Raw genomic sequence first — 143,423 nt, forward strand, 5'->3', positions numbered from 1 at the left:
TTCCTGTCCTGCTGGATGTGTTGTGCCAATTCTTGGAGGTTATCTATGTGTGCTTGAATCCGTTTAGAAATGTCCGTTAGATTAAAACAACACATGTCATATACCTCTTCACAACCCACATGGCTGAGCAATAGCAGGTAATCAATTGCCACTCGATTATCTAATATGGCATTGCGAAGTTCCTCCTGTTCTTGATTCAGCAAGGCCAAAGCAGCAGATGTATAATTAATATTTTTCGCTAGGGCACATGCCAATCGACTAAGCTGTTGGTGATTGGCTACTCCCAACGCAGGGAGACCCACCAAGGAGACGGCCAGAGAGATGTACTCAGCCCGACTGAAAAGGCTGACATTGGCATTACATTCTGACCTCATGGGGGTTGAGCTTCGCCGGCATCGGGTACGGGTCTCAATAGTATGGGGGCCATTCAACATTGACCTCGTGGGGGAGTATCAATGTGAGCCTGCTTAGGCAACATTGAGCTTCTGAAATGTTGGCCGGAATATAATTAAAGGTCCTCTGACCACATGTAAAAAACCAGCCCTCTGGTAATAAAATGTGCCCGTAATTGCTGGACACATTTTGAAAATGTGTACAGTTCCATCCCAGGGTACCCACCCGCAAACATCCTTTTGGGGGCTTGTGACATGTGCAATTAACCATCCATACACAGGTCAAATTGGCGTGATTGGCTACCCATGGGGTGAAAAGGGACAAGGCACCCGCGGGTTTCACATAAGTAGCCTGGCCCCATAGGCTCATAGAAGAATATTGAATCTCGGTGGCATTTATAAAATTTGACATCCCCGTTGCATTTGCAGCATTGCCTGGTGCCTTACATACTGGGATCAGGCAGCTGCCCAACAGGCCATGCATCTCAGGGGCCTGCTGTAAACAAAAGGAAGATTGATTGGCAAGGATCGCAAGTCGAGCCCATATATTATAACGCATGCGGCTATGCAATTCGGGTTCGGCCTCAACCGATAACACACAAAAACAACACAACAATATGGTAAAAGAATTAGCGGTCAAACAGGCAAAAATAGCAGCAGTAAAATTTTCGGGGGTAGGCTCGGCCTTGTTATTCTCCAGCGTTTGCTGAGCCTGCTGCGCCAGCCGCTTCACCTGCCCCCAGGTAACCTTCGGTGCCATCTTCATGGCTCGGCACGCCGGAAAGGTCTCGGTTAGGTTCAGATTGAAGTTGGGTATCGGATCCTTGAGGCTGTGATGCCACGTCATCGTGCCACGGTCGCACGTTTTTGGCAGGGACCCACAACGGACCTGTGGGAGTAAGCACAGCGGCATGCCCCCGTCCCCAGGTTATCAATGGAATGGGGCCATACCAAGTAGGGTCCGGGCTCTGCCTATATTTGACAGATGGGCGTGGGAGCGGGGTTTCCGTCTTAAAATGTCGTTCAGTGGCTATAAAATTCTGAAAAATATTTAAAGTATTTAGGGTAAACAATACTATCGCTAATTGATTTTGCTTGGCGCCCAGGGATGGCCCATCATCCCCCACTGTTTTGTTTTGCTTTTTTAGGTACTCTTTAAGTGTACAATTGGTCCGTTCCACAATGGCTTGACCAGTGGAATTATACGGAATACCAAAAACGTGATTAATTTGCCACTGCGTGCAAAAATCCGCAAACCTGTGAGAAATGTAGGTGGGGCCATTATCGGTTTTTATCTGTCGGGGGCGGCCCATTACGGCCACCGCAGCAAGAACGTGATTAATTACATGTTTGGCCTGTTCGCCCCGTTGGGGGGTAGCCCAAATATAATGAGAATAGGTATCAATGGTAACATGTAAATATTTCCAAGGAGAAAAAGGGGGATAAAGCGTGACATCCATTTGCCAAATTTGGTTGGATTGAAGACCGTGTGGATTAACACCCAATTCGGGATAATGATGAAGACTGGCACAATGATTACAGGTTTGGACAATACGTTGGGCCTGAATTAAAGGGATCATAAAATGCTTCGCTAAAAATTTAGCATTTTGATGAAAAAATGCATGACTATCAATGGGATCCGAAAAAACGGGAGTTAACTGGAGAGGGGAGGGACTGAGTTTCGCCGCTGAGTCGGCGACCCGGTTACCCTCCACTAAAAATCCAGGAAGTGGCTGGTGACTGCGTATATGGGCAATATACAACAACTGACAACGACTACAAAGAGCCAATTGCAGGGTTATAAATAAGGCCATGAGGTCGCTATCAATAACGGGAGTGACATAGGCCCCAGGCAGGTGTCGCACAAGGTCGTGCACATAAAGGCTGTCCGTAATAATATTAATGGGGACATCTGGAAAGGTTCGAAGCGCAAGGATCACAGCGGCTACTTCGGCGCGCTGCGCGGACACTTGGGGTAAAGTATATTTTGTTCTCCATTTTCCCATGTCCTGCCAGGCTAATACCCCATAGGTTGCCCCACCGTCTGTAAACACCGTTGTGGCATCCTGAAGGGGTTGGGAGGCCAAAACAGGGCGAAGGGAAAGGGAAATATGAGGGGAGGCGGTAAACCGGGGGTCCTTGGGCCCATGGTACTGAAGCACCCCCACGAAGCCCCCAAGGGCCATTTGCAGCGAGGGCGTTAAGGCAATATACTGCGCCATCTCTTTTAGAGGGAGTGGTATCGTGATGGTTTCGGGGTCTTGACCAAACAAGACCAAGCAGCGGGAGCGCCCTTTGGTGATGATACTCGCAATTTGGTCCCAAGAGGGGGATAACGTTTTCGGTGGGGTGTGAGCCAATGTTATCCATTCCAAAATATGAACCTTCCCGGTGACTTGATTCATTTGATAAATAGTGGCAGTGGGCTGGCTCAAGGTTGGCATGATGGCATACCGGGGCACTTGGCCAAAAACTTGTCTATCTACCCACACGGAAGCAAGGCGTCGATTGAGTTCTTGCAACGCTTGCTCGGCGGGCTGCGTCAGCGATATCAGATCGCTAGGCTGCCAGCCCAGGGACAACAAGGAAAACAATGGGGACAGCAGAAAGGTGGGGATATTATAATATGGGCGAATCCAATTAATGGTACCAAGGAGTTGTTGCAACTTCACATAGGTACATGGATTTGGGATACACAATGCGGGCAACACCGGAGTAGCATAGATTTGCAACATTTTGTGCCCCAAATATAAAAATGGTGGTACCCGCTGAACCTTTTCTGGTGCAACACAAAGACCATATCTAGATAGCGCGGCTTGCAAATCGGCCTCCCAATCCGGAGGGATGCATGGGGCAGCAACAAGGATATCATCCATATAATGATAAACAATAGCCTCGGGGTGAATCAGGCGGAAAGGACACAGAGCCGGTTGCACATAATATTGACATAAGGTAGGGCTATTAAGCATGCCCTGGGGTAAAACTTTCCATTGATAACGTTGGGTGGGTTGGGAATTATTTAGGACCGGTAAAGTAAAGGCAAACCTCTCCCTATCTTTGGGACAAAGAGGGATTGTAAAAAAACAGTCTTTAAGATCTATTATCACAAGCTGATAATCATATGGGATAAGATTGGGATTTGGGGTTCCACACTGCAGGGGTCCCATGGGTAAGAACCGCCACCACCTCCCCGGGGAAAGTGAGCTCCCTATCTTCCTGCAACAACAAATCAATTCCCGCACTTCCTAGGGAGGCCGTTGAGGTGTCATAGGCGGTAGCTCCTCCCTCCTTTGGGCCGGGGCTGGGAGATCGCCCGTTGCCCCGTTTCCCGGAGGTTGGGCATGGGGTGGGGGATTGCTACGGCATTGGTTTGCCCAGTGGTAACCCTTCTTACATCGGGGACAAATAGACCTTGGCCTATTGGACTGCTGTTGCGTCCCGGTATTGCCCCCCCCCCGGGGCCCGCCCCTGTTGTAATGCTTCCTGTTGAAATTCACTATCCCAAATAACATACTGCGCGGGGCTTAAAAGCATCCTAAAAAGATCCTTCCAATCTTGGGGGAGCATGCTATATCCATTTGCAATCCCTTCTAACATGCCTCGGGTGAAGGTGGATTTCAATCCCGACTCAGTAACCGCCCGTCTCGTCTCTCGGAGAACGGAATAGGGGAGGGCTGTGATCTCCACTTCAGCCTCTCCCGCTGCGTTGCCAGGACGATGTGTCACTGGGAACGCAGCCAATAACTCCCCCATCTCCTTGCCGCTCAGTTCTCCCTTCTCCTTTTCCCTCTGTATCATTGCCTGAAAAGGGGACAGCCGAAAAATCGGCCGTGAAGAGCCATCCGTACCCGGACATGCTTCATGGCATTCGGGTACCGCCTCAGGTGGCTTAGGGGGCAAGATCCGAGGGTAAGGAGGAGGGGCCGAAGGCGCGGAGGTGAGAAGGATAGCCCTGGATGACGCTCCAACCCCGATTGTCTCCAGAGCCTCCTTACATCGCTGCCAAAGCAGGAGCCACTGCATCGCGGCTCGAGGCTCCGCGTGCAGCGTCGCCCCTATCTTTATCCAATCATCTACCGACAGTGACCCGTGATCCGGGTACCAGGGACATTGGCGATCGATTTCAACAAGTAGCTGCTCTAACTGACCCAGGGAGACTGGCCCGCCAGCCTGTCGTATGATAGCCTGCAGCTCTCTCGCATGAACTTTCTGCTGAGCTGACAGTTCCCCCCACATACTCACGGAATGGGGCTTTCCAGCGAGATTCGGCGCACCGAAGGCTATTCTAGCCGGTGAGCAGGGGGAATCACGTCAGGGTCACCAGATGTAGCAATAACGAAGCCAAGTCAGTCAATATGTTCCAGTGGAGCGCCCTGAACGGGGGTTTTCCACGTCCTTTTATTATAATTGGTTACATAAATCATCCTATCATGCGCATGTACTAATTCAGTCCAACTTCTCGCCCCTTCTCCTGATTGGTGCTTTATGCATTGCGTGTTCCAGTGCTAAACACCTGGTCGGCGCTTAATCAGTGTGTCTCCTGACCGGATGTGGGGGGGGGGGGGAACCACTTCAGCCGCTCTATGATCGGGGGCGGTTTTCCTACCCCCATAGTGCTTAAGAAGTGTAAAGTTCCTGCACCCTTTTATTTCTTTAATCTGGTGGCACAGATTTAAATTAGGGACTAAATTCAGGTGCGACTTAGAATCCCTGTAAGACACCAAATCTCAGGTCTCTATTAAAAATAGGTATCTTTCTGCAGCTATAGCACATTCAACACAGATTTCATTTTCTACACATTTGCAGCATCTCCCAGGGGTGAGCTGATGAGAAAAGTCACTTCCATGTTTCCCATCTCTGTCTAGATAGGGATTGTATGTCCCAAATAATAGGCAACATGCAGCTAATGGGGAAGGAGATCTCTTCAGGAGCCACTTCCTGCAGGGCCTGGGCCACAACGGCTTTGGGAGCCCAATGCATGGGCACTTTGTTTAGTTACAATTTATTTACGAGGGAATCCTCTTCGAAGCCCTTTAGAAAAAATACTGACCTAACCAACTGCACAACAGGGGGATTGGGATGGTGATGGGGAATAAGGGAATCCCTCTGATTTACCCCATCTTCTTCTGTTGTTCCAGAGGGTGAAATGACATTTTCCCCTATCCCTGCCCTGTTCCTGCTCTTTGTTATAGTTCAATATATTTTAAGTGAGAAAAATGGTAGTAAAAATATCTGCTCTGCAGCACAACCTGAACCAACATCAGAGCAACTGGGAGTGAAACAACTTCTTCCTCAAGAGTGAACTCGATGACTAACAATGGCTTTGAAATGGGGGAACAGTATAACCGTGATGCTCAGGGTTTGTTTAGACTAGGGAAAGTGATGGAGTTTAGGTCAGGTCAAGGGGGAAGCTAATGGCAACCCCTGCACCTGGGCTGCATCTGCTCTACAACTATAATTGTCTTGTTACACCAAGATCACTAACTTGAGCAGCCAACGCCATATACAGTCCTAGTGGATGGAAGGCACAGGTAGCTTTAGCCTCAGTGTAGCTTGTTGGGATGAAACCTCTCTCCCACCTGGAGCTGACGAACATTCCTGGCAGGAGGGAAACACACTCATTTGACTCAAAGGAAAGGAGTTGATAGAAAAGATCACAGGACTGACCCCAAAGAAGGGTGAGCTGCAAAAGGCAGAAGCAGGTAACTGATCTGGTGGAGCTGAGAGACCACAGTGAAGATGGTGCAAAAATCACTGTGTGGGAATTAGCAAATGTGATTTAAAAAACAAAAACAAAAAACCTTTCTCCAGCCCTAGTCAAGGGATTTAAAACAGTTCTCTCTCATGTGGATTTTCTGATGTGTAATAAGGTGTGAGCTCTGTTTGAAGCTTTTCCCACACTCAGCGCACGTGTAGGGCTTCTCCCCTGAGTGGATTCTCTGATGTCTGATAAGGTTTGAGCTCCGATTGAAGCTTTTCCCGCACTCAGAACATGTGTAGGGCGTCTCCCCTGTGTGGCTTCTCTGATGTCTGATAAGGTTTGAGCGTCGATTGAAGCTTTTCCCGCACTCAGAGCACGTGTAGGGCGTCTCCCCTGTGTGGATTCTCTCATGTCTGATAAGGTGAGCGCTCTCCCTGAAGCTTTTCCCGCACTCAGAGCACGTATAGGGCTTCTCCCCTGTGTGGTTTCTCTGATGTGCGATAAGGTGAGAGCTCTGCCCGAAGCTTTTCCCGCACTCAGAGCACGTGTATGGCGTCTCCCCAGAGTGGATTCTCTGATGTGTGATAAGGTGTGAGCACTGATTGAAGCTTTTCCCGCACTCATGGCACATGTAGCGTCTCTCTTCCAAGTTGATTCTGTTGCGTGGAATAAGGGCTGAGTGCCTACTGTAGTTTTCCTCTGGCCTCTGCTGAGTCTCACAGGCTTTTGTGTTTTCTAGGAGTGCACAACTCCTGGAAACATTCCCTTTGGATCTTCCTGATAACATCCAATGTGGATCTACTTGCACAGTGTCTTCCTGCTGGGGTTTCTCCTCCTCATTCTCACTCACCAGCCCATCGCCGGATGGGAGACAGAGAGAATCCAGACATAGGTCACTCCCTGTGCCTGAGAAAAAGGAAATGTCAGAGAGAGGAATGGAAACCAAAATATATCTGGGAGAGATCAAACCTATCAGGTGCTGATTTTCCCCAAACCCTTCCACAGAGAAGAGAGGAAGGGATCAGTTCTGGGTCCTCATTGCACCATAACTCTCGGGGAAAGTGAGATCAGGGAGGGACCTGCTGCCAGTTGTCAGTCAGAATAGGAGGGAAGCCATGAGTGACATCTGCCATAATGATTCCACATCTGCAGGGAACAATCCTGAACTTGAAGAGCTCACAGGGTCTTTGTAGGGCATCCCAAATGTTTCCTGCATTCCTAAGCAGTTGTTGAACCAATTCCTCACCTGCAAAGGAAGCTCTCGGGACCACTTCTTTCTCAGAGCCCTGGAGGTCCGGGACCCACGGCTCTTCCCCTCGTTCCAGCTGCGAGATCACATCAGGTTTGGAAACTGGAAACCCTACTGCAGGCAAAGAAAACAAGGGAGGTCAGTGGAATTTGTGGGATACTTGTCACAAAGAATATTCCATAGTTTTAACCCCATCTCATTTTTAGACAGTAACATCTGTAGCTCTCAGGATTCATCTGCTTACCTGCATCAATATCTCTTTTCTTATAAGTACAGTATTGTGATAGGTTTATTAATTCATATTAAAAAAATATTTGGCTGTAATGCAAGAAACCTACAGGCCAAAAACCTGCATTTTAAGCTAAAGCAAAGTTAGCATAGCTACATCCTGTGCCCTTTTACTCAGAAAAGGAACTGTTTTTCCTATACCCAAACAAAGTGCCTACGCTTAGGTCTAAGACCCTTTACCTAGACCAACAGACAATGAAGAATAGCAAAGGGGATTTTTCAAAGTTGCACTCACAGACTGAACAAGTACCCCACAAGTGCGCAGATACCTGTCATCCATACGCACATACATACTAGCCTATGGAGTAAGCGTACCCTAACATTTCTATGGGGGAAGACTGAAATTTGGGCATAAGAGGAAGGATTTCCGGCATTTATTTCTATAAAAAGAGGTAACCTACCTCACTATGGTATCCCCACCCCACCTCGACCTCCTCCTTCTTCTCTACACTTCACCATCTTCAACTACGTATTCATGCTATCCATCTACGACAGCTATTAACCAGTAATACGCTGCATTTATTTTCTTTTCAAACCTTAAGTTCAAAAGGGACTCGGCTAAACTTGGTCTCTCTAAACTTTATTTTAATTTGTGTATCAGATTATTTAGTTGACCTAAACAGTAAATTCCAAAGTAGATTTGACAGCTCTTTGCATTAGTTTCCCTTGCAAGAGCTGGGAAACCAGAACCGCCAGAGGCGAGGCCAACAGCAGTTTATCAAAACAGGGTGTGAATATTAACCGAAGTTTGCAGCACATAATATTGTATCATCATATGCATCTCCTGAACAACAGTAATACAATTGTAACTCTGTAATTCTACCTGTTTTACAATTTACTTACTATTTCATTGAGTTTAATAAAGTCTTTATGACTATATCTGTCTCCCTGTGAGCTTCCTGTCATACCCCCGAAGGTCCCTTTATCAATTCTGTGGAACCCGATTCGAAACACGAACTTTTATCTTTATCTTTTATCTTCTGATTAAACAAATTGGCAAGCCTAAACCCATATTAATTAATATCAATGATTAAGTATTATTAATTAATTAAAATAATTACAATACAAATTAAATTAAGTTGATATATCAAATCAACATTACTCACACACCCCAAATAAGGCTACGCATCCCAAGGCCATCTTCCTTGGCTCAAAGTGGCAGGAGAGTTACTATTATAACAAATCATATTCATTACCTTAGTGCCTAAGGACCAACTAACAGTGGGTCCCCATTGTGCTAGGCAAAGTGCAAACAGAGAATAGTAGATGGCCCATGCCCTGAAGAATTTACAATCTAAATCAGGGGTAGGCAACCCGCGGCAGCGAGCTGATTTTCAGTGGCACTCACACTGCCTGGGTCCTGGCCCCTGGTCGGGGGGGCTCTGCATTTTAAATTAAGCTTCTTAAACATTTTAAAAACCTTATTTACTTTACATTCAACAATAGTTTAGTTCTATATTATAGACTTATAGAAAGAGACCTTCTAAAAACATTAATATGTGTTACTGGCACACGGAACCTTAAATTAGAGTGAATAAATGAAGACTCAGCACAGCACTGCTGAAAGGTTGCCGACCCCGATCTAAATAGACAGGACAGACACAGAATGGGAGAAGGGGTAGAACTCACTGTTAGAATAGAGGTATTCAGGCCTGCCTGTAAAGCCTAGACTTTAAGAACGTAGGTGTATTTTTATCACTTTGTCTTTATACCCCTGTAACTAGCTAATTATCAAAATCACAGTCTGCCTGTGTAAGGGCCTTCTCTCACTAGGATAGGCTGAGGCCTTGTTCTTAGGCTAAGGCTTTTGGCTAAGCAGCAGGGGCAGCCATAAGCTGGGAAGCGAAGGGTCACATCCTCACATCCCAAACCAGTCACACTGAAATAAGGTGCTATTGGGCTGTTAGGAAGATGATCCTGTCCTGATAGCGCCCATCACCACCAGATAAAGAAACAGATCTTAAGATGGTTCAAGAAAACTTAGTTTGATAGCAGCCTGTCTGGAAAGAAATCACTTATCAATGGTTGTGAAACCCTCATTTCTGTACTGTTTTATCTTTATGGCCACCACTTTAACCTTGTTAATCAGTCTGGTTCTCTAATTGTTTCTGTCTGCTGCATAATTATTTTTTCTAGGTGTAAGTTCATTAGGGCAGTGGAATATGCTTGCTTGGAAATAACCCCAATAAACATTGCATTATCTGTGCTTCAGACTTCTGGTCATTTGCTGCTTGCTGTCTGCGTGACAAGAACCAGGGAAGTGGGAGGGTGAAGGGACATGACCTGATAACCAAGAGGTAAGCCTTTAAGGAAGGTTTTAATACACTTTGGAACAGATCAGGGATTCCCCTGAGGACTGAGAGGGAGCGATGGTAAACACGCATTTAGATACTTTTCTTGTTTTATATATTTTTCCCATAAGGCTGAACCTCTGGCATTGTCATGGATCCATAGGATCTGTGCAATGCCCTGGCTTTTAAACAGTCCTTGGGAGGTGCCCCTTGAGTGCACTAGACCCCCAAGGGCTCCCACTCTTCCACAAGGACAGGCCACTTAGCTTCAGCACCTGACAACGAGCCACTTCCTCGGTGCCCTTCCTCCACACTCCTCTCCACTTCTTCCCATTACTCTCAGCCAGCACCACCTGCTGGCACCTTGGGAGAATCTTGTGTTCCCTCCTCGTCTCTCACCACCTCATCCCTCCCTGCTGCTTCTTAGCTCTAACCCTGCACACACCCTCCCCATGTCCTGACACCCCAGAATTATCTACTCCCCCCTTCTCCTCCCCTCCCACAGCTGTTCTCCCTTCATCCGTGGGGTCCTGAATGGCAACATTATACGCTCTCCTATCAAAATAGGAGCTCATCTGACTGTCACACAAGCCATGCATGAGTCATACACCTATTTCCTCAATTTAGAATTCTACAGGAGGTATATTTTCCTCTTAAAATGAGGAATAGGCATGAAAGCTACAGTTATTAATGTATCCAATAAGGATACATTAAATGCAATTTTAAAATGACTGACGGCACCAAAAAGGCACATGTCCAAAAATGATATTAGTGGGTGGGAGATAAGGCAAAAAGGGGGCAAGGAAACTTGTCAAAACTTGTATGACAAATAAAGGTATAAAGTTATTACTGCTCAGGTTCTTTAGAGACCCCACAGCTTCTAATAACCCGGGGGACAGGACTCCTTACCCAGCGAGGTCACCGTCTCATAGTTCTCCTGCATGACATCCCTGTAGAGGGCTCTCTGAGTGGGGTCCAGCAGAGCCCACTCTTCCTGGTGAAATACACAGCCACCTCCTCGAAGGTCACCGGCCCTGAAAGAGCAAGAGTCCAACACTCAGTACCTGCTGCCTCACTTACAACCCCACTATTCACGGAACAGCAGCACCAGGGAAATGGAAGCTCCGGGAGGCACATGTTAACAGAGTCCCACCCCACCTTGCTTAGAGCAGCCAGGAGGCATCAGAGGGTGGAAAGAGAGAACCTCTGTGTCTCTCAGCTGACAGACGGAGGCAGGATCTTCACGTTTATCACATACCTACTAGCCAGAGCTTAATATAGGAGATGGGGCTGTCTCCGACCCTGCTGGTGGCTCCTGGTAGGAATCCCAACACTCTCCAAATAAAATATATGGAAGAAAGGGGAAGTCAATAGTAAAGAATAGAAGGTCAGAATTGTAGAAAGTTGGCAAGGGAAGCTATCAGAAATCAATGACCAATTAATGAAAAGAAGAAGAAAGTTTTTAAAAAGTATATTAAGTACAAAATTAATCCTAACAATGGAAGTGGCAAATTACTAGATGGAAATGGCAGAATTATCAAAAATAATGCAGAAGAGGTAAAAGTGTTCAATAAATATTTCTCTCCTGGATTTGGAGAAAAACGGATGATGTAAGTCATATAAGACGTTGACGACGACATCCTAGGACAAAAGTACACAATGGAAAATAGCTCAACTCAAACCAACACAGCACAGGCACCAAACAAGCTGAGGCAAAACAACGCACCACAAAACTGCTACAAAACATGGTGCGATCACAGTTCCAAATGGCCCCATGCAAAACAGCTCAGCGTAGAACAGGACACAGCACAAAAGAGAATTATTTCAGTGTAGGCCTGGAAGGGATCTTGAGAGGGCGTCTACTCAGTCTTTCCATTCCAACAATAACTCATGAGGATGTTGAACAGCAGCTATTACAGTTAGACATGTTTAAATAAGCAGGTCCAGATAACTTGTATCCCAAGAGTTTTGAAAGACCTGGTGGAGGAGTGTGGTGGACTTTTAATGGTGATTATAATTAGGACTTGGAAGACTGGGGAAATTCCAGAAGACTGGAATAAAGCTAATGCCGTGCCAGTATTTTAAAAGTGTAAAAGAGATGACCCAGTTAATTACAAGAGTGTTAGTCTGATACTGGGCAAGATAATGGAGCAGCGAATATGGATTTAATTAATAAAGAATTGAAGGAGGGTAATATAATTAGTACCAATTAACAAAGGTTCAGAGACAACAGATCCAATCAAACTAACTGGATATCCTTATTGGATGAGATCAAAAAGTTTGGTTGCAACTAATAGTATTGATGTAATACACCTAGACTTCTGTGAGGCATATGACTTGGTTCAGCACAACATTTTGACTAGAAAACTAGAAAGATACAAAATAAACACAACATACATTAAATAGATTAAAAACTATGATTGTAAATGGGGAACCATGGTCGAGTGGATTTCTTTCTAGCGGGTTCCCACGAGGATTGGTTCTTGGCCCTGTGCTATTTAACATTCTTATCAATGACCTGGAAGAGAATATAAAATCATCACTGATAACGTTTGCAGTTGCCACAAAGATTGCGGGTGGGGGTAACTAATGAAGTGTCAGTAGGTTCAGGCTCCAGCACTGGGAGACTGGGAAGTTTTCCCAGCCCTGGCTGGAGGGTTATTTCCTGTTTCACAAAGAGGGAAGTTCCATTCCCAACTCCTGTGCCTTGAAATTAGGCCCTGACACTACACCCCACATTCAGCATAGTGGTATGATTATCAAATGATTAGGACATAATTATGATGCATTTTGTGCAAGATGCGTCACGTTCAGTGTCATTGGAAAAGTTATGATTTGCTGAATATGATTGTCCTATTTGTGTACATGTATCATGTTCGTATCTGAAGTTATGGATATTGACTCTGTATCTGTCTTTCAAATGTGCTTACTCTAGGTAACAGCCACAACGAGCCTTTCAGGTACAACAAAGAAGCCAGACAGTGTTCATGGCTCATCAACAAAGACAATGGACCATGGAAGAGCTGAGCCTTCTTGTGAATGTTTCAGCCAGCCTATGAGTCATGGCTACTATGACTCAGCAGGACATGCTAGTGCATGTGACCAGACCATTTGACACTAAACTCCATTTTGGTACCTGTATTTTTCCACAAACTGGACTGGGAACTGAGTTTGGAACAAAGGGGTCCCGCCATATGGAAAGGCTACATAAGGTGGGATGTGACATCATTTCTTGGCTTCATTCCCACACAAGAGAACTCCTGGAAACACCTGAGGAACAAAGACTGAACTGGGGGAAGTGCTGGTCCCAGGGTAAAGAAATTTCTAGCTTGTGTATGGAAACTTGGTGGACTGCTTCTATCATCAGTCAGGGTGAGAAATTGCTAATTCAAATTCTATCCATCTAGTATGTTAGGCTTTTTTGAGTTTTTGGTCATTTGCTAAGTCATCTGCTTTGATCTGTTTGCTAACACTTATCGCTGGGAAATTGGCTGTTGTCGTCTGTCTCTCCTTGAGTGGCTCAGGTAAAGCACTCAGGTAGCTTAGTTGGGTGTATGGCGCCACCTGCTGTCGTGTTGGGTGATAACAGGGCCTGGAGAGGCTGGCGGAATCTCCAGCAAAGCAGTGTGAGAAGGTGTGATGGAGTAGGGGCTGTCTGTGTGGGAGATGGCAGAGCCGGGGATTACTTTAGGTGAGAGACAAGTGCTCAGCCTGTAACCTGAGCCAGGGAGCAGGGAGGGGTGTCAACACCTTTGCCCGGGAAGGTGGACAAAGGAAGGGGCCGGCTGGAGGGAGGGGAGTTTAGTTTCGGTTTTGGGCTGGGTGGTTGGAATTTAGGGGATTAAGCTTCCTGGACCCAGAGGGGCTTGATTGAGGGGTCCTGGCTGTGCCTCCAAGCTCTGCTGTAACCTGCATTCCTGTTGTCCATTAAACCTTCTGTTTTACTGGCTGGCTGAGAGTCACTGTGAGTCCCAGGAAGAAGGGTGCAGGACCAGACTCCCCCACGCTCCGTGACAGAAGGGCCAGCCCAGCTTGAGGGTTAGAGGGCACAGCGGTTCCCAGAAGCTCCCAGACTGCACCCCGGGTGACAACCCATCACACCCTAGAGTACACAAGTCTCAGCAGGTTTTTCACATCCTTTCCCCTCCCATTCCGCACCCTAGATAGTTCCTGCCTCCCACCCTCCTATACATTTACTGCTCCTCTCCCTCCAAGCAGAACCCACCACCAGCTCCCTGAGAATCCCTTACCTGAGCCAGCTCCATTGCAGCCATTCCCTTCCCGCTGGAAGGAGGGGATGATTTGGGGCAAAATGTGGACGTTATTCTGTAGCCTGCCAGGGCGAGAAGGGCAATGTGAGAGAATTCAGACAGGGTTTCTGTCCTTTCCACATGTCATTTCCCCCCAGCATTGTTCCCTGCTAATGGACATTCCAGGTTCTGCCACACTGTGAAGCACAGTGACCTTATCCCAGTTCAGGCCTAGCCCTCCCACCAGGGTGTAACCTCCGAGACATGGTGAAACCCTCTGTTACACTTATCAAGTTTGTGGACGATACCAAGCTGGGATGGGTTGCAAGTGCTTTGGAGGACAGAATTAAAATTCAAAATGATCTGGACAAACTGGAGAAATGGTCTGAAGTAAACAGGATGAAATTCAATAAGGACAAATGCAAAGTACTCCACTTAGGAAGGAACAATCACTTACACGCATGTAAGATAGGAAATGACTGCCCAGGAAGAAGCACTGCAGAAACGGATCTGGGAGTCACAGTGGATCACAAGCTAAACATGAGTCAACAATGTTACACTGTTGCAAAAAAAGCAAGTATAATTCTAAGATGTATTAGCAGCAGTATTGTAAGCAAGACACGAGAAGTAATTCTTCCGCTCTACTCCGCGCTGATTAGGCCTCAACTGGAAATGTTTGCCCAGTTCTGGGTGCCACATTTCAGGAAAGATGTGGAAAATTGGAGAAAGTCCAGAGAAGAGCAACAAAAATGATTAAAGGTCTAGAGAACATGACCTATGAGGGAAGAATGAAAAAATTGTGTTTGTTTAGTCTGGAGAAGTGAAGACTGAGAGGGGACATGATCAGCTTTCAAGTACATAAAAGGTCATTTCAAGGAGGAAGGAGAAAATTGTTCTTCTTAACCTCTGCAGACAGGATAAAAAGCAATGGGCTTAAATTGCAGCAAGGAAGGTTTAGGTTGGACATTAGGAAAAACTCCCTAACTGTCAGGGTGGTTAAGCACTGGAATAAATTGCCTAGAGAGGTTGTGGAATCTCCATCATTGGGGATTCAGAAAGAAAAAGGTTGAGAACCCTTGGAATAAGGGATCATCTGTCACGAAGGTGAGCTCACCTGCGTGGCAAGATATATGGGATCACCCAAGGGGATTGTCTGTGATTCCATGTTAATGCTGTTACAGTGCCTGAAGCGTTTACACTGGATACTTGGTTGGTGAAATCTCCATACAGACCTCACACCCAATTTGGGGTTTGTTCCCTGCTTCTTACCAGTCTGCCTGAGGCTGCTGCTCGTGCTCTCGAGTCACTGAAGACAGCATTACAGAGAGAGGGGCTGTGACTTCCCCATGGTCAGTAAACAGGTCTGTGACAGAGCCAGGAACAGACCCTGTTAATGCCAGAGCCCCGTCACCCGCAGCTTGGAAAGGCCCCTGAGCACACTGTATTAGGCTGCAGGAAGAGGTGTGCGGGGACTGCAGCTGAGCTGCCCTGCCAAGACAGCTTGTGCATCCCTAGACAAACCACCTCGCTGGGGGGGTGTCCCCTGGGTCAGGAGAAGTCAGTGTCCAGTCCTGTGGGGCTGCGCTCCTGGCTCATACCTCCAGCACTCACTGCTGCCCCTCCCTTACCAGCTGCACTGTTCAGCCAGCCCCAGGCCTCTGTGAGGTCACTTCTCCCCGCCCCCACCTCAAACCTTCAAACTGGGACATGGTGCACCAGTGCCAATCAGAGTGCACTAGTGTAAATTCTGTCTGTACTAAGGGTTTGCACCAGTGCCTAAAACACCAGGGTGGCAGAGACCTTCAGAAACAGCAGTACGGTGGCACTAGAAACTATTTCTAGCTCGGTCACAGACAGCCTGGGTGAGCTTGGACACGTCAATGTTTCTCCTCCCAACTTCAGTCTCTTACCCAGCTGCCACTCACTGGGGTCTCCTCTCTCCAGAGCTTCTCACCACTACAATCTGTGTGGGTGTCCCCAGAGCTAAGGCAGGTCAACTCGGGAATAGTCTTACAAGGGGGCTGGGAGTCTCTGTCCATGGAAGTTTTTAAGAACAGGTAGGACAAAGCTCTGTCAGAGATAATCTACAGATACTTGGTCTTGCCTCGGCAGAGAGAGCTGGACTTGATGACATCTTGAGGTCCTATCACGCCCTACATTTCTAGGATGTGATGCGATATATACGTATAAAAACCCAACATACAGAATAAAACCCACCACAACATAATGTCAGGCAATTCAGGGGGGAAAAAAACACAACCTACACTCCACAGCATAAAATGACAATACAAAGGAGAAGAAAGCAACAGATGCAAACAACGACATCCTAGGACAAAAGTACACAATGGAAAATAGCTCAACTCAAACCAACACAGCACAGGCACCAAACAAGCTGAGGCAAAACAACGCACCACAAAACTGCTACAAAACATGGTGCGATCACAGTTCCAAATGGCCCCATGCAAAACAGCTCAGCGTAGAACAGGACACAGCACAAAAGAGAATTATTTCAGTGTAGGCCTGGAAGGGATCTTGAGAGGGCGTCTACTCCAGCCCCCTGTGATGAGGCAGGACCAAGTATCCCTAGACATTCCCAGACTGGTGCATCTCTAACCTGGTCTTAAAACCTCCAGTGAAGGAAATTCCACAGCCTCCCTTGGAAGCCAATGCAAGGCAAACACAGACCAAAACAACGCTGCACACACACACGCTGGGCTTGGGTTAAGGGGAGAGGCAAGAATTCAAACAATTTGGGTTCAGTTCCCAGTTTTGCCCCAAATTCTCCATGCAAACTTGTTAGACACCAGCGGCTGGCCCGTGCCCACTGACTTGGGCTCACACGGCTCAGGCTGTGGGGCTGTTTAATTGTGGTGTCCATGTTCCAGCTGGGGCTGCAGCCCAAGATCTGGCACCCTCCCACCTCGCAGGGTCCTACAGCCTGGCTCCAGCCCGAGCCCAAACATCTACACTGCAATTAAACAGCCCCTTCGCCTGAGCCCTGTGAGCCTGAGTCACCTGGCATGGGCCAGCTGGGGTTTTAGTGGCAGGGTAGAGATACCCTTGGTGTCTGTTCAGCACCTGTCACAATGGGGACCCTGATCTCGGTGTCTGTGCAGAGCCCTGCACAACAGGGACCTGACCTCAGTCAGGGACTCTGCTACTCCCGGCATTACAGGATCCCGGATTTTGTTTAGGGCCCCTGCAGCATCTGGCAAAATGTGGGGGCAGGATCTCTGTCAGGGTCTGTGCAGTGCCCAGTACAGTGGTGGGGTGTGATCTTCATTAGGGTCAGTGCAGTGCCAGACCCAACAGGGACACAGATCTCAGTCGAGGTCTCTGAAGTGCCCAGCACAATGGAGGCAGCGGTTTGGGTCGCAGTCGTGCACTGCCTGGCCCAAGGGGGGGGGGGGGCATGATCTCAGTCCAGGTCTCAGTTTTACCTGGCACAACAGTGGGGTCTGATCTCACCTGGGGTCTCTTCAGTGCCTGGCAGAACAGGGCCCAGATCTCAGTTGGGGTCTCTGCAGCGCCAGGCAGTACGATAGGAGCCCTGATCTCAGTCACACACCTGGGGAGAAAAGCGGGAAGATTTTTGAGAATTCAATATCAGTATTTCAGAACTGAGGAGAAAATGGGGCACAAACTAAATATTTGCCAATATAAGAGAGAAGCACCAACATCTGGGAGATTGTGTGTCACCATTTAACAGTTGAAGAGAAAAGATGGGAAATTGGAGGAGATTATACAAGGATATTGAATCAACAACAGAATGGGAGGGATTCTTCTTGCCCCACACTCACATGGCCGGCAGGGAGCCCTGGGTGACGTCTTTTCACAGGGGACAGGAGGGGGCTGGAGTGAGAAAGTCACTATCAATGGGGAGGGGCTGGCAGTGGGGTCTGGGAACGTGACTAGCAGGTGATGGGGTGGGGGGGCTGCTGGGTTGGGCAGGTGGGGGAGGGGAAGTAGCTGGGACTGGGAAACCGGGGGCTGGGCCGTCTCCATGGGGGACACTTGCTCCTCCCTCCCCTTCCTGGCCCTTCCCAGGCCCCGTTGCCACCAGAGAGTGGCCCCCCCAGCCCAGCCCAGAGGTGTCCCTGTCTCAGGGCCCCCCCCCCCTCTGCCCATTCACCCTCTGCCCAGCTCAGGAATCACTGGGGGGAACCATTTCCCACCCGCACAAGGACAAATCCCTGCAGGTGGAAATGGGGGAAACCCCCCAAACCTGAGACCTGAACTGGCCACTGGCGAAGGGGAGAGAAAATGGGGCACAATCGGGGGGGGGGGACAGGGAACTTCTCAGGGGTTGGGGGAGGGGGGTCACCCTGGGCGCTGCTCGTGGCTCTCTAGGGAGAAAGGGGGCAGGACGGGGGAGGAGGGGGGTCCCCACGGGAGGGGGCAGCGGTAAATCCGAGGGGATCTCAGCCCCCCCCCTTTCTCTCCCCGCTCCTCGGGGGTCACCGGCCCCCCCCCGGCCCTGTCCGGGCTGCACCGACCTTTCCGCCTACTCCCCGCGTCCGCCCACCCCGGCCCTGGCCCCACGCAGGACCCCGGGCCGGGCACGGGGTGTTAATGAAGGGCTCTCCCGCCGCGATCTGCGCATGCCCAGAGCCCCACCGGCACCAACCCTTCTCCGGCCCGGGAGAGGCTCCAACGGCCCCGCGCGAGCCAGGCAGAGCCGCAGCGCCCAACGCTCCTTTGCAGCCCGGCTCCGGCTCCTCTGCCAACGTCACTTTCGGTCCAGGGAGAGTCAGGAACTACAACTCCCAGCCTGCCCCGGGGCCGCTTCCGCTCTCTCCAGCCCAGGGAAGGGAGGGTTCTAACCGCTGTTACTGCGGGGTTTCTCCAGCTGGGCCCCGCCCCCCGGGCAGCCCCGGGCTCTGCCCGCCCCAGCCCCGCCCGGAGCCCCCGGGGAGTGAGAGACCCCGGGGGGGGGCGCTGGGGGGGCGGGCACGTGACTCTGCCCCGGGGAACCCGGGAGAAGCCTCGGAGCCGCCTCGGCCCCAGCGGAGCCGCAGCAGGATCCGCCCCCCCCCGGCTGGGATGGGGGGGCCCGGCGTGGCGGTCCGTGGGGGGTGTCGTGTGGGGGGAGAAGCTGGAGCTGGGGAGGTCAGTGGGACGCGGGCGAAGGGGGAGGGGGTTAATTGGATCCTGTCCCTGTTGGTGCCACTTGCCTCTCGCCCCGATACAAATTCTCCAGTTCTGCCCCTTTCTCGCTCAGTGTCTCACCCGGGCTGAAAATCCGGGAGATTCGCCCTTTCCCGCCAACGAGCCGCTCTCCGTCTCCCCATTTCCCCTGGTCTCTCCAGGAGTCTGATTTTCCACCTCCAGTTGCAGGTCCTGACACGTGTTCTCTGCACATCTCAAGGGTGGATGTGCCCAGCCCTGAGGCTGTGGGTCCTGGAGGTGGGTATCGCTGGGGGCCTGGTGGCTGCAGAACAGCCGGGGTGGGCGTCTCTTGGGGAGGCGGGACAGGGGGTTAGAGGGAGCCTGGTGCTGTGCCAGGGGCTCCGTCTGGGCTTCCCCGGCTGGCTCCTGGCATCGCTGCCGTGCCCAGTGCACAGAGCTGGGGGGGGGGGTCCCTGGCAGTAGGTCTGGGGATGCCAGGGACGCAGAGTGAGGGGTCCCACTGAAAAGCATCAGGGGGTCCCGCGGGGGGGGGGGGGGGATCCCAGACAACGGGCAGATCCTGCGGGGGGGGAGTCCTAGGCAGGCAGTGAGGGACTGAGTTCCCAGTGGGCGGGTCCCTGCTTGCTGGGGGCTCATGGTGGGGGGAACCCTCTGGGATTCCCAACCTGACACTCATGGTCTGGTGGGACTTCCCTGGCCGGTGAGGCTTTGAGGGGTATCTGGGGTCCCTGGCTGGGGACTCTCAGGGCTGTGGGCTCTGGGAACTTCTACTAACTATGATCCTTCTCTCTGATCAACTTGTGCCAGAGTCCTGGCTCCAAGCACTGCCGGGCATTTCCCAGTCACAGGCCCTGTCACTGTGATAACTTTCTGTCCACTTATCAGTCACTGTTCGTGTGAAATCACAGATTTTGCTTTTCTCCTCTTTTGAAAACTGCAGGAACTTTCGGTTCTGTTTGGAAAATTTGTGCCCCCCCAGTCCTTGTCCTCGATCTGGGGGGTGAGGGAGGTGGGAAGGGGGTCAGCACTGCCACACAATGGTCCCTTCCACAGCGTTCTGGACTCATTCTTTCTGAACTCTGGTTTCATTGAGACCATTGTTAATCCAGAGTCACTGTATGGAAAGACAAGGAGTGACTCCGGATGGACAGTGGGGCAAATGAGATTAGCAATTCTCCTGTGAGGAGGGGCTCTCGTTAGCTGCTCTCCCAGAGAGCTAAAGGAGGAAGCTGCTCAAACGCTCTGTCCCTCTCTGCTCAGGATATTGGGGTTCAGCTTCCTGGGTCAGAGGCTGCAGCCTCCATTGTGATCTGGGAGACCAGGCTTAGCAGCTGCTGCCCCAGCGGGGTTCTGTGCTGGGAAGTGACCTGGATTAAAGCTGCTTCTCTGCCTGGCCCAGGGGATGACTTTCTCCAGCTGGTCCTAGCCCCCTAGGGCAGCCCTGTGCCCTGTTAATACTAAATTCTGATCCAGACATTTCAAGTAACTGAAAGAAACAAAGGGAAAATGCTGGGGTCTGGCCTTAAAATGACTCTACACAAACAGACCCCCCCCCTCATTTCTCGTCCAATTAACAATTGCAGGAGCCAATCCAGCCATGGGGGAGCAAACAACCCAGGCAGGGGACTTACCGACCAGATGGGCAGGAGAGGGGAAAAGGAGATAGAAGGAGAAAGAGACTGAAAGGGGCTGTGGGGGAGAAGAGTTTGGAGAGAGATTTCCAGATCTCTAATCTGCCCAGACAGATGTATTGCTGCACCCTGGGTAGAGTCACTTTCCTGTGGAAAAGATGAGAATCAGACAGAGGAAAATCCAGTTCCTGACTCCATATCCCTCCTGCTGGGGTGTGGCTGCCGTGGGGTTAGTGTCTGAGGATCCCCACAGTGACTCCTTTCGTTCTGCTTTTTTCTAGCCTTGTGTTCAGAGACTGTTACGGGGTGAGGGGAGGGAGAAGGGCGGTTAAAATGTCTCTGTGGGCTTAGCCTGGCAGGAGAGGCCAGGTCTACACTTTACAAAGAGATGAAGCCTTTCTCAGCATGGCAGACTCTAGGTGCCTGTCTGCAGGAAAGGGCCTGGGGGAATCATGCTGTGAAATGAATTAAAGCCTGTTCTGAAACCTTCACAACTGCCCTTCTCGCCCTGCCAGGCTGCAGAATAACATCCATGTTTCACTCCAGTTCATCCCATCCTCTCGTTGGACAGGGGAGAGAAATGGCTGCAGAGGAGCCAGTTCAGGTAGGTATTATCAGGGGGGTTGCTGGTGGGTTCCTCCGGGAGAGGGACAGCAAATACGTGGGAGCTGGGAAGGTTTGCACAGGCTGGTTTGCAGGAAATGCACAGGGTAGAGAAAGGGAGGAGGACAGGGGTGTGCTAAACCTGCTGGGAGTTATTTAATATGTGGCCTAGATTCTAGGAACAGACCCAGGAGGTTCGGCGGTGGAAATGCTCTAGTTTGTGGAGCAGAAAATAACCCAGCTGCATGGGGCTGGGAAAACTGACCAGACTCGTAGTGCTGGAGCCCGACCTGACTAACCAGCGGCTGCTGTGAGATATGAAGGAGGCACCCACCAGTGAGGCTTAGGAGATTCCTCCCTTCACATCCAGCTCTTCAGAATGGGGAGGTTGTTGGGCTTCCTACCAGGAGCTCTCCTGGACCCTGCTAGGGCTCCATCTCCTGAATCAGTCTGTGGCTAGTAGGGGGTGATGGCTCTGCTGGGAGAGAGGAGGGGCTCTCGCCTGTCCCCTCCCCTGGTGTTTCCTGGATGCTCTGAGCAGGGTGGGGGTGGGACTCTGACTGCAATCCACCCAGAATTTCTGTTTGGCTCCTGTCCCCCATGTATAGGGGGGCTGTGAGTGGGGCAGCAGGTACTGAGTGTTGGACTCTTGCTCTTTCAGGGGCCGGTGACCTTCGAGGAGGTGGCTGTGTACTTCACCAGGGGAGAGGGGGCTCTGCTGGACCCTGCTCAGAGAGCCCTCTACACTCAACATTTTGCTGTCCAAATGCATAAAAACCTAGCAAACCTGTCCATCAGCTGAAATCAGTTCCAATCCTCTAAGTGTCTAGTTTATGTTTTCATCAATTAAACAAAAGGTATCATTCCCTGAAGCAGAGCTCAAGTTTGAAATACAGGCAGCATAGAGCCAATATTCATAATGTCAACTACAAAAAAAGATACACATCTAGAGATAGCATCATTATATTCAGCCAATCAGAACCTCTCCATAGACCCCTTACACGACCACTTCACTGTAATATTGGCTGCAAATATAGAACAGTGGTCGCAACGGTGATCTATACAGTTACAGATTATGTCAATAACATCACAGGAGGTGACACAGCATCAGTGAGTCTGATACTGGAATACTGCCTCCAGTTTTGGTGTCCTCATTTGAAAAAGATGTTGTGAAATTGGAGCTGGGGCAGCAAAGAGCCACCTAATGTTCTGAGGACTGGAAAAAATGCCTTCTAGTGAGCTATTGAAAGAGCTCAACCTGTTTAGCTGATCAAAAGAAGATTGAAAGGTGACTTAATTGAAATGCCTTAATGGAGAGAAAAGATTGGGTATTTAAAGGCTCTTTAATCTAGCAAAGAAAGGCATAAGAAGACGCAATGGCTGGAAGGTGAAGAAAGACAAATTCATATTACAACTAAGGCACAAAAATTCAACAGTGAGGATGATTCACCACAAGAACAAGCTACCAAGGAAAGTGGTGGATTCTCCATCTCCTGATGTAATTTAATGAAGACTAGATGCCTTTCTGGAATGTGTTTGCCTTAAAAGTAGCTATTGTGTCCTACAGGAGGCCTGTGATATGCAGAGGGTCAGATTAGATGCTCTAATGGTCTCTTCTGGCCATAAAGTCGACTCATTTCTGAAAAACCGAGTGTAGCATTGGGAGCAGTGTCTGATGTTTCCCTGTCTAGCCAGCTTGCTGACTAGAACGAACGCTCCTGGAGTGGGGTGATCCACAGGGAGTAGCTCAAACCTCCAAAGTGCCTAGGCAGGGGCAGGACATTAGCCTAGCAAGGGAGGGGTGTGGCAGTGACATCACAAAGGCCTGTTGCAGGACCTCAGACTATTGGTCAGAGGTGGTGGGGAGGTGGTGACCTCACAGAGAGATGCTGACATCAGCCAGGCAGGACATGGGTGAGGGGCAGGGAAACCTCAGAGACCCCTGTGGCTTTGCTTCAGCAAGTCTCCTTCTCCAGGTCTCTCTCTGAGGACTGAGAGAGTATTTGGGTTCACGGATGTGAGCACCAGGAGGAACCTCTTTCAAGTTTTCTCCTTCCCTTTTAGTGATTTTACTAGAAAACAGCCGTCCCTGTTTAGAAGGTAAGAGCCTCCTGGAGGTTTGAAAGCTGTTCAGTCTGATCCATCTGGTGACAGTTGAATTCTAGGCATGGAAGACACGAGCTTAAGGAGGCAGAACTTTATTCTGCACCTGGGATTTTGTCCCTTAGAATCACTGGGGACATTAGGGTTTGTTCTTTTTGCTTCCCCTCTTCCTCCCTCCTCTTTTCTCTTGCCTTTGTCCTTTTACCTGTTCCTCCCAACACCAGGAGGGGTGTGTGTGTGTGTTATGGGGAGTGCTCTGCAGCTCCCACTGTGGGAGGTCCACCCAAAAATATGGGGCTGAAATAGTGCTCGGGCAGTGATCCCCACCTGGGCCATTCTTTGGGCTCGCTGGTGAGAACCCTCAGCCTCCCGTCCTCAGTCTCTATCCCTGATTGGCTGAGCAGGGGGTTATTGACAGGGACGAGACTCAGGTCCTTGGTGCTCTCTTTTAAGAGCAAGGAAATAAGTCAGAACCAGTTCTATGTTTGATGAATTTTGCTGCTTCTCTGCATTAATGGTCTCTCAGGAGAACTGCAACGTTAGAGAGAATCGTGAACTGCTCAAATACTTGCTGAATAATTACTGTGCACTGTTGTTGGTCTGGAGCTCATCAGAGCACTTTATTCAGGTCATTCACTGTCTGAAATTCAAGATCTGATGGTAAGTTTGAAAATCAGGGCTCTTGGGTTCTATTCCCAACTCCGCCACTGGCTGGGTGTGTGACCTAAGACAAGTCAATTCTCCTTTCTCAGCCTTAGCGTCTCCCTCTTTCAAGTAGGGATAATAATGATCCGGTCCTACCTACCTCACGGTGCGTGGAGGCAGGGTCGGCTCTAGGTTTTTTGCCGTTCCAAACAAAAAAAAATGTTGGCTGCCCCCACCCTCAGCCCTGGGGTCCCCCGCCAGAGGAGCCTGCTGAGCCCTGGGCTTCCCCCCACCCCCACAGGCCCCTGCCACCCCAGCCCTGGGCTCTCCCCCCGCCCCCCGACACCCTGTGCCAACAACATAGGTTTGTTCCCAGTCCGCCCAGGCTGAGCTGCTCCCGTTTATGCTCCGTCTCCAGTCGGCACATGCCCAGAGAGGGTGAGGGTGTGTGGCCTCTTCAGCCCACATGGCGCAGTTAACCCTAGCAGTGCCAGGTCAGGGTGGATGCACCTCATCACAGACAGCATTTCCCAAATGTTGGGATTAGCTAGGAGATCTCTTCAGGAGTAACCTCCTGTAGGGACTGGGTCACAAATACCTTGGGAACCAAATACCTGGGCGTTTTCCTAGTTCTGAATCACTTGCTGTGGAATTCTATCCCTGGATCATCTGAGACAATATTGACTTAAACACCTGAACTACCCTGTGCACTTACTTCGGTCAGTTGCACCCATTTGGGGTCTGCTGCTGTTCACCTTTTCAGAGTGGAGATTTAAACATACGACTGTTTCTTTGATAATATGTCCAACAGCTTGGAGTATTCTCTCCTGTTGACTGAACTGCATTTGAATTTTCTTCATGTCATCATTCAGGAATAGGGGGAAAAACAAACCTGAAGTAAAAAAATGGTAATTTGTCTGAAATTTCCCAAAAAATCTGAGCTGCATTCTGTCAAACAAAACTAACATGCAGTTATATGACCAAGGAGCCTTCATGAAAGATAGAAAACCCATATCACAGAGAGGTAGAAGACACTTTCATTTTAATTTAAAAGTGAAATTCCAGACTAGGTTACATCTGATGTCTCAGAATCAGGATGAGAGATTCTCCCATGATCCACTGAAACCTGCTTCTCCCAGCGCTTTCTCATGCATCCGACGAAGTGGGTATTCACCCACGAAAGCTCATGCTCCAAAAGTCTGATAGTCTATAAGGTGCCACAGGATTCTTTGCTGCTTTTACAGATCCAGACTAACACGGCTCCCCCTCTGATACCTTTCTCATTAGTGTTATTTACAGGAGTTATAGCACCTTCATAACGGAGAAAAACAGCCGACCTTCCCAGAAGCAGCTTTGCCATTGAGGGAAAAGGGGATTTGAACGGTGCTTGGGATCCATTTGAAATCCTTCCAAGTCTGACACTTTCATCTCCTGCCAGACTGACTCTGATTTAGGATCAAAGACGTGTACAAGCACCATTCCCAAGCATGGACAGCCAAGAACATGACCCCACCAGACACGCTGGGAAGCGAAGGAATACGAAGGGGTGAACTGAGCATGGCTCAGGCACAAGGTAACAGTTCTGGGGTGATGGGGAAGGATGGAATGTCTGAGTCGCCCCATCTCCTTCCAGTGTCACAGAGCCTAAAATGACCCTTATTTCCTTGACACTGCTCCAGCTCTTCTTCATATTTAAATATATTTTAAATGAGAAAAAAAAGTCAACAAAATAACTGCTGTTCGGCACAATCCAGGGTAATGTGAGAACAACTGGGAATGAGACAATGTCTCCTCAAAGAGGAACTTGACGTCTCTAACAGTAACTTTGCACTGGGAGGAGGAGTACAAATGTGAATCTCCAGGTTTGTTTAGAAAAGGAAATGTGGTGATGGTTAGCTCAGACAGGAGGAAATGTGCATGGTAACTCCACCGACTATCCATGGCCCATGTCTTTAGTGCAAGAATAGTTCTCTTTTTACATCAGGAAAGTGAACTCAAGCTAGCTAACTCCATGACAACCACAGTGTTGAGACCCAGGTAGATTTTATCTCAATGTAGCTGGTTGAAGACACCCCCCATCTCCCCCACCTGGGGTGATGACATTCCTGGTAGAAAGGACACCCGCTCCCATGACTCGCAGGACAATGGAGTTGATACAAAGGACCACAGGATCCACCCCAAAGACGGGCGAGCTTCAAAAGTGGGCAACTCATGTGTGGGAGCTGAGGGACTACAATGTGCAAAAGATGCAAACAGCCTTAACACTCACTACCTGGGAACTGTCAAAAGAATTAAAGAAAAAAATCTCCTGACAGCTCTAGAGAAGGTTTTTATGAAGTTTATCTCCTTTACGGATTCTCTGATGTTTAGAAAGGCCTGAGCTATGAGTGAAGCTTTTCCGCACTCACTGCATTCATAGGGTTTCTCTCCGGTGTGGACTGTGTAATGTGTGACAAGGGTTGAGCTCCGAGAGAAGCTTTTCCCGCACTCACTGCATTCATAGGGTTTCTCTCCTGTGTGGCTCCTCTGATGCATAGTAAGGTTTGAGCTCCGAGAGAAGCTTTTTCCACACTCGCAACATTCATGGGGTGTCTCTCCTGTGTGGACTCTCTGGTGAGAGATAAGGGAGGAGAAGTGACTGAAACTTTTCCCGCACTCACGGCATTCATAAGGTCTCTCTCCTGTGTGGACCCTCTGATGCCTAGTAAGGTTTGAGCTTCGGGTGAAGTTTTTCCCACACTCACAGCATTCATAGGGTCGCTCTCCCGTGTGCGTTGTCTGATGAGAGATAAGGGCTGATCTCTGAGTGAAGCTTTTCCCGCACTTGCAGCATTCGTAGGGTCGCTCTTCTGTGTGGATTCTCTGATGAGAGTTAAGGGTATATCTCTGAGTGAAGCTTTTCCCGCACTCACGGCATTCATAGGGTTTGTCTCTCTGTGTATTCGCTGATGCCTACTAAGGGCTGAGGTACGATTGAAGCTTTTCCCACACTCACAGCATTTGTAAGGTGTCTCTTTCGTGTGGATTATCTCATGTCGAATAAGGGCTGAGCGGTAGTGGAAGTTTTTCCCACACTCACTACACGTAGTCTCTCGCTTTTCCGTGAGGATTTTCTCCTGGGACGTAGTTTCCTTGAGGTCCCTGTGAGTTCCCTGACAATTAATGGGTTCATCCACTCTCTCCTCTGAGTGGTTTCCCTGCTCTCTCTCTGGTCTGTGGTAATTTTCACCAGCTTTTCCCTGCTCATGGGGGCTGGACACACTCTCTTTGGCTCTTCGCAGTAATTCCCCATGCGCTTCGGTGAGCTCAGCATCTTCCTGGTGAGGATTCTGCTCCTCGCTCTCCCTCACCACCCCATCACCTGCTAGAAGAGAGGAGAAATCTCAGAATTGGGGATGGAAAGGCAGAGAACAAACCCAAGTAAGTGCTGGAGAGACAGAAAATAAAAATCAGGGACTCAACTCCCCCTAACTCTTCCCCACAGGGGACAGTGGAGGGGATCAATTCTGCTCCCCACCCAGGACCGGCCTTTAGGGGTTGCACGGGGTGCCCCACCCAAGGGGGGGCCAGGCGCAGGGTTTGGATTCCCACCTGACCTGCTGCCGAGAGGCTCGCTGGGCTGATGAAAGCGGCACAGGGGGCAGATAAGCAGCTGTGTGGGGGAGTGGGAGAGACCTGAGCTGCAGGGGGAAATTGGACGACCAGCCGTCAGAGCCAGGTGACTGCTCCGGAGCAGAGGGGCCCCTCTCCGCCCTGCTCCACGTGTGCAGCTGCTGCTGTTCCTGTCCCCCCACCCCCCGGTCCCCCCCGGAGTCGCCCCGTCCACCCCCGACTGGGAGCATCCTCCTGACTGCTCTGCAGGGGGGAGGTGCTGATTGATGGGGGGGTGTCCCCCTTCCCCCCACCCAGGTACCCGATTTCCACTGAGCTGGGGTGACGGGACAGGGGGAATCTGCGTGTGCTGCTGCCTCTCTGGGGCCGGAGCTGCCAGCAGCTGCTTGTGTCTGAACAAGCCTAGTTCAGGCTCCTGACCCTGAGAACTTTCTTAAAGAGACAGCGCGCTCAGTCACTCAGGCACACACACACACACACACAGAGTCCTTTACACACTCCCTTCAACATTCACACACTCTTTAATATCCTCCCCTCAACACACACACACCAGGGCTCCCCGCATCCAGGTCACTTCCGCACCTGGGCTGTGCTGACACATCAGTGAGGACTGCATTCCTGTACCAAACAGTCACTGGAAGGGGGCAGACAAAGGCCTTTAGGACGAGGCGTCCGTCACTGTCAAAAGATCATCTCCCTCCTGCAGGTCACTGGCAGCCTGAATTTGTTCCTTATCCTCCCAGAGTCTGGGGGCTGGAATCAGCACGACCCAGCCCCTCCGTATGTAGCAGGAACAAACACAAACCTGGTCTTTAAAACAAGCTGTTCCCTTCCTTCTCAGGGAAGATTTTTCTGTGATTGAAGTTGAGCTTCAGTTCCCCTCTCCTAGGGGTGGGGCTGGTGTGGGGCCAGCTCCAGTGAGATCTGTTTTCACCTTTGCCCCCTTTCAGTCACTCTGGGATGGTAACTCTGCTCCCAGCTGTCAGGCAGCTTCCAGCCCATCCACCCTGCTCATTAACTCTGTGGTCATATGTCACTCCCTCTGCCAGCACTCACAGCTTGCAGGAAAGCTACTCCTGCCAGATGCATTGGTGGTATAGTGGTGTGCGTAGGTGCCTTCTAAGCAATTCATCTGGGTTTGATTCCCAGCCAATGCAATAATGGCTTTTCTCTTCTGTTGTTTCCTCATCTGGAAGTGGTTTAATTTCAGTCACATTGTGTTACAATCACATTATCTATAGAACGAGACAATAAATGTGTCGAAGTCCAGCAGGTCATACAGGCTGGAGGCACACAAGGGGCTGGAATGTGTCATCTGAGAAAGACAGAACACTTGGAAACCTGCATCTCCCATCCCCTGGCCTTGCGTGTTATGATTCCAGCTGCGTGAGCTGTTTGTAGGATGTTCCGGCATGGTGGGGAAATGAAGTTTTGAGTCAGTTTTTGCTCCTGCAGGTTCCTTTGCTGTTATAATTATAATGACATGAACAAAAGGGAGGCAAAATAAACATAAACCCCAAGTTGCAATACAGGTGGGGAAAGAGAAGATCACAGTTAAGCCAAACACTTCAAAATAAAAATTAATACTAAAAAAGGGGCGGGGGGAAGAGATCAGGTATGTGGAGATCCTTGATATTTCAATGCACATTGTTAGAATCAAAGTTCAGACTTGACACTGGAAAACCCGCAACTACCTGTCTCTCTGAACACCTGTGATGAGCAAGATGGAGTTGGGACACCTGTTCTGCTTCAATCATTTATTGTCTCTCTGTTCTCTCCTTCGCCCCCCAATTCCTCATCTCCAATGTCTCTGCCTTTCTCCTCTTGCTCCCTCTCCCCTGCCCTTTCCAGGAACTCACGCTCTACAGCATTTAGGACAAGCCAGAGCTCCCATGTTCTGCACATGAGCCTGTGTCAGAGGACGTGGGACCCCGGTCAGAACCAGTCACCGGATCAATATGTCCCTTTATGGGCGACTTCTCTGCCTGCTCTGCAATTTACATCTTCCCCCCCCCCTGCAAACAGGGTGGGGTACAGCTCTGACTGAGAGGCCTCACAGGAGAAACTTCAGCCCCAAAGACAAATTTGTGTGAAATGCTGAGAAGTGAAGAGCCCCCTTCCCCTCCCCCCAAATCCCCAGAACTCTAGTGTCACCCCCATGGCACCAGCACAGGGAACCCAGTGAGATGGGGTTACAGAATACAAGGGGGAGGGAGCAGGGGAGAGAGGTGACAGGGAATCTCTCTCTTTCCTTCTCTCTTCACTTTCTGTTCTTCTCTTTCCTTCCAGGAACTGCAGTCACAGCAGGGAGGGGTTTGTCTCTTTATTAGGGATCCCTCTGTGTCACGGAGGCTGCACAAGTCATAGATTCTGTGACTTCTGCAGTGGCCCCTGTGGCTGACTCCGTGGCTGCCCAGCAGCTGGCCTGGGGGCAGCTTGAGCAGTGGTTCCAAGGGTGGCAGGAGCAGCCACAGCTCAGTGGCTCCTGGCACCTGTCCCAAGGTGGCCGGAGCAGGGTTGGCCTCTGGGGATCCCCTCACCTGGCAGCATCTGGAGTGGCCAGGGGCGGCTCTAGGAATTTGGCTGCCCCAAGCATGTGCCTGCGGAGGGTCCGCTGGTCCCGCGGCTCCGGTGGACCTCCCACAGGCATGACTGTGGAAGGTCCGCCGGAGTTGCCTGCCGCTCTCCCGGTAAAATGCCGCCCCACGCGCGCGCGCGCTTGGTGCGCTGGGGTATGGAGCCGGCCCTGGGAGTGGCAGTGGGTCCCCAGGGCTTCTCCCCCAGCACATGGTGCCACGGGTCCCCAGGACTCCCTGCGCTCACAGCTGGTGCTACGGACCCCCTGGGCCTCCCTCCCCAAGATTCAATGAGGGGTATTTATGGTATAAGTCATGGCCGGGTCATGGGCAATGAGCGTTTGGTTTTTGCCCGTGATCTGTCCATGACATTTACTAAAAATACCCGTGATTAAATCTTCACCTTCCTCATTATCGATCAAATAAATCGAAACGCCTCCACCTGCAAGTGGATTTAGCCCAGGACCCTCAGAGTCAGCAGCTGTTACGCCCCCACTGAGCTCTCTGGTCAGGTGTCCTAGCACTGGAAGCCTCCTGTTTAGATCCTAAAATAGCGTTTTTGCACCAGGGGGGCTGAAATTTTGGACTGGACATTATAGCTCCACCGTTATTTTACTGAATTGCTTCAAAACAGCAAGTCAAGAAAGTCTCCTAAGTGCCAGGCTCTCTGCCCTGGAAACAGCTGCCCCTGCTCTGCAGGAGTCTGTGTGTTCCACACAGCAACGCACACACCTGCTCCGCACTGACGGGGGGTCAGACAGCGACAGGGTTGGTAACACAAATACTTCAGCCTAGTAACTCCAGGTCCCTTCCTTTCTTTAAATCAGGATGTGCCTGTCAACTGGTAACCATGGTGTTATCTTCACCTTAAAATACCGCTCAGGACATTTTCAGTGAGCCCTGCACCCCATGCCCTGCCTGCAGCCAGCCCCTGTCTCCTGCCAGCCCCGCACGCCCCGACTCCAGCCAACCCCTGCTGCACCCCTGCCTTGCCTCCAGCCAGCCCCGCACCCCTGCCCTGCCAGCCAGCCCCGCACCCCCTGCCCTTCCTGATGCCAGCTCTGCACCCCCGCCCTGCCCGCATCCAGCCCTGCACCCCATGCCCTGCCAGCAGCCAGCCCCTGTCTGCAGCCAGCCCTGCACCCTCTGCCCTGCCCCCACCAGCTGCATCCTCCCTGCCCTGCCCGCAGCCAGCCCCGCACCCCCTGCCCTGCCTGCAGCCAGCCCCACACCCCCTGCCCACAGCCAGCCCCTGCCACACCCCCTGCCCTGTCTCCAGCTAACTCCTGCCGCACCCCCTGTGGCCCCACCAAAAGCCAGCCAGCCCCCACACACCCCCAGCCGTGGACACCCTGCCCTGTCTCCAGCCAACTCCTGCCACACACCCCTGCCTGAAGCCAGCCAGCCTGCCCCACACACCCCTGTCTCCAGCCAGCCCCGCACCCCTTGCCCTGCCTGCAGCCAGACCCTACCTCCAGTCAGCCCCTGCCCTGCCTCCAGCCAGCCCCATGGCCACTGGTGCCCTGCAGTTCCCAGGGCAGTAACCCTGCACACCTGCTTCAATGAGGGGGGCAGGGAGCAGCTGGGACCCACACATGTGCACACCCGAGGGTGACCAGACAGCAAGTGTGAAAAATCGGGACGGGGGGGGGGGGATAATAGGATCCTAGATAAGAAAAAGACTCCAAAATTGGGACTGTCCCTATAAAATTGGGACATCTGGTCACCCTAGCACACCCCCAGGACTCCTGGGTTCCATTGCTGGGTTTCCTATTGGTTCCACTGCTGGTTGTTTTCCTTTTCCTGGGGGACTCTGGGCAAGTTGCTCCCCCCTCTAGGGCTCCGTCCCCAACAGGCAAATGGGGATTTCATACCTTCCCGCTATTGGAAAGTGCTGGGAGAATCCCCCAGCCAAAGCAGCATCTGACCATTCAAGGTCGGAGCGCGCTGCCGAGGAGGAGGAGTGTTTGGCTCTGGGGTTTCACTTCAGCCCAGTCTAGAGAGAGGGGCCCAGCCATGGGGTTTGGTTCAAGAGGACCAAGTCTCCAATTTTTTAAGGGTGTTTTGAATTCCAATCCTGAGCTCCAAAGTGCTTGGTGTCAGTTGCACATTTTAGAACGATACTCTCCACTCCATTTTCCAAATCATAATTCATACTGTTTACCCACCTCCAGTAGGCCTGTGACCCTGCCAAAGAAGGAAAGAGGATTGGTTTGGAATGATTTGTTTTTGATAAATCCATGCTCCCTCGTGCTAAGAACCAAATTATCCTGTAGGTGCTGCTGACAAACTGAGTGTTTAATAATGTATTCCAGTATCTCTCCAGCTGTGGAAGTGAGGCTGGCTAGTCTGTAAGTCCCAGGGTCTCTTTGTTCCCTTTGAAAGCTAGGTCCTGTCTTGTTCATGGATGGGAAGATGTTCTTTTTCAGGGATCTCAGACGAGAACTGGGGCACAACACCTGGTTTGTTAAGGCCACAAAAATGGAGGCAGGAACCTCTTCTCTCCTGCTGGCAAAGAACCCCAGGTACTGAAAAGACAGGGACTCACACCCCTGAATGGGTTTAGAAAAGGCAATGGTTAAAAAGCTTGGCCCCGACCATTTCTTGTTTCCACAGACTAGACATTTTAGCAAACTTTAGAATTCCTTGGTGCTAAACACCGTGAAACTCCCCTTTCTCCTTCACAGAGGGCTTTATCGCCCCTTATCTCACTCAGGCTCATGACTGCCCAGAGTTCGAGAACTGTCCCTGTTCCCATTGGGCAGATGGGGAGGAGCCTGAGGTATAGAGAAGGGAAGTGACCTGTCAGCAGATGGATCAGAGTGAACAGGTTTCAGACCTCGAGGAGGCTCTTACCTTCTAAACAGGGACGGCTGTTTTCTAGTAAAATCACTAAAAGGGAAGGAGAAAACTCGAAAGAGGTTCCTCCTGGCGCTCACGTCTGTGAACCCGAATACTCTCTCAGTCCTCAAAGAGAGACCTGGAGAAGGAGACTTGCTGGAGCAAAGCCACAGGGTCTCTGAGGTCCCTGGCCCCTCACCCCTGTCCTGCCTGGCTGATGTCAGCATCTCTCTGTGAGGTCACCACCTCCCCACCACCTTGGACCAATAGGCTGAGGTCCTGCCAAAGGCCTTTGTGATGTCACTGCCACACCCCTCCCTTGCTGTGTCAATGTCCTGCCCCTGGCCAGGCACTTTGGAGGTTTGAGCTACTCCCTGGGGATCACCCCACTCAAGGAGCGTTCATTCTAGGCAGCAAGCCGGCTAGACAGGAAAACATCAGACGCTGCTCCCAATGCTACACTCAGTTTTTCAGAAATTAGTCGACTTCATGGCCAGAAGAGACCATTAGAGCATCTAATCTGACCCACTGCATATCACAGGCCTCCTGTATGACACAATAGTGAGTTTATTACGCAGGGTCCACCCCTCCCTCACTGTGAATAGTACATGAACCAGCCTTGTAATGGAGCTGAGATTTCCCAAGAACTTCAAGCAAAATACACCAGTTTCATAAAACAGATTTATTAACTACAGAAAGATGTAGTTTTAAGGATTATAAGTGGTAGGCATAAAAGAGCAAAGTAAGTTACCATGGAAATTAAAGATAAATTCACAATCTAAACTTTACACCTGATTACACTAGGCCGTAGTTCGGTTATGCCACAGGAAGGCTTAATGCTCGAGCTGCAGTGCATGCTGGGCAGGCTTAAGGCCGGGCTCACCATGGCAGGAGAGAAGAAGAAGACGACTTTGCTCACAGCCAGCGCCCTGCCCCCACTCCCAAGTCATTAATGGCTCCCCCAGGTCAGCCAGAATGGAGCAGCGGTTTTAACTCCACAAAGTCCACTTATGGCTTACAGGCAACTCCCAGACCCACCATGTCGGCCAGAAAGGAGCCCACTCAGCCTCGCCATTGCTGCTTTTCCTTCCCCCCAGAACCTCGCTTCTCCTGGGCTGCAAGGAGCCATCCCTGGGAAGCCAAGAGGCAGGCACAGGATTCTGCCTCCCAGCAGCCAACCGCACCTCCCCCGGCTTTGCAGAACGAATGGTGATGCTCTACTAACCCCACTTAGCCGCAATGAGGTGCTTACTTTCTGCCCTGCCTTTCTCAGCTCGACTTTCCTCTTTTCCCCCATTCCTGCCTCACTTCCTCCTTTGGCAAGTCACGCAGAGGAGGCCAGCAGGAAGAGCCGGCCTCCACTGGCCAACCTCCCAGGGCAGAGGAGGCCAAGCCACAAGCCTCCAAAAGGTGACACGCCGCACTCCTCTAGGTTCTCCAGCCTGATGCCAAGGTGCTTTCTCCACTGCTGTCAGCACCCTCTGTCATGCAGGGGTTGGAGTTATCCCAGGGACAGGCCAATAGGAGAAGGAGGAGGCCTTCCTGAACAGCAAGGGGATCTGGGAAAAGGAAGCCAGCATATTTCTGCCTGGTTTTGAACCAGGGACCTTTTGCACGTTAGGCAAATGCAATAACCACTACATTACAGAAACGCCATCTGCTTGGCTGTTGCTCACCCTGGCACAGACCGATGGACAAACCTGGAGAAAGTGGTGACAGCCCTTCAATAGGTCAGCTGGCAGAGCAGAGGACTGGAGCGGGCACTCAGGAAGTCGTCCTTACTTCGCCCTTGTGACTCCAGCTTGAGGGAGAGCTTCTTTTTCTTCCCCTTGCTGACAAAGAGCAAGAGAAGAATGAAAGGTCAGGTGGGCCAACTCGGTGCAGAAGCCCATGCTGTCTTTTCCTGCTGCATAGCCTGAAATGAGGGACTCGTGGCAGTTAAAGGCACTGCTGCACTTTCAGAAAACATCCCACCTGTGCACAAAGGGGGATAGACGAGCGTGTTAGTCTAGCACGCTCCCAACTGAGCTACTTCAGCAGCTGCTCAGTTTCTTTTTGGCCTCCTGCTTTTCTGTCTGGGATGTTGTTGTCAGCTGTGGCACAGAAAAAGGACGTCATTGCGAGCGGCCCATACAGACAAGATTCACTTTTGCCTTCCTTGCTCGGCTTTACTTGCTTCCTCGCCCTATTCCTGCCTTAGTTCCTGGGTTACCTGAAGGCAACGGGGAGCCAGCAATACCAGGAGGAAGTTGGGCAGCTAGACCCTGGTGGCAAAAGTCCTGCCGCCACTTGCCACCCCACTCTCTTCTCCCAGCGTCACATATTGGCCACCAGGGACTTGGGGCCCAGCAGCGCAACGGAAGGCAGTGGACAGAGCCACCCTCGCCTTGAAGCTCCAGCTCATTAAACCACATCTTCAGTCACTGATGGCCAATGAGAGACCAACACCGCTTGCTATTTTAGCACTTGGAAATGCCATTGGTCAGTCATTGGATCTCTGTAATGCTGTTACAGAACAAATGAACATAGAATCTCAGTGTGACATTCTATACCTTTCGGGGAGCGGCTGTAACCCCCATAATCATCGTGATCTTACATATAGAGCATGACTTGTAAGGTATCAGGGAAAGGATATGATCGGCTGAAAGTCACTTCTTTACCCATAGATGTAGACCACTCATGCATATGAAGTCATGAGAATTGTGCAGTGTGGTTGTCACTGTGCTGCAAGGTGGGGGAGTCAGCCAAATATTAGCTCCCTAGTGGCAACAGCAAGGAAAATAACCAACACCCGGACAGGGTGTCAAACAACCCATCAACAGCCATTGTCCAGCAAGGGAGCTACAATGCAATGACTCACCTGCATGAGGACACCCCAGGGGAATTGCTCAGACTTGCTTGGAGAGACGCAGTGATGCTCACCTGACTCTGAAGGGGGGAGGAGGGGCAAAGCCATGAGGGAAGAAAGGACATGATAAAAGGAGAGACATTTGCTAGGCTTTATCTCTCTCTGTCACCTACATCTACAGACACCCCCACACCAAGCAACTGAAGCGCTGATGAAAGGGGAGAGCCTGGCTGAAAAGCCACCAGCCAGCCTGTGGTGAGAAGCATCTGAGTTTGCAAGGGTACTGAAAGGGTGTACTATTGGGTTATCCGGGAGAGGGGGCGGGCGGAAGCCCGCCCCATGCTAACGGATCCCCCCCCCAGCCTAAGGGGAGGATCCACAGGGCCACGGAAACCCACTAAGTGCGGGGGACAACTAATAAAAGAACAGGGGCAGGAGTGAGGTCAAAGGGTCAGAAGGAGGGAGCCTGATGGGGACACCGAGCAGAGAACCCCGGACAGCGCCCACTGCTCCTCGAAGGCGTCAAGGGAGCCAGCGGACGCCGCCCAGAGGAACTCCGCCCGGAGACGTGAGCGGACAAGGGACCGGAAACAAGCCCCACAGTCGCAGGAGTCGCCGTCGGCCAACCTCCTCTCCCTGGTCGCATGGATGGCCTTTTTAGCCAGGGCGAGGAGGAGGTTGACCAGGAGGTCCCGCGACTTTGTGGGGCCACGGATAGGGAGTGCATGGATAAGGAGGTGGGGGGAAAAGTGCAACCAGAAACGCAAGAGGATATTAGTGAGGAGCCGGTATAGGGGCTGCAACCTGGCGCACTCTAGGTAAACATGCGCCAGGGTCTCCCTCACGCCGCAGAAGGGGCAGGTGTCCGGGACAGGGGTGAACCGCGCCAAGTACACGCCCGTGCTCACGGCCCCGTGAAGGAGCCGCCAGCTGATATCCCCGGCGGGCCTCGGGACCAGGGTGGAGTACAGGCTGGCCCACCGGGGCTCGACCCCCTACACAGCTGGGAAGAGGTCCCGCCACTTGGTGTGGGGGAGGGCCACGAGGGTGAGGAAGTGACCGGTATGGAGCACGAGCGCGTAGAGTTGTTTCCTTGGCGCGGTTTGGAAACGGACCGGCTGCAGATCGTGCAGCCGGCTGGCGGAGAAGGGGCGGGGGGGCCGGTCGGGTCCACGGGGCAGGGGCCCAATGAAGAGGTCCGGAGGGCTCGGGGTGGGGGGTGGGCGGGGCGTGCCTCCACGCAGGACCCGGTCGAGGTAAGCCCGAGCAGCGGGCGGCAAAGCGGCCTTCACCTCCTGTAGTACGCGCCGGGGAGTACAAGGTCTGGAGAGCCCCATCCGCCGAGCGAGCGTCAGGGGATCCAGCCAGTCTCCCCGGTCGTAGTCCAGGAGGTCTCCGACCCTGGTGGCTTCTGCCAGGACCAACCTCTGGCGCACCGCGGGGGACTCCGCCACCTGCACACGGAGCTGAGGGTTGTGTAGCAGGGGCTCCGCGAGGAGGTCTGCCCCCTCGGTGGCCGCCACGGACCTGGTCGCAGAGAACAGCTTCCAGGTCCGGAGGAGGTCCTGGTAGAAGACCGGCAGCCCGGAGAGGTCTCGCGGAAGGCCCCTCGGGTCGAGATAAAGGAGCTGCCGGTCGTATCGGAGCCCTCGGAAGCGGCGCAGGAAGGCGTGCGCCAGGGCTCTCCATGCCGGACTACCCGCACCATAAAGGAGCCTCTGCAGTGCCTGGAGGCGGAAGACGTGGACCTGAGTGCGGAGGCACTTCAGGCCCTGCCCTCCCTCCTCCAGGGGCAGGTGGAGTACCCCTGCAGGGACCCAGTGCAGTCCTGGCCAAAAGAACTCCAGCACCACCCTCCGGAGGTCGGTCAGGAACACCGGGGCCGGGACCAGGGTGTTGAGCCGGTACCAGAGCATGGACAGGACCAGTTGATTGAGCACCAGTGCCCTCCCTCGGAGGGAAAGGCACCGGAGGAGTCCTGTCCATTTCCGGAGCCGCTCCGCCACCCTGCCCAGCAAACCTTGCCAGTTCTCCGGCGGAGAGGGATGCGTGGCAGAAAGGTAAACGCCGAGATAGAGCAGCGGACCCGCGCTCCACCGGATGGCCTGAAGCGCGGGTGGGAGGGAGCTCGCCTGCCACCCGTCCCCGACCACCAGGCCAGAGCTCTTGACCCAGTTGACCCGGGCGGAGGAGGCCACCGAGTACACGGCTTGGCAGGCCTCCACCCGCGCCAAGTCGCCCGGGTCCTGGACCACGAGGAGCACATCGTCGGCGTACGCCGACAGGACCAGCCGCAGCTCCGGCTCCCGAAGCACCAACCCCGTCAACCTCCTGCGGAGGAGACAGAGGAAGGGCTCGATCGCCAGGGCGTACAGCTGGCCCGAGAGGGGGCACCCCTGCCGCACTCCCCGCCCGAAGCTGACCGGCTCGGTCAGGGTCCAGTTGAGCCTGACCAGACACTCTGCGGAAGCGTACAGCACCTGGAGAAAGCCCACAAACTGGGGTCCGAAGCCTAACGCCTGCAGAGTGCCCAGGAGATACCCGTGGTCCACCCTGTCGAACGCCTTCTCCTGATCCAGGGACAGGAGGGCGAACGACAGACCATCCCTGCACCCAAGCTCCAAGAGATCCCGGACCAGATACAGGTTATCGAAGATGGTACGGCCCGGGACGGTGTAGGTCTGGTCTGGGTGGATCACGTCCTCCAGCACGGACCCTAGCCGAATCGAAATGGCCTTCGCAACAATTTTATAGTCCGTACTGAGGAGCGAGATGGGACGCCAATTCCGTAAATCGCGGAGGTCCCCCCTCTTCGGCAATAAGGCGAGCACGGCTCGCCTGCACGAGAGAGGGAGGACCCCGCCCCGCAAGGACTCGGCCCAGACGGTGACTAGGTCTGGGCCGAGGACGTCCCAGAACACGCGGTAGAACTCCACGGTCAGCCCGTCCATGCCCGGGGATTTATTGGTGGGCATGCGACGGAGGGCTTCCGAGAACTCGGCCAGAGTGAGAGGCAGCTCTAGCCGGTCCCGGTCGCCCGCGCTGACCATCGGGAGTCCGTCCCAGAGCACTTTGCAAGCGGCAGGATCGGTCGGGTCCGGGGAGAAAAGGCGCGCGTAGAAGGTCCGGGCCCTCTCGCACATCTCCGCCGGATCCGTGAGGGGGGAGCCGTCCCCCGCCAGGAGGCAGGTGACGTGCTTCTTGGCCCCCCTCCGTTCCTCCAGGGCGTAGAAGAAGCGGGAGCCGCGATCCATCTCCCGAAGGAGGCGGATGCGGGATCGAACAAAGGCGCCCCGGGCCCGATGGTCTTCCAGGACCCGGAGCTCCTCCCGCTTCTCCCGGCACGCTCCGCAAAGGGATGGATCCTCGGGGCTGGCGGCCAGACGCCTCTCCAGCTCTAAGACCTCCCGCTCCAACTGCCCTATCGCCGCATCCCTCCGTCGGCTGGCGCCCCGGGTGTAGTCACGGCAGAAGAGCCGGGCGCGCACCTTCCCCACGTCCCACCACCGCCGCGCCGAGGGAAAGGCGCGCCGCTGCCCTCGCCAGGCCAGCCAGAACTCCCGGAAGGACGCCACGAAGCCCCCATCCTCCAGCAAGCTGTTGTTGAAGTGCCAATAGGCCGGCCCCGGCCTCTCCGCGCAGAGAGAGGCCGTCACGGTGACGAGGTGGTGGTCCGAAAAAGGGGCCGGCCGGACGCTGGAGGACTGGGCCCGTGAGAGATGGAACCGGGACAGATAGATGCGGTCCAACCGGGAGTGGCACGACCGATGGGCTCCCACCCGGACATAGGTGTACGTGGAGGCGTCGTCCGGGTGGTGGTCGCGCCAGACGTCCACCAGGGAGTGATGGGCGACGATCTCCCTGAGGACGTCCGCGGCGGCCGGGCTCTGCTCGGTCCCCGAGCGGTCCCGCTCCTCGAGGACGGTGTTAAAGTCCCCGCCCAGGACCAGGCACTCGCGAGGATCCAGAGAGCCGAGAAAGGCGGACGCCTGCCGATAGAACTGCAGCCGCTCCGGGGCAAATGCTGGGGCATAGATGTTGATGAGGTTGACCACAAGCCCCGCCATGCGGACCCGGAGGTGCAGCAGGCGGCCCGGCACAGCCTCGGCGACCCCCAGCACCTCTGGCCGTAGGTCGGGGGAGAACAGGGTAGCCACTCCAGCCTGATGGGTGGTGAGATGGCTGAAGTAGACCCCGTCCCCCCACTCCAGCCGCCAGCTGGGCGTCCAGATCCGTGTGGGTCTCCTGCAGGAAAACCACGGAGTACCCCCCCTCCCGAAGGAAGGAGAGCACCTGGCTCCTGCGGAAACCCACCCTACAGCTCCGGGTGTTTAGTGTGGCGAAGGTGATGACTGCCATGAGGAGGGCTGGGGGGGATCCACGTCAGCAGGGGCGCTCGCGGCCCCCGTTGGGCCACGCAGCAAACCGTGGCCCACCCCGAAGGCGAGCAGGGAGTCACGGAAGCCGCGCGCCCGGTGGTAAGCCGCGACATTCTGCTTCCCGGTCCCCTTGCCCTCCCCTATGAGGGCCCTCGTGGCCAGGAGGATCCGGTGGAAGTCCCCCCAGCGCTGGAGAGCAAGCACGACCTTGTTGCGGGAGCCCCGGACGTCCTCCAAGAAGTCCCGCACCTCCTCGCAGCGTTTGGGGGCGGGGTCACTGGCCTCCGGGGTCCACCGGTGGCACCTCTGGCGCAGCCCGTGGCCCACCGGGACGGGCAAGCAAGGCGGGCTCTGGCTCAGTGGGGGGTGGTGGAGGGAAGAGGACAGCCCCGAGTGGGTCGGGACTATGAAATTCAAAGGCCGCTCCCTGGGAGTCATCCTCCGGGAAAGGGAAGGAGACAGCTCCAGGGGCGGCAATAACAGCATGGGAGGTGGAGGGGGCAGGGCTGGGGTCAGGAGCAGGGGTGTGAGGAGGGACAGAGATGGGACCCTGGGCCGCAAGAGCTGGACTCTCAGTGGGTGGCTCCTCGCCAGGCACGGGGTTTGAGGGGTAGGGAGGGGTCCCCAGCGACACCGGGCTCGGGCTCAATGGCATGTAGAGCAGCCTCGGCGCGGGAGATGCCGAACCCGGGGGCCCCACCCGAAGGAACTCGATCGCCCGCACCACCGAGGGACGCCCAGTAGCAGCGAGGAGTTCAGGGACCCGCGGAGGCGGGAGCGGACGAGCAGGAGGGATGGTGGAGCATGGGGAAGGGGAGCTGGGGTGAGGTCGGCCAGGTCGAGGCCCGTCGGCAGAGGGTCGTCCTCCCGGGGTGACCGGGTCAGACCCAGGGCCTCGATCTCTGCAAAGATGGAGGAGCTCACCACCCACCATCCCAGAGTCCTCCCCGCTTGCGCCCGAGGCGACGCTCACCTCGGGTATTGCGGGGGGCACAGGAGGCAAGGGAACAGGAGGGGCTCCATCGGGGGCCTCCGCAGGGAGGGACTGCGGAGGAGGGATGGTGGTACCCTCCGGTGCTGCCACGTCTTCCCTAGCCGTCATCGGCAGATGGGGTATCCCCGTGGGCATGGCGGAAGGCTCGGTGCCTGCAGCCCCCTTCCTGGTCTTACGGGGGGCTTCCACGGCAGATGGCACGAGTTGAGCCCGAGCCTTCCGCTTACCCTCCACCCGGGTCCAGCCCTCCATGGCATCGCCTGCGGGCTGGTCAACAGGGATTGGGTCAGGGGGCAAGGAAGATGGTTTGGGGGCTGGGAGAGGCACTGGTGGAACAACAGGAAGGAGGGATGAGTCCCCCTGGGGAGAGCCCTCTCCCACGCCCGGCAGTATCCCTGCCGCACCCTCCTCCACAGGCCCCGCCAGAGTGCAGGTAGCGGAGGCGGGGCTCTCCCGCTCATCAGGGCGCCCTGGAGGACGACCCCCTGAGGCCCGAACGGGAGCAGTGATGGGCTGAGGAGGAGGAGGGGCGGCTCTGGGTACCGGGCAGTCGGGGGCGCCGGCGATGACAGGGCCGGTGCTGTGCCGGGGCTCGGGGTCTCGAGCTCCTCGAGCCGGGCCAAAGGGCAGTCCTCCGGACGTGCCCGTCGCCCGGCAGAGGTAGCACCGGGCCTCCCCGTGGAGTAGTGCACCCGGTACTGGGCCCCTGAAAGGGGACCAGGAAGGACCTCGAGCGCCTCCGCCACGTGCGCCGGCGGCAGCTGAAGCTGCACCTGCCGGGCGGAACGAGAGGACGTGACGGAGGGCGGGGTCCTTGCAGCCCAAGGGGAGAGGGCTCACAATGGAAATGGGCTTCCCCAGGGTCGAGAGGGCGGGTAACAGGGCGGCATTGGGCAGGAAGGGAGGGACGGAGGTCAGGACGACACGGACCCCCAGGTCCTCCAGCGGCTCCAGGGGGACGAACACGCCCCCCACCGCCAGGCCCTTCTCCACCGCCTCCTGGGCGGCGGCCTCCGAGGCAAGGAAGAAGACCACCTTGCCGTACATTTTGGAGGCCGCCACAATGGCCGTGGGCCCCACCACCCTCGCCAACGCCCGCACGTAGGTCTCCACGTGGGGCGAGGCGGGCACCAGGAGGCAACGGATGCCGTGCTTCCGGGTCAAGGTGGGGAAGGGGCCCCGGCCGCTGTAGATGGTAGCGGAGGCGGCGGTTGGGGAAGATGACGTAGCGGCGGGCGGGGGGGCCGCCGCCACCTGGGCGTACGCTCTGGGGGCCGAGGGAGGGGCACCCGCAGAGCTGGTGGAGGGAACAGCGGGGAGGGACGCCGCGGCCAGTGGCGGGGCCGCAGCAGCGGTGGCAGGCCCCGCCATGGAGGGCTTAGTCTTTCTAGCGGGGCCCTTCCCCTTCTTTTTGCCTTGGCCCTTTCCGCCAGCTGGGGGGGTTCCCCCAGAGGCGGAAGGGGCGAGGGACGTGGCAGCAGCAGAGGGCACCCCATCGGTCGCCGCTGCCGGCGCCTCAGCGGTAGCGGTGGCAGGAGGTCCGGCAGCGGCGGTTGAGGTCGAGACCGGGAGGCGTTTGGGGGGAGCAGGCGAGGCAGGGGGGACAGACGTCATCCCGGGAATCCCACCCGCCGCGCCTCCCGCCATGCTGAATGGGGAGGGAGGGCAAACACCGGAGAAAGGGGGTGGGGGGAAGGGACAGGTCACCTACTCCTCCCTGCTAGGCTGTGGGCAGGGAGGATGGTGCCAACAATAGAGGGGGGGGGCAGATACGGGGACTATCGAGGACTTCGGGGGGGGAGGGTTAGTCACCGACAGAGGGTTGAAGTCCGGCTCCTCTAGCTGCACTAGGGGAGGGGGCGGGGGAAACAAGAGCAATGGGGGGTGCAGTGCAGGAGGGGCAACTTAAACAGGGGAGAGGCACAAGCGCACTGATGGGACTATGGGCGCACGAGGGGAGGGGCTAATCAGGGTGAGGGGCCGCGGAGGGAGGGGAGCAACCAGGCTGGGAGTGGGGCAGAGGGACCAAGGGGCTGGCTTCAGGGCCGGGGCAGGACAAACAAAGCTTCAAAGGGAGACGGGCGGGGCAGGCAAACAAACTGAAGCTGGGCAGGGGGGTGGGGGGGGAAGGCTACTAGGGGCGAACGGGGCAGGCAACAAGGGGCAAAGCTAGGGGGCCTGTCGCAGAGGGGAAGGGGTCAGTCCAGGGGAAGGGGGGGGTGCGTGCACCCACAAGCACTTGTGCACAGTCAATGGCTAGCTGGCTGCTGCTGGAGGCCCAAACGGTGGCAATAGGGCGTGGCAGGCCAGGCGAGCAGCTGAGTCCCAGAGGCAGGAACTGAGGCAGACGGTAAGGGACTGCAGGGGTGGTGGAGGGGCAGCGGTGGTGGTTGGGGGGGGGACACAGATGGACCAGGGGGCAGGCTCCACGCCACACCCCCGTGTCCCCACAAACACAGTCTAAACCCCCACCACTAGAGCACAGTCAAAAAGTTACTCAGTTGTTAAGGCCCCCTCCACAGTGGTCTTCAGATTCCTGTGCACTTCCCAGCAGCCGGTGGTCTTCTCAGTCCTCCTCCAGGCTCCAGCAGCTCCCCAGGAAAAACACAGCTCCAGCAGCAGCCTCTCCTCCTCCTCCAGCAGCCCTGGTGGCCAGGCAGGAAGGACCCCCCACAGATGGTAGCTGTAGTGGTGGTGGGGTCCCGGCTTCTCCCTCCAGAGATGGGGGAGTGGGGGCTGGCCAGCAAGGCCCCCCCCACCCCTCACTCACCCACTCACTTGCTCAGCAGTTGTAGCAGGAGCAGCAGTCCTGGGAAGAAGCACTCCAGCCAGCAGCAGCAGCCCAGGAAAGGAGAAGGGGCTCCAGCCAGCAAGGCAGCCAGAGAAGGGGGAGCACTCCAGCCAGCAGGGCAGCCCAAGCAGACAGAGCGCTCCCTGGAGCAGGGTGGACCCTGCTCCGGCCTCTGAGGGCTTTGAAATGCAGCCTGGCAGGGCTTGAGAGCTGCAGCTGGAGGCTGGGCTGATGGGGAAAGTGGCTGCAGCTGAGGGCCACGCCCCAAACTGAGGAACAGGGCTTATAAGAGGCAGGGAAGCCAGAGCCCAGAGAGTCTCTCTCTGCCTCCTGAGAGAGATGGGCCTGGCTGCTTAGAGACTGAGGCCAGATACCTGAGGGAAGCAGGGCTGGGGGACAGGCTGAGGAGCTAGGGAAGCTCTAGCCAGGAAAGCCCCAGGCTGCGGCCTAGCAGTGGGCCATAGGTATTGGGGGTTGCAGAGGGCAGCCCAGGGGTAGGACGAAGCAGCAGGCCCAAACCCCTATTGCCTGTGATGAGTGGGCTGATACTGCAGTCTGCCCCAGGGTGTGGGGCTAGACCATGACTGTCAGTAGCCACTACTGAGGCAAGGCGGGGATAGTAGCGTGGGGTTCCCCTGGGAGGGGGAGACCCAATTATAGATAGCGGGCACCGGGTCCAGGGAGGGACGCCGGGGCCAGAGAACAGGCGGGTCACCAGCCTGCCGAGGGTGCTCCAGGGCCGGACCGAGGGACATTCCGGGACCGACCAGCAGGAGGCGCGGCAGGGGTGAGTACCACCCTGTTACAAAGGGTTAAGATCAGCTTAGTATTAAAAGGAATGAGGAGTCCGGTGGCACCTTAAGGACTAACAGATTTATTTGGGCATAAGCGTTCGTGGGTAAAAAGCCCACTTCTTCAGATGCATGGAGTGAAAATTGCAGATAGAGGCATAAATATAGATTGGAACATGAAGTGATGGGAGTTACCGTGCAAGGGGAGAACCAGTGTTGAAGGCTAATTCAGTCAGGGTGGATGTGGTCCTCTCCCCATAATTGATGGGGAGGTGTCAATACCAAGAGAGGGAAAATTGCTTTTGTCGTGAGCCAGCTACTCCCAGTCCTTATTCAAGCTCAAATTAATGGTGTTAAGTTTGCAAATCAATTGTAACTCTGCAATTTCTCTTTGAAGTCTGTTTTTGAAGGTTTTTTGAATGGCTACTTTGAATTATTAGGTGTGAATGTGTAAATGTGCTATTGATTATACAAGTCCCGTATGATCTCATGATTTGGATTCCTGGTTTTTCACCCAGGCGGCCTGGGTTCAATTCCCAGTGTGGGAACAATGCAGAGCTTTTGCTCAGAGGGGAGGCAGGAAATGAAAGGAATGGGAAGGGATCCTGCCAGCAGGGGAGTTGGACAGTGTTGGAAGGGGACCCCAGAAGTGGGGGTGGGGCAGTGGTCCTGGGGGGAGATGAGGAAGGATCCCAGCTCTATGGGAAGTTGACATTCTGGAGAGCACAGGCCTGGCATGGGGGGTGGGAGGAGTGAGTGTGTCCCTCTAAACTCACCACCAGCAGACTTGGAAGAATTACGTATTTGTTGGTAAATGTCAATTTCTGTGTAAAAACACAACCCAATGGCAAAATCTTTCCATCGATAATCATCAAAACTAACAGATGGGCAAAGTAAGAAACATGTTGCTTGAGAACTTATCCTATTCTAATCCTCTAGGGTTCCCTTTTGCCTTAGGCACCACCACGTGGGCATTTCATATCCCTCCTCATTTTCACACAGACACACAATTTCCTTTGCACAGATCCATGAACAGCAAAACCTCCCTGTGTCTATTGTCTGAGCCAGGGCATTCGATTCCACTGAAACCTTCTCTCCTGCAATGGCAATGGTCAGACAGAGGGAATGCGTCCACCTTCCCCCTGGCAGTGAGATATTCACTCTCCTCTTCATGCTACTGCTGTTATTCCATGAGTCATCAAGGATGGAATAAAAAGCTGAGTTTACTCCAGGGTAAGGAAAGAAAGGAGCCACCAATGCTTTCAAAAATCTCAATGCCCAGAGAAAACCTGCCTCTGTTATTGGACTCACAGAGGTGCTGGCAATACAACGGGAAAAGGGACTGTCTGAATTTCCAGGGCAGGGAATGAACAATCTACAGCAACATCATTAACCACAAACACACCCTCATCATGCTCCAGCCAGTAGGGAAATGGGCAGGAATTCTTGCTGTTCAGCCATGGCCACACGTACAGAGCTGCATAGCAGTGAGTGTGCTGGGGAAGCTGGTCTGAGCAAACAATTTGTAATGACCCTTCAGTGAGAAGAGAACCAGAGTGTAGAAAGGCCCCTGTGTTAAGTGGTTGTGGCTGAGCCTTAGGGAGCTGAACTAGAAAACCATGGGTGTCTTTCTGTAAAGGTTTGATCCTTGCCAGCTAGGCAAGGCTGGTGTGTGGTGTCTCCATGGCTGTACTTCCAGGGTCTGATCACCCACGGTGCCATAGGGAGCCAAGCCTAGACATATTCAGAGACTAAGGCCAGGTCAATATTTCAAACAGTGAGTCTATGCTGCTGCAGCTCAGTAATGGAGATGCTCTGTGCCAGGGTTTCTCAAACGTCCTTTCACTGCAACCTCCTTCTGCCAAAATAACTTAATACATAGCCCTGGAAAGAGGGACCAAGCCCCTCCACTTGGGGGGGCAGGGGGGGTGCCAAAGACTGAGCCCCAGTGGGGGGAGGGCAAAACCAAAGCCTGAGGGATTCAGCCCTGGGTTGGGGGGCTCAGACTTTTGGCTTCAGCCCCAGGACCCAACAAGTCTAATGCCAGCCCTGGTGACCCCATTAAAACAGGATCACAACCCACTTTGTGGTCCTGACCCACAGCTTGAGAACCACTGCTCCATGCTGAGGGGGGAGAGTTTTCCTGTTGGTGTAGTCAATCCACTTCCCCAGGAGGTGGCAGCTCTGTCATGGGGAGAAGCTATATCGGTGGGTGTGCAAGCTGTGGTGTTTACCACATTTAAGAAGTTTAATCAAACCCCATTTTTAAAACCACCTGTGGTCTGGGAATGGCAAAGGAGCTCGATGAAGCAGGATCTGTCCTTCAAAGTCCTGGAGATCACGATTCCATACTCCTGTTGTAATGGGGGTATAGCTCAGTGGTAGAGTGTTTGATTGCAGATCAAGTGGTCCTTTGTTCAAACCCAGGTGCCCTCTTAATGGAGAATGGAAATGTTTTTCTTTTCTTTATGTTCAGGAGCTCCACCATATGAGGATGCTTGAAATGAATGTGAACACTCAACGTTTTGCTGTCCAAATGCATAAAAACCTAGCAAAGCTGTCCATCTGCTGAAATCAGTTCCAATCCTCTAAGTGTTTAGTTTATGTTTTCATCAATTAAACAAAGGTATCATTCCCTGAAGCAGAGCACAAGTTTGAAATACAGGCAGCATAGAGCTAATATTCATAATGTCAACTACAAAAAAACGATACACATCTAGAGATAGCATCATTATAATCAGCCAATCAGAACCTCTCCATAGACCCCTTACACGACCACTTCTCTGTAATATTGGCTGCAAATATAGAACAGTGGTCGCAACGGTGAGCTATACAGTTACAGATTATGTCAATAACATCACAGGAGGTGACACAGCATCAGTGAGTCTGATACTGGAATACTGCCTCCAGTTTTGGTGTCCTCATTTGAAAAAGATGTTGTGAAATTGGAGCTGGGGCAGCAAAGAGCCACCTAATGTTCTGAGAACTGGAAAAAATACCTTCTAGGGAGCTATTGAAAGAGCTCAACCTGTTTAGATTATCAAAAGAAGATTGAAAGGTGACTTCACTGAAGTGTTGAAATGCCTTAATGGAGAGATAAGATTGGGTATTAAAGGGCTCTTGAATCGAGCAGAGAAAGGCCTAACAAGAGCCAATGGCTGGAAGGTGAAAAGAGACAAATTCATATTACAACTAAGGCACAAAAATTCAACAGCGAGGATGATTCACCACAGGAACAAGCTACCAAGGAAAGTGGTGGATTCTCCATCTCCTGATGTCATTTCATGAAGACTAGATGCCTTTCTGGAATGTGTTTGCCTCAAAAGTAGCTCTTGTGTCCTACAGGAGGCCTGTGATATGCAGGGGGTCAGATTAGATGCTCTAATGGTCTCTTCTGGCCATAGAGTCGACTAATTTCTGAAAAACTGAGTGTAGCATTGGGAGCAGCGTCTGAAGTTTCCCTGTCTAGCTGGCTTGCTGCCTAGAACAAACGCTCCTTGAGTGGGGTGATCCCCAGGTAGCAGCTCAAACCTGCAAATTGCCTGGCCAGGGGCAGGACATTAGCCCAGCAAGGGAGGGGTGCGTCAGTGACATCACAAAGGCCTTTGGCAGGACCTCAGCCTATTGGTCCAAGGTGGTGGGGAGGTGGTGACCTCACAGAGAGATGCTGACATCAGCCAGGCAGGACAGGGGCGAGGGGCCAGGGAAACCTCAGAGACCCCTGTGGCTTTGCTGCAGCAAGTCTCCTTCTCCAGGTCTCTCTTTGAGGACTGAGGGAGTATTCAGGTTCACGGACGTGAGCGCCAGGAGGAACCTCTTTCGAGTTTTCTCTTTCCCTTTCAGTGATTTTACTAGAAAACAGCTGTCCCTGTTTAGAAGGTAAGAGCCTCCTGGAGGTTTGAAACCTGTTCAGTCTGATCCATGTGGTGACAGTTGAATTCTAGGCATGGAAAACATGAGCTTAAGGAGGCAGAATTTTATTCTGCACCTGGGATTTTGTCCCTTAGAATTAGTGGGGACATTGGGGTTTGTCCTTTTTGTTTCACCTTTTGTCCTTTCTCCTGTTCCCCTCTCAACACCAGGAGAGGGGTGTGTGTTGCGGGAGAGTGCTCAAAATGTGGGGCTGAAATAGTGCTCGGGCAGTGATCCCCACCAGTGACCTGGGCCATCCTTTGGGCTCTCTGGTGAGAACCCTCAGCCTCCCATCCTCAGTCTCTACCCTGATTGGCTGAGCAGGGGGTTATTGACAGGGAGGAGACTCAGGTCCTTGTTGTTCTCTTTTAAGACCAAGGAAATAAGTCAGAACCAGTTCTATGTTTGATGAATTTTGCTGCTTCTGGGCCAAAGCCGCCTACTCCTTGGGCACATTTGTTCCCCATTCACAGTGCCACCCCCCTCTCCATTCACAGCGAGGTGCAGCATGAGGTTTCGGCTACCATACTCCCTCCCCCTCCCTTTCCAGGTGATAGCAGCCAAGGGAATGCTGGGAAATTTGGTTCTTTCCCTGCTACAGGGCTGGCTCTATAGGCAGGGAGCTAACCAAGGAACTACAGCTCCCAGGGCTCCCTGTTGGTTCTCCGCTCCCAGGCTCGATCCCTGCCGGCTGCCGCCCCTGCAAATGGGCTGCTCCAGGCACCTGCTTGCTTTGCTGGTGCCTAGAGCCCTGACTCTGTGCCCCTGCCCGGAGCCTGCATCCAGCACCCAAACTCCATTCTAGAGCCTGCACCTGACTCCATCCCAGAGCGCAACCTCTCAACCATCCTACACTCCAATCCCCTGCCCCAATCCAGGGCCTGCACCCCAGACCTCCTCCCCCAACCCAAACTCCCTTACAGAGCCTTAGGCAAGTGTGGGGAAGAGTTCGGGGGGGGCAGGCTCTGAGTGGTCTGGGCACCACCAAAACTTCTACAAACCTGCTGCCACTGATACTTGGGGCGGGGTGAGGAGGCGAGCGGCGAGTCGGTGGATGGAGGGGGGCGCCATTTTCAGTATTTTAATGTTTGGTACTGCAGTGATCGACTGCTGTGTGCAGTAATATAGTGACCCCTGGGGGGTCCATACTCGGGGGGGGGTGAGGAGGTCAGCTGCGAGTCGGCGGATGGAGAGGGGCAAATCTCTCAGATTCAAAATCTGGGACAGTGTCTGTTGGTCCTTTTTGCTGCTTTTCTCTGGGCTGGGGGTTGTCCCAGTGCTGCACAGAGGGGCTTCCCACAGGAAGGTGCTTGCTCCTAACCCCCGAGGCCGTCAGTGTGTTGGCTCTTCTCTAGCCAGCCCACTTGCCAGATCTGATTGGCCTTGGTCGGGCTCCCAGCCCCTCTCCAAGGGGTGCAGCTGTCTGGAGGTGCTGCCTTCCTCAGTCCCACCTCATTCACTCCACGGGGCAACTGATTACAAAGTGGGGGGAAGATCTTATTCTACTTCTAGCAAAAAGACATTTTTCTATTACCTTAATTACACTACCTTAGGGGCCCCCTATAACATATTACCAAGGTTCAATACAAAGTCATAGGCAAGTTATACAAAAATGCATAATGCAGAGATTTATCTACAACTGCACTGAGTGACTGCTGGGTGCAGTAATATGGTGACCCCTGGGTCTTTGAATGAGGCTTTATACTGGGGGGCGGGCGAGTCGGAGGCGAGCGGGTTGGCAAGTGGCAGGTGGGCACAGAGGTGAGCAGTGAGCCAGCAGGGGCTCAAGGGGCAGGGATGGGGGTTTCTGGCCGGGGAGGGAGGAGGTGAAAGGAGGCGAGTGGTGGGTGGGGGACTGACTAGGAGGAACGCAGCAGGCCAGCGGGGAGCTAGGGGTTGAAGAGGGGTGTGATGATGGGGACGAGCGGGAGGGGCAGGTCCTATTTTACTGCTGTGATCTGGTCACCCTATGGGGGCCATTTCTTCCCCCTCCCCCCAACCTTCCTTTTTGGCCCACACCTGTTTCAGTGGGGCAGCGCTGGGGAAGGAGGGTTTGTTTCTTTGGGGCAGGCGGTGCTGGGGACATGGTTTCCACAGGGCTGGACAGCGCTGGGGAGGTGTTTCAAGGGGGCTGGGTGGCACAGTGGGGGGAGGCACTTTTATATTCTTGCTTTGAGTGCAAAAATAGCTAGTTACAGCTCTGGGACGCCATATTGCGCTAGGTGCTGTACAATCCCTGGCCAACACTGGGACACCCAGGGGTTCCCTCAATCTCCCTGAGCCTCTGCAGCCCAACTTCTTCTAACTCCATCTGGATCACACACACACCCCGGCAAAAACAAACCAAACTGGGCGGGGCAGCTCCTGGGGGCGGGGCTTTGGCACAGATCGGGGGCGGGGCAGCTCCTGGGCCGGGGCTCTGGCACAGCCTGGGGGCGGGCAGCTCCTGGGGGCGGGGCTCTGGCACAGAGCAGGGCGGGCACTAGCACAGATCGGGGGCGGGGCCGCTCCTGGGGGCGGGGCTCTGGCACAGCCTCGAGGCAGGGCAGCTCCTGGGGGCGGGGCTTTGGCAGAGATGGGGCTAGTTCCCACCTCAGAAAGTCCTTGGCCTGGTGAGTGTGGCAGCTGCAGCCTGGGTTGGGCTTGAAGGAGCCAGGAAGGGGCTGGAGCAGTGGCCAGAGGCTGCAGGCACCAGGGGCCAGAGGGATCCCAGGGGCAGCCCTGGGTGGGCAGAAGAGAGACTCCACACAGGTCCCAGAAGCTGAGGGTCTCACAGCCCCTGGGGATCTGCTCTTGGGTGGGGTCTGGACAGCGATGGAGCCCCTGCCTCATGCTGCCTCAGGTGTAGTGTGAGAAACTGCTGCGTGTAGGAATTTGCTACTTATGGTGCACTGAGCATGCTCCTTAAATCTGCTGAAGCCACTTCCCTTCACCCTGCCCTTTCTCAGAATCAGATTCTGCAGATTGCTATTTACAGGGTGTCATAAATGTATAGCTACGGGCAGTGATGAGCTGCCAAAATGCTAACAACTGGTTCCCTCCTCCTCACCCCATGAGGGGTCATGCCCCCCCGGGACTCCTGCCCCATCCAACCCCCCCCCCATGTTCCTTGACAGCCCCCACCCCAGGACCCATGCCCTATCCACCCCCTTCCCTGTCCCGACTGCCCCTTGCCACCCCATCCAACCCCTTCTCTGATTCGTGATGGCACCCTGGTACCCCTACCCCATCCCACCACTCCGTCTCTCTGTCCCCTGACTGTCCCTGGAATCCCTACCCTAACTGCCCCATTCAACCCCTTCTCCTTTCTGACTGCCTCCCCGCTTGCCCCGTTCAATCCCCTGTTCCCTGCCCTCTGACCGCTCTGACACTAATCCATTCCCCACAACTCCCCTGCCCTCTATCCAACACACCCTCCCTGTTCCCTTACCGTCCTACCTGGACCCGGAGCCAGCCCCGGGGGCCGGGCAGGCAGGAGCTGCACCGCCCGGCTGGACCCGGACCCGGGGGCCAGGCAGGCAGGAGCCGCCCCGCTGGACCCGGGCAGGCAGGAGCCGCCCCGGCTGGACCCGGACCCGGGGCCGGGCAGGCAGGAGCCGCCCCGCTGGACCCGGACCCGGGGCCGGGCAGGCAGGAGCCGCCCCGGCTGGACCCGGACCCGGGCAGGCAGGAGCCGCGCGCCCGGCTGGACCCGACCTGGGCAGGCAGGAGCCGCGCCCCGGCTGGACCTGACCTGGGCAGGCAGGAGCCGCCCCACGGCTGGACCCGACCTGGGCAGGCAGGAGCCGCCCCAGCTGGACCGGGACCCGGGCAGGCAGGAGCCGCGCCCCCGCTGGACCTGACCCGGGCAGGCAGGAGCCACGCGCCCCTGGCTGGACCGGGACCCGGGCAGGCAGGAGCCGCCCCCCACCCCGCTGGACCCGACCCGGCAGGCAGGAGCTGCGCCGCCCATCCCCAGGGTCCGGCCGCGACCTCACCGGGCAGCGCAGCGCCTGGAGCCCTCCCCTCCCGCTGGCATCTCCGCTCCCCGCCCCAGCTCAAGCTCACCTGCAGGAAGCCGCTGCTTTCTTCTCAGCCCTCCCAGGCTTCCCGCGCGAACAGCTGATTCGCGGGAAGCCTGGGAGGGGGAGGAGAAGACAGAAGCTTCTGAAGAGGAGGCGGAGTGAGGTGAGCTGGGGCTGGGGGAAGGGCAGGGAGCTGCTACAGCTTTTCTTAAATTTAAAAGCCCTTTTGGAACTAGTTGTCCCGCCGGGAACAACCGGTTCTAAAGGGGCTTCTGAATTTAACAACCGGTTGCGCGATCGGGTGCGAACCGGCTGCAGCTCACCACTGGCTACGGGTAGCATAAAATACCCTGTAATGGGTTAAAAAGCTCAGATAACCTGGTTGGCACATGACCCAAAGGACCAATAAGGGACGAAAATACTTTCAAATCTGTGGGGGAAGGTTTTTGTTTTCGTGTTCCTTTGTTCTCTCTGGGTCAGCGAGGAACCAGGGCATGGAAAATACATCTCCCTAAGCACATGGCATAGAAAAACCTTAGAGTTCTGTCCATAGACAGGTCCTTGCATAGCTTGCTGAGTCACAAGGCGTATCTGCCTTTTCTCAGTGGGTCTATTGTAGAGCTGATGGTCTGTAATGGGCCATCAAGCAGGCTAGGCAGAACTGACACCAACTTGTCTGGCTGGGGTGTTCCCTGGAAGCAGAGCACAAGTTTGAAATACAGGCAGCATAGAGCCAATATTCATAACATCAACTACAAAAATGATACACAGTTAGAGATAGCATAATTATAATCAGTCAGTCAGAACCGCTCCATAGACCCCTTACACAACAGCCTTTCTACAATATTGGCTGCGAATATAGAACAGTGGTTGCAACGGTGATCTATACAGTTACAGATTATGTCAATAATGTCATAGGAGGTGACACGGCATCAATGAAATTGGAGCTGGGGCAGCAAAGAGCCACCAGATGTTTTGAGGGCTGGAGAAAAATGCCTTCTAGTGAGCTATTGAAAGAGCTCAACCTATTTAGCTTATCAAAAGAAGATTGAAAGGTGACTTCATTGAAGTGCTGAAGTGCCTTAATGGAGAGAAAGGATTGGGTATTAAAGGGCTCTTTAATCGAGCAGAGAAAGGCACAACAAGACCCAATGGCTGGAAGGTGAAAAGAGACAAATTCATATTACAACAAAGGCACAAATATTCAACAGCTAGGATGTTTCACCACAGGAACAAGCTACCAAGGAAAGTGGTGGATTCTCCATCTCTTGATGTCATTTCATGAAGACCAGATGCCTTTCTGGAATGTGTTTGCCCCAAAAGTAGCTATGGTGTCCTACAGGAGGCCTGTGATATGCAGGGGGTCAGATTAGATGCTCTAATGGTCTCTTCTGGCCATAAAGTCGACTAATTTCTGAAAAACTGAGTGTAGCACTGGGAGCAGCGTCTGATGTTTCCCTGTCTAGCCGGCTTGCTGCCTAGAACGAACGCTCCTTGAGTGGGGTGATCCCCAGGGAGTAGCTCAAACCTCCAAAATGCCTGGCCAGGGGCAGGACATTGGCACAGCAAGGGAGGGGTGTGGCAGTGACATCACAAAGGCCTTTTGCAGGACCTCAGCCTATTGGTCCAAGGTGGTGGGGAGGTGGTGACCTCACAGAGAGATGCTGACATCAGCCCAGCAGGACCGGGGCGAGGGGCCAGGGAAACCTCAGAGACCCCTGTGGCTTTGCTCCAGCAAGTCTCCTTCTCCAGGTCTCTCTTTGAGGACTGAGAGAGTATTCGGGTTCATGGACGTGAGCGCCAGGAGGAACCTCTTTCGAGTTTTCTCCTTCCCTTTTTGTGATTTTACTAGAAAACAGCCGTCCCTGTTTAGAAGGTAAGAGCCTCCTCGAGGTGTAAAACCTGTTCAGTCTGAGCCATGTGGTGACAGTTGAATTCTAGGCATGGAAAACACAAGCTTAAGGAGGCAGAATTTTATTGCGCACCTGGGATTTTTTCCCTTAGAATCACTGGAGACATTGGGGTTTGTCCTTTTTGTTTCACCTTTTCCTCCATCCATCCCTCCCTCCTTTCTCTTCTTCTCTTGTTTATTTTGTTCTTTCTCCTGTTCCCCTCCCAACGTCTGTGTGTGTGTGTGTGTGTGTGTGTGTGTGTGTGTGTGTGTGTGTGTGTGTGTGTGTGTGTGTGTGTGTGTGTGTGTGTGTGTGTGTGTGTGTGTGTGTGTGTGTGTGTGTGTGTGTGTGTGTGTGTGTGTGTGTGTGTGTGTGTGTGTGTGTGTGTGTGTGTGTGTGTGTGTGTGTGAGTGTGTGTGTGTGTGAGTGTGTGTGTGTGTGTGTGTGTGTGTGTGTGTGTGTGTGTGTGTGTGTGTGTGTGTGTGTGTGTGTGTGTGTGTGTGTGTGTGTGTGTGTGTGTGTGTGTGTGTGTGTGTGTGTGTGTGTGTGTGTGTGTGTGTGTGTGTGTGTGTGTGTGTGTGTGTGTGTGTGTGTGTGTGTGTGTGTGTGTGTGTGTGTGTGTGTGTGTGTGTTCCTCCCACTGTGGGAGGTCCACCCACAACAGCGTGGCTGAAATAGTGCTCAGGCAGTCAGGGCCGGAGTAACCTTCTGTGGGTCCTGGTACCAAACATATTCGTAGGCCCCTATGTAGTAACTGTGGGCTCCGAGTGTGGGCCTGGTGGGGCAGTGCCATTGGTGCCATAGCATACCCGCTACTGAACCTCAGAGACATTTTTCATTTTGATCACACACCCCTACATGACTATATGCATTGCCATACACAGCTCCCTCAGCCCCTGGGTTTTCTTATTGAGCTGTACACCCATGTGGGTTTACCAGTGTCCACAGTGAGCAGAACTTTCATAGTAATCAAGGAAACTCCCCACAGATTTATCTCCTTCCTCATTCAGACCTTCTCTAGCCATGTCTCCAGTACCCCCCACATCACCAGTCACGGCATGTGGTCCTAGTCTCAGCTCACAGTTCTAAAGCCAGCAGACACCTGATCAGTTCTGACAGATCCCCCCCTCAGCCTCCATCCTGCCATGTGAGCCAGCCACCTGCAAACACCATCTCCCCAAAGTCAGGACTTAGCCCTTGGGAATCTGAAGCCACCAGCCTCTCTCCCTCGGCTCCCATCTACATGCTAGTCTGCTACCTGGTCACCACCACCTCTCCCCATGCTTGTTTCCTTTCTACTTTGGACATGCTCCCACCCAGCTGGAAGCTCCCTCTGCCAGCCTGACCTGCTCCCTCTTTCCCTGCTCCCCTTGACGTTCCTGTCCTACTGGTGACCTCTGTTCCTTGAGGTGAACTCCAGTGTCTTTAGCTGCTCTAGCTTAATGGCCCCAGTAGTCACAGAGCCACCTGCAGCTTCTCTGGCTACAGCCATGGGGCCAGTTCCCAGAGGCCAGCCGTAGCCAGCTGCAGCTACTAGCCGCAGGAGGGGTGGCAATGCCAGGGCTGAGCCTGCTTGAACCTTGCAACGGCAGCACTAGGGACTCTAAATCCTCAGCCCTGGCCCTAGACAGCTGCAGACTCTGGAGTTAGGCACTTCCCTCCTCTAGGCCATGGCTTTAAATACCTGCGATTCCCATCACCTGCAGCAGAGGCCACCAATTCCCACGCCCCCCCTCAGCCGGCACCTAGTCGTGCAGAAAGTGCAGCCTGAGTTATTTTGGGGGCTGGGGTGCCAGGAGGTTCCCGTCCCTGAGCAGCAGCCCTGCAACAAGCGCAGAGTTGGGACATTAGCCGTTAATGACAAGGTTTGTCTGTGTTCTTTTATTATCTCATTGTTAGGTGTGAGAAGTATAAACTCTTCAATATGTTCCATTAGTAGGTTAATAAGATGTTTATGAAGTAAATCACTGGCTTTAAAATAAGATCCAATCTGGAGCATATGAACTATTGACCCCTGGACTCCATCTCTGAGAGGGGACTTGTTTACCATCAGGGGACAGGCTCAAACCAGTCCAAACCGGTTTTTCCCGCCAAAACCAGCCCTCAGCGTTCCATCTCCTCAGCACTTTTCCCGCCACAGAAGTGATATAAGGACGTGCTCAGCGCCTGCGCGGGGCCGCCCCCCCCAGCGACGGCCCCTCCACGGTCGGGTCTTCCCAGCGCTCCCGAGCCGGAGAGCGACGAGCCCCCTGGGTCCCGCCGTGAGACTGAGGAGCAGGAGGCCTGTCACCCCCATTCCTGCCGTCCTGCATCCCTGGTGTCCAGCCTCCCACGGAGCCCCCGGGGAGTGAGAGACCCCGGGGGGGGGCACTGGGGCTGGGCAGGAAAGTGACTCTGCCCCGGGGCAGCTGGGAGAAGCCTCAGAGCTGCCCCCGCCCCCGTGGGATTTGGGGGGCAGAGACTGGGGCCTGGCGGGGGGATCCCCTGTGGTGTGGGGGGAGATGGGGGGTGTCAGGCAGGGAGGGGAGAAGCTGGAGTTGTAGGGGCGAAGGTCAGTGGGACGCGGGGGTGTGTGTGTTGAACTGTCTTTGGGCAGCCAGGAAATTCCCGGGGGGGGGAGTGGCGGGCGGGCGAAGGGGGGAGGGGGGGGTTAATTGGATCCTGTCCCTGTTTGTGCCACTTGCCTCTCGCCCTGATACAAATTCTCTCTAGTTCTGCCCCTTTTCTCTCTCAGTGTCTCACACGGGCTATAAAATCTGGGGCGATTCCCCCCCTTTCCCCTCCAATGATCAGCTCTCCCGTCCCCCCCAATTTCCCCCCTTCTCCCCATGAGTCTCAAACGTCAGTTTAAAATCTTCTTTAGTGAGGGGCATTTTCCCACCCATTTTATCTGCAGCGATTTGTCCTTGTTTAGGTGGGAAATTGTTGCCCTGAGTCATTCCCCAGCACATGGCTGCCCCTGGGGTGGGGGTGGGATGGCTCAGTGGTTTGAGCACTGGCCTGCTAAACCCAGGGCCGGGAGCTGACTCCTTGCGGGGGCCATTTGGGGATTTAGTTGGGGATTGGCCCTGCTTTGAGCAGGGGGTTGGACTAGACACCTCCTGAGGTCCCTTCCAACCCTGATATTCTAGGAGATGCCGGGTCTCTGCCAAGGCAGGGAAGGGAGGCGCACGTGTCCCCCATGGGGACTGCCCAGACCCCCGTTTCCCAATCCCAGTTGTTGCCCCCTAACTACCAACACAGTTGCCCCCAACCATCAGTTGCCAGTCACCCGCCCGTCCCCCACTGCTGCCCCCTTCCCTCATCCAGGAACCTTTCAGCTCCTCCTCCCCCTCCCTTTTAATCAGCTCCTCAAAGGGCTCCCTGCTGCCCATGGGAATGGTGGGGGTGGGGGAACCATTACAGTCGAACCCCTTGATCTCGACCTCGGTGAACTTGCCAATCCTATTAAGTCGACGTTTTACACGTGGAACCGCCAAACTCCCTCTTTGTCTTATGGGTTTCTCATCCGTTATGTCGATTCGCGAACCCTAATATCTCGAGCCCGGCTCGCATCCCCGACCCACCCACCGTGTGTCCCCAGCCACCCGGCTCTCCAGCCCCCCGGTTCCGCCCGCTCCCGCGTCCCTGACCCGTGTCCCCAGCCACCGGCCCCGCCCGTCCCCTGCTCCCCGCCCGGCCCCACATACCTGGTCCCGCCGCCTGCCGCCCGCCCGTCCGCTCCGCTTTGCCGGTCCCCCCTTCGCCGCCCGCCCGGCTCCGCTTCGCCGTCCGCCCCCGCATACCCGGTCCCTGCCCGTCCCCGCCCGCCCGGCCCCGCATACCCAGTCCCTGCCTGGCCCCGCCCGGCCCCGCATACCTGGTTCCCGCCGCCTGCCGCCCGCCCGGCTCCGCCGCGGTCCCGCCGCCGCCCGGCTCCGCCGCCGCCGCCCCGCATACCCGGTCCCTGCCCGTCCCGCCCACCCGGCTCCGCCGCGGTCCCGCCGCCTGCCGCCCGCCCGGCTCCGCCGCCGGTCCCCGCCGCCTGCCGCCCGCCCGCTCCGCTCCGGTCCTCGCCGCCTGCCGCCCGCCCGGCTCCGCCGCGGTCCCGCCCGCCGCCGCCCGGCTCCGCCGTCCCTGCCGCCGCCCGCCCGCCCGTCCGCCCGGCCCGCCGCGCCCGCCCGGCCCCATACACGGTCCCTGCCGTCCCGCCCGCCCGCCCCCATACCCGGTCCCTGCCCGTCCCGCCCGCCCGGCCCGCATACCTGGTCCCGCCGCCTGCCGCCCGCCCGGCTCGCCGCGGTCCCGCCGCGCCGCCCGGCTCCGCCGCGGTCCTCGCCGCCCGCCCGTCCGCCCGGATCCGCCGCGCCCGCCCGGCCCGCATACCGGTCCCTGCCCATCCCGCCCGCCCGGCCCGCATACCCGGTCCATGCCCATCCCGCCCGCCCGGCCCGCATACCCGGTCCCTGCCCGGCCCGCATACCTGGTCCCGCCGCCTGCCGCCCGCCCGCCCAGCTCCGCCGCGCCCGCCCGTCCGCCTGGCCCGCCGCCCCGCCCGCCCCCGCATACCCGGTCCTGCCTGCCCCCGCCTGCCTGGCCCCTCATACCCGGTCCCGCCGCCTGCCGCCCGCCCGCCCCGCCGCGGTCCTCGCCGCGCCCGCCCGCCCCGCATACCCGGTCCCGCCGCCTGCTGCCCGCCCGCCCGGCCCCGCTTCCCGGTCCCGCTTCACCGCCCGCCCGCCCCGCATACCCAGTCCCGCCGCCGTCCGCCTGGCCCGCCGCGGTCCTCGCCGCCTGCCACCCGCCCGGCCCCGCTTACCTGGTCCCCGCTTTGCCTGCCACCCGCCCACCCGGCCCCGCTTACCTGGTCCCCGTTCGCCTGCCGCCCGCCCGCCCGGCCCGCTTACCCGGTCCCCGCCGCCTGCCGCCCGGCCCGCTTACCGGTCCCGCCGCCTGCCGCCCGCCCACTTAGCGGTCCCGCTTTGGCTGCCCGCCCGGTCCCCGTCCACGGCCGCCCGCCCCGCTTCCCCGGCCCGCTTCGCCGGATCCAGCCACGTGCAGGCACCGCGGTAACGGGGCAGGGAGGGGGTGTTGGAGAGAGGGCAGGGGAGTTCAGGGGTGGGGGGGTGGAGAGGGGTTTATCTCGATCATTGGTTATCTCGACTATTTTTGGCAAACCCCTAGGCCGGCGACATAACAGGGTTCAACTGTACTTTGTGTTTATGTATTGGACACTCGTATAAAATCCAGTCCAACAGTCCCACTTTTCCACTAGTTCGTTAACAGCAATATAAAATCCCCTCAGATCTTGGTGTTTTTCTCTCATGTTATCAAATACGCAGTTTGTGACACATTTTCTTTGCAAATCTCAAAGATTCATATAAAATAACCTAAACATTTGCCCCACTGCTCTCTAGTTTTCTGTTTCTAATTGGATATGCCCTGAGATTTCCCTCTGTCTCTCTAATTATAAAATACCAAGAAAATCTCAGATTTACACCTTTTCTCAAATTCTTGAACCTGGATATAAAATGTTTGCAAATGTTGCCCATTTCCTCTTTATTCATTTATCAAATATTGATGTGAAACACTCAGATTTTACCTCCTATCAACAACTGATATAAAATCCCTCTGATTTTCCACTTGTCTCTCTATAATTTGCAAAATGGATCCAAAATCTCTCAGATTTCCACCCTTTCTCTTTCATTTCTGAACGTTGCTCTCAAAGCTCAGGTTTTGCCTCTTTCTATATCATTATCAAATGTCAATTAAAAATCCTCTCGGGTTTGGGGCTGTTCCCCGTGTTTCTAAATCCCAGCAACTTCTTCCTTCGAGGGAACCTTTGCCCTGAGTTCTTCTCTATCCTGGATGTTGTAGGGGGTTAAATTGCCCAGAGATCATCTTTCCCGACTCCTTTGTGAATCATTTGTTCCCTCCTTTACCTCTGTTAAAATGTTTGCTGAAGAAAGAGACCAGCCAGATATTTAATACACATCAAAGCCAGAGGCCTCCCCCTGTTCGGGGCTCAGTGGTTCCCAGCTGGTAACGGGAGAGTTGGCTGGACCCTTTTCTTTTCTCCAGCTGGCATGGGATGAGGAGGTCACTCTGAGTGCAGTGTGGGTCCAGAAGTATCCTAAACCCCATGGCAAATGGCCTCTGTGAGGGGTTGCTTCCCGCAGTGCTAAGATGCAGCCACCTCTGGGGTGGATCCATGGTGGCCATTATTTGCTAGTGACAGGCATGGACATTTCTTACCTATTTTGTCCCTCCAGGCCTTCCATACTCCAGTTCAAGAGACATCCCCCAGGGCTCCCTCTGCCTGTGTGACTGGCCAGCAGGGGGCGGTGGTCACTTTCTAGCCACTTCTCAGGCACAGTCAGGTAACAGTGGTGCTGGGTGGGGGTGGGGCTGTGTGGGGAGATAGCAGCTGAAGGGGGAGTGTGGTGGGGGAGGCCTCTGGGTGGCTGGGTAGGGGGTACCCTAGTGAGGTTGGTGGGTTCTGGAGATTTGGGGTTTCAGGGGGTGGGTGTGATGTGCCCAGCCCTGAGGCTGTGGGTCCTGGAGGTGGGTATCGCTGGGGGCCTGGTGGCTGCAGAACAGCCGGGGTGGGCGTCTCTTGGGGAGGCGGGACAGGGGGTTAGAGGGAGCCTGGTGCTGTGCCAGGGGCTCTGTCTGGGCTTCCCCCGCAGACTCCTGGGATTGCTGCCGTGCCCAGTGCACAGAGTGTGTGTGGGAGAATCCCCGGCGTTAGGCCAGGGGGTGCCCCTGTAAATCATCAGGGGATCCCGCAGGGGGGAAGAGGGGGTGCCAGGCAAAGGACAGGGCAGATCCTGCTGGAGGGCGGGGGGGATCCTAGACAGGCAATGAGGGACTGAGTTCCCAGTGGGGGGGTCCCTTTTGGGGGGTCTCTGGCTGTTGGGGTCTTTTGGTGGGGAACCTTTCGGATTCCCAACCTGGCAGTGATGGTCTGGTGGGGTTCTCTGGCCGGTGGGGGTCTGAGGGGTATCTGAGCTCCCTAGCCAGGGACTCTGGGGGCTGGGTCCCAGGGAATATCTGGGGGGGGGGTTGGCTGGGGCTCTGGGGGCTGCTCCTTACCCATCTTCTTCTCCGTGATTAGCTTATGCCAGAATCCTGGCTCCAAGCACTGCCCGACATTTCCCGGCCAGGTCCAGTCACTGTGATAACTTTCTAGCCACTTATCAAACACTCATCAGAGGGGTAGCCGTGTTAGTCTGGTTCTGTAAAAGCAGCAAAGAATCCTGTGGCACCTTGTAGACTAACAGACGTTTTGTAGCATGAGCTTTCGTGGGTGAATACCCACTTCGTCGGATGCAAGAGGTGGGAGTTCCAGTTCCATTCTCCTAGATTGTCCAGTCCTTGTCCTGGATCTGGGGGTGAGGGAGGTGGGAAGGGGGTCAGCACTGCCACACAATGGTCCCTTCCACAGCATTCTGGACTCATTCTTTCTGAACTCTGGTTTCATTGAGACCATTGTTAATCCAGAGTCACTGTATGGAAAGACAAGGAGTGACTCCGGATTGACAGTGGGGCAAATGAGATCAGCAATTCTCCCTGTGAGGAGGGGTTCTCATTAGCTGCTCTCCCCAGAGAGCTAAAGGAGGGAAGCTGCTCAAACACTCTGTCTCTCTCTGCTCAGGAGATTGGGGTCCAGCTTCCTGGGTCAGACGCTGCAGCCTCCATTGTGATCTGGAAGATCAGGCTTAGCAGCTGCTCCACCAGCGGGGTTCTGTGCTGGGAAGTGACCTGAATTAAAGCTGCTTCTCTGCCCGGCCCAGGGGATGACTTTCTCCAGCTGGTCCTAGCCCCCTAGGGCAGCCCTGGGCCCTGTTAATACTAAATTCTGAGCCAGAGTCTCCAGGTAACTGAAAGACCTCAGGGAAAGTGCTGGGGACTGGCAAGAAAGTGACTCTGCACAAACAGCCCCTCCTCATTTCTCCTCCCTGTAGCAATTGCCAGGAAAAAATCCAGCCTTGGGAGAGCAAAGCCCCCAGGAATGGGACTGTCCCAGCCAGAGGGGCAGGGAGAGAGGACGGGAAGGAGAGTCTGAAAGGGGCAGTGGTAGAAATGAGGGGGGAGAGATTTCTAGCTCTCTAGTCCACCCAGACACATGTATTGCTGCATCCCTGGGCAGAACCACTTTCCAGTGAACAAGCAAAGGATCAGAGAGAGGAAAAGCCAGTTCCTGACTCCATATTCCTCCTGCTGGGGTGTAGCTGCCGTGGGGTCAGTGTCTGAGGGAATCCCCCACAGTGACTCCTTTGGTTCTGCTCTTTTCTAGCCTTGTGTTCAGAGACTTTGTTAGGGGGTGAGGAGAGGGAGAAGGGAGGTTAAAAATGTGTCTGGGCTTAGCTGGCAGGAGGGGCCAGGTCTACATTGTAATAAACAGATTGAGCATTTCCCAGCATGGCAGGATCTAGGGTGTCTGTCTGCAGCGAAAGGGCCTGGGGGAATTCTGATGTGAAATTAACTAAAACCGGTTCTGAAATGCCCACAACTGCCCTTCTCCCCCAGACAGGCTGCAGAATGGCGTCCATATTTTGCTCCAGGTCATCCCAGCCTGACGTGGGACAGGGAAGAGAAATGGCTGCAGTGGAGTCAGTTCAGGTAGAGATTATCGGGGGGTTGCTGGTGGGTTTCTGCTGGAGGAGAGGGAGAGCAAATACACTGGAGATGGGAAGGTTTGCACAGTCTGGTTTGGAGGTTGGAGCGGGGCAGGAAATTCACAGCGTGGGGAAAGGAGGAGGCCAGGGTGTGGCAAACCTGCTGGGAGTTATTTAATAAGTGGCCTAGATTCTAGGAATAGACCCAGGAGGTTGGGAGGCGGAAATGCCCTAATTTGTGAAGAAAGAAAATAGCCCACCTACATGGAGCTAGTCAAACTGACCAGACTCCCAGTGCTGGAGCCTGGGCTCACTGACCAGCGGCTGCTGTGAGATATGAAGGGGGCACCCATGAGTCAGGCTTATTGGAGCTGCCTCTCCCTTCATATCCCGCTCCTCACAATGAGGAGGTTATTGGGCTTCCTACCAGGGAGCTCTTCCTGGACCCTGCTAGGGGCTCCATCTCCTGTATCAGTCGGTGGCCAGTAGGGGTGTGATGGATCTGCTGGGAGAGACAAGGGGCTCTCTCTTCGTCCCCTCAACCTGGTATTTGCTGGATACGCTGAGCGGGGTCGGGGTGGGACTCTGTTGACTGCGATACACCCAGAGCTTCCATTTGATTCGCTCCTCTCTGCCAAAAATAGTGGGACTGTGAGTGGGGAAAGAGATCCTGAGTGTTGGACTCTTGCTCTTTCAGGGGCCGGTGACCTTCGAGGAGGTGGCTGTGCATTTCACCAGGGAAGAGTGGGCTCTGCTGGGCCCCACTCAGAGAGCCCTCTACTGGGATGTCATGCAGCAGAACTATGAGACTGTGACCTCGCTGGGTAAGGGTTCCTGTCCCCTCGGTTCTTGGAAGGGGAAATGAAGAGATAAGGTTCACGCCAGCCCCACAATGCTACCTCTACTCTGTCCTGTTTCAGCATCACCCCAATATGCCAGTGACACACACACACACTGCCACAGACCCTTCCCTGCTGCAGAACACTTTGGGAACAGAGCACAGGAGCCGTATCACACAGTGTCAAATATCTCCTCTTTACTCAAGTAAAACTGGGGGTTAGGTCCAGCATAACGAACAGAAGCTTCCTACCCCCGGCCTTCTCTCAAACCGTGAGCCTTCTCTATCCAAACCAGAATGTGCTTGAAGTGTAACAAGCAGGCAGCTGGAGTCAGAGCTGCTGGTCTAGAGTTACTTATCACACAAACACTCTGTGCGTCCTTGAATGCTGGCTGAGGGTATCCAGACAGGGGATCTCCAGCAGCAGAACACTGAATCTCACCCAGGATTACAGATGACACAACTCCTCACTGCTCTGGATTGCACCCCAGCATGTGAAAATGTCCTAGGTTGGTAGTGACGTTTCTTGAGACATGCAGAGTCTTGCTCCCATATCACCAGGTGTAATAACAATAACAGGAAAGGCCGAATATGGAAAACTGCTTGTTCAGCTTGCTTTTGACCTGCATCATATTTTGCAATATATTCCAAATAAGGAAATTAACGTGCAACGTATGTGTCATTGTTTGGGGTTTTAAGCTTTAAAAGGCTTGTGTGATTTTTAGCTCAGGGGGACAGTATTCCAATAGCTGTTGCCCCCTGCGCACTTTTAACCAAGAAAAGAACCTCAGGATGAGCTGATTCAAAATCAATCGTGTGGTCGTTTTCCACAACAGCTTCAAGAGGTCCCTGTGATGGAATGTAAATGTCTTCTTCACACCTTCCCCCTGCAGGAGAATGGCTGTTTGACCAGCTGTTTGCCTTGCTGTCTCTGAGGAAGTGCTCTGTGGGTGTTCCCCAGAATTGTAACTTTTTCAGTAATCTCATACTCTAAAATCTCATAACTTTACATACAGTGTTACTACACATTTTAACAGGAGGATAATATTCAGTAGATTATGCATTTTCAAATGATACCTCACAGGCCATACTGTGTACAAAATTGATTATAATTTTCTAGAAGAGTGAACACAGGGGTATAGACTGACAGTGTCTGTGTGTGTGTTCCCAGCAGATGTGTGGGTATTTCAATCCCTCATAAGCACAGTGTTCGGCATCTTCAAGGACCTGGGGAACTGGTCCTGGGAATTCACTGGTTTACCAAGTGTGACACTGTATGGAATTGTGAGACACTTTGGTATTAATAATAAAAATAATAATATAATCTGATAAATTTGCAATGAATCGTGCTAGATATGCCATGCCAAGTGTCAGTGAAAATGTTATGATTTGCCAAGTGTGGTAATTTTGTTTCTATGTTTGTATCACCTTTGTGTTGCCGGCCCAAAGGGCCCGAGGAGGCAGCAGTGGTTCGTTGCCCAGTGTGCGTCGCACTGATTGACACACCAGGGTGGAGAAGCAAAAACCAAGTTTATTTTGAGATCTCAAAGCAGGCACTAGGAGAATTAGTATCTCAGATCCAGCGCAACAAAAACAAGCAGTTTCCCCTTTTTATATGTCAAGCTGTTTGTAAAAGCCTTTGTTTCAATCCCCCTCTACCCCTCCCTTGTTAACTGCAGCTACATTAGGCATTACATTATAGCTTGTTAGAAAAGTTCTCATTCGTATGGTTATCTGTTGGCCTTGGCAGTTCAGCACATGAAGCCTTCTCCCCCTTCCTTCCCCTGCCTCCTCACTAACTGTTGCTAGTTTGAGCGGAGCTGCAGCTGTCTGCTAAAAAGCTGACTCTCACAGATTTTGCTTTTAGGCTGTTAGCATGCAGGTTGGTTAAAGTTCACAAGATGGAGTTACTGTGGCTCACTTAGACCCAGAGCAGGGGGGCTTCATCAACACTCGTGGTCTTCCACCCCCCCGAGTTACCTGGTAGCTACGCCTAGTGACACCAACAGACAGAACAGAGCCAATACTTATAACGTCAACTACAAAAATGATACACATCTAGAGATAGCATCATTATAATCAGCCAATCAGAACCTCTCCATAGACCCCTTACACGACAACCTTTCTATAATATTGTCTGCAAATATAGAACAGTGGTCACAATGGTGATCTATACAGTTACAGATTATGTCAGTAACGTCACAGGAGGTGACATGGCATCAGTGAGACTGATACTGGAATACTGCCTCCAGTTTTGGTGTCCTCATTTGAAAAAGATGTTGTGAAACTGGAGCTGGGGCAGCAAAGAGCCACCAAATGTCCTGAGGGCTGCAGAAAAATGCCTTCTAGTGAGCTACTGAAAGAGCTCAACCTGTTTAGCTGATCAAAAGAAGATTGAAAGGTGACTTCATTGAAGTGTTGAAGTGCCTTAATGGAGAGAAAGGATTGGGTATTAAAGGGCTCTTGAATGGAGCAGAGAAAGGCCTAACAAGACCCAATGGCTGGAAGGTGAAAAGAGACAAATTCATATTACAACAAAGGCACAAATATTCAACAGTGAGGATAATTGACCACAGGAACAAGCTACCAAGGAAAGTGGTGGATTCGCCATCTCCTGATGTCATTTCATGAAGACTAGATGCCTTTCTGGAATGTGTTTGCCCCCAAAGTAGCTCTTGTGTCATACAGGAGGCCTGTGATATGCAGGGGGTCAGATTAGATGCTCTAATGGTCTCTTCTGGCCATAAAGTCGACTAATTTCTGAAAAACTGAGTGTAGCATTGGGAGCAGCATCTGATGTTTTCCTGTATAGTCAGCTTGCTGCCTAGAACGAACGCTCCTTGAGTGGGGTGATCCACAGGGAGTAGCTCAAACCTCCAAAGTGCCTGGCCAGGGGCAGGACATTAGCACAGCAAGGGAGGGGTGCGGCAGTGACATCACAAAGGCCTTTTGCAGGACCTCAGACTATTGGTGAAAAGTGGTGGGGAGGTGGTGACCTCACAGAGAGATGCTGACATCAGCCAGGCAGGAGAGGGGCGAGGGGCCAGGGAAACCTCAGAGACCCCTGTGGCTTTGCTTCAGCAAGTCTCCTTCTCCAGGTCTCTCTTTGAGGACTGAGAGAGTATTCAGGTTCACGGACGTGAGCGTCAGGAGGAACCTCTTTTGAGTTTTCTCCTTCCCTTGTAGTGATTTTACTAGAAAACAGCCGTCCCTGTTTAGAAGGTAAGAGCCTTCAACAAATGACTACGCAGATGGTGTCGGAGAGAAGGGTTTGGATTCTTTGACAATGGGATGGTCTTCCAAGAAGAAGGATTGCTAGGCAGAGACGGGCTCCACCTCACGAAGAGAGGGAAGAGCATCTTTGCAAGCAGGCTGGCTAACCTAGTGGGGAGGGCTTTAAACTAGGTTCACCGGGGGAAGGAGACCAAAGCCCCGAGGTAAGTGGGGAAGTGGGATACCGGGAGGAAGCACAAGCAGGAGACTGCAAGAGGGGAGGACTCCTGTCTCAGACCGAGAAAGCGGGACAATCAGCGAGTTATCTTAAGTGCCTATACACAAATGCAAGAAGCCTGGGGAACAAGCAGGGAGAACTAGAAGTCCTGGCACAGTCAGGGAATTATGATGTAATTGGAATAACAGAGACTTGGTGGGATAACTCACATGATTGGAGTACTGTCATGGATGGATATAAACTGTTCAGGAAGGACAGGCAGGGCAGAAAAGGTGGGGGAGTTGCGTTGTATGTAAGAGAGCAGTATGACTGCTCAGAGCTCCGGTATGAAACTGCAGAAAAACCTGAGAGTCTCTGGATTAAATTTTGAAGTATGTAAATTTTAACTTCTCTGCCAGTAGCCTTGCAGAGCACACACCTCTCTCTCCCTGCTTTCCTATCACCAGTTATGTTACTACAGGAATGAAATCGAGACATCCCGTAAAACAGCTAGTTCCACATTGTTCTTCAAACCTCAGATCATTGAAATGCAGCTTTGCATTTGAGATACTATATGACTGTAGTACACTTTGCACTGCCTGCATCTACAGTGACATCAGGAGAGGAGAAGAGGACAAGACTGTCCCTAGCATATGTGATTTTAAAGAAAGGTGAGACACACCCACCCACTATCAATACAACAAGAAGGGAGAACAGTAGCTGGTGCCAAGAGAGAAGATGCAATGAAACCCTTCTGTACCCACAACTGATGTCTGAAAAGCATCAGTCATTCTGCAGATCAAAGAAAGAAATAGCAGCCAGTTTCAGACAGATAGGATCCCTTATGACCTATATAGGAGAAGTGCACTTCCCTATAGCAGTTTCCCAACATAGTTTTCTTATGGATTTATTTATTAAGCAAAAATTAAGATTAGGAGTCTGATTTAAATTATGTACATTTTCAGTGTTATTTAAGTATGAAACTATTGCAGCTACTTTTATTTTACTCCTGCCTTCATAAAAAGCTACCGAGTTATAACAGATAATTACAAAGACTAAAGTACATGCTTTAATATAATTAGGACCGGGCAACCCAAGATGAAAACTACACCGTGGAAGAGTCCTACAACCAGGTATTTGAGGCCAATCCCTTTATCAATGGAATCCTCAACCAAAATATGAGGAAGGAGAAGAGTCACCCTCAAACTTTTGACAATAGTTCAAGGTCAGACACCAAGAAGACCAGCACCATTCGTATTCTGGTTTTGGATAAAATACTTGATCTTGCCTACATCATAGAAACCTTCATCTCTCCAAGTCTACACCCCACTACACCCTTTAGCAAGAAAGTAACCATTAAACAAGTTCTGAATCAGTCGTCTTTCTTCCCAATTTAGTTTTAACAATAAAGCTGCAACTTAAGTAGCTATGGGAGATGACAGTGCAACTACTAGGTATTGGTGGGGGAAAAGTGTGCTAGTAATGTCCTGGATATACTGGCAGGGCCGGCTTTAGGGCAATTCAACCAATTCCCCTGAATCGGGCCCTGCCCCTAAGAGGGTCCCGTGCCCAAGCCCCGGTTCGGTGTATTGGCAAGAGTTGATGCACTGTACCGGGGTGGGCAGCTTTCCAGGGGACAATTTAAAGGGCCTGGGGGCCCTTTAAATTGCCACCACAGCCACACTGCTGGAGCCCTGGGGTAGGGCTGTGGGGATCTGTGGGCTACTTAAAAAGTCCGTGGCTCCCATTGCTTCTATCATCCCAGCCCTTTAAATAGCCACTGGAGCCCTGACACCTCCCCAGGGCTCCGGCAGCTGTGTACATGGCCAGGGCTGTGGAAACAGGGGAGCCCCTGGTGGGGGAGGGAGGAGGAGGAGGGAGCACTTACCATACCAGGTGGTCTGTACCCCCTGTACCCGCACCCCCTGCCCTATCTCCAGCCAACCCCTGCCGCACCCCCCTATGGCCCTGCTTGAAGCCAGCCAGCCCACCCCACCCCAGTCTCCAGCCATTGCTGCACCCCTTGTCCTGCCTGCAGCCAGCCCCATGTCCCCTGGTGCCCTGCAATTCCCTGGGCAGTAACCCTGCACACCTGCGTCAATGATGGGAGAAGAGAGCAGCTGGTACCCACACATGTGCACACCCTAGGGTGACCAGACAGCAAGTGTGAAAAATCCGGATGGGGTGTAACCCTTCTGCCCCTCTGAGTTGGCAGCATCAAGGGCTGGGTTCAGTATCCAGGGGTTCCGTTTCAATAACACAATGCAAAACTGGCTCGAGCCCCCACCCAGTGACCTGGGACAATTACATACCACCCCCCTGGGCGCCTCTAGGAGGCAATACTTCCCCACTCACAAGCACAGAGTCCGAATGTAGCAAAATCCTTTTAATAAAGGAGGAGTGGAGGTTACTAGGATCCTATATAAGAAAATCACCCCAAAATTGGGACTGTCTCTATAAAATTGGGACATGTGGTCACCCTAGCACACTCCCAGGGAGTGGCGGGGACCCACACATGTGAAATGGAGCTCTTTTCTAGTTCCGTCCCATCTTTTTAAAAAATAACTGTAGGTAGGTTTAACATACAGCCGCATTTTCCCAGACATGTCAGACTTTTGGTTCTTAAATTGCTGTCCGGGAGGAATTTTTAAATATGGACATATGGTAACCCTATTGGTACCAAAAATACATACTCTGGCACATCCCTTACATCAGAACTTTTTATAGGGAACCGGTTGCTAAGAAAGGAAAGGCTTTTTCTTTAACCTTTTTTTTTCTTTTTTTAAGTCATCCCTGCTGGGGCCCTGCCGAAAATGTTTGAATTGGGTGGGCCCCAAACTTTCTAAAGCCGGCCCTAACTCGTCTGTTCAGTGCTATAGCTTTTAATATGCTAATGCAAACACTGTAATAGAGCATTAATGTCCCAATGTACTGTAGCTTGTTTTAACTTACCGTAATACTAGACGTGGTGCATGTGAACATTGCCGTAACGAGGGCAAGGTGAGTGAGGCACTTGCCTCGGGCACGGAAAGGAGGGCTCAGAAAGTCTCTCCTTCAGCGGCAATTCGGCAGCAAGTCCTTCCCTCTGAGAGGGACTGGGGGACCCGTTGCCGAATTGCCACTGGTTGTGATCAATGGAGAGGGGCGGCACATACGACTCTTTTGCAGAAATTCGTTGGTGGATCCTTCCCTCCAATAGGGAAGAGCCAGACATGCTGCCTCTGTTCCTTGCCTTGTGTGCAAAAATCCCTAGTGACGGCTCTGCATGTGAAGCTCTCTTAAAAGCTGACACTACAGTAGTGATATTCCCAAGCCAGCATGCATAGGGCTGGGAGTGGGGAAGGGGAGTGCATTTAGGTATAGGTAACATCTCTCACACCAAACAGGAACTTTTCCACAGTTCATTATTATACCTTGTCTTACAAACACCAAAAACTATTACATATACACAAAGGTCAATAATCCCCCCCTCCCTATATATACAGAGTTGTGCTTCTGCATATAGGCTCTATCTCAGATTAATATTGAGCTACCAGCTGTTCAGGAATCAGTAAAGAGTCAGCTGCCAAGCCACATGCTGAATCCTATTGCAAACAGTATGGGTGACCCCTGAGGCATTCTGAAGCAAGAGATTACTGTAAAACTTTAAATAAGACGCAGAAAGAATAAACTTTTCCTAGGTTTTGTTTCTGTCAGATTTATTTTATTATGTATAGTAGGTGTTTAATATAAATGTAACCCTTCTGCCCCTCTGAGTTGGCAGCATCAAGGGCTGGGTTCAGTATCCAGGGGTTCCGTTTCAACAACACAATGCAAAACCGGCTCGAGCCCCCACCCAGTGACCTGGGACAATTACATACCACCCCCCGGGTGCCTCTAGGAGGCAATACTTCCCCTCTCGCAAGCACGGCATCTGAGTGTAGCAAAATCCTTTTAATAAAGGAGGGAAACAATGCGGCATCACATTGGAGAAACACCACAAATAGGATTATAACACAAACCATAAGCAACAAAAACCCACCTCCAAGTATGTTTGGCAATGTCCTTTCCCCCTTAGGGTCTTAAGTCCATTCACCCCAAAGTCCAACAACCCGAAAGTCTCTGGTCAGTGCCACCCCTCGAGTTCAAAAGTTTATCTGCAGTTTTACCCCCCAGCACGGGTGGAGATGGAGTGGGGAGACACACAGAGGGTGTTAAGGGGCACCTTACGTGGGCCAGGGCCAACTGCTCCACCTCTCCGTGGAGTTCTGCTGCTCCACTCCACCAGCTGTGCCGCTCCTCCAGCCGACCCGTGAGCCACTCCAGCCATCCCCGCAAACTGCTCCACTCCGCTCACTGTTCCATGGGCTGCTCCAACACGCTGCCAACTGCTCAACTCTACCAGCCGCTTAGCGAGAGATCTTCAGGCTCCCCCACTAGTTAATACAGCACTCAGTGATCTCAGCTCAGTAAGTTCAGCTCTTTTAGTGATTTTAGCTCTTAGTAGGGGAGCCCCAGTGCTGGCTACTGGGCCAACATGAATTCAGCTTAGCAGCCTCTAGATGGACTCCTAAGGGAATCAAAATTAGCTCTGCTGTTCAACAGTGGAGAGAGGAAGATGTGCAATGGGTGTTCCAGGCCCTCAGAAAGGGGCCATACCACAGCACTTGCATGACCTGCTGGACTTTGACGCATTTATTGTCTCATTCTATAGATAATGTGATTGTAACACAATGTGACTGAAATGAAACCACTTCCAGATGAGGAAACAACAAAAGAGAAAAGCCATTATTGTATTGGCTGGGAATCAAACCCAGATCAACTGCTTGGAAAGCACCTACACACACCACTATACCACCAATGCATCTGGCAAGAGTAGCTTTCCTGCAGACTCTGTGTGCTGGCAGAGGGAGTGACACATGACCACAGAGGTAGTGAGTAGGGTGGATGGGCTGGAAGCTGCCTGACAGCTGGGAGCAGAGTTACCATCCCAGTGTGACTGAAAGGGGGCAAAGGTGAAAATAGAGCTCATTGGGAGCTGGCCCCACACCAGCCCCAGCCCTAGGAGAGCGGAACTGAAGCTCAACTTCAATCATAGAAAAATCTTTCCTGAGAAGGAAGGGGACAGCTTGTTTTAAAGACCAGGTTTGTGTTTGTTCCTGCTACATACGGAGGGGCTGGGTAGTGCTGATTCCAGCCCCCAGACTCTGGGAGGATAAGGAACAAATTCAGGCTGCCAGTGACCTGCAGGAGGGAGATGATCTTTTGACAGTGACGGACGCCTCATCCTAAAGGCCTCTGTCTGCCCCCTTCCAGTGACTGTTTGGTACAGGAATGCAGCCCCCACTCCTGGGTCTCTCCTGGGAAATAATGTTTCTGTGCAAAACACCAAAGCTTTTAACAGAAAGGAAGAAAAGGAAATGGCCACATGATGGGACTAGGACATAAGGAATGAAACACAAGATCCTTCTTCCCCGTGCATTGACTTTTAACCTTGTTTGTGGTGGTGGTGTATCCATGTTGGTCCCAGGGGTCCTCTGGGGTGCCGGGCATTGGCCACTTTCGGGAGAATGGGTGAGATGAACTGGTCTGACTCAGTGTGGCTGTTCTTATGTTCTAACTGCTGGTTATGGAGGAGACGACCTTCCAGGCTACACAGAACTGAAGAAGGGTGTTGGGTTATCTCCACAGCTCTTTCACCAACAGAGGTTGGTCCTCTGCAAGCTCTTACCCTCACCCGCCTTGTCTCTCTTGGACTCTGAAAAGTGTTTTCTCTCCACTCCCCTTGGAGAGACGTTAAGTTTCCCTTTGGGCAACTATCAGGCTGAAGCAATTGTATTGACTGTGACACTAGAATTGAAGATTTAATATTATAAATAAATGAGTCTAAACCTGAGGTTCTGGTTTTCACATTGGTTTTTCTAACTCAGTTCCCAATTCTCTTCTAGAAAGGCCTCCAGGACGCCTGCCCAGCCCAGCAAAAGTGGCCAGGAGAAAGCCCACACTGCTGCTCTTTCAGGTAGTTGAAGGCTGCTATGAAACCCCCCTCACTCAGTCAGTCCCCAGTCTGTGGCAGTGCCTGGGATTCTTCCTCCTAAGTGCAGGACTCTGCACTTCTCCTTGTTGAACCTCCTCAGATTTCTTTTGGCCCAATCCTCCAATTTGTCTAGGTCGCTCTGGACCCAAACCCTGTCCTCCAGCGCTTGGATTCTTTACATGCTTTCACAGAGCGAAGAGCACATGTTCCATGATTTCATAGGGCAGTTTTGTGCTATCGGGCGCTTTCCCTGTGTGAATTTGACAGGTGGATCAACATAGAGACACATTGTGACCCTCTCAGGGTGCTGAGGGCTGTGAGTCTCCTTGTTGCCACCTGCCACAAGGAAGAGGGAGTTTTGCATTTGGCAGCTGGATGTTAGTGACCAAACTCACCAGCCTGCTGGAACTCAAGCACCCTCCTCTGAGCTACAGCAGCCACCCTAACCCCTGAGTTACTTCAATGTGTCCCCCTCTGGGGTCCAGCCCGGATCACCAGATACTCGGTGAAATCCCAGATCCTCTCTTCCCCAAGTATCCCAGGTTACTAGTTTTACTGTGGACCATTGCTACTGTATCTCACACAGCACCTGAGTACAGTTATCGAACAAGCAAAAAATTTATTTAACAACGGATAGAGATTTAAACAAATAAACGTGAGTGATGGAAACCAACTGTTACCACTAAACAAAGGCAGAAAATGATAGAATAGAAAGGCCAGCACAAAAACAGAGAGGAACAATAAGATACTAAAAGGACAATGGTTGGAACTCTCCATTTCTCTCAGTCTTTGGATTGATGGGTACTAGAGCTGTAGCAACAGTTGAGGAACCAGGGTAAATTAAATCTAAGGTTTGAGCTGCTAGTGAAGCATTTTCCACACTCACGGCATTCATAGGGCCTCTCTCCTCCGTGGATTGTTTGATGCCTAATAAGGTGCGAACTGCGATTGAAGGTTTTCCCGCACTCAGTGCATTCATAGGGCCTGTCCCCTGTGTGGATTCTCTGATGTCTACAAAGGTCTGAGCTGCTAGTGAAGCTTTTCCCACACTCACAGCATTCAAAGGGCCTCTCCCCTGTGTGGATTCTCTGATGTTTAGAAAGGGCTGATCTTTGAGTGAAGCTTTTCCCACACTCACTGCATTCAAAGGGCCTCTCCCCTGTGTGGATTCTCTGATGTTTAGAAAGGTCTGAGCTGCTAGTGAAGCTTTTCCCACACTCATGGCATTCGTAGGGCCTCTCCCCTGTGTGGATTCTCTGATGTTTAGAAAGGTCTGAGCTGCTAGTGAAGCATTTCCCACACTCACGGCATTCAAAGGGCCTCTCTCCTGTGTGGATTCTCTGATGTTGAGAAAGGTTTGAGCTGCTAGTGAAGCATTTCCCACACTCACAGCATTCAAAGGGCCTTTCCCCTGCGTGGATTCTCTGATGAACAGAAAGGGCTGATCTTTGAGTGAAGCTTTTCCCACACTCACTGCATGTATTTTTTCTCTTTCGGCTGAGGATATCCTGCTGTGTTGTGGTTTCCATGAGGACCTTCTGAGTTCCCCAAGAGGAAATAAATTTATCCACTTTCTTCCCTGGCTGGTTTCCTTCATCTGTTTTTGGTCTGTGCTGAATCTCCCAGGATTTTCCCTGCTCATGACTCCTGGACACATTCCTTTTTGATCTTTGCGATAATGTTCTGTTTTTACCCACTGGCTCAACATTTTCAGGCTGAGAATTCTGCTCCTCTTTCTCACATGCCATTGCATCACCTGCTGTGACAGAGACAGAAACCTCAAACAGGGATGGAAAGGGAAGACCAAACAAAAACAAGTGCTGAAGACAGGTCAAATAAAAATCAGGAGCTGAACTCCCAAACTCTTCCCCAAATAGGAGAGAGGAGGGGATGAATTCAGCCTTCACATCCCATCCAAATACGCAGGGGAAGGGAGGAAGCTACTGCCTGGTGTCTGCTAGGATCTATAGGAAGCCATGAACTATATTTACCCTGATGATACGACCCTGCTAGGGACAATAATGAACTGAGAGACCTCCCAAGGGCTTTGTTAGGCATTCAGATGTTTCCTTCAGGCACTTACAGATTCTGAGGTGGTTTAATGTTTCCTCACCTGTGCAGGGAGTTCTCAGGATCTCTCTTTCCTCTGCACCCTGGAGGTCTGGGACCCATGGCTCTTCCCCTTGTTCCAGCTGGGAGATCACATCACGCTGGAAAACTAGAAACCCTGCTCAGATGAAAGAAAACAAAGGAGTTCAGTTGATTTCATAAGACTTGGTCATAAAAACAAACATTCTATTAATTTAACTTCAGTGCTTAGTGTGGCCTGGTGGGCCAGGGCAGTTCTCACTGAAAATGCCAAAGTTAGGGCAGGCTGAAAAAGGGAGAGCAGATGCTCCCAGAACTGCTGGTTAACACTGAAGTTAAACTCACTGACCAGTCACCAACTGGGTTATCGAGAAGCTGAAAAAAGAAATCACACGGCCCCCTTTATTCCATCCCAGTTCTCTGGCTCCTAATCAGCAGCGAGGTCCAGTACAGTGAGAGGTTATTTAAAAACTCTGCTCACATAAACAAAGTGTTCCTCTGACCCCAAAGGGTCACAGCCACATCACCAGGTCAGTATAGGTTTGGATATTACCCAAAATTCCATCCTTCCAGACAATCCTTTAGCATCTAAACTAAAGGTTTAAACGAAAGAAAGACAGAAAGAAGTTAAATGGGAACGCAGTCAGATACATTCCAAAATGGATATATCAGGTTCTTAGCAGTATTGGTGAGTTGCTGGCTTGAAAGTCTGTCTGGAACACATCCACAGCTTGGATGGGTTATTCAGTCCTTTGTTCCAGGGTTCAGTTTGTAGAGGAGTTGCTCCAGAGGTAGGAAGGGGGAATGAAGACAAAATGGAGATGATGCAGCTGCCCTTTACATTCCTTTTGCCATGTGGCTTGTACTTCCTGTGTCCCAAATACAAGATTCACAGCACGTGGCATGGAAAAGCCTTGAAGTTCTCATTACACAGGCATACCCGGCATGTCTTGCTGACTCAATAGGTGTATCCCTTGGTCCTTTCCATGGGCTCATTATACAGCTGATGACTCTCAATGGGCCATCAAACAGGGGGCAGTGCTGATGCCAATATATCTGGGGGTGTCACCCAGAAACACTGCACAAGTCTGGAAATACAGATATACCCTACATATCTATAACTCACAATACAAAGGTGATACAAACATAGAAACAAAATTATCATACTTGGCAAATCATAACATTTTCACTGACACCTTACATGGCATAACTAGCACGATTCATTGCAATTTTATCAGATTATATTATTATTTTATTATTAATACCAAAATGTCTCACAATTCCATACAGTGTCACACTTGGTAAACCAGTGAATTCCCAGGACCAGTTCCCCAGGTCCTTGAAGATGCCAAACACTATGTTTGTGAGGGATTGAAATACCCACATATCTGCTGGGAACACACACACACACACACAGACACTGTATCTGTCTACACCCCTGTGTTCACTCTTCTAGAAAATTATGATCAATTTTGTACACAGTATGGCTTGTGAGGTATCATTTGAAAGAACAGAGGGAACAGGAACCCTTACCCAGCGAGGTCACATTCTCATAGTTCTCCTGCATGACATCCCAGTAGAGGGCTCTCTGAGCGGGGTCCATCAGAGCCCACTCTTCCCTGGTGAAATGCACAGCCACCTCTTCGAAGGTCACCGGCCCCTGAAAGAGCAAGAGTCCAACACTCAGGACCTCTTTCCCCACTCACAGCCCCACCATTTGTGGCAGAGAGGAGCAAATCAAATGGAAGCTCTGGGTGGATCGCAGTCAACAGAGTCCCACCCCCACCCCGCTCAGTGTATCCAGCAAATACCAGGGTGACGGGACGAAGAGAGAGCCCCTTGTCTCTCCCAGCAGATCCATCACACACCTACTAGCCACCGACTGATACAGGAGATGGAGCCCCTAGCAGGGTTCAGGGAAAACTCCCTGGTAGGAAGCCCAATAACCTCCTCATTGTGAGGAGCGAGATATGAAGGGAGAGGCAGCTCCAATAAGCCTGACTCATGGGTGCCCCTTTCATATCTCACAGCAGCCGCTGGTTAGTGAGCTCAGGCTCCAGCACTGGGAGTCTGGTCAGTTTGACTAGCTCCATGGAGGTGGGCTATTTTCTTTCTTCACAAATTAGGGCATTTCCGCCTCCGAACCTCCTGGGTCTGTTCCTAGAATCTAGGCCACTTATTAAATAACTCCCAGCAGGTTTGCCACACCCTGGCCTCCTCCTTTCCCCACGCTGTGAATTTCCTGCCCCGCTCCAACCTCCAAACCAGACTGTGCAAACCTTCCCATCTCCGGTGTATTTGCTCTCCCTCTCCTCCAGCAGGAACCCACCAGCAACCCCCCGATAATCTCTACCTGAGTTGGCTCCACTGCAGCCATTTCTCTTCTCTGTCCCACGCCAGGCTGGGATGAGCTGGAGCAAAACATGGACGCCATTCTGCAACCTGTCTGGGGGAGAAGGGCAGTTGTGAGCATTTCAGAACCGGTTTTAGTTAATTTCACATCAGAATTCCCCCAGGCCCCTTCCCTGCAGACAGACACCCTAGATCCTGCCATGCTGGGAAATGCTCAATCTGTTTATTACAATGTAGATCTGGCCCCTCCTGCCAGGCTAAGCCCAGACACATTTTTAACCTCCTTCTCCCTCCCCTCACCCCGTAACAAAGTCTCTGAACACAAGGCTAGAAAAGAGCAGAACCAAAGGAGTCACTGTGGGGGATTCCCTCGGACACTGACCCCACGGCAGCCACACCCCAGCAGGGGGAATATGGAGTCAGGAACTGGCTTTTCCTCTGTCTGATCCTTGTTTTGTCCACTGGAAGGTGGTTCTGCCCAGGGATGCAGCAATACATGTATCTGGGTGGACTAGAGAACTGGAAATCTCTCCCCTCATTTCTACTACTGCCCTTTCAGTCTCTCCTTCCCGTCCTCTCTCCCTGCCCCTCTGGCTGGGACAGTCCCATTCCTGGGGCTTTGCTCTCCCATGGCTGGATTTTCTCCTGGCAATTGCTACTGGGAGGAGAAATGAGGAGGGGCTGTTTGTGCAGAGTCACTTTCTTGCCAGTCCCCAGCACTTTCCCTGAGGTCTGTCAGTTACCTGGAGACTCTGGCTCAGAATTTAGTATTAATAGGGCCCAGGGCTGCCCTAGGGGGCTAGGACCAGCTGGAGAAAGTCATCCCCTGGGCCAGGCAGAGAAGCAGCTTTAATTCAGGTCACTTCCCAGCACAGAACCCCACTGGGGGAGCAGCCGCTACTAAGCCTGGTCTCCCAGATCACAATGGAGGCTGCAGCGTCTGACCCAGGAAGCTGAACCCCAGTATCCTGAGCAGAGAGGGACAGAGCGTTTGAGCAGCTTCCCTCCTTTAGCTCTCTGGGGAGAGCAGCTAACGAGAGCCCCTCCTCACAGGAGAATTGCTGATCTCATTTGCCCCACTGTCCATCCGGAGTCACTCCTTGTCTTTCCATACAGTGACTCTGGATTAACAATGGTCTCAATGAAACCAGAGTTCAGAAAGAATGAGTCCAGAACGCTGTGGAAGAGACCATTGTGTGGCAGTGCTGACCCCCTTCCCACCTCCCTCACCCCACAGATCCAGGACAAGGACTGGACAATGGACTGGACAATCTAGGACAATGGAACTGGAAGTTCCTGCAGTTTTCAAGAGGGGAGAAGAGCAAAAATCTGTGATTTCACCTCACAGTGTCTGATAAGTGGCTAGAAAGTTATCACAGTGACTGGGCCTGGCCGGGGAATGTCGGGCAGTGCTTGGAGCCAGGATTCTGGCATAAGCTAATCAGGGAGAAGAAGCGAGGTCAGGAGCAGCCCCCAGAGCCCCAGCCAGCCCCCACCCCCAGATATTCCCTGGGACCCAGCCCCCAGAGTCCCTGGCCAGGGACCTCAGATACCCCTCAGAGCCTCACCTGCCAGAGAACCCCCACCAGACCTTCATTGCCAGGTTGGGAATCCCAAAGGGTTCCCCCCACCAAGAGACCCCAACAGCCAGAGACCCCCCAAAAGGGACCCCCACTGGGAACTCAGTCCCTCACTGACTGCCTAGGACTCCCCCTCCACCAGCAGGATCTGCCCTGCCCTTTGCCTGGGACCCCCTCCGCCCCCCTGCGGGATCCCCTGATGCCTTACAGGGGCACCCCCTGGCCTAGCGCCGGGGATTCTCCGACACACACTCTGTGCACTGGGCATGGCAGCGATCCCAGGAGTCTGCGGCGGAAGCCCAGACAGAGCCCCTGGCACAGCACCAGGCTCCCTCTAACCCCCTGTCCCGCCTCCCCAAGAGACGCCCACCCCGGCTGTTCTGCAGCCAACAGGCTCCCAGCGATACCCACCTCCAGGACCCACAGCCTCAGGGCTGGGCACATCACAGCCACCCCCTGAAACCCCAAATCTCCAGAACCCACCAACCTCACTAGGGTACCCCCTGCCCAGCCACCCAGAGGCCTCCCCCACCACAATCCCCCTTCAGCTGCTATCTCCCCCCACAGCCCCACCCCACCCAGCAACACTGGTACGTCACAGTGCCTGAGAAGTGGATAGAAAGTGACCACCGCCCCCTGCTGGCCAGTCACACAGGCAGAGGGAGCCCTGGGGGATGTCTCTGGAACTGGAGTATGGAAGGCCTGGAGGGACAAAAATGGTAAGAAATGTCCATGCCTGTCACTAGCAAATAATGGCCACCCTGGATCCACCCCAGAGGTGGCTGCATCTTAGCACTGTGGGAATCAACCCCTCACAGAGGCCATTTGCCATGGGGTTTGGGATACTTCTGGACCCAGACTGCACTCAGAGTGACCTCCTCATCCCGTGGCAGCTGGAGAAAAGAAAAGGGTCCAGCCAACTCTCCCGTTACCTGCTGGGAACCACTGATCCCCAAACAGGGGGAGGCCTCTGGCTTTGATGGGTATTAAATATCTGGCTGATCTCTTTCTTCGGCAAACATTTTAACAGAGGTAAAGGAGGAACAAATGATTCTCAAAGAAGACGGGAAAGATGATCTCTGGGCAATTTAACCCCCTGCGACCTCCAGGATGGAGAAGAACTCAGGGCAACAGGTTCCCTCGAAGGAAGAAGTTGCTGGGATTTAGAAACACGGGGAATAGCCCCAAACCTGAGAGGATTTTTAACTGACATTTGATAATGAGATAGAAAGAGGCAAAACCTGAGCTTTGAGAGCAACGTTCAGAAATGAAAGAGAAAGGGTGGAAATCTGAGAGATTTTGGATCCATTTTGCAAATTATAGAGACACAAGTGGAAAATCAGAGGGATTTTATATCAGTTGTTGATAGGAGGCAAAATCTGAGTGTTTCACATCAATATTTGATAAATGAATAAAGAGGAAATGGGCAACATTTGCAAACATTTTATATCCAGGTTCAAGAATCTGAGAAAAGGTGTAAATCTGAGATTTTCTTAGTATTTTATAATTAGAGAGACAGGGAAAAATCTCAGGGCATATTCAATTAGAAATAGACAACTAGAGAGCAGTGGGGCAAACGTTTAGGTTATTTTATATGAATCTTTGAGATTTGCAAAGCAAATGTGTCACAAACTGCGTATTTGATAACATGAGAGAAAAACATCAAGATCTGAGGGGATTTTATATTGTTGTTAACGATCTAGTGGAAAAGGGGGACTGTTGGACTGGATTTTATACGACTGTCCAATACATAAACACAAAGTGATGGTTCCCCCCACCCCCACCATTCCCATGGGCAGCAGGGAGCCCTTTGAGGAGCTGATTAAAGGGAGGGGAGGGGAGCTGGAAGGTCCCTGGATGAGGAAAGGGGCAGCAGTGGGGACGGGCGGGTGCCGGGCGACTGATGGTTGGGGGCAACTGTGGTGGTCGTTAGGGGGCAGCAACTGGGATTGGGAACCGGGGGTCTGGGCAGTCCCCATGGGGGACACGTGCGCCTCCCTTCCCTGCCCTGGCAGAGACCCGGCATCTCATAGACTATCAGGGCTGGAAGGGACCTCAGGAGGTTTCTAGTCCAACCCCCTGCTCAAAGCAGGACCAATCCCCAACTAAATCCCCAAATGGCCCCCGCAAGGAGTCAGCTCCCAGCCCTGGGTTTAGCAGGCCAGTGCTCCAACCACTGAGCCATCCCACCCCCACTCCAGGGGCAGCCATGTGCTGGGGAATGACTCAGGGCAACAATTTCCCACCTAAACAAGGACAAATCGCTGCAGATCAAATGGGTGGGAAAATGCCCCTCACTAGAGAAGATTTTAAACTGACGCTTGAGACTCATGGGGAGAACGGGGGAAATTGGGGGAGACGGGAGAGCTGATCATTGGAGGGGAAAGGGGGAAAATCGCCCCAGATTTTATAGCCCCGTGTGAGACACTGAGCGAGAAAAGGGGCAGAACTAGAGAGAATTTGTATCGGGGGCGAGAGGCAAGTGGCACAAACAGGGACAGGATCCAATTAACTCACCTCCCCCCTTTGCCCGCCCGCCACTCCCCCCCCCGGGAATTTCCTGGCTGCACAGAGACAGTTCAACCCCCGCGTCCCACTGACCCCACAACTCCAGCTTCTCCCTGCCTGACACCCCCATCTCCCCCCACACCACAGGGAATCCCCCCTGCCAGGCCCCAGTCTCTGCCCCCCAAATCCCACTGGGGCTGAGGCAGCTCTGAGGCTTCTCCCAGGTTCCCTGGGGCACAGTCACTTTCCTGCCCAGCCCCAGTGCCCCCCCCGCCCGGGTCTCTCACTCCCCGGGGGCTCCGTGGGAGGCTGGACACCAGGGATGCAGGATGGCAGGAATGGGGGTGACAGGCCTCCTGTTCCTCAGTCTCACGGCGGGACCGAGGGGGCTCGTCACTCTCCGGCTCGGGAGCACTGGGAAGAACCGACCGTGGAGGGGCCGTCGCTGGGGGGGGGGACGGCCCCACGCAGGCGCTGAGCACGTCCTTATATCACTTCTGTGGCGGGAAAAGGTCTGAGGAGATGGAACGCTGAGGGCTGGTTTTGGCGGGAAAAACCGGTTTGGACTGGTTTGAGCCTGTCCCCTGATGGTAAACAAGTCCCCTCTCAGAGCTGGAGTCCATGGGTCAATAGTTCATATGCTCCAGATTGGATCTTATTTTAAAGCCAGTGATTTACTTCATAAACATCTTATTAACCAACTAATGGAACCTATTGAACAGTTCATACTTCTCACACCTAACAATGAGATAAAAAAAAGATCACAGACAAGCCTTGTCAGTAACGGCTAATGTCCCAACTGGGAAGCACGTGAGCTTGTTGCAGGGCTGCTGCTCAGGGACGGGAACCTCCTGGCACCCCAGCCTCCAAAATCACTCAGGCTGCACTTTCTGCACGACTAGGTGCTGGCTGAGGGGGGCGTGGGATTTGGTGGCCTCTGCTGCAGGTGATGGAATCTCGGGTATTTAAAGCCATGGCCTAGAGGAGGGAAGTGCCTAACTCCAGAGTCTGCAGCTGCCTAGGGCCAGGGCTGAGGATTGAGAGTCCCTAGTGCTGCCGTTGCAAGGTTCAAGCAGGCTCAGCCCTGGCATTGCCACCCCTCCTGCGGCTAGTAGCTGCAGCTGGCTAAGGCTGGCCTCTGGGAACTGGCCCCATGGCTGTAGCCAGAGAAGCTGCAGGTGGCTCTGTGACTACTGGGGCCATTAAGCTAGAGCAGCTAAAGACACTGGAGTTCACCTCAAGGAACAGAGGTCACCAGTAGGACAGGAATGTCAGGGGGAGGAGGGAAAGAGGGAGCAGGTCAGGTTGGCAGAGGGAGCTTCCAGTTGGGTGGGAGCATGTCCAAAGTAGAAAGGAAACAAGTATGGGGAGAGGTGGTGGTGACCAGGTAGCAGACTAGCATGTAGATGGGAGCAGAGGGAGAGAGGCTGGTGGCTTCAGATTCCCAAGGGCTAAGTCCTGACCTTGGGGAGATGGTGTTTGCGGGTGTCTGGCTCACTTGGCAGGATGGGGGCTGCGGGGAGGGATCTGTCAGAACTGATCAGGTGTCTGCTGGCTTTAGAACTGAGCTGAGACTAGGACCACATGCCGTGACTGGTGACACGGGGGGTACTGGAGACATGGCTAGACAAGGTCTGAATGAGGAAGGAGATAAATCTGTGGGGAGTTTCCTTGATCACTATGAAAGTTCTGCTCACTGTGGACACTAGTAAACCCACATGGGTGTACAGCTCAATAAGAAAACCGGGGGCTGAGGGAGCTGTGTATGGCAATGCATATAGTCATGTAGGGGTGTGTGATCAAAATGAAAAATGTCTCTGAGGTTCAGTACCGGGTAGGCTATGGCACCAATGGCACTGCCCCACCAGGCTCACACTCGGAGCCCACAGTGACTACATAGGGGCCTACAAATATGTTTGGTGCTGGGACCCACAGAAGGTTAATCCGGCCCTGACTGCCTGAGCACTATTTCAGCCCCACAGTTTTGGGTGGACCTCCCACAGTGGGAGCTGCAGAGCCCTCCCCCGCAACACACACACACACACACACGCACGCACGCACACACACACACACACCCTCCCTCCTGGTGTTGGGAGGGGAACAGGAGAAAGAACAAAATAAGCAAGAGACGAAGCGAAAGGAGGGATGGATGGATGGGGGAAAATGTGAAACAAAAAGGAGAAACCCTAATGTCCCCGGTGATTCTAAGGGACAAAATCCCAGGTGCGAAATAAAATTCTGCCTCTTTAAGCTCGTGTTTTCCATGCCTAGAATTCAACTGTCACCAGATGGATCAGACTGAACAGGTTTCAAACCTCCAGGAGGCTCTTACCTTCTAAACAGGGACGGCTGTTTTCTAGTAAAATCAGGAGAAGGGAAGGAGAAAACTTGAAAGAGGTTCCTCCTGGCGCTCACGTCCGTGAACCCGAATACTCTCTCAGTCCTCAAAGAGAGACCTGGAGAAGGAGACTTGCTGGAGCAAAGCCACAGGGGTCTCTGAGGTTTCCCTGGCCCCTCGCCCCTGTCCTGCCTGGCTGATGTCAGCATCTCTCTGTGAGGTCACCACCTCCCCACCACCTTGGACCAATAGGCTGAGGTCCTGCCAAAGGCCTTTGTGATGTCACTGCCGCACCCCTCCCTTGCTGTGCCAATGTCCTGCCCCTGGCCAGGCACTTTGGAGGTTTGAGCTACTCCCTGTGGATCACCCCACTCAAGGAGCGTTCGTTCTAGGCAGCAAGCCGGCTACACAGGGAAACATCAGACGCTGCTCCCACTGCTACACTCAGTTTTTCAGAAATTAGTTGACTTTATGGCCAGAAGAGACCATTAGAGCAGGCCTGCACAACTCGTAAAGCGGCAAGGGCCACATTCCTCCAAAGAAAACAGCCGAGGGCCAAAACCTCCCGGCCCCGCAGCAACACCCCACCCCAGGGCCGTCCAGCCCTGCAGAAACAAACCCTCCTTCCCCAGCGCTGTCCCACCAAAACAGCTGTGGGCCAAAAAGGAAGGTTGGGGATGGGGAGGTGAGACTTTATTTTAAATCAACCGGGGGCTCCCAGCTGAAGAGGTGGCTGGGAGCCCTCAGGGTCAAATTAAAGGGCCGGGGCTCCGGCGGTTGGGGAACCCGGCAGGGCCGGCTCTAGGTTTTGCTGCCCCAAGCAAAATAAAATTTGGCTGCCCCAGTCCCAGCCCTGGGCTCCCCTGTACCCCCCTGCTGCCCCAATCCTGGGCTCTCCCCCCACTGACCCACACCCCCTGCTGCCCCCGCGCTGGGCTTCCCCCTGTCCTCCCCACCAGTGCCAGCCCCGCACCCTGCTGAGGCCCCAGCACTGGGCTCCCCCACACCAGTGCCTCCCCCCCCCCACAACTCCTGCCTCCCCAGCCCGGGGTCACTGGTAACGCTCCCAGGGCAGGTCATTCAGCAGTAATTTTGGATGTGCACAGAACACAGACAGGACTGGTTCCCATATGGTTACAGAGCTGCAGTAAAGTGGAACAATTTTCAGCTTGTGTGATTGGAGGAGATCTGGATGCATATTATAAAACTGTCCTCCATAAATGAGGAAAAGTTGAGGTGCCTTTATTATTCTTTTGTTCCACTCTTTCTTTCTCTGGGGAATTTGCCTATGCAATATCACTGTCTTCCTGAAACAAACAAACAAGGCAATGGCTGTTGAAAATAGCAATTCCAGTGCTAATAAGCATTTCTTGCTCAATTTTATCCTGCTTTTTCTACAGCAAGTTACAGCGGATCAGTATATTTAATTTGGGAGAAATGACGTAACAGCTGCCCAAACTGAGCTTGAGCACTCCTGAGTTTTGAGGTGTTCAAATCTGGAAGGCAGGTGCTGGGGGCGGGGGCTGTGGGCTCCATGGGGGAGCATGGCAGCAATGTGTCTGGAGCTGCATGGAGCCAGACACGCTGGTCTGAGTGGCACGGTACGGGGCTGGGGGTTGGAGAAGGGGTAGGGAGTTCCAGGGGGCAGTCAAGGGACAGGCAGCAGTTGGATAGGCATGGGAGTCCCAGGGGACAGGTAGGGGGTGGGTTCCTGGGGAAAGTTGGAGGGCAGTTGGGGACAAGGAGAAGGGAGACTTAGATAGGGGCTGTGGTCCCAACTGGGAGTTCGAGCAGGGGTCTTGGGAGGGAGCAATCGGGGGACAAGGAGCAGCAGCATTTAGATAGGGGGTGTGGTCCTGGGGGGCAGTTGGGGCAGAGGTCCGGAGAGGGGGCAAACAGCGGCTGCATGCGGGATTCAAACAGCTCTGGGCTGCCCGCAGCTGTGGGAGCCCTGAGCCCTTTAAAGCCCAGCCGCGGCTGGGACTCTCTGCGGGCAGCCCAGAGCCCTCTGACTCCTGGCCGCAGCTGAGATTCAAAGGGCTCTGGGATCCCCGCGGCTGCGGGCAACCTAGAGCCTTTTGATTCCCAGCCGCGGTTGGGATTTAATGGGCTCTGGGCTCCCGCGCTGCGGGCAACCCAGAGCCTTTTAATTCCTGGCTGTGGCTGAGATTTAAAGGGCTCTGGGCTCCCGCGGCTGCGGCAACCCAGAGCCTTTTGATTCCCGGCCACGGCTGGGATTTAAAGGGCTCTACGCTCTCCTGCTGCGGGCAACCCAGAGCCTTTTGATTCCTGGCCACGGCTGGAATTTAAAGGGCTCTACGCTCTCCGCCGCTGTGGGCAGCCCAGAGCCCTCTGACTCCCGGCGCGGCTGAGATTCAAAGGGCTCTGGGCTGCCCCAGAGCGCCATGTGCGAGGATTTAGAATGAGTGAGGCATGCAGCCCGCGGCCCGTATGTTGTGCAGGCCTTGCTTGAGAGTTGTAGTAATAACAGCAGCAAAGAGTCCTGTGGCGCCTTATAGACTAACAGACGTATTGGAGCAGGAGCTTTCGTGGGTGAATCCCACTTCGTCAGATGCACCAATAGTCCCATATGGGCTAGTGGTCAGGATTCCTGGTTTTCACCCAGGGGGCCTGGGTTCAACTTCTGCTGTGGGAACCGTGCAGAGCTTTCACCCAGAGTGGAGACAGGAAATGAAAGGAACAGGAAGGGATCCTGCCAGCAGGGGATTTGGACAGTGTGGGGAGGTGATCCCAGAAGTGGGGATGGGGGGCAGTGGTCTGGGGGGAGACCAGGGAAGGATCCCAGCAGTGTGGGAAGTTGAGAGCACAGGCCTGGACTGGGGAGAGTGAATGTGTCCCTCTAAACCCACCAACTGCAGACTAGGCAGGACTGGAAGAATTATGTATTTGTTGGTAAATGTCAATTTCTGTGTAAACACACAACCCAATGGCAAAATATTTCCATCGATAATCATCAAAACTGACCAATGGGCAGAGTAAGAAACATGCTGCTTGAGAACTTACCCTGTTGTAGGAGCAGCAGTGATCTGTGTGCTCCATATCACCTGTATGCCCAAAAGGTCTGTTACACTCCCCCCGCCCCCGCCCCGTCTCCTCTCCCTCTCTGAATGCCTGTGAAGTGGCTTTCCCCCTCCCCCCCCTGCAATGCTTGTGGGATGAAGGGGCTGGTTGAACAGCAGGAAGAGCAGAAGAGCTCCTAGATAGACAAGGTGTCTGGGACTCTCATTAGGCAGCACTCGCACACCGAGCAGGGACCCTGCATGGACACTGGCTGAGGTGGAGTGTGACCCACCAGATGCAGCCAAGTCATCTCCAGTCGCAGGCCATGAGGAGCAGGTCCTTAAAAGGGGAAGGGGCCCTGTGCTCAGGAGTCACTCACAAGCTTGTACCTCCAGTGAATGTCCTTCGCCCAGACCGCCTGGCCAGTGGTTCGCTGCGTTACATTCCATCGCGCCTCGGGAAGACTTACCTTCATCGCACCGTCCATCGCGGCGCTGGGGGACACTTACCCTAAAGGATCCTGACATCTCCAGTGCCAGGCCTGTCCTGGGAGCGTGAGTATGCAAGTGTGAGTGTGACCCCCCATCCCTTCTTTTGAGCTTAGCTATCAATATAATAAATGTGCTGCTTTCTGCCAAACTCTGGGGGGTCATTAGTCCTCCCTACACTTACTAGCTGGCCTAATTTTCGGTGACAGAAGCAACATTGCTGGGTCTGTCATTGTACCAAAGGGGGAGATGGTTGTCTATAAAGGAGGGTGAAGACTAAATGCATCCCATGAGGATAGGATTTGAACCCATGCATGCAGAGCACAATGGATTAGCAGTCCATCACCTTAACGACTCGGCCACCTCATCCGAGCTGTCAAGAAGTGGACAGGAAGAGAAATTTAAGGCCGGCAGAGATAGGAACACTAGGGAGGTTCCCAATACTAAGCATAAGCAGGGGCTGAATGAGCTCCCCCCTCACATCTAGTGAGGAGCTGGGGGAAGACTTCAGGAACAGGCCGTGTTTGCACAGACACCCCTACTCTGCCTAGCTATGCAGCATGATGGGGCCGCTTCCCCAAAATGACCAGTTTGGGACGGTAGTGGGTTACAAATCACTTTAGCATTGAGTGGAATGAAATGTTATTCTCTTTCCTGTACGAGTGAAGGGCAGCAGAACGTACCTAGGCCGTCCTGACGGAGGGGTGGGTGAGGAATCGCTTTCAATGGACTGCAGAGAAGTGATTGAGGACGTCACCCTAACCCAGTGGTCCCCAAACATTTCACACTGCGCCCTCGTATCCATGGCTGTGGCCCCTCAGAAGCCGCGTTTGAGAACCGGGGCTGGGAGTGGGGCTGTTGCTTGCTGGGGAGAGGGGTGCGGACAGGGGTAAGGGGGTCGAGGCCGGGCTGGGAGCCAGGGGCCCAGGCTGAGGGTGGGGTTGGGGAAGAGCTGGGACAGAGTGGGGCTGAGTGGGGCTCCCTCCCTGCCCTCCATGGGGTCTGGCTCAGGCCCTGAGGTGCCCCCATCAATCTTCCTCTGTGTCCCCCTAGGAGTCCTGCCCCACATTTTGGGGACCACTGACCCCTACTCGCTAAGCAGGGGCTGGGGATGCCAAAGCCCAGGGAAAGGGAGAACAAGTGCGGGGGCCCCAGCACCGGAACCACCACCCCCACTTCTGTGTGTGGCTCCACCCCCTTCCACACCTTCCACCCACGGCCCCACCCACTGTCACCTCTGTTCCACCCCTTCCCCCACTGGCCCCACCCTGTCACTCCTTTACCCAGCCCCGCTGTGGCCCCCAGACCAGAGAAGCTCTGTGCCTTGCTGCAGCCCCCGGGCCGTAGCAGGGAGTGGGAGCTCCTCCAGCCCTGGGGCCCCCATGGGGGAGACTTTCCCAGGGGGGCCCAATTTGGCCAGGGCCCCACTGTCCCCTTGGCGACGCAAGGTTTGGGGAGGCTGAGCCCCCCCGAGCCTCCATTACGAGCCGCCCAGGCTACCTCTGCTCCGTGGGTGGCCAGTCTCCCTGTGTCTCTGCTGCTCGTGCTGGGGAGCCTGGCCGGCCTTAGGGGTGGGGCCCCCGGCAGCCGCCCAGGGCTCCAGGGGGTCAAAGGGCACCGTGTGGCCGTGCAAAGGTGCTCACTGCTCTCCCCTGCCCCAGTGCTCCTCCGTGGCCCCACAGAGGGTGGGGGGAGCGAGGAGCAGCACTATGTGCTCCCTGCGTCCTGGTCACTTTCCCCACCTGGGCTGGGCTGTGAGGGGAGCATCAGAAGCTGCTGCTCTCTGCCCTCCCCTGACGCAGCCCAGCTGAGGAAAGTGACCTGGATGCAGGGAGCTCGGATGATGTCACTTCTCGCCCCCCTGCCCCTGCTAGGGAAGGCTGCTGTGTGGTGTCTCCATGGCTGCACTTTCAGTGATGCAGGTTTCTCGATCCCATTGTTCCAGGGGCATCCTACTAGATAAAATTGAGCAAGAAATGCTTCCCAGTGGTTTTTAAGACTGGAATTGCTATTTTCAACAGTGATTGCCATTTTTTTTCTAGTTTTGTTTGTTTAAAAGGAAGACAGTGATATTGCATTGGCAAATTCCCCATAGAAACAAAGACTAATAAAGGCACCTCAACTTTTCCTCATTTATGGAAGACAGTCTTATAATATGCATCCAGATCTCCTCCAGTCACACAAGCTGAAAATTGTTCCACTTTACTGCAGTTCTGTCACCATGCGGGAACCAGTCCTGTCTGTGTTCTGTGCACATCCAAAATTCCTGCTGAATGACCCGCCCTGGGAGCAAGTTACCAGTGGCCCAGGGCTGGGGCGGAAGGAGGGTGCAGGTAGGGGTGGGCAGAGCCCAGGGCTGGGGCGGCAGGGGTGCAGGTGGGGCGGCAGAGCCCAGGGCTCGGGCAACAAGGGTTGTGGGGAGCCCAGGGCTGGGGTGGGGGCAGCCAAATTTTTTTTTTTCCTTGGGGCGGCAAAAACCTAGAGCTGGCCCTGCCTCCACCCACCGTGAGGTAGACAGGAGCGGATCATTATTATCCCTACTCGAAAGAGGAGAAGCTGAGACTGAGAAAGGAGAATTGACTTGTCTTAGGTCACACAGCCAGTCAGTGGCAGAGTTGGGAATAGGACCCAAGAGCCCTGATTTTCAATATACTTGCCCCTGGCAATTTCGACTACAAGCATCCGACGAAGTGGGTACTCACTCATGAAAGCTCATGCTCCAAAACATCTGCTAGTCCACAAGGTGTCACAGGACTTTGCTGCTTTTACAAACTAACCATCAGATCTTGAATTTCAGACATGGAATGACCTGAATAAAGTGCTCTGTGATGAGCTCCAGACCAACAACAGTGACAGTAATTATTCAGCAAGTATTTGAGGAGAACTGCAATGTTAGAGAGAATCATGAACTGCTCAGAGACAATTAATGCAGAGAAGCAGCAAAATTCATCAAACATAGAACTAGTTCTGACTTATTTCCTTGGTCTTGAAAGAGACCAACAAGGACCTGAGTCTCCTCACTGTCAATAACCCCCTGCTCAGCCAATCAGGGTAGAGACTGAGGACGGGCGGCTGAGGGTTCTCACCAGAGAGCCCAAAGGATGGCCCAGGTCACTGGTGGGGATCACTGCCCAAGCACTATTTCAGCCCCACATTTTTGGGTGGACCTCCCACAGTGGGAGCTGCAGAGCACTCCCCTGCAACAGATGGATCAGACTGAACAGGTTTCAACCGGGGAGGAGGCTCTTACCTTCTAAACAGGGATGGCTGTTTTCTAGTATAATCACTAAAAGGGAAGGAGAAAACTCGAAAGAGGTTCCTCCTGGCGCTCACGTCCATGAACCCGAATACTCTCTCAGTGCTCAGAGAGAGACCTGGAGAAGGAGACTTGCTGGAGCAAAGCCACAGGGGTCTCTGAGGTTTCCTGGCCCTCGCCCCTGTCCTGCCTGGCTGATGTCACCATCTCTCTGTGAGGTCACCACCTCCCACCACCTTGGACCAATAGGCTGAGGTCCCGCAAAAGGCCTTTGTGATGTCACTGCCACACCCCTCCGTTGCTGGGCTAATGTCCTGCCCCTGGCCAGGCACTTTGCAGGTTTGAGCTACTCCCTGTGGATCACCCCACTCAAGGAGCGTTCGTTCTAGGCAGCAAGCCGGCTAGACAGGGAAACATCAGACGCTGCTCCCAATGCTACACTCAGTTTTTCAGAAATGAGTCGACTTTATGGCCAGAAGAGACCATTAGAGCATCTAATCTGACCCCCTGCATATCACAGGCCTCCTGTATGACACAAGAACTACTTTTGGGGCATCTAGTCTTCATGAAATGACATCAAGAGATGGAGAATCCACCACTTTCCTTGGTAGCTTGTTCCTGTGATGAATCATCCTCGTTGTTGAATATTTGTGCCTTAGTTGTAATATGAATTTGTCTCTTTTCACCTTCCAGACATTGGGTCTTGTCATGCCTTTCTCTGCTCGATTCAAGAGCCCTTTAATACCCAATCCTTTCTCTCCATTAAGGCACTTCAATGAAGTCACCTTTCAATCTTCTTTTGATTAGCTAAACAGGTTGAGCTCTTTCAATAGCTCCCTAGAAGGCATTTTTCTCCAGCCCTCAGAACCTTTGGTGGCTCTTTGCTGCCCCAGCTCCAATTTCACAACATCTTTTTCAAACGAGGACACCAAAACTGGAGGCAGTATTCCAGTATCAGTCTCACTGATGCCGTGTCACCTCCTGTGACGTTACTGACATAATCTGTAACTGTATAGATCACCGTTGTGACCACTGTTCTATATTTGCAGCCAATATTGTAGAAAGGTTGTCGTGTAAGAGGTCTATGGAGAGGTTCTGATTGGCTGATTATAATGATGCTATCTCTAGATGTGTATCATTTTTGTTGTTGACATTATGAATATTGGCTCTATGGTGCCTGCATTTCAAACTTGTGCTCTGCTTCTGGGGAACACCCCAGATAAGTTGGTGTCAGTTCTGCCTAGCCTGCTTGATGGCCCATTAAGGACCATCAGCTACACAATCGACCCATTGAGAGAAGGCAGATACGCCTTGTGACTCAGCAAGGTCTGCAGGGACCTGCCTATGGACAGAACTCTAAGATTTTTCTGTGCCACGTGCTGGATAGAGTGTCCTTGCAACAAAGAAAGCAAAGACCACATGGCAAGAGGCTATAAAAGGCTGATGCCTCGTCTCCATCTTATTTTCAGTGCAGCTTCATGTCTCCAGAGGGACTTTGCTACAAACTGAAGCTCTGTACAAAGGACTGAATGACCCATCCCAGCTGTGGATGGACTCCAGAGACTTGATTTGAACCTGCAGTTTATTCCATCACCGCTACAAGCCTGAACCAAGAACTTTGCCATTACTGTGTGTAATTAATTCCTTTAAAAATTTTAACTCTCATCTATATTTTTTCTTTTTATGAATAAACCTTTATATTTTAGATGTTGTAAGGGAAAATCCAGTGTTATCCAAGGCCTTGTAGGCCCAGGCCTCATGTCAGGCTGCCAGGGCCGGCCAGACAAGCCAAGTAGGGGGGCACGGAGGAGACAGTGGAAAGTCCTAACAGTCCCCGACTGAAAAACAATTTTGTAATATCCCCTACTGTCAACACGTAACCACATAGAACAGATAAGTAATAACAGGAAAAGCCTAATATGGAAGAAATTTACTCCTACTCCAATCAGCATTAACTTTGCAATATTTTTTTAGCAAAATAATAAGGAAATTATGTGTGTAACTTGCATATTACGACTGTGGTTTCAAGCTTTATAAGGCTGTCTGTAACCAGCTTCGGGGAGGCCGTTTCCATAACGGTTCTCCCCTGCGTGCTTCTAGTCAATAAAAGGCCTCAAGCTGATCTGATTGAAAACACAACACATGGATCAATTTTTCCATAACAACGCTAAAGGATTTGCAGGAGCGTGATTTGTGGGTAAGATCTGACTCATCTATTGACCTGCATCTGGGGCTTGGTCCTTTGGAGTCCTTTGAGAACCTTTTTTCTTTTACTGAGAAAGAAGTGGAGAGATTTCCATTGGGATGACTCCTGCTCCCCTAATGGCTCTGTTATGAATCACCATGGACCACCCGGAGAGATCAAAGTCCTGCAGGACAAACAGCCCCATGGACAGTATAATGAAGTGGTGGCGGGTGGGGGAAGTGCTGTGTTTTGTGTAACACCTGCCAGGTGAGTGATGCACTGACAGGGCAGCTGCCCATGAGCTCATTCTCTTCGATCTGCTTCTGCTGTTATTTCAGAGCCAGCACTAGCGGGCGTGTGTCCCTGTCACTTCACCAGCTCTAGAACAGGCTCTGTCTGCAGCCCAGCTCTGATTAATCCCACTTTTTAATGTATTCCTACTGCGATACTTTCCCAGTTCTCTGCCTCATTCTAACATTCCCATCAAAGACTGAATATGGGAAGGGATGGACTAATTTGTGTGACATTCAGTAAGTTGCCATCGTATGTGACTGAAACCTCTGCTGGAGGTGGGCAGGAGCCTGTTACACACATAAAATAGTTAAGTTTTACTATACTATCTGCTACACATTCAAACCTTCCTGTACACACACAATAGAAATTGGTGCTCTGAGAAATGGCAACTTTCCTTTAACACAGATCATTGTTTTCTGTACTTCCAGAGGCACTGAAATAGCAGCTGTTTAAAAGTAATGTGGTTTTATTTCATGATCAGCAGCAGAGCCTCTGTAAATTTACCACCTGTAGAGCTGATTGTTTCTAACTGCAGGGTTAGCCAGACCATTCAGTAACATTATCACTCTATTCACAAAGCATTTGGTTAGTGACGAATCATGAGACTTATCCCTTCCTGCTGTAATTCCACTGACTCAAGTGTCTCTTTCCCCAGTTCTGGTTCCAGGAAAAAAAATTAAAACAACCTTCAGAACTAACATGCTGTGGGAAAGTGGAAATGTTGATAGCTCAAATAATTCAGTTTCTTCTGTGTCTTGTGTGTCTATCTACTTTGTGTGTGTGACCGGTGGGGCTTTTTGTTTGCTCCTGGCAGGTGCAATCCTGTCAGATTTGTCTGTGGGGAGGGGCCAGAGAAAACAGACACCCTGGCCTTCCAGGTTGGGGTTAGGCAAAGGAATAACAACCCTGTCCCATAAAAAACAAAAAATGTTACAGAAACAGTGGTAGGAACAGTGCTAGAGAAACTGGTAAATAATCACAATACCCAGGCTTGAAGTAATCGGAAACACAGAATTCAAAAAGCAAAGCTCAGGGGCTATTTGGGGTTTATTCTCTGAGCTGAGCCATGTGCTATAGCACAGGAGCACTTTTGAAGTCTCCCATCCCACAATGGGGAAAGGAAAAGGATTCGTAGGTTCTAGCACGGATTGAAGGAGGATGGTGATGGGGAATAAGGGATTCCCTCCGACTTACCCTAACTACGTCTGTTGTTACAATGGGGGAAATGACATTTTCCCCTATCCCTGCCCTGTTCCTGCTCTTCGTTATAGTTCAATATAGTTTCAGTGTGGAAAATGATCATAAAAACATCTGCTCCCCAGCACAACCTGCAGCAACATCAGAGCAACTGGGAATGAAACAATTTGTTCCCCAAGGGAGAACTCGATGACTAACAATTGCTTTGAAATGGGGGAACAGTATAACCGTGATGCTCAGGGTTTGTTTAGACTAGGGAAAGTGATGGAGTTTAGGTCAGGTCAAGGGGAAAGCTAATGCCAACCCCTGCACCTGGGCAGCATCTGCACTACAATTTTTTACATTAAGATCACTAATTTGAGCAGCCAACGCCATGTACAGCCCTAGTGGCTGTCAGGCACAGGTAGTTTTTGCCTCAGTGTAGCTTGTTGGGATCAAACCTCTCTCCCCCCACCTGGAGGGATGAACATTCCTGGCAGGAGGGACACACACTCCTTCGACTCAAAGGAAAGGAGTTGATAGAAAAGATCACAGGACTGACCCCAAAGAAGAGTGAGCTGCAAAAGGCAGAAGCAGGCAACTGATCTGGTGGAGCTGAGACACCACGGTGAAGATGGTGCAAAAATCACTATGTGGGAATTAGCAAATGTGATTTATTTAAAAAAAATTTTTGGCCAACACTAGTCAAGGGATTTATTACAATTCTCTCTCATGTGGATTTTGTGATGTCTAATGAGGCTTGAGCTCTGATTGAAGCTTTTCCTGCACTCAGAGCTTTTCCCACACTCTCTCCCATGTGGATTCTCCTATGTGAGACAACATGTGAGCTGTGCTTGAAGCTTTTCCCACACTCAGAGCACGTGGACAGTGTCTCCCAGATGTGGATTATCTGATGTCTGATACGGTGTGAGTTCTGACTAAAGCTTTTCCCGCACTCAGAGCATGTGTAGGGCTTCTCACCTGTGTGATTTTGTGATGTAAGAAGTGGTCTGAACGATTAAAGAAACATTTCCCACACTCAGAGCATCCATAAAGTTTCTCACCTGTGTGGATTTTCCTATGTTTGGTAAGGTTTGAGCTCTGCCTAAAGCTTTTCCCACACTCAGAGCATGTGTAGGGCTTCTCCCCTGTGTGGATTCTATGATGTCTGATAAGGGCAGAGCGGTGACTAAAGCTTTTCCTGCACTCTGAGCATCTGTGGGGCGCTTCTCCTGTGTGGATTTGCTGATGTGAGATGAGGGCTGAACTATCGATGAAGCATTTCCCACACTCAGAGCGTTCATAAGGTTTCTCACCTGTGTGGATTGTCTGATGTGTGATAAGGGCAGAGCTCCGATTGAAGCTTTTCCCACACTCATGGAACATGTAGCGTGTCTCTTCCAAGTTGATTCTGTCACTTGTTATAAGGTCTGAGAGGCTACTAAAGTTTCCCTCTGGCCTCCCCTGAGTCTCACAGGCTTTTGTTTTTTCTGGGAGTGCATAACTCCCGGAAACATTCCCTTTGGGTCTTCCTGATAAAGTTCCATGTGGTTCTCCTTGCTCAGCATCTTCCTGATGGGGTTTCTCCTCCTCATTCTGACTCACCATCCCTTCACCTGATGGGAGACAGAGAGAATCCGGACATAGATCACTACCTGCACCTGAGAGAAAGGAAATCTCAGAGAGAGGAAGGGAAAAAGGGATGAACAATCCAAAATATGTGTGGGAGAGATCAAACCTATCAGGAGCTGATTTTCCCCAAAACCTTCCCCAGAGAAGAGAGGAAGGGATCAGTTTTGGTCTGCATCTCACGAGAACACTCAGGAGAAAGAGAGATCGGGGCGGGACCTGCTGCCAGTTGTCAGTCAGAATAGGAGGGAAGCCATGAGTGACATCTGCCATAATGATTCCACATCTTCAGGGAACAATCCTGAACTTGGAGAGCTCACAGGGTTTTTGTAGAGTATCCTGAATGTTTCCTGCATTCCCACACAGTTGTTGAGTTGGTTTAACCAATTCCTCACCTGTGCAGGCAGCTCTTGGAAGCACTTCTTTCTCAGAGCCCTGGAGGTCTGGGACCCACGGCTCTTCCCCTCTTTCCAGCTGGGCGATCACATCAGGTTTGGAAACTGGAAACCCTACTGCAGGCAAAGAAAACCAGGGAGGTCAGTGGAATTTGTGGGATACTTGTCACAAAGAATAGTCCATGGTTTTAACCCCCAGCTCATTTTTAAGAAGTAACATCCCAAGGCCAGCTTCCTTGGCTCAAAGTGGCAGGAGAGTTATGATGATTATAAATCATATTCATTACCTTAGTGCCTAAGGACCGACTAACAGTGGGTCCCCATTGTGCCAGGCAAAGTACAAACAGAGAACAGTAGATGGCCCATGCCCTGAAGAATTTACAATCTAAATACACAAGACAGACACAGAATGGGAGAAGGGGTAGACCCCACTGTTAGAATAGAGATATTCAGGCCTGCCTGTAAAGCCTATAGTTTAAGAACTTAGGGGTATTTTTATCACTTAGCTACTTACAGGAGTACGAAAACAAAGAATAAAAATCACTGTCTGTATTTGTAAGGGCCTTCTCTTACTGTGACCGTCTGAGGCCTTGTTCTTAGGCTAAGGCCTTTGGCTAAGCAGCAGGGGCAACCATAAGCTGGGAAGCGAAGGGTCACATCCTCACATCCCAAACCAGTCACACTGAAATAAGGTGCTATTGGGCTGTTAGGAAGATGATCCTGTCCTGATAGTGCCCATCACCACCAGATAAAGAAACAGATCTTAAGATGGTTAAAGAAAACTTAGTTTGATAGCAGCCTGTCTGGCAAGAAATCACTTCTCAATGCTTGTGGTTGTGAAATCCTCATTTCTGTATTGTTTTATCTTTATGGCCACCACTTTTACAATGTTAATCAGTCTGGTTCTCTAATTGTTTTTCTCTGCTGTACAATTAATTTTGCTAGGTGTAAGTTAATTAGGGTAGTGGGATACAATTGGTTAGAGAATTATGTTTCAGTGTGTTAGGATTGGTTAATTAAATTTCAGTACAATGATTGGTTACAAAGGTATAGCTGAGAATATTACTATATAAACTGAGTCAAACAGGAGGGGGAACGGGACACGGGGAAAATGCTCTGCGGTGTCAGAGAGGGTAAGGGGGTGTAACAGGCCGGTGTGGCTCCCCTCGTCCCCGGGGAGGGTTGAGCCCCGGACACCGGAAGGGGCGGGGCTCCAGAGCAGTGAGCCCGCCCCTCAGAGGGTCAGGCAGCGACCCGGAAGCATAAAAGCCGGCCACCAGAGCTCAGTCAGAGCCCAGCCACCGTCGGGAGCTGACCTGCCCGAGAGGGCTCGGGACTGGGAAGCTGCTGGGGCCCCAAGCAGTTGCCCGGACTGGCCGGAGCTTCCCCTCACTCGCTACTGGGAGGACCCGCAGGAGCTTCCCCGTGCCACCTACGAGGAGGAACCGCCGGAGACCTCACCTCTCCCTTGCTGTTACCCCAAGGAACCCCCGGAGCAGAACTGGCCGGACTTCCCCGAGGAACTGCCGGACCTACCCCCTAGCCCGGGCTGCAAGGACCCCATGCTGTTGGACTTCCCGGGAGCAGACGCCACGGACCAGGTAGGCCCAGAGGGGGGAACTGGAAGTTGCCCGGGAGCAGCTGACCCCAGTCAGGCTGCAGGTCAACCAATGCCCATGTCAGTGTGTTATGGTCAGGATCCCCACTGACCGTCAGCGGTGGTAGCCACTGCCTAGGGCCCCGGGCCGGGATGCAGTGGAGTGGGTGGGCCTGCGTCCCCCCTGCCACCCCACTCGTGGGTGGCAGTCTCCTCCCTCACCCCAGTGCTCAGCCCCTGCACCAGAGGGCCTGAGCCCTGACTGTTGTTGCCCCGCCCTAATCTAGGGCCTGGGCCTGTCCTGAACTGTTTGCATTGCTGCCCAGCCCCTGCACCAGAGGCCTGTCCTGGACTACTTGTATTGTGGCCCAGCCCCTGCACCAGAGGGCCTGGGCCTCCCTAACCTCACTGACTTGTATATTGTTGCTCAGCCTTGCAGCAGAAGGCCTGAACCTAACTGTCTCTTTGTGTTGTTGCTCAGTGTAAAAGGCCGGCGTGGCTCCCCTCCTCCCCAGGGAGGGTTGAGCCCCGGACACCCACGTTTACAGGGGGACACAGGGTAAAAGCGTCAGAGCGGATAAGGGGAACACGCCACCGAAGACCCCAGGCCCCCTGAATCCTCTGGGCGGCCCTGGGTGACAGTCATTCCCTTGTCTCTGTCGGGTATTCCACTGATGTAGGTTACTCCCAGCCAGTCCTTAATGACCCATTCATATCACCCCATGACAGCTATGTGACAAAACACTTCACGTCTCCTGCTCTTTAGAATCACAGCAATACCAATCACAGCAGGAAACTGAGGTGTGTATTGGCATCATACAAGTATCACCAAAAGTCCCACCTCTGTCTCAGACACACTGCTCACAGCCCCTGGAGAGAAAGCAAAGCACAGGAACTGTAAACACAGTGGAGGACAAGCTGCAATCCTCACACCGTGGTCACACAGGAGAGGCAGGTGGGTCCCTGCCCATAGAGAGGGGCTGGCTGGAGGCCTGACACCTGAGGGGCCATTCCTTGAGCAGACCATGGAGGCAGGTCAAAGGCTTCGCTACCCCAGAACTGTGACATCGCAAAAGCACATTTTGGGGAATTAGGAAATCTAGTGACTCAGGGGTAATGGGAGGGAGAATTTAACTCCCCCAGTGGGAGGAGAAGGCTGGGGAATTACACACTAACATTCAGGAGCAACAGCCTCTCATTCTTCCGGAAAAGGAGAAGGTCAGAAACAAGAACTGGGCCACGCAGCCTCAGGAGGGACAGGCTCAGAGATCCAAGGAGCCTGGAGGAAGACAGCTTGAGGCTGCTGCAGATGGGGAGAGGGGGGACAAGACTCTCTCCAAACTCTCACTCCTGTTGACCCCGACCTGATTTTACGATCTATGACCCAGTCTCACGTCTTGTGGGCAATTTCATACTCGCTAGAGGTAACATGTCATGATCAGAGAATTGCTTATTAGCTTGGAACATGCGTGGAGGGGCAAGGAGGTGAACATAGATAAATGGGTTATTAAGGGCAGGTCGACACTACAGCCGGGATCGACGCTCTGAGATCAATCCAGCCGTGGTAGATTTAGTGATACGATTTAGTAAACGTAGCCTAAGCTTGCTACAGTTCAGGGCCTTATATTAAGCTGAGGCTTTGTGAGAGTGGTTATGCTGAAGTCTGGGATTTACCTGAGGTTTGGGTAGGGATTCGGGGTTAAAGGTCTGGGATCCCCCACAGCTCTATATCCCCAAACCTCTCCTCCCTCCCACTGACCCACCCAGCCCACTTCCTGGGTGCCCTTCCCTCCACACTCCCCTCTTCTTCTTCCCATTACTGGCAGCTAGCACCACCTCCCGGCACCTTGGGAGCTTCTTCTGTTCCCTCCTCGTCTCTCATTACCTCCTCCCTCCCTGCTGCCTGCTAGTGTATGGGAGATAAGGAAAAAAAGGGGGACAAAGAAACTTGTCAAAACTTGGGTGATGAATAAAGGTATAAAGTTATTACTGCTCAGGTTCTTTAGAGACCCCACAGCTTCTAATAACCCAGGGGACAGGACTCCTTACCCAGCGAGGTCACCGTCTCATAGTTCTCCTGCATGACATCCCTGTAGAGGGCTCTCTGAGTGGGGTCCAGCAGAGCCCACTCTTCCCTGGTGAAATACACAGCCACCTCCTCGAAGGTCACTGGCCCCTGAAAGAGAAAGAGTCCAACACTCAGTATCTGCTGCCCCACTCACAGTCCCACTACTCACGGAACAGCAGCACCAGGTAAATGGAAGCTCCGGGAGGCACATGTTAACAGAGTCCCACCTCACCTTGCCTAGAACAGCCAGGAGGCATCAGAGGGCGGAAAGAGAGAACCTCTGTGTCTCCCAGCTGACAGATGGAGGCAGGGTCTTCACATTTATCACATACCTACTAGCCAGAGCTTGATATAGGAGATGGGGCTGTCTCTGGACCCTGCTGATGGCTCCCTGGTAGGAATCCCAACACTCTCCAAATAAAATATATGGAAGAAAAGGGAAGTCAATAGTAAAGAATCTAAGTTAGAAGGTCAGAATTGTAGAAAGTTGGCAAGGGAAGCTATCAGAAATCAATGATCAACCAATGAAAATAAGAAGGAAGTTTTTAAAAGTACAAAATTAATCCTAACAATGGTAGTGGTACATTACTAGATGGAAATGGCAGAATCATCAATAATCATGCAGAAGAGGTAAAAGTGTTCAATAAATATTTCTCTCCTGGATTTGGAGAAAAACAGATGATGTAACTCATATCATAAGATGTTCACGCTGACAGTCTTTCCATTCCAAAAGTAACTCATGAGGATGTTAAACAGCAGCTATTCAAGTTAGATGTGTTTAAATCAGTGGGTCCAGATAACTAGAGTTCTGAAAGACCTGCTGGAGGAGCGTGGTGGACTGTTAATGTTGATTTTAATTAGGACTTGGAACACTTGGGAAATTCCAGAAGACTGGAATAAAGCTAATGCTGTGCCAATATTTAAAAAGTATAAAAGAGATGACGCAGCTAATGACAAGTGTGTCAGTCTGAAATCGATACTGGGCAAGAGAATGGAGCAGCCGATACTGGATTTCATTAATAAAGAAAGGAGGGTAATATAATTAGTATCCATTAAAAAGGTTTAGACACAATAGATCCTATCAAACTAACTGTATATCCTTATTGGATGAGATCAAAAGTTTGGTTGCAGCTAATAGTACTGATGTAATATACGTAGGCATATGAGTTGCTTCAGCACAATATTTTGACTAGAATGTACAAAATACACACGGCATACATTAAATAGATTAAAAACTGGGATTTTAAATAGGGAACAGTACCCACACGAGGAAATAAGGAAACAGATCAACAGAGCCAGACGTGTACCCAGAAGCCTCCTACTGGAAGACAAACCCAAGAAAGAAACCAACAGGACTCCACTGGCCATCACATACAGTCCCCAGCTAAAACCCCTACAACGCATCATCAGGGATCTACAACCCATCCTGGACAACAATCCCACATTTTCACAGACCTTGGGTGGCAGACCAGTTCTCGCCCACAGACAACCTGCCAACCTGAAGCATATTCTCACCAGCAACTGCACACCGCACCATAGTAACTCTAGCTCAGGAACCAACCCATGCAACAAACCTCGATGCCAACTCTGCCCACATATCTACACCAGCAACACCATCACAGGACCTAACCAGATCAGCCACACCATCACCGGTTCATTCACCTGCACGTCCACCAATGTAATATATGCCATCATATGCCAACAATGCCCCTCTGCTATGTACATCGGCCAAACTGGACAGTCTCTAAGGAAAAGGATAAATGGACACAAATCAGACATTAGGAATGGCAATATACAAAAACCTGTAGGAGAACACTTCAACCTCCCTGGCCACACAATAGCAGATCTTAAGGTGGCCATCCTGCAGCAAAAAAACTTTAGGACCAGACTTCAAAGAGAAACTGCTGAGCTCCAGTTCATCTGCAAATGTGACACCATCAGCTCAGGATTAAACAAAGACTGTGAATGGCTTGCCAATTACAGAACCAGTTTCTCCTCCCTTGGTTTTCACACCTCAACTGCTAGAACAGGGCCTCATCCACCCTGATTGATCTAACCTCGTTATCTCTAGCTTGCTTCTTGCTTGCTTATATATACCTGCCCCAGGTAATTTCCACCACTTGCGTCCGAAGAAGCGGGTATTCACCCACGAAAGCTCATGCTGCAAAACGTCTGTTAGTCTATAAGGTGCCACAGGATTCTTTGCTGCTTAAATAGGGAACAATGGTCGAGTGGATTTCTTTCTAGTGGGTTCCCGCAAGGATTGGATCTTGGCCCTGTGCTATTTAACATTCTTATCAATGACCTGGAAGAGAATATAAAATCATCACTGATAATGTTTGCAGTTGCCACAAAGATCGGGGATGCGGGGTAACTAATGAAATGTCAGTAGGTTCAGGTTTCAGCACTGGGAGTCTGGGAAGTTTTCCCAGCCCTGGCTAAAGGGTTATTTCCTGTTCCACAAAGATGGGAAGTTTCATTCCCTACACTTGTGCCTTGACATTAGGATCTATCTGACACTACAGCCCATATTCAGCATTCAGCAGGATTATAATATGATTAGGACATGAGGCATTTTGTACAAGATGAGTCATGTGCGGTGTCACTGGAAAAGTTATGATTTGCTGAATATGATTATCCTACCTGTGTGCATGGATCATGTTTGTATCTGAAGTTATGGATATTGACTCTGTACCTGTCTTTCAAATGTGCTTACTCTGGGTAACAGCCACAACGAGCCTTTCAGGTACAACAATGAAGAAGCCAGACAGTGATGATGGCTCAGCAACAAAGACAATGGACTGTGGAAGAGCTTAGCCCTCCTGTGAACATTTCAGCCAGCATATGAGTCATGGCTACTATGACTCAGCAGGCCATGCTAGGGCATGTGACCAGACCACATGACAATGAACTTCATTTTGGAACCTGTATCTTTCCACAAACTGGACTGGGAACTGAGTTTAGAACAAAGGGTTCCTGCCATATGGAAAAGCTACATAAGGTGGGGTGTGACATCATCTCTTGGCCTCATTCCCCACACAAGAGAACTCCTGGAAATACCTGAGGAACAAAGACTGAACTGGGGGATGTGCTGGTCCCAGGGTAAAGGGATTTCTAGCTTGTGTATGGAAACTTGGTGGGTTGCTTGTAGCATCAGTCAGGGTGAGAAATTGCTAATTCAAATTCTATCCATCTAGTATGTTAGGCTTGGTTTGAGTTTCTGGTTATTTGCTAAGTAATCTGCTTTGATCTGTTTGCTAACACTTATCGCTGGGAAATTGGCTGTCGTCTTCTCTCTCTCTCCTTGAGTGGCTTAGGTAAAGCACTCAGGTAGCTTAGTTGGCTGCATGACGACACCTGCTGTTGTGTTGGGTGATAACAGGCCCTGGAGAGGCTGGCTAAATCTCCAGCAAAGCAGTGTGAGAAGGGCCAGCCCAGCTAGAGAGTTAGAGGGCACAGTGGTTCCCAGAAGCCCCCCAGACTGCACCCTGGGGTGACAACCCATCACACCCTAGAGTACACAAGTGTCAGCAGGTTTGTCACATCCTGTCCCCTCCCTTTCTCCACCCAAGATATTTCCTGCCTCCCACCACCTCTAGCAGCTCCCACCAGTGGTGAGCTCCAGCCGGGTCGCAGAAACCGGTTGTTAAATTTAGAAGCCTTTTTAGAACCGATTGTTCCAGGACAACCAGTTCTAAAAAAGCTTTTAAATTTAACAAAGGCTCGGGCAGCTGTCCACCCGGCCCCCGGCCCCAGCTCACCTCCCCCTCTCCTCTGAACGCTCCACCCTCCTTCTCCTCTCCCTCCCCTGCTTCCCGCAAATCAAATGTTTGTGGGAAGCCTGAAACAAGCAGCAGGCAGGTAAGCCGGGCCGGGGGGGGGGACGGCACATGCGGCCCAGTCCGGCTCCACCTGAGCAGCTCCCCCTGGCCCCGGCCGAGCGCCCCAGCCGGGTCCTGGCCAAGCACCCCTGGCTCGGGCTGGTCTCAGCCGAGCGGCTCCGATCCGGCCCAGCACGGGCCCCGCAGCAACGGTCCCGGCCGAGTGGAGGGGGATGGGTCAGGGGTCCCTGGGGGGGTGTCAAGGAGCATGGGGGGTTGGATGGGGCACGACCCCTAGGGGGGCATGACCCCCTCGTGAGGTGAGGAGGAGGGAACCTGTTGTTAATATTTTGGCAGCTCATCACTGGCTCCCACCCTCCTGTACATTTACTGATTCTCTCCCTCCAAGCAGAACCCACCACCAGCTCCCTGAGAATCCCTTACCTGAGCCAGCTCCATTGCAGCCATTTCCTTCCCCCTGGGAGGAGGGGATAATCTGGAGCAAAACATGGACGTTATTCTGTAGCCTGCCAGGGCGAGAAGGGCAATGTGAGAGAATTCAGACAGGGTTTCTGTCCTTTCCACATGTCGATTCCCCCCAGCATTGTTCCCTGCTAATGGACATTCCAGGTTCTGCCACACTGTGAAGCACAGAGTGACCTTCTCCCAGTACAGGCCTAGCCCCCTCCCACCAGGGTGTGACCCTCTGACACATGGTGAAACCCTCCCAGCAGCAGAGTCTCTCTCTTACACTTATCAAGTTTGCGGGTGATACCAAGCTGGGAGGGGTTGCAAGGACTTTGGAGGATAGAACTGAAATTCAAAATGATCTGGACAAACTGGAGAAATGGTCTGAAGTAAATAGCATGAAATTCAATAAGGACAAATGCACAGTACACCGCTTAGGAAGGATCAATCAGTTGCACACATACAAAATGGGAAATAACTGCCTAGGAAGGAGCACTGTGGAAAGGGATCTGGGGGTCACAGTGGATGACAAGCTAAATAGGAGTCAACAATGTTGCAAAAAAGCAAGTATCATTTTGGGAAGTATTAGCAGGAGTATTGTAAGCAAGACACGAGAAGTAATTCTTCTGCTCTACTGTCCGCTGATTAGGTCTCAACTGGAGCAGTGTGTCCAGTTCTGGGGCCACATTTCAAGAAAGATGTGGACAAATTAGAGAAAGTCCAGAGAAGAGCAACAAAAATGACTAAAGCTCTAGAAAACATGACCTATGAGGGAAGATTGAAAAAAAACTGGGGAAGACTCAGAGGGGACGATCACAGTTTTCAAGTACAGAAAAGGTTGTTACAAAGATGCCAGAGAAAAAATTATTCTTCTTAACCTCTGAGGATAGGACAAGAAGCAATGGACTTAAATTACAGCAAGGGCGGTTTAGGATGGAGATTAGGAAAAAAACCTTCCTAACTGTCAGGGTGGTTAAGCACTGGAATAAATTGCCCAGGGAGGTTGTGGAATCTCCATCACTGGGGATATTTAAGAGCAGGCTGGACAAACACCTGTCAGGGATGGTCTAGATAATACTGAGTCCTGCCTTGAGGGCAGAGGACTGGCCTAGATGACCTCTCGAGGTCCCTTCCAGTTCTATGATTCTAAGAACCAAAGGCCAGAGAAGAGCAGAATCAAAGGAGTCACTCTGGGGATTCTCCCTGTCACTGTCCCCAAGGCAGCTCTCTCAGGTTTACAAAGTTGTTGGATGCTCCATCCTTTATCCAGTCTCTCCTGGGAGTGCCCCTTTCATGGGCTGGGCCTAGTTTTAGCCTTTGGGAAGCGTGACCCCGGGGACTCTGAGACGGGGCCTTCTTGCGTCAGCACATTTGTTCCTTTCTGTGGCTCCCCAGTGAGTCCAAATGAGTAGATACTCCTGATTGTCCTACTTTGAGCAGGGGGTTGGACTAGATACCTCCTGAGGTTTCTTCCAACCCTGATATTCTATGATTCTATGACTGGCAGTAACCTGAACATGGCTGTGATTCGTGGGGTAAGGCAGTGGTTCTCAACTAGGGTCCTGGGCCCCTGGGCTCACTAGCAGGTTTCAGGGCAGGGGCTAAGCAAGGGCAGCATTAGACTCACTGAGGCCCAGGGCAGAAAGCTCCAGTCCCAGCGCATGGGGCTGAAGTCCAGGGCCCTGAGCCCCCACCCGGGGCTGAAGCCAAAGCCTGAGCAATGTAGATTTGTGGGGCCCCTGTGGCATGGTGCCCCAAGAGAGGAAGAAAGGGCCCTGAGGACGCAGCCAGAGGGCTGAGCCCTGACACACGACTGGCTCAGAGGGTCTCTGCAGTCAGGAAGGGCTCGCAGCGAGGGAAGCCTGGCAACTGATGGTTGGAGGGATGAAGAGGTTTGGGGTACGGTGGGGGAAGAAGCATCAGGGACTGGATAACCTGGGGCTGGGCACTCGCCATAGGGGACACTTGCTCCTCCTGTGCCCTTTCCATGCCCTCTTGAGAGTCGAGAATGACCCCCCTGTCCCCACCCCCAGCGGCAACCGTGTCTCAGGACTCTCCCCGGTTGCACCCACTAACTCTCCTCCCATTTGGGGTACAGCTCGGGGCAACAAATTCCCACCAAGATGAACCCCGCTGGCTGCTGCCTGTTCTGGTGCCACAGGGGCATCTGGTGGGTGAAAGGCAGAACTGTAGCACTTCTCAGGCAGAACGTATCTTCTTCAAGCCAAAAAAAGAAATGCTGCGCTGGACGTGAATTCTGTGCGTACGCAGCGGTGCAGAATTCCCACCTGAGTAACTCACACCTGGCACAAACACAACCTGCTCACTCCCATCTCTTCTCCCTGTGTCAAGTCCCAGAGCTGCTGCTGTCATTAATGCACACAGGCTTTCACTCCCGTTAGTGCTGGCAAGACCCAATCCAGCGACAGGACTGAACCCTTATTTTCCTATCACATGGGACAGTCTCAGCTGAGGGGGAGGTGAGATGGGGAGGGGGTACAGAGGGGAAAGTTGTTGTACCCATGTTGGTCCCAGGATAGCAAAGAGGTATTTTTAATTGGTTCTAAAACAATTACCTCCCCCACCTTGTCTCTCCAAGAGATCTGAAAGTGGCAGGAGGAGACAAACAGGAAGACAGAGCTCAGGACTCTAAACCAAACATTTCAAACCCCTGGAAGAAACTACATTTCCCTTCCGCCCCTGCGTATGTTTGTATCCTCTATGAGGGACCACCCCATTCCCCTCACAGCAGCAACGGGAGACTGCAGCCAGCCCCAGATGGTCTTTCCCAATCCTGGGATGTTTGTTGTCACAAAGATTGTGTGTGGTGGGTGCACGGGCTGGGGACACCCGGACTGATCTGCAGATTGGAAAGTCAGGGCAACTCTAGCACAGCTTGGGGGCTGTGGGCAGGGGGAGCAGTTCTGGAGCTGGGCCTCTGTCCTCTCTAGCTCCCATGGCAGATGGCTCTGGCAGCATCAAGTGGGTCCATCACTGCAGGGGAAGGTGGGGTAGTGTCTGAGGTCAGGGTGAGAATTGGAGGGGGGTCTATGCCCAAGAATGGGGGATGGAATTCACCTCCCCACCCCTCTGCAGAGCTCAGCAACTAGGGCTTTATCCAGTGAAGTGAAATTCACTCTGTGCAGTGATGAGCTGCCAAAATCATAACAACCGGTTCCCTCCTCACCCCAGGAGGGATCATGCCCCCCCCCCAGGAAGCCCTGCCCCATCCACCCCCCTTCCTGTACCCTGACAGCCCCTGGAACCCTTGCCCCTGACTGCCTCCCACCGCCCCCATCCAACCCCTGATCCTTTCTGACTGCCCTCCCGGGACCCTTGCCCCTATTCAATCCCCCTCTTCCCGTCCCTCTGACCCCCCCAACTCCTATCCACACCACCCACCCCTATCCACTCCCCTGCCCTCTCTCAACACCCCTCCCTGCCCCCTTACCGCACTGCCTGGGCGTGGCTGGCGGTGCTACAGTCCGGCCATGGCTGGAGCCGGGAGCCCGGGGACGCGGGGCCGGGGCAGGAGTCGCGCAGCCGGAGCCGGAGGATACGGTGGGAGCCGGGTGGCTGGTCGGCCGGAGCCGGGGAGGGCTGCCGCCAGAGCTACGCAGCCGGGGCCACCGCCGCGCCCGGACCCTGGCATCTGGGTAGGTGAGGTCGCGGCCGCCGCCAGGCCCGGAGCTGGGCTGCGGCGGGGCCGGGGAGGGCTGCGGCCAGAGCCGGGCGGCCGGGGCCGCGGTGCCAGGGAGGGCCGTGGCCGAGCCGGGCGGCCGGGAGGGCCGCGGGGCTGGGGAGGGCCGGAGGCGGAGCCGGGCGGCTGGGGAGGGACTCGGGGCCGGGGAGGGACGAAGGCAGGCGGCCGGGGAGGGCCGCGGGGCTGGGCAGGGCCGCGGCCAGAGCCGGGCAGGGCCGGGGAGGGACACGGCTGGAGACCGGCCGGGGCGCATGGCCCTCCTCGTTCCCTCTACCCCTACCTCAGCTCCATCTTCCTGTTCCTGAGCGGGAAGCCTGCTTGCTTCTCAGCCCCCCCAGGCTTCCCACGCGAACGGCTGATTCGCGGGAAGCAGGGTGGGGAGGAGAAGCAGGGCGGAGCATTCATGGCAGCAGGTGGAGGCAGAGCTGAGGTGAGCTGGGGCCACAGCAGGGAGCGGTTGTTAAATTTAAATGCCCTTTTAGAACAAGTTGTCCCAGGCGGGACAACCGGTTCTAACAGAGCGTCTAAATTTAACAACCGGTTCCCGCGAACCGGTGCGAACCGGCTGCAACTCATCACTGACTCTGGGTGACTTTGAGTCAGCCACTGAAAGATGCTTGTGCCTTCGGTTCCACACTGGCCACAGGAGTCGACTAGTTCTCTCTCCCCAGACTGCCGGGGGCAGCCAGGGATAATTAGTGGGTTATGGGAATTAGAAGATGAAAATTCACTAAGAACAACGATACTTGTGTGTTTATTATTAAATCCCCAGACACCCACCAATCCCCGTCCTCCTTCCGGGGCTATAAATATCTAAGGGACTCAGCTACGGATCGTGCAGTCAGTTCCTGCCCTTCCCCACTTTCTAAAGCAGCACTTTTAAGAACAGGGCAGGGAAACATGTAAATACTTTGAACCAAATTCCAGAAGCTGCTGAGCATGGAGAAGTTAAAATGAAACCAAGGTTCCGTCTCTCCAAGGACCTGGCCCCTAGTGCAAAATACGACACTCCCCAGGAATCTGAAATGGCCACTTCATAACTGATAATGTTACTAATCTGTTCACTTCTGGGAATTACCACTAAGAGAAACAACCCAGTGACGGTGATATCCTGAGGAAAAGATTTCATGTGTCTTTAGATCATACCGATTTGTAATCTGGAACGATATCCACTAAAATGCCTAATTTGTAGCCCTACGGCAATTGCCTGGTCTCCCTACAGGGCAGAATTAAGGTTGGTGCCTTAGTTGTGAATTTCCATCCCCTAGCATATTGCAATTGCTGTTAAGTGGGTTTGACAAAATTCATTGTGTCTATTTCTTTCTTTTAATTTCAAGAGATAGAGATTTATTTTTAAGCCCTTTTTTCAATGTTTACAATTTCAATGTTCAGAGCTGTGGAAGTTATGGGGGTCGTCAGACAACAATTATTTAATAACAGTAACTGTTGAGAGTCCAAAAGCCAAATCACAGAACTGTTCAAAGAGAAATTGTCAATGTCACACCCAAAATATACAGTGTAAATATCCTTAAATCAAACTCCACTTTCTCCAGAAGCATTTCTGTATATTACCTATATCAATATTTTTTCATGTGTGTGTGTGTACAGTGAAATTAACATTTACTGCAATTTATTAATAAAAATCCAATCCTTTCAAGCGTAATTTTAAGTAATGAAGTACTTGAAGTCTTTCACTTCCTAGACTGGAATGTTTCACTTCAGGATAATTACACCCTCCTTGTGATGTATTTTACTCTCAGTACCGTAACCCCCTCATGATGTAGCTCCTGTCTAGGAGCTCTGCTGAAGCCAGTGGCATTATGATCAGGTGAAACTGACATGAGCAGAGACATGGGGGAGGGTGGAGGATGAGGTAACATGGAGGCTACCAGAGTTGAACGTGGCCGTAAGAGCAAACGCTCTCTCAGCCTCTCCTCTCTCCCACCTCCCAGAGTCAGTAATTCTGAATCGTTCCCTGAACTCTAAATAGCCCCAGTATGAGAGACAGTGATTAACGCAGGTACCTTAGGGGCTGCAGTGCCAACCCCCTGCCTGGATGAGGAGGGTGAAGAATTGCAGTAGAAATGGGTTAGGTTGGGACACGGCACAGCTGATGTGGGACTGGGAGCTGAGTTGACCAAGAGGCCAGAACTCATGGGGGAGTTGGGAGAACAAGTCAACAGGACGGGGTAGAGGCACTTCAGTGTATTTTCCCCATTAACCATTCTGCCATGTATTTAATTTAGAAACTTTTCATTCACATCTAAACACCTTGGAGCTAAGTTGGGTTGATACATTTCCACTTACAGTGGTACAGTTGTAATTAGGTGCTTAATCAGATGCTCATGCAGCACAAAGCAGTCAATAATGGGTGTGCTTTCATTCATTAACTTGACTGTGTGCTGTGCATCACTTTGAAAAAAAGATGCTGTGAGGGAGTGTCAAAATTGTAGGCATTAAGAAATGGTAAGTAGGTGTCAGTTCATTTCTCATGCGTTTCTCTCCTAATTTTAATGTCAGTTTTGAATCAGCATTAATACCATGTTGTTTTAACAGCAGTAGGGTCCATTTGTATAATTGTTTGCAAGATTTCATTGGATATTGTGACCCAGCCGTCTTCACCTTTTATTTTCAGATTCCTAAATACCCCCCAGCACACCTCTCCTGACAGACTGCAGGCCCTGGCCGGTGACATGCTCCTTAGAGAGCAAACACCTGACGAGCCCTTTCGCCCTCAAATGCGCATTTGGCTCTTTGACGTTGCTTTATCCGCCCCACCAGAAAACGCTGTAGGGAACCCGGTCATTACAGCCGACCGTCACTAGGTACCGTTCTACCAGCTCTGGGCCAACATTCAAATGGTTCTGTTTGTTTATCTTTCATTCAGCTTTGCAATTCTTAGATCCCATTTAAAAACTGGAAGTGAAATAACCGAAGCAAGTTACGAAGAGAGCGGCCTCGGGCATAGGTGGGGGTAAAACAATAAATGCAAAGAACTGACTATGCAAAAAGGAACATCGCAAACTATCAGAGCCCAGACCCCCGCCCAACTGAACCCACCCCAGCCAGGCATATCGAGCTGGGTCCCTGAAAAATCGCCCAGCCCGTCTGGCAGTGAATGCTGCGTGTTCCAGGCAAAGCTACGGTGTGTGCGTCTGCTCTGCTGACATGCTGCTTTGGTATGGAACGAGCCACGGCCACAGGGAGTAGAGACATGGACTCCTACAAAACACAATCCCACATACACCTCCAATGCCGCATCCTCCTGCCTACCCACTGTCTGCCATTCCCTCCCTCACCTCCACATGGCCATTCTCAGCCTACTGCTAACACTTCCTCCCAGCCTTCAGCACTATAAATAATAAATAAAACATGGTGTTACAAAAGGTAGATTGTGCAGAGAAACCTGATCTGGACGTCAGTAAGGCTTTTGATACAGTTCCACATGGGAAACTATTTGTTAAATTGGAGACTATGGGGATTAATATGAGAACCGAAAGGTCAATAAAGAATTGGTTAAAGGGGAGTCTACAAGGGGGTCATATTGAACGGTGAGTTGTCAGGCTGGAGGGAGTTACTAGGGCAGTTCCTCAGATCAGTCTTGGGACCAATCTTACTCAACACTTTTATTAGTGATCTTGGCACAAGAAGTGGGAGTGGGACACAGAGCAGGGAGGGATTGCCAATACGGAGGACAGGAAAATCATACAAGAAAAGATGCATGTCCTTGAAAGCTGGAGTAATCGAAATGGGATGAAAATCAATAGTGCATAAATTCGACTTGTTAGTTCCCAAGTGCAAAACTTTGCAATAAGCTGGGGGTTTGTCAATTGGAAGTGACAGAGGAGGAGACTGGTTGATCACAGGATAATTATGAGCTGCCAATGTGATGCAGCCGTGAAATAGGTTAATGCAGTCCTAGGATACATCAGGTAAGGGATTTCCAGCAGACACATAGAATCATAGATTATTAGGGTTGGAAGGGACCTCAGTAGATCATCTAGTCCAACCCCCTGCTCAAAGCAGGACCAATCCCCTGACAGATTTTTGCCCTAGATCCCTAAATGGCCCCCTCAAGGATTGAACTCACAACCCTGGGTTTAGCAGGCCAGTGCTAAAACCACTGAGCTATACATGAAAGGGTCAGTACTGTTATACAAGGCACCGATGAGACCTCATCTGACATACACCTCTACCTTCTGCCCTTAAAGTCTGTGAGTCTATAAGCTGTGCTTTTTGTTGCACAGACACTGATGGAGATCAGGGCCCCATCGTGCAGCACATGGCAGAGAACCTGACTGAGATCAGCAGCCCCATTCTGCTGGGCACTGCACAGACAGAGAGGGACAGTCCTTGCCCCAAAGAGATCACAATCCAAGTAAACAATGGGGAGGAGGAAAACAGAGAGGGCCTGTGACTTCCCCAAGGTCACCAAGCAGGTCAGGGACAGAGCCAGGAACAGACCCCGGTAACGCCAGAGCCCCGTCACCCGCAGCTTGGAAAGGTCCCCAGACCCCACTGTATTAGGCTGCAGGAAGAGGTGGTTTGTCCATGCATACACAGGCTGTCTTGGCAGGCAGCTCAACTGTGGTCCCTGCACACAGCTGGGTGTATGGGTCATGGGTCAGGAGAAGTCAGTGTCCAGCCCTGTGGGGCTGTGCTCCTGGCTCATACCTCCAGCACTCACTGCTGCCCCTCCCTTACCAGCTGCACTGTTCAGCCAGCCCCAGGCCTCTGTGAGGTCACTGCCCCCCCTCCCCTATCCCCTGCAAGCCTTCAAATAGGGACATAGTGCACCAGAGCCAGAGTGCACTAGTGTAAATTATGTCTGTACTAAGGGTTTGCACCAGTGCCTAAAACACCAGGGTGGCAGAGATCTTCAGTGCCCAAAACAGCAGTACGGTGGCACTAGAACTGGGACCTAGTTCTAGCTCCATCACGGACAGTCTGGGTGACCTTGGATACGTCAATGTTTCTCCTTCCAACTTCAGTCTCTTTACCCAGCTGTCACTCACTGGGGTGGTCTCTCTCTCCAGAGCTGCTCACCACTACAGTCTGTGTGGGTGTCCCCACAGCTAAGGCAGGTCAGCTCGGGAATAGTCTTACAAGGGGGCTGGGGAGTCTCTGTCCCTGGAAGATTTTAAGAACAGGTAGGACAAAGCTCTGTCAGAGACAATCTACATACACTTGTCCTGCCTCGGCAGAAGGAGCTGGACATGACAACATCTTGAGGTCCTGTCCAGCTCTACATTGCTATGATGTTATGCAATATAGATACGTATAAAACAACATGATGAAACCAAATGAAAACATGGTGTCAGGCAATTCAAAAAACAAAACAAAAAACTACATTGCACAGCATAAAATGACACAATACTAAGGAGAAGAAAGCAACACAATGCAAACTAACACACCTTAGAACAAAAGTACACAATGCAAAAGAGCTCAACTCAAACCAACATAACACAGACACCAAACCAGCTGAGGCAAAATAACGCATCATAAAACTATGTAACACAGCATGGTGCATCATAGTTCCAAAAGGCAACAGGCAAAACAGCTCAGCGTAGAACAGGACACAGCACAAAAGAGAATTATTTCAATGTACGCCTGGAAGGGATCTTGAGAGGTCGTCTACTCCAGCCCCCTGTGCTGAGGCAGGACCAAGTATCCCTAGACATTCCCAGACTGGTGTATCTCTAACCTGGTCTTAAAAACCTCCAGTGAAGGAAATTCCACAGTCTCCCTTGGAAGCCAATGCAAGGCAAACACAGGCCAAACAATGCTGCACACACACACGCTGGGCTTAGGTTTAAGGGGAGAGGCAAGAATTCAAACAATCTAGGTTCTGCCCCAAATTCTCCATGCAAACTTGAGCAAATTACTTCAGCTCTCTGAGCTTCAGTTTCCCCATCTGTAAAATGGAGTCGCCTCCCACCATTGGCCGATTTAGCCTTTGAGCTTTTTGTGGCAAGGCCTGTCCCTGTAGGCATGTCGACACTGCAGTCAGACACCGGCGGCTGGCCCGTGCCCGCTGACTTGGGCTCACACGGCTCAGGCTGTGGGGCTGTTTAATTGTGGTGTCCATGTTCCGGCTGGGGCTGCAGCCCAAGGTCTGGCAACCTCCCACCTCGCAGGGTCCTACAGCCTAGCCCCAGCCCGAGCCCAGACACCTACACTGCAATTAAACAGCCCCTTCGCCTGAGCCCCCTGAGCCTGAGTCACCTGGCATGGGCCAGCTGGGGGTTTTAGTGGCAGGGTAGAGATACCCTTGGTGTCTTTGCAGCACCAGTCACAATGGGGACCCTGATCTCGGTTGTCTGTGCAGAGCCCTGCATAACAGGGGCCTGACCTCAGTCAGTGACTCTGCAACTCCCAGCATTACAGGATCCCTAATTTTGTTTAGGGCCCCTGCAGCAACTGGTAAAATGTGGGGGCAGGATCTCTGTCAGGGTCTGTGCAGTGCACAATACAGTGGTGGGGTGTGATCTGGGTTGGGGTCAGTGCAATGCCAGACTCAACGGGGACACAGATCTCAGTCGAGGTCTCTGATGTGCCCAGCACAATGGATGCAGCAGTTTAGGTCACAGTCGTGCACCGCCTGGCTTAAAGGGGGCCGTGATCTCGGTCTAGGCCTCAGTTTTACCTGGCACAACAGTGGGGTCTGATCTCACCTGGTCTCACCTGGGGTCTCTGCAGCAGCTGTCAGAACAGGGCCACGCTCAGTACGATAAGAGTCCTGATCTCAGTCACATACCTGGAGAGAAAAGTGGGAAGATTTTTGAGAATTTGATATCAGTATTTCAGAACTGAGGAGAAAATGGGGCACACACAATATATTTGCTAATGTGAGACAGAAGCACCAACATCTGGAAGATTTTACATCAGCATTTAACAGTTCAAGAGAACGGAGGGGAAATTGGAGAGGATTATACAGGGATATTCAATCAACAACAGAATGAGATGGATTCTTCTTGCCTCACACTCACAGGGCCAGCAGGTGCTGGGGAGTAGCTGGGACTGGGAAACCTGGGGCTGGGTCATCTCCATGGGGGACACTTGCTCCTCCCTCCCCTTCCTGGCCCTTCCCAGGCCCCGTTGCCAGCAGAGAGTGGCCCCCCCAGCCCAGCCCAGAGGTGTCCCTGTCTCAGGGCCCCCCCAGCCTCTGCCCATTCACCCTCTGCCCAGCTCAGGAATCCCTCGGGGGAACCATTTCCCACCCGCACAAGGGCAAATCCCTGCAGGTGGAAATGGAAACCCCAAACCTGAGACCTGAACTGGCCACTGGCGAAGGGGAGAGAAAATGGGACACAATCGGGGACAGGAACTTCTCAGGGGTTGGGGAGGGGGTCACCCTGGGCGCTGCTCGTGGCTCTCTAGGAGAAAGGGGGCAGGACGGGGAGGAGGGGTCCCCACGGGAGGGGGCAACGGTAAATCCGAGGATCTCAGCCCCCTTTCTCTCCCCGCTCCTCGGGGTCACCTGCCCCCGGCCATGTCCGGGCTGCACCGACATTTCCCGCCCGCCCGCCCGGTCTCACCCCTGGCCCCGCCCCACGCAGGGACCCCAGTGGGGCCGGGCCTCCCCAGCACCCCCGCGGAGCCCCAGGGCAGAGCCTGGCCGGGCCCGGGGGCGCTGGGCTCCTGCGGGGCAGCAGCTCCGAGCCCCCGCGGGCGCTGCCCCCGGAGCAGATCCCGGCGCTGCGAGATGCCGGGTCCCCGGGCACTGGGGCAGAGTCACCGCCCGGCCCCGGCCCCGCCCCGCCCCGGGCTCGCTCCGGGACCTGGAGGCTGCAGCTCCGCAGCGGGGCGGGCACAAGGGGGTTAATGAAGGGCTCTCCGCCGCGATCTGCGCATGCCCAGAGCCCCACCGGCACCAACCCTTCTCCGGCCGGGAGGCTCCAACGGCCCCGCGCGAGCCAGGCAGAGCCGCAGCGTCCAACGCTCCATCACAGCCCTGTTCCGGCTCCTCTGCCGACGTCACTTCCGCTCCGGGGAGAGTCAGGAACTACATCTCCCAGCCTGCCCCGGGGCGCCCGCCCTCCGCAGCTCAGGTAAGGAGGCCCCATCTCATGCCCGCCCTCGCGGAGACCCCGCCCCGTCACCGCCCCAGGAGCAGCGGCCGCCCGGAGCCCCAGCCCCGCCCCTCCCATGTGCCGGTCCCTGCCCGCGGCCGGGGCGCGTCCCCTCGCGCCAGAGCCCGAGACCCCGGGAGCAGCTCGCGGGGCCCGAGACGCAGCGGCCTGTGGGGGGGAGGCGGGGCCGGGCTCTGCCCGCAGCGAGGCCGGGAAGGGACCGGAGGAAAGTGCCCCGGAGACTGTCCGGCCCTAGGTTCCACCGGCCTGTTCCTGCTGCGCCAGCGCCCCCAGCTGCCAGTCACCCGCCCCTGCTGCCCCCGCCCAGCGCCCCCAGGTGCCAGTCACCCGCCCGCCCTGCTGCTGCTGCCCCCGCCCAGCGCCCCGCTGCCAGTCACCCGCCCCCTGCTGGTGCCCCACTGCCCAGCGCCCCCACCTGCCAGTCACCCGCCCCCACTGCTGCCCCCTGCCCAGCGCCCCCAGCTGCCAGTCACCCGCCCCCTGCTGCTGCTGCTGCCTGCCAGTCACCCCGCCCTGCCGCTGCTGCCCCCTGCCCAGCACCCCCAGCTGCCAGTCACCCCTGCCCAGCGCCCCTGCTGCCAGTCACCCCCGCCCTGCTGCTGCCCCTGCCCAGCACCCCCAGCTGCCAGTCACCCCCTCCTGCTGCTGCTGCCCCTGCCCAGCGCCCCCAGCTGCCAGTCACCCCCGCCCTGCTGCTGCTGCCCCCAGCCCAGTGCCCCCAGCTGCCAGTCACCCGCCCGCCCTGCTGCTGCTGCCCCAGCCCAGTGCCCCCAGCTGCCAGTCACCCGCCCGCCCTGCTGCTGCTGCCCCTGCCCGCGCCCCAGCTGCCGCTGCCCCTGCCCGGCGCCCCCAGCTGCCAGTCACCCGCCCCCCTGCTGCTGCTGGTGCCCCCACTGCCCAGCGCCCTCCCAGCTGACAGTCACCCGCCCCTGCTCAGCGCCCCGCTGCTGTTGCCCCCGCCCAGCACCCCACCCCGCTGCTGCCCCCGCCCAGCGCCCCTGCTGCCAGTCACCCCGCCCTACTGCTGCCCCCGCCCAGCGCCCCCAGCTGCCAGTCACCCGCCCCTGCTGCTGCTGCCCCTGCCCAGCGCCCCAGCTGCCAGTCACCCCCGCCCTGCTGCTGCTGCCCCTGCCCAGCGCCCCCAGCTGCCAGTCACCCCGCCCCTGCTGCTGCTGCCCCACCGCCCAGCGCCCCCAGCTGCCAGTCACCCACCCCTGCTGCTGCCCCCGCCCAGCACCCCAGCTGCCAGTCACCCGCCCCTGCTGCTGCTGCCCCTGCCCAGCGCCCCTGCTGTCAGTCACCTACCCCTGCTGCTGCTGCCCCCGCCCAGCGCCCCCAGCTGCCAGTCACCTGCCCGCCCTGCTGCTGCCTCCTTCCCACTGCCAGGGAGTTTTCCTGCTCCATACTCCCCTCACGTAGCCTCTTAAAGCACCTCCCCAAAGGGCTCCCTGCTGCCCCTGTGAAGGGTGCGGGGGGTGGGGGGGGAATTATTACTGTCTGTTTATGGAACTTCCATATACAATCCCGTCACACTGTCCAACTACCGTCACTTACTTGGTATAAAAATCTCTTCAGAACCGGGTGCTTTTCTCTCATTATCAAATATTTCTTTTAGACCTATTTCTTCCCAGTTCTCAAGGATAGATTTAAAATATCCCGTGTGCGGTGCTGTAGTAGCCATGGTGAGCCCAGCAAGGGAGGGGTGTGGCAGTGACATCACAAAGGCCTTTGGCAGGACCTCAGCCTATTGGTCCAAGGTGGTGGGGAGGTGGTGACCTCACAGAGAGATGCTGACATCAGCCAGGCAGGACAGGGGCGAGGGGCCAGGGAAACCTCAGAGACCCCTGTGGCTTTGCTCCAGCAAGTCTCCTTCTCCAGGTCTCTCTCTGAGGACTGAGAGAGTATTCGGGTTCACGGACGTGAGCGCCAGGAGGAACCTCTTTCGAGTTTTGTCCTTCCCTTTTAGTGATTTTACTAGAAAACAGCCGTCCCTGTTTAGAAGGTAAGAGCCTCCTGGAGGTTTGAAACCTGTTCAGTCTGATCCATCTGGTGGGAGTTGAATTCTAGGCATGGAAAACATGAGCTTAAGGAGGCAGAATTTTATTGCACACCTGGGATTTTGTCCCTTAGAATCACTGGGGACATTAGGGTTTGTCCTTTTTGTTTCACCTTTTCCTCCATCCCTCCCTCCCTCCTTTCGCTTCTTCTCTTGCTTCTTTTGTCCTTTCTCCTGTTCCCCTCCCAACACCAGGAGGTAGGATGGGGTGGGTGTGTGTGTTGCAGGGGAGGGCTCTGCAGCTCCCACTGTGGGAGGTCCACCCAAAAATGTGGGGCTGAAATAGTGCTCAGGCAGTCAGGACCAGATTAACCTTCTGTGGGTCCTGGTACCAAACATATTTGTAGGCCCCTATATAGTCACTGTGGGCCTGGTGGGGCAGTGCCATTGGTGCCATAGGATACCCGCTACTGAACCTCAGAGACATTTTTCATTTTGATCACACCCCTCTCCATGACTATATGCATTGCTATACACAGCTCCCTCAGCCCCCAGGTTTTCTTATTGAGCTGTGCACCCATGTGGGTTTACCAGTGTCCACAGTGAGCAGAACTTTCATAGCGATCAAGGAAACTCCCCACAGATTTATCTCCTTCCTCATTCAGACCTTCTCTAGCCATGTCTCCAGTACCCACCCCCCACCCCCCCCATGTCACCAGTCACGGCATTGCTTGAACCTTGCAACGGCAGCACTACGGACTCTAAATCCTCAGCCCTGGCCCTAGGCAGCTGCAGACTCTGCAGTTAGGCACTTCCCTCCTCTAGGCCATGGCTTTAAGTACCTGCGATTCCCATCACCTGCAGCAGAGGCCACCAATTCCCATGCCCCCCTCAGCCAGCACCTAGTCGTGCAGAAAGTGAAGCCTGGATGATTTTGGAGGCTGGGATGCCAGGAGATTCCCGTCCCGGAGCAGCAGCTCTGCAACAAGCTCACATGCCCCCCCTCCGCTGTGAGACCAGGACCCTGTGAAGACAGTGGGGTTACCCCGTGTATAACCAGTTCTGGCCAAAGCCTGTTGAAGTGAGTGGGAGGCTTTTCATTGTCTTTAATGGGCTGTGTATAGACGCAAAGGCCCCATTCTAGACTCCAGGAGCAAAGTGCCTGCTGTGCAGCACTGGTTTACTAGTGTAACAGGAAGGTCTCACATTACCTAGTGAATAAGCAACACCTCCTACAGCACCTAACTTTTTCTGAGACGCTTCCCACCCAATTACTAAATGTGAACCTGCTTCCCTTACAAGGGCTGAACATATCAGGTGAGATGGTCACAAAAGCAAGGCACTTCTGAGTTCAGCAGGGATTTTGGATGCGCACAGAACACAGACAGGACTGGTTCCCACATGGTTACTGCAGTAAAGTGGAATAATTTTCAGCTTGTGTGATTGGAAGATGTCTGGATCCATCTTATAAGACTGTCCTACATAAATGAGGAAAACTTGAGGTGCCTTTATTATTCTTTTGTTCCACTCTTTGTTTCTATGGGGGATTTGCCAGTGCAATATCACTGTCTTCCTTTAAACAAGCAAAACTTTAAAAAATGGTAATGGCTGTTGAAAATAGCAATTCCAGCCCTAGTGAGCACTGGGAAGACCCCAGCATTTGTTGCTCAATTTTATCCTACTTTTTCAACAGCAAATGATAGTGGATCAGCATATTTGATTTGGGAGAAATGAAGTAACAGCTGCCCAAATTGAGCTTGAGCACTCCTGAATTTTGAGGGTGTTCAAATCTGGAAGGCAGGCGCTAGATTCCCTTTCTGAACATTAGCTAAATCTGGAAAGGAAAAAGTCAGTTTCTATTTTCATGGCTCAGAAGTGGAAATCCTCCTGTGCTGTTTCTGAAGCTGCCCAGGTCCTCTAGTAAAGCCTCCTCCCTTACTTACCATTTTAACTTCTGGTGGGATCCACATACCTCCCTTGCCAGGCTTCAGATAGAAGGGGACACTGTCCATTTAGTCCACCCAGTTCCTTCCTTGGGGCTGCCAGGCGAGGTCACACCAGCATCCCTAAACCAGTCTGGGGAAGTCTTCTGAGGGTGCTACCTGGGCCAAAGCCTTCTACTCCTTGGGCACACTTGTTCCCCATTCACACTGCCACCCCCTTCTAGCAGCCAGCTCCCCAGCCACAGCAAGCTGCAGCGCATGGAGTCTCGCAGCTTCCCCCCTCCCTTTCCTGTTGATAGCAGCCAAGGAATGCTGGGAAATGTAGTTCCTTCCCTGCTCCAAGGCAGGAGCTGGCCAGGAACTACAGCTCCCAGGGCCCCGTGGAGTCTCAGCTCCCATGCTGGATCCGGGCTGCTCTTTCTGCAGAGGGGAGGATGCGAGTGTTACAGGCCTGGAAAAGCCTTGGCATTCTCGTTACACAGGCATTCCCCGGCATGTCTTGCTGACTCAATCCGTGTATCCCTTGATCCTTTCCATGGATTCATTGTACAGCTGATGACCCTGGATGGGCCATCAAACAGGCTAGGCAGTGCTGATGCCAATAGATCTGAGGGTGTCACCCAGAAACACAGTCCACAGTCTGGAATACAGATATACCCTACGTATCTATATCTCACAATACAAAGGTGATACAAACAAAAAAAATGATCATACTTGGAAAATTATAACATTTTCCCTGACACCTAATATGGCATATCTAGCACAATTCATTATTAATACCAATATGATAAAATTGCAAAGTAATAATAATAGGAAGCGTCTCACAATTCCATGCAGTGTCACACTTAGTAAACCAGATCCTTGAAGATGCAGAACACTTTGCTTAGGAGGGATTGAAAAATCCACATATCTGCTGGGAACACACACACAGGCCCTGTGTCAGTCTGTAATCCTATGTTCACTCTTCTGGAAAATTATGATCAATTTTGTACACAGTATGGTTTGTGAAGTATCACTTGAAATCACATAATCTACTGAATATTATCCTCCTGTTAAAATGTGTAGCAACACTGTATGTAAAGTTATGAGATTTTACTGTATGATATTACAAAAAGTTACAATTCTGGGGAACACCCACAGACCAGTTCCTCAGAGACAGCAAGGCAAACAGCAATTCGCTGGCAGGGGGAAGGTGTGAAGAAGACATTTACATTCTATCAGAGGGAGACCTGAAACTCATATCTCCAACAGACAGCCTGTCACCATGACTCAGCTGAGAACTGAAGTTGTTTCTAATAGAAAGGACTGAATTATAAAAAGAGGTGAGGAAAATGCTTGGGACTCTCTCTCTCTCTCTCTCCCCTTTCCCTCTGCCCATGACAAATCCTGAAGAACTGAACTTGGGAGGCAGGGGCAGGTTACGGGGGAGTCCTGGCTGAATGGAAAGCCAGCCTGTCTCAGCACATGGAGAGAGAAACATTTGCTTTGAATCCATTTTAGCTTGTTAACTTAGACGTTAATTTGTGTTTTATCTTTGCATTTCTTTTGTAAACAATTCTGACTTTTATGCCTCATTACCCTTAATGCCTCTCTAGAGAGCGGGCAAGTCTCCCTGGCACTGCTTCTTGCTGACAGACAGGTCCAGAGACAATGACAGAGTCCTGGGGAAGCTGGGAACAGTAACTATGGGCTGGTGGGGTTCAGGGGAGAAAGGGAACAGGAAGGGCAGGGATATCACTGAATGTAGGATCTCAGCAGTACTAGATGTCAGGATAACACATAGTGCAGCTCATTGGAAAACAATCTCAACTATACATAAAATTATGGGGTCTAAATTATGTTTCCACTCGAGAGATTTTGGAGTCACTGTGGATAGTTCTCTGAAAACATCCACTCAACATGCAGTGGCTGTCAAAAAGCAAACAAGAAGTTGGGAGTCATTAAGAAAGGGATAGATAATAAGACAGAAAATGTCATATTGCCTCTCTATAAATCCATAGTACACCCACATCTTGAATACTGCGTGCAGATGTGGTCTCCCATCTCAAAGAAGATAAATTGGAATTGGAAAAGGTTCAGAAAAGAACAAAAAAAAATGATTAGGGGTATGGAACAACTTCTGTTTGAGGTGAGATTAAAAAGACAGGGACTTTTCAGCTTGGAAAAGAGACAAAGGGGGGATATGAGAGAGGTCTATAAAATCATCACTGGCGTGGAGAAAGTGAATAAGGAAGTGTTATTTACTGCTCATAACACAAGGACTAGGAATCACCAAATGAAAATTAATAGGAAGCAGGTTTAGAACAAACAAAAGGAAGTATTTCTTCACACAACGCACACTCAGCCTGTGGGACTCCTTGCCTGAGGAGGTTGTGAGGGCTAGGAATATAACAGGGTTTAAAAGAGAACTGGATAAATCCATGGAGGTTAACTCCATTAATAGCTATTAGCTAGGCTGGGTAAGGAATGGTGTCCTTAGCCTCTGTTTGTCAGAGGGGGGTGATGGACGGCAGGAGAGAGCTCACGAGTCCAGAATGCTGTGGAAGATAGTGCCATAGTGTAGCACTCCTTCCCACTTCCCTCACCCTCCAGATCTAGGAGGGTGGAAGTTCCTGCAGTTTTCAAGAGGGGAGAAATGCAAAATCTGTGATTTCACTTCACAGTGTTTGATAAGTGGCTAGAAAGTTATCACGGTGACTGGGCCTGGCCAGGGAATGTTGGGCAGTGCTTGGAGCCAGGATTCTGGCACAAGCTGATCAGAGAGAAGGAACATAGTTAGTAGCAGCCCCAGAGCCTCCAGCCAGGGGCCCCAACACCCCCCAGTACCCAGAACCCAGATCCCCCCAGCCAGGGTCCCACCAGATATTTCCTGGGACCCAACTCCCAGAATCCCTGGCCAGAGAGATCCCAGATACCCCTCAGAGCCCCACCGGCCAGAGAACCCCACCAGATCTTCACTGCCAGGCTGGGAATCCACCAAGAGCCCCCACCAGCGAGGACCCCAATTAGGAACTCACTGCCTTCCTGGGATTCCCCCACTGCCCTCCTAGGATCCCCGCCTGCCCTTCAGCAGAGAGGTAAGACATGTCCATGCCCTGTCACTAGCAAATAATGGTCACCATGGAGCCACCCCAGAGATGGCTACATCACAGAGACCATTTGTCATGGGGTTTACGATACTTCTGGACCCACACTGCACTCAGAGTGACCTCCTCATCCCATGCCAGCTGGAGAAAAGAAAAGAGTCCAGCCAACTATCCCATTACCAGCTGGGAACCACTGATCCCCAAACAGGAGAGACCTCTGGCTTTGATGGGTATTAAATATCTGGCTGGTCTCTTTCTTCGGCAAACATTTTAACAGAGGTAAAGGAGGGAACAAATGATTCACAAAGGAGACGGGAAAGATGATCTCTGGGCAATTTAACTCCCTACAACATCCAGGATGGAGAAGAACTCAGGGCAACAGGTTCCCTCGAAGGAAGAAGTTGGTGGGATTTAGAAACATGGGGAACAGCCCCAAACCAGAGAGGATTTTTAACTAACATTTGATAATGACATAGAAAGAGGGAAATCCTGAGCTTTGAGAGCAACGTTCAGAAATGAAAGAGAAAGGGTGGAAATCTGAGAGATTTTGGATCCATTTTGCAAATTATAGAGAGGAAAGTGGAAAATCAGAGGATTTTATATCAGTGGTTGATAGGAGGCAAAATCTGAGTGTTTCACATCAATATTTGATAAATGAATAGAGCGGAAGCGGGCAACATATGCAAACATTTTGTATCCATGTTCAAGAATCTGAGGAAAGGTGTCAATCTGAGATTTTCTTTGTATTTTATGATGAGAGAGACAAGGAAAAAATCTCAGGATATTCACTTAGAATTAGACAACTAAAGAAAAGTGGGGCAAATATTTAGAGTATTTTATATCAGTCTTTGAGATTTGCAGAGAAAACAAGCCACAAGCTAAGCAATTGATAACATGAGAGAAAAATACCAAGATCTGAGGGGGATTTTATGTTGCTATTAAATAACTAGAGGGAAAAGGGAGACTGTTTGACTGCATTTTATGAGACTATCCAATACATAAACACAAGTGATGGTTCCCCCCTACTGCCACCATTCACATGAGCAGCAGGGAGCCTGGGAGGAGCTGATTTAAGGGGGGAGGGGGAGCTGGAAGGCTCCTGGATAAAGGAAGGGGTGGAAGTGGGGACGGGCAGGTGACTGGCAACTGAGGGCTGGGGAAACTGTGTTGGTAGTTTGGGGTCAGTGGGTGGGATTGGGAAACTCGGGTCTGGGCAGTCTCCATGGGGGACACGTGCTTTTCCATCCCCGCCTTGGCAGAGAACGGGCACCTCCTCCCATCCCCACTCCAGGGCAGCCATGTGCTGGGGAATGACTCAGGGCAACAATTTCCCACCTAAATGAGGACAAATCGCGGCAGATAAAGTGTGGGGAAAGCTGCCCCATGGGAGAGATTTTAAATTGACACTTGAGAAGTAGAGAGAGACCAGGGCAAAATCAGAGATTAAAGAGCTCATCATTGGAAATCTCCCTGGATTTTCTAGCCACGTGTGATAATGGGGAAAAGGAAAAGCTGGAGAGACTTTGTATGTGAGAGGACAGGGCACAAACAGGGCAGGATTCAGTGAACTCACCTCCCCGCGGGAATTTCCTGGCTGCACAAAACAGTTCAAATGTCCGCCCCAATGACCTTCCCCGCAACCCCGACTCCCCTGCGCCCCCAGCTCAGCTCCTGCTCCCCCCCGGATCTTCCTTTAGCCCCACCTGCCTGACCCCATCAATTCCTGCTCAGCCCCGCCCCGCCCCGCTGCCTGTTGCTCCCTCGCCCCATCCCAGCCCCGCCCCAGCGGAACGTTCCGGCTGATGCGGGCGGGAAGGGCAGCGGCTTCAGCCGCTGCTACTGAGCATGCGCAGTGCCAGGAGCAGCACAGGGCTATGGGGAGCGATTTAATGCCCCCGCCCGGCCCCGGCCCCGGCCGGCCCCGGCCCCCATCCCAGCGGGGCGGATCCTGCTGCTGCTCCGCTGGGGCCGAGGCGGCTCGAGGCTTTCCCGGGTTCCCGGGGCAGAGTCACGTGCCCCCGGGGTCTCTCACTCCCGGGGCTCCGGGCGGGGCTGGGGCAGGCAGAGCCAGGGCTGCCCGGGGCGGGGCCCAGCTGGAGAAACCCCCGGCCGGCCCCCGCACAGACCCTCCCGGGGAGCAGCAGCGCTCAGCCCGGGCCCGGCTCACACAGAGGCGGCAGCAGCAGCTTTGTTCAAGCGGGGCTCATAAGGAGCATGCGCAGTAACAGCTACTGAAACCCTCCTTCCCTGGGCTGTGGAAACGGCCCCGGGGCAGGCTGGGAGATGTAGTTCCTGACTCTCCCGGAAGCGGAAGCGACGTCGGCAGAGGAGACGGAACCGGGCTGCGAACGAGCGTTGGCTCTGCCTGGCTCGCGCGGGGCCGTTGGAGCCTCTCCCGGGCCGGAGAAGGGTTGGTGCCGTTGGGGCTCTGGGCATGCGCAGATCGCGGCGGGAGAGCCCTTCATTAACCGTGACCCCCGAGGAGCGGGCAGAGGAAGGGGGGGGGGCTGAGATCCCCTCGGATTTACCGCTGCCCTCCCGTGGGGACCCCTCCTCCCCGTCCTGCCCCCTTTCTCCTAGAGAGCCACGAGCAGCGCCCAGGGTGACCCCCCCTCCCCCAAACCCAGAGAAGTTCCCTGTCCCCCCCCCCATTGTGCCCCATTTTCTCTCCTTCGCCAGTGGCCAGTTCAGGTCTCAGGTTTGGGGGTTTCCCCCATTTCCAGCTGCAGGGATTTGTCCTTGTGCGGGTGGGAAATGGTTCCCCCGAGGGATTCCTGAGCTGGGCAGAGGGTGAATGGGCAGAGGCTGGGGGGGCCCTGAGACAGGGACACCTCTGGGCTGCGCTGGGGGGGCCACTCTCTGCTGGCAACGGGGCCTGGGAAGGGCCAGGGAGGGGAGGGAGGAGCAAGTGTCCCCCATGGAGATGGCCCAGCCCCAGGTTTCCCCTCCCAGCTACTTCCCCTCCTCCCCCTGCCCAACCCAGCAGCCCCCCCCCCCCCACCACTTGCTAGTCACATTCCCAGACCCACTGCCAGCCCCTCCCCACTGATAGTCACTTTGTGACTCCAGGGCCCTCCTTTCCCCTGTGAAAAGACATCACCCAGGGCTCCCTGCCGGCCATGTGAATGTGGGGCAAGAAGAATCCCTCCCATTCTGTTGTTGATTCAATATCCTTGTATAATCCCCTCCAAGTTCCCATCTTTTCTCTTCAACTGTTAAATGGTGACACAAAATCTCCCAGAGGTTGGTGCTTCTCTCTTACATTGGCAAATATTTAGTTTGTGCCCCATTTTCTCCTCAGTTCTGAAATACTGATATAAAATGCTCAAAAATCTTCCCGCTTTTCTCTCCAGGTGTGTGATTGAGATCAGGGCTCTTATCGTACTGAGCATGTCCCTGTTCTGACAGCTGCTGCAGAGACCCCAACTGAGATCTGGGCCCTGTTCTGCCAGGCACTGAAGAGACCGCAGGTGAGATCAGACCCCACTGTTGTGCCAGGTAAAACTGAGACCTGGACCGAGATCACGGCCCCCCCTTGTGCCAGGCAGCGCACGACTATGACCTAAACAGCTGCATCCATTGTGCTGGGCACTTCAGAGACCTTGACTGAGATCTGTGTCCCGTTGGGTCTGGCACTGCACTGACCCCAACCCAGATCACGTCCCACCACTGTACTGAGCACTGCACAGACCCTGGCAGAGATCCTGCCCTCACATTTTACCAGTTGCTGCAGGGGCCCTAAACAAAATCTGGGATCCTGTAATGCCGGGAGTTGCAGAGTCCCCAACTGAAGTCAGGCCGCTGTTGTGCAGGGCTCTGCACAGACACTGACCAAGATCAGGGTCCCCATTGTGACAGGTGCTGAACGGGTATCTCTACTCTGCCATTAAAACCCCCCAGCTGGCCCATGCCAGGTGACTCAGGCTCACGGGCCCAGGCGAAGGGGCAGTCTAATTGCAGTGTAGATGTCTGGGCTTGGGCTGGGGCCAGGCTGTAGGACCCTGCGAGGTGGGAGGTGCCAGACCTTTAGCTGCAGCCCCAGCCGGAACATGGACACCACAATGAAACAGCCCCACAGCCTGAGCCGTGTGAGCCCAAGTCAGCGGGCACGGGCCAGCTGCCGGTGTCTGACTGCAGTGTAGACATGCCCACAGGGACAGAGGCCTTGCCACAAAAAGCTCAAAAGCTAAATAGGCCAATGGTGTGGGAGGCGACTCTCCATTTTACAGATGGGGAAACTGAATCTCAGAGAGCTGAAGTAATTTGCTCAAGTTTCCATGGACAATTTTGGGCAGAACCCAGATTGTTTGAATTCTTGCCTCTCCCCTTAACCCCCCCCCCCAAAAAATGGAGATATACCAATCTCCTAGAACGGACCTTTCAAGGTCATCAAGTCCAGCCCCCTGCCTTCACTAGCAGGACCAATTTTTTTGCCCCAGATCCCCAAGTGGCCCCCTCAAGGATTGAACTCACAACCCTGGGTTTAGCAGGCCAATGCTCAAACCGCTGAGCTATCCCTCCCCCCAGCGTGTGTGTGTGCAGCGTTGTTTGGTCTGTGTTTGCCTTGCATTGGCTTCTAAGGGAGACTGTGGAATTTCCTTCATTGGAGATTTTTAAGACCAGATTAGAGATACACCAGTCTGGGAATGTCTATGGATACTTGGTCCTGCCTCATCACAGGGGGCTGGAGTAGACGCCCTCTCAAGACCCCTTCCAGGCCTACACTGAAATAATTCTCTTTTGTGTTGTGTCCTGTTCTACGCTGAGCTGTTTTGCGTGGGGCCATTTGGAACTGTGATGGCACCATGTTGTGTAGCAGTTTTATGGTGCATTGTTTTGCCTCAGCTTGTTTGGTGCCTGTGCTGTGTTGGATTGAGTTGAGCTATTTTCCATTGTGTGCTTTTGTTCTAAGGTGTGTTAGTTTGCATTGTGTTGCTTTCTTCTCCTTAGTATTGTGTCATTTTATGCTGTGCAGTGTAGTTTTTTGTTGTTGTTGTTTTTTGAATGGCCTGACACCATGTTTTCATTTGGTTTTTCTCTGTATGTTGTTTTATACTTATATATCGCATGGCATCCTAGACATGTAGGGCTAGATAGGACCTCAAGATGTCATCAAGTCCAGCTCTCTCTGCCGAGGCAGGACCAAGTATCTGTAGATTATCTCTGACAGAGCTTTGTCCTGCCTGTTCTTAAAACTTCCAGGGAAAGAGACTCCCCAGCCCCCCTCGTAAGACTATTCCCGAGCTGAACTTCCTCAGCTCTGGGGACACCCACACAGACTGTAGTGGTGAGCAGCTCTGGAGAGAGAGGAGACCCCAGTGAGTGCGCAGCTGGGTAAAGAGACTAAAGTTGGGAGGAGAAACATTGACGTGTCCAAGGTCACCCAGGCTGTCTGTGACCGAGCTCGAAATAGAGCCCAGTTCTAGTGCCACCGTACTGCTGTTTTGGGCACTGAAGGTCTCTGCCACCCTGGTGTTTTAGGCACTAGTGCAAACCTTTAGTACAGATAGAATTTACACTAGTGCACTCTGATTGGCACTGGTGCACCATGTCCCTGTTTGAAGGCTTGCAGGGGATAGGGGAGGGGGGGCAGTGACCTCCCTGAGGCCTGGGTCTGGCTGAACAGTGCAGCTGGGAAGGGAGGGGCAGCAGTGAGTGCTGGAGGTATGAGCCAGGAGCACAGCCCCACAGGGCTGGATACTGACTTCTCCTGACCCATGACCCACATGCCCAGCTGTGTGCAGGGACTGCCGCTGAGCTGCCCTGCCAAGACAGCCTGTGCATCCATGGACAAACCACCTCTTCCTGCAGCCTAATACAGTGGGGTCTGGGGACCTTTCCAAGCTGCGGGTGACGGGGCTCTGGAGTTACCGGGGTCTGTTCCTGGCTCCGTCCCTGACCTGCTTGGTGACCTGGGGGAAGTCACAGCCCCTCTCTGTTTGCCTCCGACCCATTGTCTACTTGGATTGTGATCTCTTTGGAGCAAGGACTGTCCCTCTCTGTCTGTGCAGTGCCCAGCACAATGGGGCTGCTGATCTGAGTCAGGTTCTCTGCCATGTGCTGCACGATGGGGCCCTGATCTCCATCAGTGTCTGTGCAACACAAAGCACAGCTTATAGACTCTCAGACTTTAAGGGCAGAGGTGTATTTCAGATGAGGTCTCATCGGTGCCTTGTATAACAGTACTAACCCTTTCATGTATAGCTCAGTGGTTTGAGCATTGGCCTGCTAAACCCAGGGTTGTGAGTTCAATCCTTGAGGGGGCCATTTAGGGATCTGGGGCAAAAATCTGTCAGGGGATTGGACTAGATGATCTACTGAGTTCCCTTCCAACCTAATAATCTATGATTCTATGTGTCTGCTGGAAATACCTCACCTGATGTATCCTAGGACTGCATTAACCTATTTCACGGCTGCATCACATTGGCAGCTCATAATTATCCTGTGATCAAGCAGTCTCCTCCTCTGTCACTTCCAATTGACAAATCCCCAGCTTATTGCAAAATTATGCACTTGGGGACTAACAAGTTGAATTTGTGCACTATTGATTTTCATCCCATTTCTATTACTCCAGCTTTCAAGGACATGCAGATTTTCTTGTATGATTTTCCTGTCCTCCTCCATATTGGCAATCCCTCCCGGCTCTGTGTCCCACTCCCACTTCTTGTGCCAAGATCACTAATAAAAGTGTTGAGTAAGATTGGTCCCAAGACTGATCTGAGGAACTGCACTAGTAACTCCCTCCAGCCAGACAACTCACCCTTCAATATGACCCCCTTGTAGACTCCCCTTTAACTAATTCTTTATTGACCTTTTGGTTCTCATATTAATCCCCATCGTCTCCAATTTAACGAATAGTTTCCCATGTGGGACTATATCAAAAGCCTTACTGACATCCAGATCAGGTTTCTGTGGCACGATCTACCTTTTGTAACACCATGTTTTATTTATTTATAGTGCTGAAGGCTGGGAGGAAGTGTTAGCAGTAGGCTGAGATGGGCCATGTGGTGGTGGGGGTGGGGATGGCAGACAGTGGGGAGGCAGGGGGATGCGGCAGTGGAGGTGTATGTGGGATTGTGTTTTGTAGGAGTCCATGTCTCTGCTCCCTGTGGCCGTGGCTCGTTCCGTACCAAAGCAGCATGTCAGCAGAGCAGGCACACACAGTAGCTCTGCCTGGAACACGCAGCATTCACTGCCAGGCGGGCTGGGCGATTTTCACGGACCCTGCTTGATATGCCTGGCTAGGGTGGGTTCAGTTGGGCGGGGTCTGGGCTCTGATAGTTTGCGATGTTCCTTTTGCATAGTCAGTTCTTTCCAGTTATTGTTTTACCCCGCCTATGCCAGAGGCCGCTCTCTTCGTAACTTGCTTGGTTATTTCACTTCCAGTTTTTAAATGGGATCTAAGAATTGCAAAGCTGAATGAAAGATGACCAAACAGAACCATTTGAATGTTGGCCCAGAGCTGGTAGAACGGTACCTAGTGACGGTCGGCTGTAATGACCGGGTTCCTACAGCGTTTTCTGGTGGGCGGATAAAGCAACGTCAAAGAGCCAAATGCGCGTTTGAGGCGAAAGGGCTCGTCAGGTGTTTGCTGTCTAAGGAACATGTCACCGGCCAGGGCCTGCAGTCTGTCAGGAGAGGTGTGCTGGGGTGTATTTAGGAATCTGAAAATAAAAGGTGAAGACGGCTGGGTCACAATATCCAATGAAATCTTGCAAACAATTATACAAATGGACCCTACTGCTGTTAAAACAACATGGTATTAATACTGATTCAAAACTGACATTAAAATTAGGAGAGAAACGCATGAGAAATGAACTGACACCTACTTACCATTTCTTAATGCCTACAATTTTGACACTCCTCACAGCATCTTTTTCAAAGCGATGCACAGCACACAGTCAAGTTAATGAATGAAAGCACACCCATTATTGACTGCTTTGTGCTGCATGAGCATCTGATTAAGCACCTAATTACAACTGTACCACTGTAAGTGGAAATGTATCAACCCAGCTTAGCTCCAAGGTGTTTAGATGGGAATGAAAAGTTTCTAAATTAAATACATGGCAGAATGGTTAATGGGGAAAATACACTGAAGTGCCTCTACCCAGTCCTGTTGACTTCTTCTCCCAAACCCACCATGAGTTCTGGCCTCTTGGTCAACTCAGCTCCCAGTCCCATATCAGCTGTGCCCTCTCCCAACCTAACCCATTTCTATTGCAATTCTTCACCCTCCTCATCCAGGCAGGGGGTTGGCGCTGCAGCCCCTAAAGTACCTGCGTTAATCACTGTCTCTCATTCTAGGGCTATTTAGATTTCAGGGAACGATTCAGAATTACTGACTCTGGGAGGTGGGAGAGAGGAGAGGCTGAGAGCGTTTGCTCTTACGGCCACGTTCAACTCTGGTAGCCTCCATGTTACCTCATCCTCCACCCTCCCCCGTGTGTCTCTGCTCATGTCAGTGTGTCACCTGATCATAATGCCACTGGCTTCAGCAGAGCTCCTAGACAGGATCTACATCACGAGGTTGTTACAGTACTGAGAGTGAAATACATCACAGGGAGGGTGTAATTATCCTGAAGTGAAACATTCCAGTCTAGGAAGTGAAAGACTTCAAGTACTTCATTACTTAAAATTATGCTTGAAAGGATTGGATTTTTATGAATAAATTGCAGCAAATGTTAATTTCACTGTACACACACACAGATGAAAAAATATTTATATAGGTAATATACAGAAATGCTTCTGGAAAAAGTGGAGTTTGATTTAAGGATATTTACACTGTATATTTTGGGTGTGACATTCACAATTTCTCTTTGAACAGTTATATGATTTGGCTTTTGGAATCTGAACAGTTACTGTTATTAAATAATTGTCTGATGACCCCCATAACTTCCCACAGCTCTGAACATTGAAATTGTAAACATTGAAAAAAGGGCTTAAAAATAAATATCGCTATCTATTGAAATTAAAAGAAAGAAATAGACACAATGAATTTTGTCAAACCCACTTAGCAGCAATTGCAATATGCTGGGGATGGAAATTCACAACTAAGGCACCAACCTTAATTCTGCCCTGTAGTGACACCAGGCAATTGCCGTAGGGCTACGAATTAGGCACTTTAGTGTATATTGTTCCAGATTACAAATTAGTATGATCTAAAGACACATGAGATCTTTTCCTCAGGATATCAACGTCACTGGGTTGTTTCTCTTAGTGGTAATTCCCAGAAGTGAACAGATTAATAAGGTTATCAGTTATGAAGTGGCCATTTCAGATTTCTGGGGAGTGTCTTATTTTGCACTAGGGGCCAGGTCCTTGGAGAGACGGAACATTGGTTGCATTTTAACTTCTCCATGCTCAGCAGCTTCTGGAATTTGGTTCAAAGTATTTACATGATTCCCTGCCCTGTTCTTAAAAGTGCTGCTTTAGAAAGTGGGAAGGGCAGGAACTGACTGCAGGATCAGTAGCTGAGTCCCTTAGATATTTATAGCTCATCGGAAGGAGGACGGGGTTTGATGGGTGTCTGGGGATTTAATAATAAACACACAAATATCATTGTTCTTAGTGAATTTTCATCTTCTAATTCCCATAACCCACTAATTATCCCTGGCTGCCCCGGCAGTCTGGGGAGGAGAACTAGTAAACTCCTGTGGCCAGTGTGGAACCGAAGGCACAAGGATCTTTCAGTGGCTGACTCAAAGTCACCCAGAGGAATTTCACTTCACTGGATAAAGCCCTAGTTGCTGAGATCTGCAGAGGGGTGGGAGGTGAATTCCATCCCCATTCTTGGGCATAGACCCCCTCCAATTCTCACCTGATCTCAGACACTACCCCAACCTTCCCCTGCAGTGATGGACCCACTTGATGCTGCCAGAGCCATCTGCCATGGGACCTGGAGAGGACAGAGGCCCAGCTCCAGAACTGCTCCCCTGCCCACAGCCCCAAGCTGTGCTAGAGTTGCCCTGACTTTCCAATCTGCAGATCAGTCCAGGTGTACCCAGCCCGTGCACCCACCACACACAATCTTTGTGACAACAAACATCCCAGGATTGGGAAAGACCATCTGGGGCTGGCTGCAGTCTCCCGTTGCTGCTGTGAGGAATGGGGTGGTCCCTCATAGAGGATACAAACATACCTGGGGCAGAAGGAAATGTAGTTTCTTCCAGGGGTTTGAAATGTTTGGTTTAGAGTCCTGAGCTCTGTCTTCCTGTTTGTCTCCTCCTGCCACTTTCAGATCTCTTGGAGAGACAAGGTGGGGCGTAATTTTTAGAACCAATTAAAAATACCTCTTTGCTATCCTGGGACTAACATGGGTACAACAACTTTCCCCTTTGTACCCCCTCCCATCACACCTCCCCTTAGCTGAGACTGTCCCATGTGATAGGAAAATAAGGGTTCAGTCCTGTCGCTGGATTGGGTCTTGCCAGCACTAACGGGAGTGAAAGCCTGTGTGCATTAATGACAGCAGCAGCTCTGGGACTCGACACATAGGGAGAAGAGATGGGAGTGAGCAGGTTGTGTTTGTGCCAGGTGTGAGTTACTCATGTGGGAATTCTGCACCGCTGCGTGCGCACAGATTTCACGTCCAGCGCAGAATTCCTTTTTTGGCTTGAAGAAGATACGTTCTGCCTGAGAAGTGCTACAGTTCTGCGTTTCACCCACCAGAGGCCCCTGTGGCACCAGAACAGGCAGCAGCCAGCTGGGTTCATCTTGGTGGTAATTTGTTCCCTGAGCTATACCCCAAATGGGAGGAGAGTTAGTGGGCGCAACTGGGGAGAGTCCTGAGAAGCGGCTGCCGCTGGGGTGGGGACAGGGTGGTCATTCTCGCCTCGCAAGAGGTGTGGAAAGGGCACAGGAGGAGCAAGTGTCCCCTATGGAGACTGCCCAGCCCCAGGTTATCCAGTCCCAGACGCTTCTTCCCCGCCGTACCCCAAACCTCTTCACCTCCAACCATCTGTTGCCAGGCTTCCCTCGCTGAGCCCTTCCTGACTGCAGAGACCCTCTGAGCCAGTCGTGTGTCAGGGCTCAGCCCTCTGGCTGTGTCCTCAGGGCACTTTCTTCCTCTCTCGGGGCACCATGCCACAGGGCCCCACAAATCTACATTGCTCAGGCTTTGGCTTCAGCCCGGGTGGTGGGGCTCAGGGCCCTGGACTTCAGCCCCATGCGCTGGGACTGGAGCTTTCTGCCCTGGGCCTCAGTGAGTCTAATGCTGCCCTTGCTTGGCCCCTGCCCTGAAACCTGCTAGCGGGCCCAGGACCCCTAGTTGAGAACCACTGCCTTACCCCATGAATCACAGCAATGTTCAGGTTACTGCCAATCATAGAATCATAGAATCTCAGGGTTGGAAGGAACCTCAGGAGAGTATCTAGTCCAACCCCTGCTCAAAGCAGGACTGTTGCTGGCCCAGACGGCCCGAGGGAGGCAACAGCGGGGTTCGTTGCCCGGTGTCGTCGCACTAATTAACACACCAGGATGGAGAAGCAAACCAAGTTTATTTGAGCCCAAATAAGGTGCAAGGGAGAAATAGCAATCTCAAATCCTACACACCCACACGCAGGCGGGGTCCCAGCATTTATACCCCTTGTTTTTCTTTATCTGTACTTTTCCACTGTGTGGGGCTACTTTCTCCTGCATATAACTTTAATTACAGCATCTGCTTTCCGCCTATCTTATCTAGTATTGGCTGCATTTAGTACCAACTGGCCTTGCAGCTGCTGGTCAGCACATAGCACAAGAGGTTACAAAAGTTTAGTAAAGCTAACAGCAGCACTTCACATAGAGCCCAGAGCCATTCTCCTGAGTTATCTATCCTAGTGACACCAACAGGACCAATCCTCAACTAAATCATCCCAGCCAGGGCTTTGTCAAGCCTGACCTCATGCCAAAGGACCAGTCACTTACTGAGGTCAATTGAATCTTAGATCTCACAACAAAGACAACACTTGTAGCCAGTCCTGTCATAACCTGTATTAAGACTTATTTAAAAGGAAAGGAGAGTTGTTTACAAAGTTAAAGCAGGTAATCCTATAGATGCAGATGAGTTGCAGTCTTAGATTTCAAAGGTTATAGAAGCTTCTATAATAAGCAAGCTCTGCATATTCTTTAGGACTAACCCTGGCTAAGCAGCTGGAGATCTCGTGCTTATGCCTAGAAACTTTGCCCCCCCAGAGTCTAAGCAACATACAGATCATCAGTTCCTTCTGTGTGGGGGTTTTCATCCCTTCCTGCCATGTGCTCTGAGCTGGAAACTCAGCTACTGGGAAGTCAAGAGCACAACAACAGTCTTTTGTCGTCTTTAACGTCCCATAATAGTCTATCTGGTGTGGATGGACCTTTCCTGCCAGGCAGGGTGTAATGCATTCGGTTGCCAATCAGCACTTCACTTAGGTAAAGTCTCTCTCCTGTCTGGTGATTTACAGAGCCACAGAGGCTCCCAATGCAACTAGTCAGATGTTAACCCAGGCAGCAACTCACAAGCATTCAATAAAGTGTAAACACATTCTTATAATCCTAATACCTAATACTAACACAGGTGAGTCAGACTGATTCCAGCGATCGTTTGTCCCTGTTCAGTGAAGACATGGGGGCTTTTGCAGAGCTAACACCTCATCTGGCAGTGTCACAGGCAGGCTGGGCAGGGATGGTGTCTCTAGCCTCTGTTTGCCAGAAGCTAGGAATGGGTGACAGGATGGATCACTTGATGATTCCTGTTCTGGTCATTCCCTCTGAAGCTCCTGGCCTTGGCCACTGAGCTAGATGGACCATTGGTCTGACGCAGTGGGCAGCTCTTATGTTCACAGTCTGTATGAGGAGTATCTACTCATTGGGACTTGCTGGGGAGCCACAGAAAGGAGCAAGATGTGCTGAGGCAAGAAGGCCCAGTCTCAGCGCCCGGTCACGCTTGCCAAAGGCTAAAACTAGGCCCCGCCCATGAAAGGGGCACTGCCAGGAGAGACTGGATAAAGGCTGGAGCATCAGACAACTTAGTTACCCTGAGAGAGCTGCCTTGGGGACAGTGACAGGGAGAATCCCCCAAAGTGACTCCTTTGATTCTGCTCTTCTCTGGCCTTTGGTTCTTAGAATTATAGAACTGGAAGGGACCTCGAGAGGTCATCTAGGCCAGTCCCCTGCACTCAAGGCAGGACTCAGTATTATCTAGACAATCCCTGACAGGTGTTTGTCCAGCCTGCTTTAAATATCCCCAGTGATGGAGATTCCACAACCTCCGAGACAATTTATTCCAGTGCTTAACCACTCTGACAGTTAGGAGTTTTCCTAATCTCCATCCTAAACCGCCCTTGCTGTAATTTAAGTCCATTGCTTCTTGTCCTATCCTCAGAGGTTAAGAAGAACAATTTTTCTCTGGCATGTTTGTAACAATCTTTTATGTACTTGAAAACTGTGATCATCCCCTCTGAGTCTTCCCCAGTTTTTTTCAATCTTCCCTCATAGGTCTTGTTTTCTAGACCTTTAATCATTTTTGTTGCTCTTCTCTGGACTGTCTCCAATTTGTCCACATCTTTCCTGAAATGTGACACCCAGAACTGGACACGCTACTCCAGTTGAGGCCTAATCAGTGCGGAGTAGAGCAGAAGAATTACTTCTCGTGTCTTGTTTACAATACTCCTGCTAATAAATCCCAAAATGATACTTGCTTTTTGCAACACTGTTGACTCATATTTAACTTGTGATCCACTATGACCCCCAGATCCCTTTCCACAGCGCTCCTTCCTAGGCAGTTATTTCCCATTTTGTATGTGTGCAACTGACTGTTCCTACCTAAATGAAGCACTTTGGATTTGTCCTTATTGAATTTCATCCTATTTACTTCAGACCATTTCTCCAGTTTGTCCAGATGATTTTGAATTTCAGTTCTATCCTCCAAAGTACTTGCAACCCCTCAGTTTGGGATCACCCGTAAACTTGATAAGTGTAAGACAGCGATTCTACTGCTGGGAGGGTTTCACCATGTCTCAGAGGTTACACCCTGGTGGGAGGCGCAAGGCCTGTACTGGGATACGGTCACTCTGTGTTTCACAGTGTGGCAGAACCTAGAATGTCCATTAGCAGGGGAAAACCTGGGGGGAATCAGCTTGTGGAATGGACAAAAGCCCCGTCTGAATTCTTACACCTTGCCCTTTTCACCCCAGCAGGCTACAGAATAACGTCCATGTTTTGCTCCAGATCATCCCATCCTCTCTGGGGGAAGGGAATGGCTGCAATGGAGCTGGCTCAGGTAAGGGATTCTCAGGGAGCTGGTGGTGGGTTCTGCTTGGAGGAGAAAGGGAGGGGACAGAATGTGACAAACCTGCCGAGTCTTGTGTACTCTAAGGTGTGATGGGTTGTCACCCTGGGGTGCAGTCTGGGGGGCTTCTGGGAACTGCTGTGCCCTCTAACCCTCAAGCTGGGCTGGCCCTTCTCACACGGCTTTGCTGGAGATTCAGCCTTGTTATCACCCAGTAGGACAGCAGGTGGCACAATGCATCCAACTAAGCTACTTGAGTGCTTTACCTGAGCCACTCAAGGACAGATAGAAGAGAACAGCCAATTTCCCAGCGATATGTGTTAGCAAACAGATCAAAGCAGATTACTTAGCAAGTAACCAAAAACTCAAACCAAGCTTAACATATTGGATGGATAGAATTTGAATTAGCAGTTTCTCACCTGACTGATGATACAAGCAGCCCCCCAAGTTTCCATACACAAGCTAGAAATCCCTTTACCCTGGGAGCAGCACATCCCCCAGTTCAGTCTTTGTTCCTCAGGTGCTTCCAGGAGTTCTCTTGTGTGGAGAATGAGGCCAAGAGATGATGACACCCCACCTTATGTAGCTTTCCATATGGCAGGAACCATTTGTTCCAAACTCAGTTCCCAGTCCAGTTTGTGGAAAAATACAGGTACCAAAATGAAGTTAATTGTCATGTGGTCTGGTCACATGCCCTAGAGTGCCCTGCTGAGTCATAGTAGCCATGACTCATAGGCTGGCTGAAACATTCACAGGAAGGCTAAGCGATTCCACAGTCCATTGTCTTTGTTGATGAGCCATCAGCACTGTCTGGCTTCTTCATTGTTCTACCTGAAAGGCTTGTTGTGGGTGTTACCCAGAGTAAGCACATTTGAAAGACAGATACAGAGTCAATATCCATAACTTCAGATACAAACATGATCCATGCACAAAAGTAGGATAATCATATTCAGCAAATCATAAACTTTTCCAATGACACCGCACAACTCATCTTGTACAAAATGCCTCATAATTATGTCCTAATCATATTATAATTCTGCCACTATGTTGAATATGGGGGTGTAGTGTGAGATAGGGCCTAATTTTAAGGCACAGGAGTTGGGAATGGAACTTCCGTCTTTGTGGAACAGGAAATAACCCTCCAGTCAGGGCTGGGAAACTTTCCCAGACTCCTGGTGCTGAAACCTGAACCTACTGACACTGCATTAGTTCCCCACCCCAATCTTTGTGGCAACTACAAACTTTATCAGTGATGATTTTATATTTTCTTCTAGGTCATTGATAAGAATGTTAAATAGCACAGGGCTAAGATCCAATCCTTCGGGAACCTGCTAGAAAGAAATCCATTCCACCATGGTTCCCTATTTACAATCCCAGTTTTTAATCTATTTAATGTATGCCGTGTGTATTTTGTACCTTTCTATTCAAAATATTGTGCTGAACCAACTGATATGCCTACGTATATTACATCAGTACTATTAGCTGCAACCAAACGTTTGATCTCATCCAATAAGGATATCCAGTTAGTTTGATAGGATCTATTGTGTCTACACCTTTTTAATTGGTACTAATCATATTACCCTCCTTTAATTCTTTATTAATGAAATCCAGTATCGGCTGCTCCATTCTCTTGCCCAGTATCGATTTCAGACTAACACTCTTGTAATTAGCTGCATCATCTCTTTTATAGTTTTTAAATATTGGCACAGCATTAGCTTTATTCCAGTCTTCTGGAATTTCCCAAGTGTTCAAGTCCTAATTAAAATCAACATTAACAGTCCACCACGCTCCTCCAGCAGGTCTTTCAGAACTCTAGTTATCTGGACTCACTGATTTAAACACATCTAACCTTTAATAGCTGCTGTTTAATGTCCTCGTGAGTTATTGTTGGAATGGAAAGACTGTCAGCGTCAACATCTTATGATATGAGTTACATCATCTGTTTTTCTCCAAATCCAGGAGAGAAATATTTATTGAATAGCTTTACCTCTTCTGCATGATTGTTGATAATTCTGCCATTTCCATCTAGTAATGTACCACTACCACTGTTAGGATTAATTTTGTACTTCTTAAAACTTCCTTCTTATTTTCATTGGTTGATCATTGATTTCTGATAACTTCCCTTAACAATTTTCTACAATTCTGACCGTCTAACTTATAGTCTTTACTATTGACTTCCCCTTTCTTCCATATATTTTATTTAAAGAGTGTTGGGATTCCTACCAGGGAGCTACCAGCAGGGTCAGAGACAGCTCCATCTCCTATATTAAGCTCTGGCTAGTAGCTATATGATAAATGTGAAGACTCTGCCTCCGTCTGTCAACTGGGAGACACAAAGGTTCTCTCTTTCTACCCTCTGATGCCTCCTGGCTGCTCTAAGCAAGGTGGGGTGGGACTCTGTTAACATGTGCCTCCCGGAGCTTCCATTTCCCTGGTGCTGCTGTTCCGTGAATAGTGGGGTTGTGAGTGGGGCAGCAGGTACTGAGTGTTGGACTCTTTCTCTTTCAGGGGCCGGTGACCTTCGAGGAGGTGGCTGTGCATTTCACCAGGGAGGAATGGGCTCTGCTGGACCCTGTTCAGAGAGCCCTCTACTGGGATGTCATGCAGGAGAACTATGAGGCGGTGACCTCGCTGGGTAAGAAGTCCTGTCCCCTGGGGTATTAGAAGCTGTGGGGTCTCTGAAGAACCTGAGTAGTAATAACTTTATACCTTTATTCTTCATACAAGTTTTGACAAGTTTCCTTGCCCCCCATTTTTTTTGCCTTATCTCCCACCCACTAGTATCATTTTTGGACATGTGCCTTTTGGTGCCGTCAGTCATTTTAAAATTGCATTGAATGTATCCTTTTGGCTACATTAGCAACTACATTAGTAACTGCAGCTTTCATGCCTTTTCCTCATTTTAATAGGAAAATATGCCTCCTGTAAATTCTAAATTAAATAAATAGGTGTGTGATTCATTCATGGCTTGTGTGGCAGTCAGATGAGTTCCTCTTTTGATAGGAGAGCACATAATGTTGCCATTCAGGTGAAGGAGAACAGAGCTGTGGTAGAGGAGCAGAAGGGAGTACATAATTCTGGGGTGCCAGGACATGGGGTGTGTGTGTGCAGGGTTAGAGCTAAGAATCAGCAGAGAGGAGGAGGTTGTGAGAGACGAGGAGGGAACACAAGAAGCTCCCAAGGTGCTGGGAGGTGGTGGCTGAGAGTAATGGGAAGAAGGGGAGGAGTGTGGGGAAGGGCACCCAGGAAGTGGGCTGGGTGGGTCAGTGGGCGGGAGGAGAGGTTTGGGGATCTAGAGCTGTGGGGGATCCCAGACCTTTAACCCTGAATCCCTACCCAAACCTCAGGTAAATCCCAGGCTTCAGCATAACCACTCTCACAAAGCCTCAGCTTAATATAAGGCCCTGAACTGTAGCAAGCTTAGGCTATGTTTACACTACGCGGTCTGTCGACCTGCGCTGCGCAACTCCAGCTACATGAATGACATAGCTGGAGTGGGCGTAACAGGTCGAGTTACAGCAGTGTGTGCACTGAGGGGTACAGGGAGACCTTCATGGGTAGAGTCTGGAGCAGAGAACTGGAGACCGACTTGCAGTCGATCTGCAGTTGATTTGGCGAGTCTTTACTAGACCCGATAAATCAACCACGGCTAGATCGATCTCAGAGTGTCAATCCCGGCTGTAGTGTCGACCTGCCCTTAATAACCCATTTATCTGTGTTCACCTTCTTGCCCCTCCACGCATGGTCCAAGCTAATAAGCAATTCTCTGATCATGACATGTTACCTCTAGCGAGTATGAAATTGCCCACAAGATGTGAGACTGGGTCATAGATCGTAAAATCAGGTCGGGGTCAAGAAGAGTGAGAGTTTGGAGAGAGTCTTGTCCCCCCTCTCCCCATCTGCAGCAGCCACGAGCTGTCTCCCTCCAGGCTCCTTGGATCTCTGAGCCTGTCCCTCCTGAGGCTGCGTGGCCCAGTTCTTGTTTCTGACCTTCTCCTTTTCGGAAGAATTAGAGGCTGTTGCTCCTGAATGTTAGTGTGTAATTCCCCAGCCTTCTCCTCCCACTGGGAGTTTAATTCTCCCTCCCATTACCCCTGAGTCACTAGATTTCCTGATTCCCCAAAATGTGCTTTTGCGATGTCACAGTTCTGGGGTAGCGGCTGCTGACCTGCCTCCATGGTCGGCTCACAGAATGGCCCCTCAGGTATCAGGCCTCCCGCCAGCCCCTCTCTCTGGGCAGGGACCCACCTGCCTCTCCTTTTGGACCAGAGTGTGAGGATTGCAGCTTGTCCTCCACTGTGTTCGCTGGACTAACGTCCAGTTCCTGTGTGTTACTTTCTCTCCAGGGGCTGTGAGCAGTGTGTGTGTGTCTGAGACAGAGGTGGGACTTTTGATGATACTTGTATGATGCCAATACACACCTCAGTTTCCTGCTGTGATTGGTATTGCTATGATTCTAAAGAGTGGGAGGCGTGAGGTGTTTTGTCACGTAGCTGTCATGGGGTGATATGAATGGGTCATTAAGGACTGGCTGGGAGTAACCTACATCAATGGAATACCCGACAGAGACAAGGGAATGATTGTCACCCAGGGGCCTGGGGTCTTGGCGGCGTATCCCCTTACCCACTCTGACACCGCAGAGCCTTGCCTGTGTCCCGTTCCCTGTTCCTGTTCCCCCTCCTGTTTGACTCAGTTTATATAGTAATATGCTCAGCTGTACCTTTGTAACCAATCATTGTACTGAAATTTAACTAACCAATCCTAACACATTGAAACATAATTCTCTAACCAATTGTATCCCACCACCCTCATTAACTTACACCTAGCAAAATTAATTATACAGCAGATAGAAACAATTAGAGAACCAGACTGATTAACATTGTAAAAGTGGTGGCCATAAAGATAAAACAATACAGAAATGAGGGTTTCACAACCACAACCATTGAGAAGTGATTTCTTGCCAGACAGGCTGCTGTCAAACTAAGTTTTCATTAACCATCTTAAGATCTGTTTCTTTATCTGGTGGTGATGGGCACTATCAGGACAGGATCATCTTCCTAATAGTCCAATAGCACCTTATTTCAGTGTGACTGGTTTGGGATGTGAGGATGTGACACTTCGCTTCCCAGCTGATGGCTGTCCCTGCTGCTTAGCCAAAGGCCTTAGCCTAAGAACAAGGCCTCAGATGATCCTAGTGCGAGAAGGCCTAGACACACGCAGACTGAGATTTTGATTCTTTGTTTTTATACCCCTGTGTAGCAGGCTGGTCCCTTTCTCCTGCCC

At 52.4% G+C, this 143,423-nt stretch overlaps 1 protein-coding gene across 1 annotated transcript; it reads right to left on the reverse strand.

Moving 5' to 3' along the window:
• Positions 1–6,322: 6,322 nt before the first annotated feature.
• Positions 6,323–96,245, reverse strand: LOC120381670 (zinc finger protein 420-like; the record flags this gene model as incomplete). The annotated part of the gene is made up of 8 exons (XM_039499801.1): positions 6,323–6,638; positions 26,697–27,143; positions 27,230–27,329; positions 28,227–28,235; positions 37,738–37,768; positions 64,732–64,762; positions 74,663–75,218; positions 96,158–96,245. Coding segments are annotated over 8 exons (1,578 nt in total), but the record flags the coding sequence as incomplete, so codon positions are not given.
• Between the last annotated feature and the right edge of the window lie 47,178 nt (positions 96,246–143,423).

Source organism: Mauremys reevesii, linkage group 14 (assembly GCF_016161935.1).
Source record: "Mauremys reevesii isolate NIE-2019 linkage group 14, ASM1616193v1, whole genome shotgun sequence".
Taxonomy (NCBI): Eukaryota; Metazoa; Chordata; order Testudines; family Geoemydidae; genus Mauremys; species Mauremys reevesii.